Raw genomic sequence first — 123,825 nt, 5'->3', positions numbered from 1 at the left:
ATGATTTCTTAAGCCTGCTACCAATGTCTGTATTAAAGGAGCATAAAGCGTATTAGACAAATTCAAATCATTTCAGAAATCTTAATTCTCGGGGCCGGAGCAATTGCACAGACGGACCTCGCTTTCCGGCGTCCCATATGGGTCCCTTATTGTCCCCCAAACCAGGAGCGATATCTGAACGCATAGCCAGGAGTAACCCCTGAACGTCATGGGGTGTGGCCCAAAAACCAAAAAAAAAAAAAAAAAAAAAAGGAAATTAAAAAGAAATCTTAATTCTCCAAAGACACTGATAGCTCTGGAAAAAAAGTAACTCACTAGTTGTTTATTCTTTTTTTTTTTTTTTTTTTTTTTTTTTTGGTTTTTGGGCCACACCTGTGACACTCAGGGTTACTCCTGGCTATGCGCTCAGAAGTCGCTCCTGGCTTGGGGGACCATATGGGACGCCGGGGGATCGAACCGCGGTCCGTCTCCTAGGCTAGCGCAGGCAAGGCAGGCACCTTACCTCCAGCGCCACCGCCCGGCCCCGAGTTGTTTATTCTTTCTCTTGTTGGTTTTAATTATTATTGCTTAACATTTTTTACTTATTTCCTTTCCTTTCAAGCTCTAATCTCTGTGTGATTAGATACTTTTTTTCTTAGTGAACCTGCAACTTGTAAGTAAGTTGCAGACGTCATAACCTTTCATCCTAATTTTTTAAGCATGCAACGCCCTAAGAATCTATTACAGGGGTTAGAACTAAGAGCTGCTAGTAAGGCAGTACTGCTGACTGGATTTGACCCCTCGCGCCACATATGGTCTGTCCCCAGAGCTCCACAAGAAATGGTCCTTGAGTGCCACAGAAACCAAAAAGAGAAAGATTCATTGCATGGCCACAAGAATGATCCTACATTAAAGCATTAAAGGACAGATTTCTCCAGTTGGAGAAATTATACAACATTTTCCATTCTTGAGTTTGCCATTTTTTTGTTTTTGTTGTTGTCGTGATTCCTGAAACACTCTAGACTAGAGCAACTATCTAACCACTTTCTTTTTAATGACTTGATACTTTAAAGACTTTACCTAATTGTCTTATAACCTATGGAGCTGCTTTGAGAACTTGGAATAGATATAGTTACTCCTACTGTCCCCTAGTGCTTTTATTTATTGTCCTTTGCTTGTTCTTTCCTGAGTATCAGGTGAACTTAAATATATTTTTGCTCTAATAAGTTAAGGTTGACATTTAATTATAATGATTTCCTAAGCCAGTTTATTTACTTTTTTTGTTTTGGTTTGGTTTTTGGGTCACACCCGGCAGCGCTCAGGGCTTACTCCTGGCTCCATGCTCAGAAAATCGCCCCTGGCAGGCACAGGGGACCATATGGGATGCCGGGATTCAAACCACCGTCCTTCTGCTTGCAAGACAAATGCATTATCTCCACGCTATCCCTCCGGCCCCTACCAGTTTATTTACTTTTAAAAGCATAGCCAGTAGGGGCTGGAGTGGTGGCGCAAGGGGTAAAGCATTTCTCCCTTGCCCGTGCTAACCTAGGACGGACCTCGGTTCAATCCCCCTGCTCCAATATGGTCCCCCAAACCAGGAGCAATTTCTGAGCACATAGCCAGGAGTAACCCCTGAGCATCACCGGGTGTGGCCCAAGGGGGAAAAAAAACACAGCTAATAATCTTGAAATACACTGTAGAAACTAATTTACTAACAAGGAAGTTTTTTTTGATCTGTAGCCAATACAATTATCTTTTGTCACAGAAGAGTTTAAAGCTGCATACGTAGTCATTGTAAATCCTTCATTTTTCAGGTAAGAGAAATCTGGAGAAATTCAAGCCAAAGTTGGGTCACTTCTTCTCCAGAACCGAAGGGGGAGCACATGCATCAGAAAAGGTTTGAGTTTAATGACTGATAGCACACACAACCCTTTTCTCTGAAGTTCCTTCGTTTTATATTTTATTTGACTCAGAATAACAGTGTTGACGTAATAATTCCCCAGACTTAAACTAGGGATTCTAGAACTCTTGTAGATTTCAGAAACGTAACAGCTGACTGAATATTTGTCTTGTCAGTACCAAATACTTGCTATAGTATCTGGCAACCGTGATGAAATAAAATGGTTGCTAACTATTCTCCCCGTCAGATGGTTTAGCTGTGGAACTACTGCAAAGTTGAATACTGCAAGTTTACAAGGCCCTAAAGTAGCGAGTGTATTTGAAAATTGTACATTTGCAACATCCTCAGGATAGTTATTTACTATAAATATGTGTGTTGGGTTACTGATCCTACACTAATCGATATTGTACCCGACTCTCTTCGATAAAAAGAAGGGTCTGAGGAAGGCTGGGGCTTATTCTTCAGTCTTCTTCCGTTGAACCTTACTCCATCTTAGAATCAGAAAGCTTTTGTGGTTTGAATTCCTTGCTTGAGCACTGGATTTCCTGAACCCGTTCTTGTACCTTTGCACTGTCTGAATTATTTTTTGCGGATCTCTACAACTGGAACTGTTCCCCCTGACCTAATCGGACAGGAGAATGGGAGCTGCCTTTCTTGTCTGGGAGCTGGTGGGAATCACACCTTAACCAATCTTCTAGAGAAGGTGACACTTCATATGTGTATCATGATCTTGATATCAGTAGATTGTAGGAAAGAGTCTTAAGAGATTTAGGTAGACTTAAAAAGTTTACTATTAGGGGCTAGAGTGATATAGCACAGATCTAGATTAGATATCCCATGTGGCCCCCTGAGCCTTCCAGGAGTAATTTCTGGGTGCAGAGCCAGTAACTCCTGAGTGCCATTGGGTGTGGCCCAAGCCCCCAAATAAGATTTATTGATAGAGGACTGGAGCAACAGTACAGCAGATAAGACACTTCTTTTCAGGGCTGGCGAGGTGGCGCTAGAGGTAAGGTGTCTGCCTTGCCAGCGCTAGCCAAGGAAGGACCGCAGTTCGATCCCCCGGCGTCCCATATGGTCCCCCCAAGCCAGGGGCAATTTCTGAGCGCTTAGCCAGGAGTAACCCCTGAGCATCAAATGGGTGCGGCCCAAAGAAAAAAAAGAAACAAAAAAAAGATACTCTTTGTTTTGGACATGGCCAACCCAAATTCGATCCCTGACACTCCACATTGGTCCCTGAGCCTTGCCCTGAGTGATCCCTGAGTGCAGAGTCAGGAGTAAACCTTGAGCACCACTAGGAGTAGCCCATAAAAGAGATGGGGTAAAGGAAAGAAATTACTGTTACCTTTTGAATGCAGCTGTAAATCTGGAAGATTAATGTTAAAAAAAAAAATCAAATGATTCTGAAAAAGCAAAAAATGTTAACAATGGGTTTTTTTCTAAAATTTTATATGGCCTTGCAGGGGCACATCTGGTGGCACTCGGGTTACTCTTGATTCTACACTCAGAGCTCAGAAATCGCTCCTGGCAGGCTGACCCCTGAGTGTCACCAGGTGTGGCCCAAAATCAAAAGAAAGAAAGAAATTTCATGCAGATCCCTTTGAGTCGTCTTTGACTTTGTCTTTTTGTTAAAGTCTTTGTAGCAACTACCACCATTTGTCATTGAGTGGCATACAAGAAGGAGGTCAGGGTAGCGTGTTTCTAATCTGAACAGACTATTGAAAGAACTCAGACTTTCTCTTACCCCCTATTGATCAACTAATTATATGTTACCCAAAATAAGTAAATAAAAGAATGAAAGAAACATGGAGGACTAGCGCCTGGCACACGGCCACCCCAGGTTTGATCTGCAGCACCTTAAAAGTACCCCTGAGCACCGTCATATGTGATTCCTAAGTGTAGAGCTAGGTGTAACTAGAGTAGCTAGAGTAACTCCTGAGCATCATTTGGTATGCTTAATAAATAAATAAATGTCCAAGTGATAGCACAGTAGACAGGGCACTTGTCTTGCACACAACAGAGCCAGGTTCGATTCCCGGCCTGTGGTTCTCCCAGCCTGCCAGGAGTGATGTCTGAGCACAGAACCAGGAGTAACCCCTGAGTACTGCTGGGTGTGGCCCAAAAGCACAAATATAATCTAAATAAATGAAAGATACATGAGGGGCCAGAGAGATAACATGGAGGTTTGCCTTGCATGCAGGACGGTGGTTCATATCCCATCATCCCATATGGTCCCCCGAGCCTGCCAGGAGCGATTTCTGAGCGTAGAGCCAGAAGTAACCCCTGAGCACTGCCAGATGTGACCCAAAAACAAAAAAAAAGAAAAAGCAAAGAAAGACACAGGAAAATAAACCAGAGTTCAGTGTTATAATTATCAAACATGAAATCTAAGCTGTTATATGTAAGGAAAAATACCCGTTGTTTTAGGTATGACCTGTTCTAGCCTAGAACAGCCTATTGCTAAATCACATTTCTTAATGCATTTTTATTCCCTTTCTTGTGTTTCCTAGGCCACACCCCTAGTGAGTAGAGTGGAAAGGGCTATTCCCAGGAGGTGCTGGGGTGCAGGCACAAGGTGATTGCACAGGATCAAACCTGGGCCTCCCAGTTATTTGAGCCCAATACTTAAGCCCATTATTGACTTACCTCTTTTTTTTTCAAGTTCCTGGAAAATAGTGGTTCTGTTTAATACCTATATTCACAAAAGTGATTTTACCAGTTCTTTAATCTTTAGTTGTTTTTTGAGGAAAAAGCCAAAAGAACTCTAGTTCTGAACATTTGCTAACACTTGATAATGCAGTGTATCTTCTTGTTTGGTAGGGATATTAAAACTGGACAGCCTTGCATATTTGCAGGGAGGGGTCACACCCAGTAGCACTCAGGGGTCACTCTGACTCTACGCCCAGAAATTGCTCCTGACAGGCTCAGGGAACCACATGGGATGCCAGGACTCAAACCACTGTTCTTCTGCATGCAAGGCAAATGCCCTACCCCCATGCCATCTCTCCAGCCCCAGCCTTGCATTTTTTATTGAGTTTTTTTTTTTTAGATGATTGTAGTTGATGTGCAATTTTTGGTTTTTAGAGGGAGGTCCACAGCCAACAGGACTCAGGATTTACTTCTGGCTTTGTGCACAGGCTGTCAGGCTCAGGGAAACATAGGATGCTGGGAATCAAACTCAGGTCCTCTGTACAGAAGGCAAGTACCCTACTGTTGTGCTAACTCCCTGCACATTTATATGCAGTTCTTTTGTTTGGGTAGTTTTGGAGGTTTTATTTTTGGGTCCCAGCCAGTGATGTTTAGGGGTTACTGTTGGCTCCGCACTTAAGAATCACTCCGAGCTGTACACTAGGGATCATATGGCTTGTCAGATATTGAACCCAGATCAGGTGCTTACAAGACAAGTGCCTTCCCCATTGTGCTGTCTGCGGCCCCATAGGGTTTCTTTCAGAAAAGAATACAGAAATTCTTAGTGCCCTTTTCCTACTTTTTCATAATGGTAACATTTTACAAAATTACCACGATATTAAGTAAGATGAAGAACTTTTTGCTTTGTTTTGTTTTGTTTTGTTTTTTGTTTTTTGTGCCACACCCAGCGGTGCTCAGGGGTTACTCCTGGCTATCTGCTCAGAAATAGTTCCTGGCAGGCACAGGGAACCATATGGGATGCCAGGATTCGAACCAACCACCTTAGGTCCTGGAACAGCTGCTTGCAAGGCAAACACCACTGTGCTATCTCTCCAGCCCCAAAGAACATTTTTATTACAAGAATCTCACATTGCCTTATTGACAACAGTTTCTTAATTCCTACACCTCAGTCCTCCTTGACCCCTCCTTGTGAGCTCTTCCTTTTTTCTGTCATTTTTATAATTTCAGTAATGTCAAAAGAGAATCACATAAAATGGAACCTTATAGTGTTGGTTTATTTCAGTCAGCATAATTCTCTAGAGATTTCTCAATTACTCTTTGAGTCAATACTTTATTCCATTTCTTGACATGTCATACCTGAGATATGGGCGTACCGATGTAATTGATCATACACTCAGTGAAGGACGTATGGGCAGTTGACAGGTCTTCCAATCATGAATCAATTTCTATTAACATTTCTGTACAGGTTTTTGTGTGAGTCTAATTTTCCTCTCTCTGAAAAATATATAAATGCTACTGTTGGGTCAGATGTTGAATGATTTTTAAGACGGATTATGGAGGTAACAAGATATGCTGTTAATTATACTCTTTATACATTATTCCAACAACACCGAGTCACCAGAAAGCCCACTTCCCTCTTCCGGTGTCCCCAGGCCCCTTCCAACCACCTCCTCCAGTGTAAGCTCAGTCCTTTGGGGCTTTTTTTTGTTCTTGTTCTTTTGGGGCAGTGTGCTCAGAGCTTACTCATGGCTCTCTGCTCAATGATCACTTCTGGCAGTCTCAAGGGGCCATTTCTAGGGATTGAACTCAGAAATTTGGCTGCATACAAGGCAAGTGACCTTCCTGCTGTACTATTGCTCAAGCCTATGTGCTCAATTCTTTTTTTTTTTTTGTTTTTGTTTTTGTTTTTGTTTTTGGGCCACACCCGGCGGTGCTCAGGGGTTACTCCTGGCTGTCTGCTCAGAAATAGCTCCTGGCAGGCACGGGGGACCCTATGGGACACCGGGATTCGAACCAACCACCTTTGGTCCTGGATCAGCTGCTTGCAAGGCAAACGCCACTGTGCTATCTCTCTGGCCCTGTGCTCAATTCTTGAGGCAGAATCTCCCATTTTGATGACTTTAACTATTTGTTGTTCCCTATACATCCCACAGATGGGAGATATTTTTTTTAATTTATTGTGGATGTGATAACAACTATTCACATACCGAAAAATAAAGCTAAACAGAAATCCATGTGATTGAATAAGTTTATAAAAGCTTCATTTCAAAGACAATCTTTTTTCTTAAAGGTATTTAGATTTTAAAAATCATTGTATAATTTTGACCTGAAATAGCTAAGTCCTATAAATTATACAATTAGTAAGAGTGAAAAGTGAAATTTTTTATTTATTTATTTATTTATATATTTTTTGTTTTGGTTTGGTTTTTGGTTTTTTTGGGTCACACCTAGCAGCACTCAGGTCACTTCTGGCAGGCTCAGGGAACCATATGGGATGCCGGAATTTGGTTCATCCTATGTTGGCCGTGTACAAGGCAAACGCCTTACCAACGTGTTATCACTCTGGCCCAATTTTATAAAATTTAAAGGGAAAATGAATAAATCTATAAAACTGTTTATCCTTGAAATAATGGAGGTAGGAGCATTAATAGTACAGTGAATGGGGCACTTACCTAGACCTTATAGATGTTAAAAAGTCACCGGAATAGACATAGAACATCCAGTATAAATGAAACAGTGATAGGTTTGTGGAAAGTATAAAATTTGATCACAAGCTAGGAACAAACAGATCTTTCTTAATCTAACAGAGGGTAACCTTAAACTCCGTTTGTGACTTCTACTCAGGAGCAAAATGCTGAGACGTTTGTCTGGTTTCTTGGGGAGATTCCTTTAACTCTTGCAAAACTGGTTTCGAAGCTAGCAATTTCCTAAGCCTGTCCATGAAGCCCTATCTCTTTTTTGTTTGTTTGTTTTGTTTTTGGGCCACACCCGGCGGTGCTTAGGGGTTACTCCTGGCTGTCTGCTCAGAAATAGTTCCTGGCAGGCACGGGGGACCCTATGGGACACCGAGATTCGAACTAACCACCTTTGGTCCTGGACCGGCTGCTTGCAAGGCAAACACCGCTGTGCTATCTCTCCGGGCCCTATCTCTTTTTTTTTAATCTAAATGTTAATCTAGCTATGGATACAGTAGTGTGTGTGTGTGTGTGTGTGTGTGTGTGTGTGTGTGTGTGTGTGTGTGTGTGTGTGTGTGTGTGTGTGTGTTCAAACCATTGTCCATCCTCGATCAGCTGCGTGCAAGGCAAACACCCTACTTCTGTGCTATCTCTCCGGCCCTGTTTCAGTATATTTTTGATATGACTGTTCAGCCTCTTAGATCTTGATGTCTGCATTCCTCAACTCTTGGGAAAAAAATCTTATCTATGAATTCCTTAGCTAGCAAGTCTTTATCAGATTTTACTTTCCTGATTTTCAGAACTCCAGGAATTCTTCTGTGGGTCCTCTTGAACTCATCCTTCTCTGGTGTGATATCCAATTTCTTCCAGATTTTTTTTCATCTTCTGCGTCTTTCAAGAGGTTTCCTGCCTCACAACTGCTCCTTGCATGACTTTATTATCACCAGGCGGGCATATTGGTCTAGTTACCAGGACTGCCTGAGCCTCGACTGTGCTCCAATGAGAGTTTACCCCAGTGGAAGGACTTCTGGCAAGTCAGACAGACCTTCAGGCTACCGTGTGGCTTCCTCCTGGCACTTGGGGCAGTAATCCCAGTGAGGCCCAGTGACCCCCAGCCAGAAAGAAGGTTCCTTCTCTAGGGGGCATTCAGAGGAACTTCTTCTACCTCCCAACCCAGCGGTGCTTATCTGGGAGGGATGGGTGTTGCAGTGTGTTTTGTTGGCATAAAGCACCACGCAGCTTTTGTCTACACATTCCTGTTTTATAAGCTTCCCCCTTCCATTGTCTTAACTGGAAACGGCAGGCCAAGGGGTTGACTGTCCCCACATTTGGGGCATTTGTAGCTTCTTGGCATCTTCCTCTCCAGGTCTTATGGTGTGACACAGAAAGATCTCACCTTTTCTCTGGCCCTCCAGAGGGGCCCATCTGTATGTATACATTCTTCACATTTCAGGCTCTTGCTTATCTTGTATGTATTGTCCAGACCGTTAGCCGTGCATGGAGGAATATGGAAAGGCATAGTGACTCCCTCTTCCTGGATGCACAGACTAAACAAACAGCTTCACTGTGTTGTGTATATGTATTTACCTACTTCTTTTCTTTTTTCACCTGTCAGTGGGCTTGTAGTATACAGGAGATCCTACTCTGCAATTCAGGGGCTATCTGGAGTGTCGCTCAGGAGTGATAACCTGGCGATCCTCGGGGAACCCTACGTGGCATTGATTCAAACCAGGGTTGCAGCCACCACAGCCACAAGCAAGGCAAGTGCCTCATCTCTTATGCTAGCTCTCTGCACCATATTAGTAGAGTTTATGGCTGTTGTAAAACTGTATCTTGCTTTAAAAGCATGGCTGGTGTCATAATTAGCGGGTCCTTAATACAGTCCATCAGTGTTGGAGGAATCTGTAGTAATTAAAATAGTAACGGTTAAGGTCCCGGCTAATTGTGATTTCTTATTAGAAGGCAATGTTATAATTAGGTTTCACTATCTAGTTCAGAAGTGGGAAAGCTAATAGACCTAGTGTGTACTGGCTTACCTGAGACAAAGGGGGACAAAGATAGTCTATTACCGGAACTAATAGATGCAGATAATCAGCAGTAGCTAAAACACTATTAATTCCTGGTTCTCTTTTTGAGGTGGTTTGGCAACACCACCACAAAATGTGTTTGAGAGGCTGGAGCAATAATAATATAGTAGGTGGGATTTTGCTTTGCATGTGGCCAACCCAGTTTTGATCCCTGGCATCCCATGTGATTCCCCCAAATTCACCAGGAGTGATTTCTGAGTGCAGAGCCAGGAATAATTCCTGAGCACTGCCAGATTTGGCCCTCAAAACAACAAAAATGAGTTTGAGGCCAGCAATGTGGCTCCTTATCATGGTAGATGCCTGCCCCGCATGTGTAAGGTGCTAGGTTCACTGGTACCTTAAGGTTCCTTTAGTCCCTGGTTGATCCCCTGAGAATTGTCAGGAATGGTCCCCCAAAATAAGTGATTTATAAGCCTTTAAAACAAAATTGGAACAAAAAGCAATCTTTTTTTATTTCTTTGTGTTTGTTTTGAGCCTCCCCAGTCACACTGGCTGCTATTTGGAATGCTAGAGCAGTCAGTGGTCCTCAAACTACAGGCCACGTACTGTATTTGTTCCCATTTTGTTCCTATACTTCAAAATAAGATATATGCAGCGTACATAGGATAGAATTTTGTTCATAATTTTTGTTTCTACTGTAGTCCAGCCCTCCAGCGGTCTGAGGGACAGGGAACCGGCCTGCTGTTTAAAAGGTTTGAGGACCACTGCCTAGAGCCTCAGATGCAGGCAAGTCTCTCTGCTCAGCTACACCCAGGCATTCTTCATTACCTTTTTGGGTGCTTATGGACCATGTGAACCTTGGATAATCTAAAACCCAAACTGCATTGCTTGTAGCGCATAAGGAAGTCTCCATAAGGGCCGGAATGATGGTAGAGCAGGCAAGGTGCTTGCCTCGCACACGGCTGGCTGGGCTGGATTCCTGTGCCCTGGATGCTTCTCTGGTCCCCACCAGGAGTGATCCTGGGCACTGCTGGGTGTGGCCCTAAAACCAAGAGGTGGGGAAGGTGAAAAGGAAAAGTCCTAAAAAGACAAGATTATATCCTGTTGCTGAAAATTTGATGATTCTCTAACATAGAGACAATTAGACTTTGTTTTTTGGATTTGGGCCACACCCCAAACCAATGCACAGGGATTACTCCTGGCTCTGCACTCCTAGTGGTGCTCAGGAGGCAGTGGGGATTCCAGGGATTGGGATCCAACCCAGGTTGACTGGAGGCAAGGCAAGTGCCTGACTCTGACCAGACAGTCAGACATTTTAATGAATCATCGCCGCAAGGGAAATGCCAGAAGTGCTCCTGGATGTCTAGGACAGAACAAAAGAAAAGGGAAAGCTGCATCCAGGGGTGGGGCTGCTGGAATGAAATTATTATTGATTACATTTAATAATAGGGTTTTTTCGGGGCGGAGAGATAGCTCAGCGGTAGGGCATTTGCCTTGCATGCAGCCAATTCAGGAAGGACAGTGGTCCCAAATCCCCCCCCCTAAAATAATTGGGTTTTTTTATGATGGGAACATACGTGTGTTTTGCTATATAAGCCCACCTCCACAGGTGATCAGGAGCTGCTCCCTGCCCTGTGCTCCTGGTGGTTGCTGATGCTGCTTTGGGGCTGGGAGGTAGAATCAAACACAGGCCTTGGAGGTGCAGAGCATGAGCTCAGCCTGTCGAGCTTTTCCTCTGGCCAGATAATGAATGTTTTCCGTTCACTTTGAATTCCTGATTTCATTTCAGCTGCATATATGCTCCATGAAAATGTCAGGCTTTGAAAAGACACTTGAATTATTGGTGAGCTAGTGAGATTTATAGGTCCAATTTGCCCTTTTTGCTTTGACTACCAGGAAATTCACCAAGTGTATGAGTACATCATTGAGTGGCAGAGAATACACAGAAATGATGAGTCTACGTCGTCCGTGATTGGCATTCATTATTCCTTTGTTTTATGTCAGAAATGTTTAATTTCTCTTTTAAACAGTTTTATTTCACACAGATTTTTATATGGGATGTGCATTCATTTTTTTTAATTGTCAAAGAGAATAAATAATTGATAGCACATTTTTCTGGATTAAGTGAGCCTGGGATCTTCATTTAGGATATGTGAAAATCCTGTTAATTCAGAAAGCCTTTGGTGTGTTTTTGTTTGTTGGCTTGTTTGTTTTTCGGCCACACCCAGTGACACTTGGGGTTACTCCTGGCTCTGCACTCAAAAATCGCTCCTAGCTCGGGGAACTTATGGGATGCCAGCATTCATACCACCATCCTTCTATATGCAAGGCAAATGCCCTACCACTTGCACTACCGCTCCAGCCACCAGAAAGGCTTTTGAATTTGTTATTTCACTTTGTTGTGACCTCCCAAGTTGACTCACAATTGTCACGTGTTTGTAAGTCTGATGAGCCACCTTGATCATTCTTTTTGACTGAGGGGAATTGGGCCACACTCTTCAGTGCTTGGTGAGGTGAGACACTCCTCTAGCTCAGCTCGGAGCTTGCTCTTGGGTTTTATGGGGACCATGTATACAGCTGAAGTGAAAAACAACTTATCTTTATATATTTCCTACAACATCTTTTTAGAATCTTTTAGAGGACCAGAGAGAATACAGTGGACAGGACACTTGCTTTGTATATGGCCAGCCTAAGTTTTCTCTGTTACCACACATATCCCACCAAGAAAGACTATTGTAGAATTTTTTTTAATTCTATTTCTTTTTTTTGTTGTTTATTTGTTTGTTTTGGGGCTACACCCAGCAGCTCAGGGGTTACTCCTGGCTCCGCACTCAGAAATTGCTCTGGCTTGGGGGTTAGCGTGTACAAGGCAAATGCCCTACCACTTGCATCACTGTTCCAGCCCATGAATCTTTTAAAAGATTGGCAGTAACACCCAGCAGTGCCCAGGGGTCACTCCTGGCTCTGTGCTCAGAAATCACTCCTAGCAGGTAGGCGTTTGCCTTGCATGTAGAAGGATGGTGGTTCGAATCCTGGCATCCCGAGCCTGCCAGGAGCGATTTCTGAACCTAGAGTCAGAAGTCACACCCTGTGGTCACCCCTGAGCACTGTGGGGTGAGACCCCCCCCAAAAAAAAAGATTCACTGTCACTATGTACCTAAAATGTTACTATGAAAGATTTGTGAGGCCATAGAGATAGCATGGAGGTAAGGCATTTGCCTTGCATGCAGAAGGTCAGTGGTTTGAATCCCGGCATCCCATATGGTCCCCCGAGCCTGCCAGGGGCGATTTCTGAGTATAGAGCCAAGGAGTAAACCCTGAGAGCTGCTGGGTGTGACCCAAAAAAACAAAGAAAAGATTTGTGATCCACTTTGGTCAAAATAAAAATTAAAAAATTGCTCCTGGCAGGCTCGGGGAGCCATATGGGATGCCAGGATTCAAATCACCGTTTCTCTGCATGCAAGGCAAATGCCCTACCTCCATGCTATCTCTCCAGCTTCTAAAATTCTTTTTGTTTGTTTGTTTTTGGGTCACATCCTGCAGCACTCAGGTGTTACTCCTGGCTCTGTGCTCAGAAATCACTCCTGGCAGGCTCGGGGGACCATATGGGATGCTGGGATTTGAACCACCATGCATTGGCAAATCCTTACTTCCATGCTATCTCTCTGGTCCCTTCTAAAATTATTTTTTTGTTTGTTTGTTTTGTTGTTTTTTTTTTTTTTTTTTGGTTTTTGGTTCATACTCGGTGGTGCTCAGGGGTTATTCCTGGTTGTCGGCTCAGAAATAGCTCCTGGCAGGCATGGGGGACCATATGGACACCGGGATTCGAACCAACCACCTTTGGTCCCTTTGGTTTCTGGGCCATACCTATCTGTGCTCGGGGTCATTCCTGGCGGTGCTTGGGAACATGGAATGCTGGGAATAGAACCCGGGTCAACTGAATGCAAGGCAAACCCTTACCCACTGTGCTATCTCTCTGGCCCCAAATTCTGAATCTTTTATTACCAAGACTGAGGTGATAATATTAACTCTAGAATTTTTGCATTTATGTCAAAAAGTACATTGAAGTTACATTAGCAACCAGTAATTAATAACCAGAATAATGACATAAGACAACAGTTCTTGGTCTCCCAGTTCCTGGTCCTCTAGCAGTGGGACTTAAAGAAGTAACCTAGAAGCCAGAGACATAGCTCAGATAATAGGTGCTTACTATGTGCAGGAGCCCATGTTCAATCTCTGTATTGCAGTGTCCTCGAAGTACTGCTGGGTGTGACCCCTCTAATAAATAAATCAGTAAAAGTGATTTTTGCGATTTATCTGGGCACAGATAGTACAGTAGGTAGGGTGCTTGTCTCGCATGTGGTCAACCTGGGTTCAATGCCCAACACGACATGTGATCCTTTTAAGGACCATCAGGCGTGATCCTTGAGCACAGAGCCATGGAGTGAGCCCTGGGCATCACTGGGTGTGACCCAGAAAGAAATAAAATTCAAAAAAAAAGTAGAAGCAGCATTTATAAAATATAAACAATAATTTTAGATAAACTGCTTCATTTTTGTTTTATGAACTATTTTTTCTTTATTGTTGTATAAACTATTTGCTTAGCTCTTCATCTAGGTTTACAGATTGACATTCTTTTTTATTTTTAAACAGGTAACTAACATACATACCAAAAAAATATGGCTGCACAAATGCCAGAATCTGATCAGATAAAACAGGTAAGATAAAAGAAAGGAAGATAGTTGGCAAAATATTTTTTAAAATCTCTGGATACAACAATAGCCATCAATGTCCTCCCCAACATTAACTGTTTAATTTTAGAAATGGCTTATCAGGGGCCGGGCGGTGGCGCTGGAGGTAAGGTGCCTGCCTTACCTGCGCTAGCCTAGGAGACGGACCGCGGTTCGATCCCCCGGCGTCCCATATGGTCCCCCAAGCCAGGAGCGACTTCTGAGCGCATAGCCAGGAGTAACCCCTGAGCGTTACCGGGTGTGGCCCAAAAACCAAAAAAAAAAAAAAAAAAAAAAAAAAAGAAATGGCTTATCAGCTAATATGAAACATAATCATTTTTCAGATAATTTAGTAAATAATACTCAGCCAAATGACAGTTTAAAATAGCTTTGTTGGCCGGTGAGGTGGCGCTAGAGGTAAGGTATCTGCCTTGCAAGCGCTAGCCAAGAAGGACCGCGGTTCAATCCCCCAGCGTCCCATATGGTCCCCCCAAGCCAGGAGCGATTTCTGAGCGCATAGCCAGGACTAACCCCTGAGCGTCAAACGGGTGTGGCCCAAAAACCAAAAAAAAAAAAAAAAGAAATGTTACTCTTGTTGGGGCCAGCGCTAGCCAAGGAAGGACCGCGGTTCGATCCCCTGGTGTCCCATATGGTCCCTCTCAAGCCAGGGGCAATTTCTGACCACTTAACCAGGAGTAACCCCTGAGCATCAAACGGGTGTGGCCTGAAAAACCAAAAAAAAAAAAATCTTTGTTTTAAAAGTCAAATATTGGGGCCGGCGAGGTGGCGCTAGAGGTAAGGTGTCTGCCTTGCAAGCGCTAGCCAAGGAAAGGACCACGGTTCGATCCCCCGGCGTCCCATATGGTCCCCCCAAGCCAGGGGCGATTTCTGAGCACGTAGCCAGGAGTAACCACTGAGCATCTAACGGGTGTGGCCCGAAAAACCAAAAAAAATAAAAAATAAAAGTCAAATATTAATCTTCTGGTTTGTTTCTAGTTTAAGGAATTTCTTGGGACATACAATAAGCTTACAGAAACATGCTTTATGGACTGTGTTAAAGACTTCACAACAAGAGAAGTAAAACCTGAAGAGGTATGGAAAGTTCGGCCCATTAAAAGTTCTCCAAGCTTCTTTAGAACAATATGAATGGAATCCCCTAAGCATTTGACTTGTACCTTGTTATCACAGAAGCTTAAGCTATTGCTTTACGTCACTAGAGCAGTCAAGGCCCCTGGGTTTAATGGTGACTATTTTAATGTCTCTTTATAATGGACTTTTTATAGTCAAATTCAAGTTTGCTGGGTTGTTTGTAGCAAAATTTCTTAGTAATTTGGGGCCAGAGGGATGGTGGGTGGGGCACTTGCCTTACACATGGCCAACCTGGGTCCTACCTTGGTCATCCTCTATTGTCCTTGAGCACTGCCAGGAGTAATTCCCTGAGTGCAGAGCCAGGAGTAACCCCCAAAGCATCACTGGGTGTGGTATGAACAGAAAAAAATTACTAATTAGCTTTCAGAGGGATGGCCTGACAAGAAAACCCTAGCCTGGCTTTTCTGCCACTGCAGTAGGCGAACTCTTAATTCGAACCTATGAGAAGTCCTAAGTTTTAATTTCCCAAGTGACTCCTTGCGAAGGCTCAGTGTAACTTAACATGATTTCCTTAAAGCCAGAGAGGTAGTGCAGTAGGTAAGGCACTTGCTTGTGGCCAACCTGGGTTCAATCCCCCAACCACCAGCCACTAGGAATGATCCCTGAACACAGCCAAGAATAAGCTCTGAGGTCTAGCCAGTGTGTCCCTCCCCCCAACTACTTCCTTTTATAGAAGATGCTGATACATAGCAACTGCTTCAGATAGAACCATCAATCAATGAGTGCTCGTTATATGAAAAAGACTGAGATATTCCAAATAATATTATTAAAAAGTAAAAGGTGGGGGCCAGTGAGGTGGCACTAGAGGTAAGGTGTCTGCCTTGCAAGCGCTAGCCAAGGAAGGACTGCGGTTCGATCCCCCGGCATCCCATATGGTCCCCCCAAGCCAGGGACAATTTCTGAGTGTTTAGCCAGGAGTAACCCCTGAGCATCAAATGGGTGTGGCCCGAAAAGAAAAGAAAAAAAACAGAAAAAGAAATTTGCTGAAGGCAGTCTGGGGTATAGGGACTGACTTACTTCTGTATAATGTAAGTCCCTCAGGACTACAAACTGAGGCATTAAATAGATAATCTTGTAATTGAGCAAAACCTTAATGATTGAAAGTTGCTGCCTTTTGGGCAGGATAGGGTTAGGGTAGGGTGTTTGCCTTGCATACGATCAGCCCAGGTTCCAGCATTCCATATGGTCCCCTGAACCTGCCAGGATTGATTTCTGAGTGCAGAGCCAGCAGTAACCCCTGAGCGCCATCAAGTGTGGCCCCCCCCCAAAAAAAAAAAAAACTGTGGCCTTTAATATCTAACTATTAGATCTATTCAAAGAAAAGGAAAGAATCAGCTGTTCTTAAAATACATGCATTATTTTAATATTTTTATGTTGGCTCTTTATTTTTAGACCACCTGTTCAGAACATTGCTTACAGAAATATTTAAAAATGACACAACGAATATCCATGAGGTTTCAGGAATACCATATTCAGCAGAATGAAGCCTTGGCGGCCAAAGCAGGACTCCTTGGCCAACCGCGGTAGATAAGTCCCGGCTGGTGGACTTTCAGCGGGAGATTGCCAAGAGCCATCGCACTGGAAATGGGGATCCACCGACAGAATCCCCTGAAGGCGGTCGTAGCGATGGGAAACCATCTGCCAAGACTGTTTGGCACCTGGGAACCACTGGAGACACAACATTTTATCTGCCGGGAATGATCGGAAGGTCTTACTGTTCATTGGAAATAAGATGCCACATTTGTGGAGGCCTTAGCAACAAAGTCAGCAGCTTGGTCACTTGATTCAAAAAAATAAACCATTGTTTTATCGATTGTGACTGTTAATTTTAAAGCAAAATGTGTGTTCAATCATGTGTGAAATAGTAAAAACATTTTATTACTAAAAGTAAAATAAATGAAAACATTACCGAGCAGTTGTTTATTGTACTCTATAGCGTAGTATTCTGACTGGATTCTGGGTGCATTGAAATGTTTTTCAGTCAGGCTCATCCTCGTGCTCCTGTTCATTTATGTCTGCCTCAAATTGCTGGTAAATACATAAAACAGTTACTTGCCAAGCATCCCGAGCACAGTCCTTTGTCCTTGCCTCATCTGCCTTTTTGTGTCAGCCTGGCAGGACACATTGTTATCTTAACTGTTTTCATCTGTTTTCAGGATCAGCCCATCTTGGCTTGGAATGTTCAAATGAGTTGAATGTTACTGCTTTCGTGGTGTATTTTGTGTTTTCAAAATCCAACATAAATAATTCCAAGTCGAACAGTAATGTTCATTGTAATCTCAGCCACTACATATCATTGATATAATAAAAATGAGCCAAAGTTTAAGTAATATCTATGACTGAATGAAAATGAATCCTAGAATAATTCTAAACATCTGGGTAAATAAAAATAGGTTAATACCTGTTAGTGACCTATGAATTTTATTCGGCAACCATTTAAACTTAAATGAGGACACTAAGTTAAATGTATATGGGTTTTGGTTTTTTTTTTTGGTTTTGGGGTCACACCCGGCAGCGCTCAGGGGTTCCTCCTGGCTCTATGCTCAGAAATCACCCCTGGCAGGCATGGGCACCATATGGGATGCCAGAATTCAAACACCAACCTTCTGCATTCAAGGCAAATGCCTTACCTCCATGCTATCTCCGGCCCAAATGTATATGTCTAAATTAAACAAGTAATTGGTCATACTACTAGGAAGAAGAAAATAGTTCTGTATTGGCCTTGACACTATAGTCAGTAATTTTGTTTTTCAAAGTATAAAGAGAAAATATAAAATGTCTTTAACATTGAATGTATAATTATTCTTTTTTGGAGCCACACTTGGTTTTGTTTAGGGGTGACTTCCACCTTGGGGGCTCTGCACACAAAGCATTCATTTCAGCTCTTTGAGCCAGCTCCCATTCCCTAAACATACATAATTATAAACAAAATATATAGTATTTTAGCAAAAGGACCATGAAAAAATAGGCTTACTTTCATGTTATGAAAAGCAACCACAAATTCAAGACTACAATATGCTGCCTCTTCAGATGAAACACGTGAGAACAGAAGCTGGGATTTTGACAGATGAATTTACTCAAAACTTGGGGACAGTCACACATGTACTTTGCTGTTTCTATGTGATAAAGCCCAGTAGAGTTATATGCTGTTATGATTTCATAAAGACAAAAATGTGCTCACCTGACAGATAAGGGGGATTTTGTGCAACAGCATCTCAAATACCTGGGGAGGGAGCGTGTGTTGAAAGACCCTCAGAAGTTCCTGGGGCTCCTCACACACTAAAAGGGCGTTGCCAAAATGCTCCCCTCCTCTCTGATGCTCTCCTGAAAGGAATACGTTTCAAGCAAAAATGTTTAGGACCGGAGCAGTCAAAGTGGCAGAGTGTTGCCTCGCAAACAGCTGGTCTGGGTTGGATCCCTGATATCCCTATGGTTCCCAAGCTTGCCAGGGGTAACCCCAGAGCACCACTGGGTGTACCCCCCCCCCAAACAAAACCAAAAATTGTTTAGTTTGGGGCCACACTCAAAGGTGCTCAGGGCTTTCTATTGGCTCTGAGCTCGGGGATCATTGCAGACTTTGGGTACCAAATGAGATTTCAAGAATCAAACCTGGTCGGCCACATGCAAGGCAAACACCCTACCCACTGTACTTAGTTTATTTTGCTCCAGCCCCCAACAAAAATTTTTATTCTCAAAAATATACTTTCTGGGGCCAGAGTGGTGGTGCAAGTGGTAAAGGTGTCTGCCTTGCGTGCCCTAGCTTAGGATGGATAGCGGTTCGATCCCCAGCATTCCAATTGGTCCCCCAAGCCAGGAGCAATTTCTGAGTGCATAACGAGGAGTAACCTCTGAGCATCACTGGGTGTGGCCAAACATTTCCCACCCACCCCCAAAAAAAAGATTGAGCTAGTAATTTAATTCACTGTGCCCAAACTGCATAGGAAAGACCCAGAACAAGGTCCCAAGTGACATCCTGGATGGTCCTCCAAGTCTGCCAGGAGTTATACCTGAGTACAGGTGATCAGGAATAACCCCTAAGTACCACTGGGTGTGGCCCCAAACCAACAAAACACATCCACGTTTTTAAAAATGAACACTGCAAAGATACATAATTTAGATATAGAGTGGGGTAAAGTTTTCTAGTCAACTGTTTAAGTGATGAAATCCTGTAATGTTATGGCTGAAAATTTTTTAAATACTATTTTAAAACAATATTTAAAACGATGTATTAATACATATACATTATATGATGTAGCATATATAATATAGGATTTTGAAACATGTTTTAAAATACTTTCTATAAGAGTTGAATGATTTGTGTGGGTTGCGTATATGTCCAGGAGAAGAAGATAAGAGATTAATGAACTTTTCTAAACATTTTTAAATTAGTTTTAGGATGATTTTCTGTGAAGTCACTAAGAATGAAAAGTCATGAAGGGTGGAAATTAATGATAGAACTTCCACTTACTCTACCAGAATCACTTTCACTATATTGTTTTAGGCAAAGGGCCAAATTAAACCAATTTATAATTTCAAAACTAATTCTGGGTTAGTTCTCAGATGTAGTTTTCAGAACTTTTGTTGTTCGGGGCAAAACCCAGCACAACTGGCTTGTACCAGTCCCCAAAACTGGACTGATTGATGCTTGTCCTAGTCTAGGGAGGTTTTCTAAATAAATCTGGGTCCTACCTGCAAAGATTTTGAGTACGTTTGTTAGATAGCTAATATGTAATCAAGATAGGGAACCAGGAGTGATCCCTGAGCATAACCTGGATGTAACCCAAGAAGAAACAATAACAAAAAAGTCCCAAAATTGGAATGTATTAGAAGTAAAATGCAGGGGCCGGAGAGACAGCACAGCGGTAGGGCGTTTGCGCCTTGCATGCGGCCAACCCAGGACGGTTGGTGGTTCTATTCCCGGCATCCCATATGGTCCCCTGAGCCTGCCAGAGCGATTTCTGAGCACAGAGCTAGGTATATCTATTGAGCGCTGCCGGTATGACTAAAAAAATAAAAATAAAAAAGTAAAATGCAGAAGTATAGGGGCTTAAAGAGCTAGTAATTTTTGTTTGCTTGCTTTTTGTTTTTGGGCCACACCCGGCAGTGCTCAGGGGTCACTCCTGGCTCTACGCTCAGAAATCACTCCTGGCAGGCTCGGGGGACCATATGAGATGCCAGGATTTGAACCACCGTCCTTCTGCATGCAAGGCAAATGCCTTAACTCCATGCTATCTCTCTGGCCTCCAATCTTTTTAATTTTACTTAGTGATTTAGAAAGTTTCTTTTTCTCTGACAACAAATGAGGAGTCCTTTTATTTGACTTTGCTTTTCCATCTCGTCACATCCAAGACTACAACACAAACTTCAACTAGAGTGGAGCCAAAATTTGATAAAAGGAAATGATAGAGAAGTTTTGTTTTTGTTTTTGTTTTTTGTTTTTGGGCCACACCCGGCGATGCTCAGGGGTTCCTCCTGGCTGTCTGCTCAGAAATAGCTCCTGGCAGGCACTGGGGGACCCTATGGGACACCGGGATTCGAACCAACCACCTTTGGTCCTGGATCGGCTGCTTGCAAGGCAAACGCTGCTGTGCTATCTCTCCAGGCCCGATAGAGACGTTTTTATTCTTTGTTTCTGGGGCCACATCTAGTGGTGTTCAGGGGTTACTCCTGGCTCTGAGCTCAGGAATCACTCCTGGGAGAGCACGGGAGACCATATGGGTGCTGGTGCAGTGACATGCAAGGAACCTACCTGCTACTATGGCTCTGGCCCAGTTTCTCTTATTGTTTTGTTTGTTTTGGGTTGTGGGTCACATCCAGCAGTGCTCAGGGTTTACTCCTGGCTCAGGAGAACATATGAGATGCCAGAAATAGAACCCGGGTCTGTCCCAGGTCGTCTGCGTGCAAGGCAAATGCCTTACCACTGTGCTATCTCCCCGGCCCCCCAATTTCTCTTTAAACTGAAGCACTTTAGAGCTGGAGAGATAGTTAGGTGGGAAAAACCCCAAACCCTTGAGGCTGGAAAGATAGTATGGAGGTAAGGCATTTGCCTTTTATGCAGAAGGACTGTGGTTCAAATCCCGGCATCCCATAGCCCCTGAGCCTGCCAGGAGCAATTTCTGAACGCAGAGCCAGAAGTAACCCCTGAGCGCTGCTGGTGTGACCCAAAAACTAAAAAAAGAAAAAAGAAAAAAAGAAAAACCCAAAACAAAGCCAAGTGCAAAGCCAGGAGTAACCAGGTGTGGCCCAAAAACAAAACAAAGAAAAAGAGGGCCAGAGAGATAGCATGGAGGTAATGGAGATAGAGCGTTTGCCTTGCATGCAGAAGGACGGTGGTTCGAATCCTGGCATCCCATATGGTCCCTGAGCCTGCCAGCAGCAATTTCTAAATGTAGAGCCAGGAGCGCTGCCAGGTGTGACCCAAAAACCAAAAGAAAAAAGAAACTGGGGCCCGGAGAGATAGCACAGCGGCGTTTACCTTGTAAGCAGCCGATCCAGGACCAAAGGTGGTTGGTTTGAATCCCAGTGTCCCATAGGGTCCCCCGTGCCTGCCAGGAGCTATTTCTGAGCAGACAGCCAGGAGGAACCCCTGAGCACCGCCGGGTGTGGCCCAAAAACCAAAAAAAAAAAAAAAGAAAGAAAGAAAGAAAGAAAGAAAGAAAGAAAGAAAGAAAGAAAGAAAGAAAGAAAGAAAGAAAGAAAGAAAGAAAGAAAGAGAAGAAGGAAGGAAGGAAGGAAGGAAGGAAGGAAGGAAGGAAGGAAGGAAGGAAGGAAGGAAGGAAGGAAGAAAGAAAGAAAGAAAGAAAGAAAGAAAGAAAGAAAGAAAGAAAGAAAGAAAGAAAGAAAGAAAGAAAGAAAGAAAGAAAGAAAGAAAGAAAGAAAGAAAGAAAGAAAGAAAGAAAGAAAGAAAGAAAGAAAGAAAGAAAGAAAGAAAGAAAGAAAGAAAGAAAGAAAGAAAGAAAGAAAGAAAGAAAGAAAGAAAGAAAGAAAGAAAGAAAGAAAGAAAGAAAGAAACATGGGGCCGGGCGGTGGCGCTAAAGGTAAGGTGCCTGCCTTGCCTGCGCTAACCTTGGACGGACCGCGGTTCGATCCCCCGGTGTCCCATATGGTCCCCCAAGCCAGGAGCGACTTCTGAGCACATAGCCAGGAGTAACCTCTGAGCATTACTGGGTGTGGCCCAAAAACCAAAAAAAAAAAAAGAAACTGAAGCAATTTGGTTAACATGTGTAACTTATTATTTGATTAATATACCAATAAATAAATATTTCCTGAATATAAACTATCATGAATAACTATTTACAAGAGAATGTTTATACTCTTACCTCTAGATAACCAAAATTCTCCTATTTGTACCTCTTGCAGAAAAAGTTCTTTCCATTTTTCGCTATACACTGGATTCCACAACTAAGATTCAAAAATAGGTAACAATGAATAATGAATGTAAGGCATAGGGTCACAGGTCAAATCATTCTATTTAAAAACACAAATTCAGGGTAGGAGGGAAAGCTCAGTAGGCTGGAGCCATGCTTAGCATGCAGGCACAGCTGGAGCAGCCCCACAGTGCCAGGACAGGAACAACTTCTGGGTGCTACCAGAGGTTTTAAATTCTACTTAGCCATTTGGGAAATTAAATGTTTTTATTTTCCCTGACATTAAATGAGGTGTTCTTATATTTAACTTTGCTTTTCTAAGGTATTTTTTTTTTTTTTTTTGGTTTTTGGGTCACACCTGGCAGTGCTCAGGGGTTATTCCTGGCTCCAGGCTCAGAAATTGCTCCTGGCAGGCACAGGGGACCATATGGGGCGCCGGGATTCGAACCGATGACCTCCTGCATGAAAGGCAAACGCCTTACCTCCATGCTATCTCTCTGGCCCCTTAACTTTGCTTTTCTATAAAGAAAAATAAAAACAAAAAATCAAAAGCAAACCAATAAAGCACATTATTCCTTTTTAACCTACCATATCAGTATAAAAGGTCGTAACTGTGACTACATTAAACCAACCTCTTAAAATGGAGCTGTACTTTTGGCTCAGGAACACCACTAGGGATCACTGCTGAGAAGAGCCAGGAATAGGCCGTGAGCATCTCAGGATGTGCTCCCCAAGCCCAGACTAAACAACCGATTGAGTCAAGCGGTCGACCAGAAAAAGTCATATTCAGAAACAGAGAGATAGTAAAGGCTTAAGGTCTTGCATGGATTTGATCAATCTGGGGCTTGATCTCTGACACTGCATAGAGTCTTGTCTGCTCAGTGACCCCTGATCAGAGAGCTAGGTATAGATCCCTGAGCAGCCGCTGGGTGTAACCCAAGAACTAAAACAGAACACCTCGATTTGTTGAAATGGAGTGTTTAAATGGGGTTCAGATATTTGAAATAACTGTCGACTATATTTTAATCCACTTTATGAAGAAGACATAGGATGCTCCCATTGAGGCAGGAATATGACCCAAGTGGTGGGACACTTGCCACAAATCTGACAGGTTTAGCCTCTATATCAGTAGCGACAGGAGACCTTGTACATGGAACTAACTATAACAAAGTTTCATGTGATTAAAAAGTGATTGAATCTATGGTGCCGGAGATAGCATGGAGGTAATGCATTTGCCTTGCATGCAGAAGGACGGTGGTTTGAATCCAGGCATCCAATATGGTCCCCCAAGCCTGCCAGGAGCGATTTCTGAGCGTAGAGCCAGGAGGAAGCCCTGAGCGCAGCTGGGTATGATCCCCACACACAGAAAAGAAAGGAAAAAAAAATGGTCGGATCTAAATACCCAACCCAAAGTCAATGACAACAGAATCTAGAGTCTCAAACTACAACAAGCTATATACAAAGGGGACCTGTGACACTAGCAGTCCAGGAGGCTAAGGGTAGAGGCATGCCAGGAACTATGGTGGAGGGAGGTCAACACTGGTGGTGGGAAGGACCCTCATTCACTGTCACTGCGTCCCTTAAATACAACTGTGAAAGACTTAGAATTCACATTGGTCTCAATAAAAATCATTTTAAAAAGTTTCATGTGTTGTTTATTTTTTGGCAAATAAATGCTACGTTTTGCAAAACTTTCCCTCGCCTAGTGTGTTAAGGTCTCAGTGACTCCTTCCATCTGTGAGGTCACTTTGGTCTGTGGCTGCACTCCTGGACACGGGAAGTTAGCTAAGGCTGCTGTCCCCTCATTCTCAGAAGCAGGACTGGGGGCAGTTTTATTTTGTTTTTTTTTTAATTTTGGTTTTTGCGTCACACCCAGCAGCGCTCAGGGTTACTCCTGCCTCTACGCTCAGAAATTGCTCCTGGCAGGTTCAGGGGACCCTGTGGGATGCCGGGATTCGAACCACCGACCTTCTGCATGTAAGGCAAACGCCTTACCTCCATGCCATCTCTCCGGCCCCAGGACTGGGGGCAGTTTGACATAGTTGATCGTGTCCAGAAAGACACATGGTGCCTTTGCTGCAGATTGGCTTGTGAAGACGGCCACGGGCGTGGAATGGTATTGAAGCAGCCAGAGCCCTGGGAAGCCCACCACCCATCCTCTCATGGAGATCTGTGCCTTCCAGACAACCCAGCAGCACCTCATCCAGAGTCTCCCCAGATAAAGCAGAGTGGCACAGAAAGACCATCGTCACCAGGTGCTGAGCCCATTCAGTGCCCTGAGATCCAGGAACAAAACAGCATCTGTCTTCCAGCTGGAGAGAGCAGCAGCAGGCTGGCAGGGCACCATGAAGGCAGCTCTGCCCCAAAAGGCCCCTCTCCTCCCACTGTGCCAGCCTAGGCCTCTGCCCAGCGTGGGGAGGGACTTCACCCACTTGCAAACCTGTCCCAAGGCATAGAAAGAGGCTGCGTCCAAGGGAGGACCCTCCCTGGGCCTTCACTGCCCTGGCCTGCAAGAATGGCTCAATGCCTTTTGCACAGTCGGGATGAGCTCACGTCCTGCTCAGGTGACTGCCTGGAGCTGCTGGGCTCCGATTCCATTTCCAAGAAGGATGCCTTTTGGCTTCGGGGTCAGAGAACAGGGGGTGCCTGCCCTGGGCGATGGGCGGTCCAGCGGAGGGGGAGGGCTTGCCTGGCATAGGCCAGCCTGGGTTCGGCCCTGGCCCACCATCAGTAGGGGCCCCTTAGGCCCACCAGGAGTGATGCCTGAGCACTGCCAGGTGTGGCCCGAGAAGAGAAAGCAGAGTCGGGAGTGCAGGGGTGCTTGGTGCGAGGACACCCCGATGCCCTGCCCTGCCTGCGGCCCCGAGTTGGTCTGCAGTAGGCAGGCCTTTGCTTAGCGGCTGATGCCTTTGCCCAGGAGGAGCCACCGTGGCAGGCGGGCAGCAAGGCCTGCAAGGACCTGCAAACCTGCACGGCCTGGTCCCGGGCCCTGGGGCGCTGCCGGGCTCTTCTCCCTGCAAACGAAAGGTCCGGGAGGCACCGAGAGGCGGCGGCCACGTCGGCCCGGGGTCCCCCGCCCGCGCCCCACACTCACGGCCCCGGATGGGCCTGGATGGAGGACGCGCCGCTGGCCGGGCCGCCGGGCCGCCGGACGGACGAGCGTTGGGCGCGCCGCCGAGCGCAGCAAGCCCGGCCGGCCAGCAGGGGGCGCCTGCGAGGCGGCCGCGCTGTGGTCCCCAGGCCGGCGCTGGTGGTCCCAAGGCGGCAGGATGCAGGACCCGACGGGGGAGGATGCGGCGCCTCGGGCAGGAGGCAGATCCCAGGGCCGCTGGTGGTGGGAAGGGGCGCTGTTGGAAGGGCTGCTCCTTTGGGCAACGGAAACCATCATCCTGATGCTTAAATCAAGATATGATTTAAAGAAATAGAATGGAAGGGAGACCACTGGACATCTTGTAAAAGTTAAAAAGCGTCAAGTCGTCTGCATTTACATGTCATTTATGATCCCATTCTGTTTAGAATGCTATTTCTAGCACATGGAGCTTCTGATGAGTCTGCAATGACCCTCTGGGGACAAGTGTTGTGGCTCAGGGCTGAAACTGAGACCCTGAGAATCCAAATCCACAAATTGAACCTTTCGATTAGGTTTAGGCTTTATTTTATTTAAAATAAAAGCAGTAAATTTAAAAAGAAAAAACCAGGGTTGCTTTGGCACTCCACATTCAGAGCCCGTTAGCAAATGACACCCCTGAGGGTGAGCCTGGTCCCTAGGTTCCCCCCACCACTTGTGTCATACTGCTGCTGTTCTTCGCAAAGAAGGGGGGCCGTGGAGTAATATTTGGGCCACTCTGGGGACATCTCAGCATGGCCCAACGAGCATTGGAACACGACCAGCTCATATGCATGGTCTCTGCTGTCATCATAAAGGACCGAATTTGAAGAGTCTCAAACAGGGGGTTATTGTTGGAGTTTTCAGGAGCATACCTAGAAGTAACAGCTTTTCTTCAGGCTGCTTTGGACTCAAGGGGTCTCCAGGCGGGCTTGAGGCTCTCAGGAGACCCTGCTCAGGGATCTGCAGGGTCTTAGCAAGTGCTGGGAAAGCAGGAAGAGGCACATTTGAAGGAGGAATATTTTAGCCTAGGAGAAAAAGTTCATGTGCTGGGCTGAGTTCCAAGCCAAAGGCCCCCCGAGCCCAAACTCAGCCCAAGATCCTGGTCTAGATACCTTTCTATTATTTTTATTATAGCCAATGGTATACAACTCAACGGATGGTGGTTTTTCGCCCCGAATACCAGATTTTGTGTTCTAAGTCGTTCATGCGAAGGTGGAGGCTAGGTAGTGAACTATAGAACTTTTGGGGGGCCAGAAAGATAGGTAGGGCATTTGCCTTGCATGCAGCTGACCCAGGGTAGAACTGGGTTCAATTCCCGCCATCCTATATGGTTCCCTGAGCCTGCCAGGAGCGATTTCTGAGCGTGGAGTCAGGAGTGACCCCTGAGCGTCGCCTCGTGTGACCCAAAAACAGAACAAAACAAAACAAAAAAGAATTTTCTTTGTTAGAGTATTTAACTGCTCTTTGGGACCACACCCAACTGTGTTCAAAGCTTCTACTCCTGTCTCTGTGCTCAGAGATCACTCCAGCATACCCAGGGGACTGAGCTGGGACTGTGGTGTTAGGAACTGAACCCCAGTGGCTGCATGCAAGGTTCACACCTTACCTGCTGCACTAGTTATTTCTCTGGTCCCACTGTGGAATTTACCTTTAGATAAGAAAAACAACCCCTACTCTCATAAATCAGTTGGCAGACCAAGTTGCTATGCTGAGCCCTATAGATTTCTTCCTATGATGACTCGTTTTTCCAGTTGGGAACTTTGCCCATTGTCAAATCACATCATAAAACACTAACAGAAAGTGGTGGTGGTGGGGGGAGTGTCTAGGGCACACCCAGTTGTATTCACAGCTTCCCCCTTCCTGGTTCTGTGCTCAAGGATCACTCCTAATACCCTGGGACTGAAGCCAGGTCAGGTAAAGCCAAGGCAAGAACCTCACCCACTGCATTATCTGTCAGGCCCCAAAATAATATTTTTTTAAGTCTTTTCCTAATTTTTATTTTTGGTTTTGGGGCCAAACCCAGTGGTGCTCAGGGCTTACTCCTGGCTCTGCACTCAGAAATCACTCCTGGCAGGCTTGGGGGGTCATATGGGATGCTGTGTAATCGAAGCTGGTCCATCCAGGGTTGGCCACATGCGAGGCAAATGCACTACTGCTATGCTATGACTCCGGCCCCAATCTTTTCCTTTTTATTTATTTATTTATTTATTTATTTATTTATTTATTTATTTATTTTTGGTTTTTGGGTCACACCCGACAGTGCTCAGGGGTTACTCCTTGGCTTCCTGGCTCTGCGCTCAGAAATCACCACTGGCAGGCACAGGGGACCATATGGGATGCCAGGATTCGAACCACCATCCTTCTGCATGCAAGGCAAACATGTTACCTCCATGTTATCTTTCCAGCCCCCTTCCTATTTTTTCTAACAAAAGTATTCTTCTGCCTTCCCATCTGTCCATTATTCACTTCCCTGAAAGTCAGTTAATCTCTGTGGTATGCGATATGTGAAGGCCTAAGAAAATGGAGACCAGAGGCTGGAGAGATAAAAAGAAAAAAAGAAAAAGAAAATGGAGACCATCAGAAACAAAGCAAACAATGGCATGAAAGGATAGGACAATTGTTACAGTGGGATAGACTAACACATTGCTGAGATTAAAAAGGCCACCGAGGACAAAAGGACTTAAAAATGAAAATGCAAAAACTGAAAATTATTTTTTAAGATTTTTCTTCTCAACTTGGACACCACTCTTGCCAATTTGGTGCTTAGAATTCTGATAAAGCTTTAGTTTTTTTTTTTTTCCAAATTGAGATAAATTAGTTATCTCCCAAACATTACTGAATAATAATTTTCAAGTAGTTTTATGAAGGCATAATTGATACTCAGTTGTTTGCTTATATTAAAGTCGGAGATATTTGACAATATACACCTCAAAATCATGATCAAATTCCAGAGCAATCTCAACCATAGACCCCAAATAAAAAACAAGCCAAAAGCTGGGGCTGGAGAGATAGCTTGGAGGTAAGGCGTTTGCCTTTCATGCAGAAGGTCATTGGTTTGAATCCCGGCATCCCATATGGTCCCCCGAGCCTGCCAGGAGCGATTTCTGAGCGTAGAGCCAGGAGGAACCCCTGAGCACTGCCCAGTGTGACCCTAAAACCAAAAACCAAAAAAAAAAAAAAGCCATTACCCAAATCAAAATAGTACTCAAATCTCTGATTCTCAAAAATTTATTCATTTATAAGCTCTATTGCCCTTCCTTTTCATCATCCCAGAAATTAGCCATTTTCTATTAACTGGTATTTGAGTAGTTTTCAGTGGGTTTTCTTTTTTCTTTCTTTTTATTTTGGTTTTTGGGCCACACCCAGTGACACTCAGGGGTTACTCATCACTCCTGGTTTGGGGGATCATATGGGATGCAGGGGGATCGAACTGCAGTCCATCCTAGGTTAGTGCATGCAAAGCAGAGGCTCTACCACTTGTGCCACCGGACCAACCCTAATTTTCAGTTTTTGTCTTACAAAAAAAAAAAAAGATGCTAACAACATCTGTATACAACTCCTTATCTGGACACATCTTTTTTATTAAGTCAATACCCAAGTGGCTGGATCATATGGTAAAACGTATGCTTAATTTTTTTTTGTTTTGTTTTTTGTTTTTGGGTCACACCCAGCAGCGCTCAGGGGTTCCTCCTGGCTCTACGCTCAGAAATCGCTCCTGGCAGGCTCGGGTCACCATATGGGACACCGGGATTTGAACCGCTGTTCTTCTGCGCCTGAGACAAATGCTTACCGCTGTGCTCTCTCTCAGGCCCCATATGCTTAAATTTTTAAGACTCCAAAGTATTTTCTAAAATCTATTCTTGGGGTACAACAACATATGAGAGCTACAATTTTTTTTGTTTTTGTTTGTTTCTGGTTTTAGGATCACACCCGGCAGCGCTCAGGGGTTACTCCTGGCTCTACACTCAGAAATCACTCCTGGTGGGCCTGGAGAGATAGCACAGCGGTGTTTGCCTTGCAAGCAGCCGATCCAGGACCAAAGGTGGTTGGTTCGAATCCTGGTGTCCCATATGGTCCCCCGTGCCTCCCAGGAGCTATTTCTGAGCAGACAGCCAGGAGTAACCCCTGAGCAATGCCGGGATGCTGGGATTTGAACCACCGTCTTTTCTGCTTGTAAGGCAAATGCCCTACTTTCATGCTATCTCTCTGGCCCAGAGAGTTACAAGTTTTTTTTTGAGAATTACAATTTTTATCTTCAACAACACTTGATGTGCCTCACTTAATTAATTTTGGCATTCCAATTAAGAGATTCTCATTGTGGGGTCTTTTGTTTGTTTTTGCTTTTGGGCCACAACCCAGGGGTGCTAGGGTTACTCCTGGCTCTGCACTGAGAGCTCGCTCCTGGCAGGCTCAGGGCATCATATGGGATGTTGGTGATTGAATCCAGGTTGGCCACGTGCAAGACAAACACCCTACCACCTGTGTTATCACTCTGGCCCCTCACTGTGATTATGTTGCATTTGGGGGCCATGACCAGTGGCACTCAAGGGCAACTCGACTCTACACTCTTAAGTTAGTCCTGGCAGGCTCAGGGACCATACGGGTTGCCGGGGATCAAATCCAGATCAGCTGCATGCAAGGCAAACACCCTACCCACTTATCACTAGGCTGGACCCTAAGTTGCATTATCTCAATGGCTAACGCTATTGAACACGTAAAAGTATCTTAAATTGGGCTAGAACGATAGTACAGCAGGTAGAGAGAGCATGTGCCCTGCACACAGCTGATCCCTGGCCCCCATGTCGTCCCGAGTCTACCAGGAATGATCCCTGAGCGCAGAGCCATGAGTAAGCCCTGAGCACCACCAGTTTGGGCCCAAACCCCAACATTTTGCTAAATTCCCCTCTTCTTAGTTATGACGACTGGGGTCACTTATCAAACTGACTGACCGTGTGCACAGCACGGCGCTCAGCAGAGTTTGTACTGCTATTAGTTTGTTACTGGGCCTTGCATACTTTTCGCTAGAGTCACATCAGTTGTGACATCTGCATTCTGGCTGTGGTGCTCAATGCTAGTCCCTGCGGGCCTCACCCCACCTGGTCAGATATCGCACTTCCTGAGCCTGGTGTCACATATTTTTTGTTTTGTTTTGTGGCCATACCCAGTGGCACTCAGGGATTCCTCCTGGCTCTGCGCTCAGAAATTGCTCCTGGCAGACTCAAGGTACTATATGGGATGCTGGGCATTGAACCTGGGTTCGTCACGGGTCGACCGTGTGCAAGGCAAACCCTCTACCACTGTCGTATCACTCCGACCCCAAGGTGTCACATCTTTTAGTCGTAATGCTCACCGGGGCTTGTATACTCACCAGCCCTATTTGACCCTAGCCAAAAGGCAGAGAAGCGATGGGGGTTGTATACTCAACAGTGCTTGCATTTACTGGCTACGATGTGATGGAAAATCACACGCAGAACCAGGGGCGGGTCACACACAGATAGCAGTTGCCAGACACAACAGTACCGCTCATTACGAGCAAGAGAACTGGCAAGTACTATGTGAATATTTGACTCTTTATAGCATATTCATAATTACCATAAAGAAATATTTAAAACATTGGGACTCACCCAGAGACCCAGCTGATCGACGCAAGAACTCCCCCAATGCACTGCTGCTTGGCTACTGCTCACATTCTGCAGTGTCAGAGATGAACCAGGTCACCCCAGTGAGTGCTGCCAGGTGGGTGGGGAGGGTTCCTACATCCGGTAGGGCTGGGGTCTCCAGGGCTGCACCTGGCAACATTTGCATGACCTGTCACACACGCTAGGGATGGAACCCAGATCAAGGGCATGGTAGGAACTTGTCAAAACCACAGTTCTCTAGAGGCAGGAACACAGCACTGTGGAGAGGGCACTTGCCTTATACATAGGGGATGCACGTTCAATCCCCAGTATCCCGTGTGGTCTACGAGCCTGCAAGGAGTGACTTCTGAGCGGTGACCCCGCAAAAAAATCCGTCTATCCTAAGAATTAGACTCTCGAGTGAGATTGCCTAATTACAATTGGTTTATTCTTAAATTCAATGACCTGTGCAGGATAATAAATTTATTATATTTACACAAGTCTTTCTCTTCACAATAGAACTTTTCAAAATGAATTTTGCATGATGTGTAGATTAAAAATAAAGATAACATCGTAAAGTTTAACTATAAACCCCAAAATTATAAACACTAGTGCTACTATGTTTAAGTTGTAAAGTAGGCTGTTAACTAGCTAACTTATTATTATTATTATTTTGTGTGTGTGGTTTTTGGGTCACACCCGGCAGTGCTCAGGGGTTATTCCTGGCTCCAGGCTCAGAAATTTCTCCTGGGGGACCATATGGGATGCTGGGATTCCAACTGATGACCTCCTGCATGAAAGGCAAACGCCTTAACTCCATGCTATCTCTCCGGCCCCTAACTTATTATTTTTAAATGATAGTTTACTATGGCCTGTTAGTGAAAATTGCCCACAATGTCTTTTCAATGTCTGGCTTATTATTACATAATGGTTATTAATAAAAAGCAAATATTAGAAAACCAGTAGTAATTTTTCTCAATTTAAAAAACATACTTTGATCATCTTACAATCTGGTCCAGGCACTTTCTGAGATATATCTATGACTAAGGGATACTCCCGGAATTAAAGATGTCATTGTTTACTTTTGAAGACTTAGTACAGAATAGACTGGCAAGTAAAATAACATTGAAATTGTGGTCAGAGCATAAAGGAGTGCGATATTTTGGTGATGTGAAGAAGTCATCAGTAAGGGTCATAGAAAAGTAATTGGGAGGGGCAAAGAGATAGCACAGTGGGTAGGGCATTTGCCTTGCACACAACCAACCAGCAGGGTTTGATCCCCAGCATGGACCCATATGGTTCCCAGAGCCTTCCAGGAGTAATTTCTAGGGCAGAGCTAGAGGTAGACCCTGAATGCTGCCGGATGTCAAACACACATCTATGATCCCCTGAACTCTGATCCCTGTGCACAAAAGCAGAAGCTCTTAGCACTGCAGAGTATCACACACACACACACACACACACACACACACACACACACACACACACACACAAAAAAAAAACCCTAATGAGTGAAATCTTACACTTTTTGGTTTTTGGGGTTTGGGCCAGACCCGGTGGCGCTCAGGCGTACTCCTGGCTCTGCACTCAGAAATCATTCCCGGCAGGCTTGGGGGACCAAATGGGATGCCAGGAATCAGGGCCGCGTCCAAGGCAAACGCCGTCTAACTGTGCTATCACTCTGGCCCCAAACGACAACACTTTTAAAAGTGTTAGAATCGGGGGGGGGGGGGGGGCGGGCGGTGGCGCTGGAGGTAAGGTGCCTGCCTTGCCTGCACTAGCCTAGGACGGACCACGGTTCGATCCCCCGGCGTCCCATATAGTCCCCCAAGAAGCCAGGAGCAACTTCTGAGCGCATAGCCAGGAGTATCCCCTGAGCGTCACAGGGTGGGGCCCAAAAACCAAAAAAAAAAAAAAAAAAGTGTTAGAATCAGCACTAGAGGGGCCGGGCGGTGGCACTGGAGGTAAGGTACCTGCCTTGCCTGCGCTAGCCTAGGACCACGGTTCGATCCCCCGGCGTCCCATATGGTCCCCCAAGAAGCCAGGAGCAACCTCTGAGCGCATAGCCAGGAGTAACCCCTGAGCGTCACAGGGTGTGGCCCAAAAACCAAAAAAAAAAAAAAAAAAAAAAAAAAAAAAGAATCAGCACTAGAAATACTTTATTAAAAAAGACTGACTTTTTTCCCGACTGTAACTGGCACTTAGAAGAACAATCATTTAAGTGAAAACTGAAAATAAAAGAAGCCTCCATTTGAAACATGGCCATTACTATTGGTACCCTCCGATGTCCATTATTTGACATTGAAGAACTTCTGTTTCGAAAAGAAGACAGGAAAGTGAGGGTTACAAGAGTACTTTTGTGTTTTTAATTCTCTGCGAAAATGGAAGGCATCTGAGTCACAAGTTCACAATGTGGTCAAATGAAATTAAGAAACAAAGGTTCAGTCATGATCTGCCACCACTAGCGCTTCGCTCTGACTCGGCTCTTGTAATCAGATCCTGATGCACAGTCCGGAGCGTCTAGATTATTACTCTACGGCGTAGGAAACACAGAAGAGGGGCTTAAAAAACCCCCTTTTGATGTACAAACAGGAATTTAAAAACTGATTTTAGAAATTCACTTTTTTACATAATGTATATGGCAAAATTGCTTTAAATACATGATTTGGAGATTATTTACAAAATGTCTCAGTCTGTGGAACAATTCACAGACAGAGCATACAGAGCTGCTTGGCTAAGTTCTTGCATCTCAACTTCGGGAGATATAAATTTATTCGGCAGTATAGTGAACATAACAACGGGGACAACGTATCTCAAGGGCAACCAAAATTGGATCCTTCAGTTGGAAGACTAGGACTACCAAAGCTTCTAAACGAGGACACACGTTAGTGATCCAGATGGCCACTTGTTCGGTTCTATCCTGGAGGGGGGACCGAGAGAGATCCCTTCAGCATGGGCAGAGCTGCGAGATGCTGAGAGCTATTGTCATCCAAAGAGTGAATTAACCTAGAATTTTCTTTTTTTCAATTTTATTAATATTTTAAAAAATACATAAAAATACAACATCCAATGTCTGAATAAATATATTTAACAAGTTGCGAGATAATACCTTATTTTACACAAAAATTTCAGCTTTAGAAATCTTGTTAAATAACTTCATTGTTGTTATATATTTCATTTTTGTCTTTTTGTAACAAAATAAAAACTCTGAAATTACATAGAAAAAAGACAAAATATTTTTGTCAAGGGATAAGATAGTCCACTGAAAACTTATTCACAATTCCACTGTAAACATTAATAAACATTAAAATATTTGCATAATTGTGTGCTCAAAAATCCTATAAAAAGTGGAAGACTTAGTACAGCTGTAGTTTTCAGTCAACTACACTTCCTTTCACAATTCATTTTGTCCCATTTACACCTTTAAGCCTGGGCACGCCGCTGAACGTATACTTTGGCAGTTCTAAATAGCAAGTGCTTCCACGGAAATTAAAAAAAAAAATAACAATGGGGGCCGGGCGGTGGCGCTCGAGGTAAGGTGCCTGCCTTACCTGCGCTAGCCTAGGAGACGGACCGCGGTTCGATCCCCCGGCGTCCCATATGGTCCCCCAAGCCAGGAGCGACTTCTGAGCGCATAGCCAGGAGTAACCCCTGAGCGTCACCGGGTGTGGCCCAAAAACCAAAAAAAAAAAAAAAAAAAAAAAAAAATAACAAAACAAAACAACAAAAAACAAAACCCCCTACTCACCAAGTGTTTCAATACATCTTGGTGAAAGTGCAGCAGGAACTATTCAGCTGAATATTTGATGTCTGTCATGTGCACTTGCCAGCTATGATTTCTAGAATACCTGAAAGCTTTATCATACAAATATAAATTTGCTAAGTGCCCTTTTTCTATCTTCACAAAAAAGAAAAAAAGATAAAGAAGGAAAATGATGACAAATATGGCAGGGTGCCTAACCTTCAATAACGAAACAGAAAAAGAAAAGAAAAGGGAACAGATCTAATCCGGCCTAGGGAAGAATGCAGGAGCTCTGCTTAGCAAGGTCCGACCAGTCGAGTGCTTTCCTGCGGTTGTCTTTCAGGGCTGGGGGTGCAAGTCCATGGCAGCGAACTGCTGGGAGGCAAAGAACAACGTTCATCACCTGCATTCAACAGCAAGGACGTTCTGCGGAGGCGAGGATGACGAGGGGCTCATGCCCGTGTCCGAGGAGGCAGAAGACATGGAGGCGCCGGTGTGAGACACTGGAAAGAGAAACACCAGGTCGGACTGGGAAGCCGGCACACGCCGAAATCCGACCCCGAGGACATGACAAACAATCAAGATCCCCCCCAGGGAAGCCGCGTGTCTATCAATCTCTGCATGTTTCAAATGTGCATATCATTCTTTTGGTGCTGGGGAATGAATTCAGGGCCTCATTTATAAAGTAAGTTATGTGCCCTAGCACTGAATCACATTTTTTTGTTTTGTTTTGGTTTTGGTTTTTGGGCCACCCTGATGATGCTCGGGGTTACTCCTGGCTAAGCGCTCAGAAATCTCCCCTGGCTTGGGGGAAGCCAGGGGATAGAACCGTGGTCCTTCCTTGGCTAGCGCTTACAAGGCAGACACCTTACCTCTAGCACCACCTCGCCGGCCCCGAACCACATTTCTTTTAAAATTCTTTATTTATTAATTAATTGATCGGTTGTGCTCGGGGGTTACCCCTGGATCTGCACTCAGAAATCACTCCTGGTAGGCTGGGGGACCATTTAGGTGCCGGGAATCAAACTGGATCCCGCTCGGGTTGGCCACATGTAAGGCAAATGCCCTACTGCTGTGCTATCTCTCCGGCCCCTGAATCACATTTCTAATATTCATTTAAATTATTATTCCACTGTGATACATAAAGGAGTAGAAAACAAAATATTTGTAGAAATTGGAGTAGAAAACAAATATTCCTCAACTGACTGAATAGAATTTTTCTTAGTTCAGTAATGAAGAAAGAAAGGCAATATAAATGAACCCTGAAAACAATACCAGGAGTAAGGTCTCAGGGCTGACAGGTATCGCCCAAAACATATACAAAAACAGACATGGTCTTTTTCTATGGCACACTGACTTTTCCGTTTCCTTTTTTCCTATTTCTACTTTAGGTTTTGTCTTAACACAGATGCTTCTTTCAAGTATCCGTCTTCTGACTTAAGCAGTTAGAAATGGACAGTTCCTTGGGCCACATACAGTACAGAGGCCATAGTACTGGCCTGGGAAGTGGCTGATCCAGATCCTGACACCACACACAGCCCCTGAGTACAGTACAGAGTTACAAATAGCCCTTGAGCAATGAAGGGTGTGGCCTGAACCCCCCCCCTCCAAAAAGGGGACATGTCCTGAGTGATCCCCAGGCAGGCGCAAAGCCCCAGTAGACTCTGGGCATTGCTAGCTGTGGTCGCAAAACAGAGACAGGAAAAAAAGACAGACAAAAAAAAGCTAACCAGTCTCTGTGCTTGAACTTGACAGAAAGTCTAACTACAAATAAATAATTGACTGTAATTTTGCCCTTTGGCGTGGAAATCTTTAAACATTACTATTTCTACAAGATTTTTCTTGGACATTTTCTCCAGGAGAACCCTTTTCTCCTCCCAGAATGGTACAAGCTCAATTACCAGCTTTTAGGAAACCAAGACGATATAATTCTTCAGTGGGAAAAAGATGAACTCTCATGGGTTACTCCTGGCTCTGCGCTCAGAAATTGCACCTGGCTCGGGGAACCAATGGGATGCTAGGGATCAAACTCAGATTCGTCCTAGGTCAGCCGCATGCAAGGCAAACACCCTACCACTGTGCTGTTGCTCCAGCCCCTCAGAGTCATTATTTCTGCTTTAGCAAGTAATCCATACCATAGGCTACAGCTGAGACTACAAGTCCCTAGAACCTTAGGATATGTTTACCTCCTATTTTCTGCTCGAACTGGAGAGAAAGGTCATTCGAGCCAGATTTGGTTAGGACATATGAATCACATATTTCTATTCCTGAGAAATAGCTAAAAGGGTCAGGTATGTTTGTTGCTTTATTTCTATGCAAGGGGCCCAGGTTTGTTGTTCCATCACCAAGTACCACACTACACCACTACACACCTGGTGAGGCCTTTAAAGAAAAAAAAAAAAAAAAACCCAGATTTCTCCTATTTTCACCCCATCTTAAGTTTTCTGCCAAAGCAAGGTATGTTGTTGATGAGAAAGTGTACGCAAGCGCGTGTGTGTGCGTGCGTGCGTGCGTGCGTGTGTGTGTGTGTGTGTGTGTGTGTGTGTGTGTGTGTCTGTGTTTGTTTCTTTGGCCATTCAGGCCTTATGCCTGGCTCTATGCTCAGAGATGACTCCTAAAGACCGTGTGTGTGTGTGTGTGTGTGTGTGTGTGTGTCTGTGTGTGTGTGTGTGTGTGTGTGTGTATTAATTTCCTTTCTTATTTTAGTAAGGCTTACAACGGAACATATGTACACAGCATCTGTGTTTACCTAGCAACCAGCCCTACACATTCTGGGTGGGGCGAAGTTTGGGGCCAGAATGAGCAGCACTCAGTGCTTCCTCATGGCTCTGTGCTCGGGGACCATCTGTAGTACTAGGGACTAAGCCAGTACCAGGACTCAAGAGTTAGCAGAGCAGAAAGGGCACTTGCCTGGCACGTGGCTGACTGGGTTCAACCTATGGCGTTTCATATGGTCCCCCTAGCACTACCAGGAATAATTCCCGAGTGTAGAGCCAGAGATAATAAGGGCTGAGTATCACCAAGAATGGCCTTCCCTGCCCCCCCAAGGGTGACAACAACCACCATCACCAAAAACAAATAACAAACCAGGGTCCCTTTGTGCCTTGGCCTCTGTACCGTCTCTCAGACCCCAATCAACACATTCTTAGGCTTAGATGAAGACACCACTCTCCTATAGTTATTTCAGAGTCATCTCTTCTTCCATCAACCCCTCTATCTGTTCGTGTCATTTTGAAGGCCTTCATCAGTTTGTTCCACCATAAAGACTTGGTCTTGAAGGTCTGTCTCATTCATCTCTGCACTTCTACCACCTAGAAGGCCTTGCACACAGAATGCATACACAAATGTTGTAAGTTCAACTGTCTCACATAGTATATCTTAGTGTGGGACACGATATGATGATCCCTACAAATTAATCTCCTTACGGATAAGCCTCATTTAGTAAAACCCCTTCTTTCAAATAATAGCAAATAAAGTGCCCGTTAAGAGGCTTTCAGGGGCCGGGCGGTGGCGCTGGAGGTAAGGTGCCTGCCTTGCCTGCGCTAGCCTACGACGGACCGCGGTTCGATCCCCCGGCATCCCATATGGTCCCCCAAGCCAGGAGCGACTTCTGAGCACATAGCCAGGAGTAACCCCTGAGCGTCACCGGGTGTGGCCCAAAAAAAAAAAAAAAAAAAAAGAGGCTTTCAGTAAGTTATGTTTAAAAAAAAAAAAAAGACATCTTAGAGGAAATAACCTGTCTAGATAATTTCTTTTCTTTCCTTTTTTTTTTTTTTTGGGGGGGGGGTCACACCCGGCAGTGCTCAGGGGTTACTCCTGGCTCTACACTCAGAAATTGCTCCTGGCAAGCTCGGGAGACCATATGGGATGCCGGGATTCGAACCACCATCCTTCTGCATGCAAGGCAAATGCCTTGCCTCCATGCTATCTCTCTGGCCCCCTCTCTAGATAATTTCTACATTTGGTAAAACCAAACATAACCATGGTCCCTTTCAGGAAAACATTCTGAGGCCCGGAGAGATAGCACAGGCGTTTGCCTTGCAAGCAGCCGATCCAGGACCAAAGGTGGTTGGTTCGAATCCCGGTGTCCCATAGGGTCCCCCGTGCCTGCCAGGAGCTATTTCTGAGCAGACAGCCAGGAGTAACCCCTGAGCAATGCCGGGTGTGACCCAAAAACCAAAAAAAAAAAAAAAAAAAAAGAAAACATTCTGATTTGATTCAATAGCAAAGAAGAAAATATGAGATCTAAAACCGACATTTTACATGTGTCCTGTTTTAAGTCATGAAAATCCTCAATAATTTAAAATCACAGGAAAGACATCACAAGACTTACCTTCTCTATCTTTCTTTTTCAATCTTTTTCTCCTCCTGTCTATGGTTGCGACTTCGGACTTCAAAGACATGTAATACTTTCTGATTTCCTGTAGTTTTTCTTGAAGAAAAGAGATTCTTTCTGTACTATTCATATTATCTAATTCATCTGAAAGGGAAAGGAAAGGTAATTTTAAAACATTTCTGAGAAAAAAGTTCTCTCATAGTCCCAACTCGTAAATCAACAAAATATTTCACTTATTAAACCCTTTCACTTTAAACAAAGTTTTACAAAAACACATTACATTCAAATAAAATACTCTAACTTTTCAAGTTTTATATATCAAATCTATTGACATACTGTGTTCTATGCACTCAGAAATTGCTCCTGGCTTGAGGGACCATATTGGACGCAGTGAAATCGAACCCAGGTCCGTCCTAGGTTAGCTGTGTGCAAGGCAAATGCCCTACCACCACACCACCACTTATCCAAATTCTTTGCATGGGTGTTTACCTTGTTTAATGCTATTTTGTTTGAAAGTAGGCTCTATTTTGGGTGGGGACAAAAGGATCAAATTAGGATTGGGCTGTTGATTAGTTTATCGATACAGAAGAACCATGCTGGGCACTCACTGCCTGGCAGTGTCAGGCATTCATCCCGATTGTCTGCCTGTCAAGCAGACACCTTAAACACCAGGCAACATTTATTATTTGTAACTGACATTACTGAAACAGATGTTCCGGTTTTACTGATTCAAAAAGCAGTTATTTTATCTCTGGAGACCTTAACCTAGTATCTTTCAAGTTAGAATATGAAAATACGTAGGTGGTATTTATGACTAGTGATTACCGATAAGGGGATATTCATCATTCCCTTTTTGGGCGCCTTAATTTACATATCACTACATGGACATTCAACGTGTCAATAAGCTTCTTACTGAGTTGAAAGCTCCACTTGTACGTCCTTGGGGATGAGTTTGGATGCTTTTCCCTGTGTTTATCTCTTTCTCCTTCCTTCATGTGGGGAGATATTCTTGCAGGAGACCGTGCGAGCTTCTGTGGCTTAGAGACACTGAGGTGTTTCACAGGGGTGCATTTATTCGAATTGTCGAGGACAGGCAGATCTTCACTGTCACTGCTTTGCCCTAAAAGAAAAGGACAAAGTGACAAACTGTAAATGATGAAGATTTCAAGTTACTAAATATAACAGATCCAGAAACTTTTTGGTATCCCAAGTGTACAAATACACAGTTTATAACAGTAAGAAAATGGGAATACTAAGGCCGTATAGTGAAGTGTTTAAAAATTAAATACAGCAAGGTGGCGCTAGAGGTAAGGTGCCTGCCTTGCAAGCTCTAGCCAAGGAAGGATGGCGGTTCGATCCCCTGGCGTCCCATATGGTCCCCGCAAGCCAGGGGCAATTTCTGAGCGCTTAGTCAGGAGTAACCCCTGAGCATCAAACGGGTGTGGCCCCCCAAAAATATAAATAAATTAAAATTAAAATTAAATACTACTGGAGCCAGAGTGATAGCACAGCAGGTAGGGTGCTTGCCTAGCGTGCGGCTGACCCAAGATGGACGCTGGTTCAATCCCCGGCATCCCATATGGTCCCCCTAGCCAGGAGAGATTTCTGAGCGCAGAGCCAGGTTTAACCCCTGACCACCACAGGATGTGGCCCCAAAATCATAAATAAATAAATAAATAAATAAGTATATATATAAATAAATAAAATACTACTGGGGCCAAAGTGATAGCACAGCAGGTAGGGCACTTGCCTTGCATGCACCCAGGGTCACTGGGTGTGTCCCAAAACCCAAAATAAAGTAAGATAAGCACTACTGAGTAATAGAAATTGTTCAAAAAATGTAAGAGAATTCTTAACTGGGGCTGGAGAGATAGCATAGCCTTGTGTGCGGCTGATCCAGGACAGACCCCAGTTCGATTCCTGGCATCCCATATGGTCCCCAGTGCCTGCCAGGAGTAACCCCTGAGCACCACCTGGGTGTGACCCAAAAACAAAAATAAATAAATAAATAAAATCTTAACCAAAATAAATTAATAAATAAAAATCTCATATTGTGGGGCCAGAGCAGGGGCACAGTCATTAGGGCGTTTGCTCTGCACATGCTAGCCTAGGACAGACTTCGGTTCGGCATCCCATATGGTCCCCTGTGCCTGCCAGGGGCAATTTCTGAGCGCATAGTCAGGATTTACCCCTGAGCATCATCGGCATGACCCCAAAACAAAACAAACAAAAAATTCATATTGTTAAATGAAAAAGTAAAAATAAAAACCATACAGTATCTCCACACTTGGTTATAAAACAAAATCACAACTATGTAAGTGGATAAAACACTGAAGAAGCCTATTCATTTTTGTGTGTGTGTGTGTGTGTGTGTGTGGTTTTTGGGTCACACCCGGCAGTGCTCAGGGGTTATTCCTGGCTCCAGGCTCAGAAATTGCTCCTGGCAGGCACGGGGGACCATATGGGACGCCGGGATTCGAACCGATGACCTCCTGCATGAAAGGCAAACGCTTTACCCCCATGCTATCTCTCCGGCCCCTGCCTATTCATTTTTTAAGATGTATAACAAGACCTGAGCAGTTATTAACCTGCTTGCGACGTTACATCCGTTTACTATAAATTAAGGTGCTCTCAATTTTATTTTGCCTTTTTTTTACCCCAAGCCCTCCAGTCTACTCCAGTCTACTCACTCTTCCGCCAACCTTAACTTCTAACCAAAGGCAAAGTAGAAGATCATCCAGAATCTCTCAGCTCCTTCTCCCAGACAGGCCCTGCTTACACAGAGCACCCCCTTTTGGCCACCCATCACCGAAGAGACTCTGCTCAGCTAAACTCCAGAAGTAATCTACTCCAAGCTCCCGTAGACTGTCTAATCCCAAGTTATCTAAGCTCCTTTATTCTTTTCCCATTTTCTTAACATTAGTTTTTGGGTTGTTTTTGATTTCGTATCTGGGCTCCACCCAGCAGTGATCAGGGCTGACTCCCTGCTCTGTGCCCAGGAATCACTCTTGGAGGTGCTCATGGGACCAGGTGAGATGCCGAGAAGAGAACCCAGGTCAGCTAGGTGGCATGCAGTGCCCTGACCACGGTTCTGTTACTCCAGCCCCTCTTTTCCTCTTAGCAGCATACTTAAAACTTTTACCACTAACAGAGAGGAGGGAGGGAAAGAGAGACGGGCCAGAGAAAGAACTTAACAGGCCACTTGCAGAGGAGGCCCAGGTTTGATCCCTAATACTCCAACGTCCTGTGCACTGCCAGGATCAAAAGTGGAGAAGGGCACAAGAGGGGAAAATGTCCTAGTATATCTACCTAGTATATCAAACCTTCTCTTTAATTTTAATAAAAGTTTTGTTTTATTTGGGGGGAGGGTCACACCCGGCGGCGCTCAGGGGTCACTCCTGGCTCTGCGCTCAGAAATCGCTCCTGGCAGGCGTGGGGGACCCTATGGGATGCTGGGGATCGAACCCAGGTCTGTCCTGGGTCAACTGCCTGTAAGGCAAATGCCCTACCGCTCTTTGTTATTCTTGTTTCTACCTCCTAATTACGCCTCTGTGTTCTTCCTAGTGCCACAAAAACTATTCATCAAATCCAAATTCATTCAAATTCAAAGACATTTAAACTCTGACTCTCTCTCAGGAGTAAACCATTGTGATACTCAGGGTGCCAGAGATGGAACTCAAGGTCTGCCTTACACAAGCCGGCCTAGGAGCCAGAGCGATAGCACAGCAGTAGGGCGTTTGCCTTGCACATGGCCAACCCCAGACAGACTCCAGTTTGATTTCCGGCATCCCATATGGTCCCCTGAGCCCCCCAGGAGTGACTTCTGAGCACAGAGCCAGGAGTAACCCTTGAGCGCTGCAGGTGTGACCCAAAAATAAAAAACAAAACAAAACAAACAAAAAGCCAAGTGCCTTATCTATCTCCAGTCCTAAATATATTTTATTCTATGTCTAAATACATATATTATACTTTAAATGGCCCTTTCTTGAAATCTGTACCTATTGTAGATTTTTTTCCTATTAGACTTTATAAAAGTAAATTTTTGAGGCAAAAGCTGATTTTTTTCCAAAATCAATAAAATTTATTTTTACTATATTCTACATTTTACTCTTTGTTACAAAAGGCATGTTTTAATACAAATTGTTAATACCGATTTACTAATTTTATTATTTCTTTAAAATTTTAAATTACAACACCTTTTAAAAATCACTTTTTCTAGACTAGACTACACTACAATATTCCATTCAGAAACAGAAAGGTCGTCTACTTTAATATTATAGCAAAAGCTATTTTCCTTTATTTACAACCCCCAAAATGTTCCATTAATAATGGTTTAGAAAATACAATGGAAATGACATAAATTTAAAAACTAATCTTCGTTTGAGACAAATTAACAAGTACTTTGAAATTAAGAATTAATAGAAAAATGACCACTTTTAAAACATAGTAAATCAAATTTATGTGTAAGCTGACATAAATAGCAAGCAAAAAAAAAAAAAAAAAAAAAAAAAGAACCCCTGCTGGAAATGCACTAGCTTGAAGACGAACGCTACCCTAGTCAGCATGGAGAACTACCAACCTGTTCCATTCTTTTCATTTTTGGCTACAGCACTTGATCGCTTTGGGGTACGCTTTTGTTTTTTGGCCAATAATCTACTATTTCCATCACTTGGCCTTTTCTGACCTGAAATGGGGGGAAAGAGAGAACTTGAAGGAAAAAAAAAAATCAGGCATACTTATTCTCTGTATTCTGTATCAATTTCCCTATAAATACTATTTTAAGAAAAGGATTTCTTTTTTTGTTGTTGTTTTGAGGTCATACGTGGCAATGCTCGGGAGACCATCTGGGATGGTGGGGATCAAACACGGATTGGTCACATGGAAGGCAAGCGCCCTCCTTTCTGTACTATCTTTCTGGCCCTGTAAGTCCTTTTTGATAGAGGTCATCGTGAGAGCTATTCAGGGCATGGAATGCAGTACAAGGCAGTGACAGGGATCAATCTCAGGTTTGCCCATGCGAGGCGAATGTTCTTTCACCCGAGCCACATTCCCAGATCCATCTCTCTGTGTGAAGAGGAACGAGGTGAAGGAACGGAAAGAAGGAAAAGTACTTCACAAATCCACTGTGGTTGGGGCTGGAGTGATAATAGCACAGCAGTAGAGCCTTTGCCTTGTATGCAGCTGACCCAGAGCAGACCCTGTTCAATCCCTGGCATCCTTTAGGGTCGCCCGAGCCTACCAGGAGCGATTTCCGAGCACAGAGCCAGGAGTAAACCCCAGGGAGCAGGAGCCATAGCACAGCAGTAAGGTGTTTGCCTTGCACGTGGCCAACACAGGACGGACGGACCCTAGTTCAAATCCCAGCATCCCATAGGGTCTCCCAAGCCTGCCAGGAGCAACTTCTGAGCAGAGAGCCAGGAGTAATTCCTGAGCGCCACAGGTGTCATGACCCCCTCAAGGAAAAAAAAATAAAACAAAAACAAAAACAGGAGTAAACCCTGAGTGCTGCCAGATGTGGCTCAACACCCCCCCACCACCACCAATCAGCAGTTGTTAAAATACTTGCTAAGTTCTGTCTGAATCCAAAGCCCCTTCTGTCTGGAGTCCTTACCTTTCCCTCTGCTCTCTGTCTCTGGGACCAGGATGTCACAGGAGCCCAGGGCGATGCTGGCCTCGAAGCCACTGGCCGGCTCCTGGACGCAAAGGCCCTCCTGCGACTCCTCGGCCACGCTGTCCACCTCGATGGTGACGTCGCTCTCGCTCCTGACGCTGCGGGACTCATCCTGGCTGAGGGCCGGGGGCGAGGCTGCCGAGAAGCTGGGCAGCGCGACAGGAGGGAGGGCCGGCGGGGCCGAGGCGGCGGGCGAGGGGGACCCCAAGCTCTCCACGACCACGTCCTCCACAGCGGCTTTGTCCTTCTCGTCCAGATCGTCCAAGTCGACCTCGTGGCACACCAGGGTCTCAGGCCCAATCAACGGCATGGCATCCTCCTCCTCCTTCAGCGGGACAGCGACCACTTCTTCCGCCGGACTGTCCGGCTTGTCCCCGCTCAGCTCCTGGGCGCCTGGGCTTGACTCGGCCACCAGGGATGGCATGCCTTCATTCTCTGGCTCAAAGGGAGGCTCCGACTTTAAGGTTTTCGGGCCCTCGGATGCAGCAGCATCACCAGTCCTTTCCTGAGGCCCGCTGCCTACCACTTCCATCCCGTTTTCCATCCTGATCTTCTTCTCCGGGGACGACTGCCCCAGGATTTTCCGCTTCAACTTTTTCTCTCTGGAGCTCTGGTCCATTTCATCTTCAGGTGCAGGAGGCAAGTGTCTGCTCTCCAGGGAAGCGCATTCAAGGCTCGGAACTTCTCCGTGAGAGTCGCTTCCTTCTTCATCCTGACTAAACGACGAGATCTTTATCATTTCCAGCGGAAGATCTTTTGTCTTGCTTCTTCTTCCCTTTCCCTTTGGGGATTTCTCTAGATCTTTCTTAACTTCTTCTACATGTTCCATTTTATTTCCCAGAAATTGTACGATCTGCTCATTCTCTCTAACTTCTAATTTCAGAGGTTCTAAAGGCTGCGTGTGAGTCCTATCGTTATCTTTTAACATATGTGTGGTTATCTTTGGATTTTCTTCATCTAGCTTTTCATCGTTTAAGTTTTCATTTTTTTCTATTTCTTCTTTAAGCTCAGGAGAAAGTTCTTCATTCAACAAACTCTTTTCTAAAAGGTCTTCTGTTTCACTATCAGATGAACAAGAGTCTGCAAAAAGAAATATCACAAATGTTTCTATCTTTAAATATTTAAGTTAAAATTACATCAAAATTGAGGCCGGGGAGATAGCATAGAGGTAGAGTGTCTGCCTTGCATGGGAAAGGACAGTGGTTTGAATCCTGGCATCCCATATGGTCCCCCGAGCCTGCCAGGAGAAAACCCTGAGCGCTGCCAGGTGTGACCCAAAAAAAAAAACAAAAACAAAAACAAAAAAAAAACAATTACATCAAAATTAAAATCAGTTAAAAAGGTGACACTATAATAAAATTCTACCACGATAAACAAAAATTTTAATCATGCAACCCCGTAAACTGGATAGGTAATTTCATATTAAACTAAATTACTAAAATGTTTTAGTCAATAATTTAGTACATATAATAATATGTACTATAAAATAAAGTACATAGAAAACACTCTTTTGTAGAGGGTATTTTTCTTTTTTTTTTTTTTGGTTTTTGGGCCACACCCGTTTGACGCTCAGGGGTTACTCCTGGCTATGTGCTCAGAAATCGCCCCTGGCTTGGGGGGGACCATATGGGACGCCGGGGGATCGAACCGCGGTCCTTCCTTGGCTAGCGCTTGCAAGGCAGACACCTTACCTCCAGCGCCACCTACCCGGCCCCTGTAGAGGGTATTTTTCAATTAAAAAGGCATCATATCTAAATTAGAGGCTCTTAGTAAAAGCAACAGCCTAGTACTGAGATAAAGTTTGGGGTATTAACTGATCTCAAGACTAATGGGTGCAATTTAGTAATGTGATAGTTATCTTGTGACCTTAAAAAACATGACATTCTGGGGCTGGGTAGGTGGCGCTGGAGGTAAGGTGTCTGCCTTGCAAGCGCTAGCCAAGGAAGGACCGCGGTTCAATCCCCCGGCATCCCATATGGTCCCCCCAAGCCAGGGGTGATTTCTGAGCACATAGCCAGGAGTAACCCCTGAGCGTCAAACGGGTGTGGCCCAAAAACCAAAAAAAAAAAAACAAAAAAAACAAAAAAAACAAAAACCATGACATTCTAATTAAAAGCATTTTGAAACAAAGCATTTACACAATAAGCAGTATGAATTCTCGCACTTTAAATATTTTTTGATTAATAGATCCGCCCCCCCTGAAAACCTCCTCCCCTCAACACCTTCAACTAAGTGAACACATCAGCTGTGGATCCTGATCTCTGCTGCAGGCTACGGACTGGTGGCTCCCAACGAAGAGACAGTTAAATCATAGTTGGATTTTCGTTTTTTTTTTGTTTTTGAATCACACCTGGCGATGTTCAGGGGTTACTCCTGGCTATGCGCTTAGAAATCCCTCCTGGCTCGGGGGATCATGTGGGATCCTGGGAATCAAAACAGGTTCGTCCTGGGTAGGCTACATGCAAGGCAAATGCCCTACTGTTGCGGCACCACTCCAGCGCCCTGAAATCATAATATTTAAGTCAGAGAATTTTTTTAAATAACAAGCCAGGATTCAATGATTTTATATATGAACTGCAAAATTTACAAATCATATGATATCCATACTTTGAAGTTCAAGAAAGCAATTTTAAAATGGGGTTCTCATTTGGGAAGGAGGTCTGAGGTTTTGGCCACTCTAGTGGTGCTCTGGTGTAATCCCCTCTCCCCAGCAGTTATCAAGAGACCATGTGCTGACAGGAACCAAACCCAATACTCTAAATGCAAGGACATGCATAACTTTGAGTCAATTTACTGGCTCTTTAAAAAATTTTTTTTTTTTTTTAGTTTTTGGGCCACACCCAGTGGCACTCAGGGGTCACTCCTGGGCATGCTCTCAAAAATTGCCCCTGGCTTGAGGGACCATATGGGATGCCTGGGGATCAAACCATAGTCCGTCCGTCCTAGGTTAGTGCCTGTAAAGCAATGCCTACCACCTGCGCTACCGCTCCGGCCTTAAAAAAATTTTTTTAAATAAAAATGTATAGTTTTGGGGGTGGAGAGATAGCATTGAGGTAAGGCATTTTGCAGAAAGACAGTGGTTCGAATCCTGGCATTCCATATGGTTCCCCGAGCCTGCCAGGAACGATTTCTGAGCGTAGAGCCAGGAGGAACCCCTGAGTGCTACCGGGTGTGACCCAAAAGCCAAAAAAAAAAAAAAAAGAGTATATAGTTTTATTATAGATATAGAATTTTAGAATTCATATGTTCTTATAGAGCCAGGAGCGAGTCCCGAGAACATTGATGTGGCCCCCAAATGCCATACAACAATAAATCACTTTATGTGGTGACTAAATAAAATGATTATGCGTAGTTGTAGAGGCTGTAAACTGCACAAGGCACGTCACCTCAGAGTGCATCTTTCACTGCCTCGATTTCTTCCATTTGTGTCCAGGAGTATGTACACCTTCCTCCCAGCAGATGGCAGAAAGGAGGAAGGAGGCCATATCAGTTTGCAGCTCAAGGACCAGTTTACAGCAAGTCTATGTTTCAGAATAGAATTTTTTTTTTTTTAATTTTAGGTCACACCCAGGCATGCTCAGGACTTACACCTAGTTCTGGACTCGGGGATCACTCTTGCAAGATTTTTGGGGATCATTTATAGTGCCAATATAGCTGCATGCAGAGCAAGCGACTCACTCACTGTACTATGCCTCAGGCCAAGATATACATTTGTTTTGTTTCTTTGGCCCCACCTGGTGGTGCCCAGGACTTATCCTGGCGGCTTGGGAACATATGCGGTGTCAAGGATCAAACTTGAGTGAGCCACATGCAGGGCAAATGCCCTACCTTAGCTTGTACTATTGCACTGGCCCCAGAAACGAGATTCCTAAAATATCATTAAATACTTTGGTCTTTCTTGATTTGGGGAGAAGGTCTGGGGTGACTCCTGGACCCAGCAGTGTGGGCTTACTAGTTCACTGCTCAGGCCCAGGGTGCACAGCTGATGGTGTTGAGGGCCTGAGGGTGAACTCAGTGATGGGAGGGAGGACATGGGGCATGCAGTCCTGAGGATAGATACCGGAGAGCCAATACAGGGGCCCAAGCATCGTCCCTCCTAAAATGACAGAGCTGAATATTTTCTAGGAGGCTCTGCGGTTTAAACCAGATCCCAAGTCTAGACAAGTCTCCCACAAAACTTATGATTTACATGACTGGTTTTCTAAAGCAAAGAGCCACAAGAGGGAGTACCTTCCATCCCGTTCGACAGAGGCGAGCTGTAGGGCACATTGCTGCAGGGGCTGCCGGTGCTGGATTTCCCTTCACTGTTTGGAGTTTTGGGCAAGCCGAACGGCAAGTTTGAAGAAAGGGTGGACTTCAACGGAGGTCGCCCCCGCTTTGACTTCTGCTTCTCCTCATCCCTCTTTTCGTCCTTTTCACTGTCGTCTTTATTCTGGAGCAACAACGAAATATATCAGGAGAGACAGTACCAAATGGGAAGGATGGACATTTTTGTTTGCTTTTGGTTTTTGGGTCACATCCAGCAGCGCTCAGGAGTTACTCCTGTCTCTATACTCAGAAATCACTCCTGGCAGGCTCAGGGGACCACATGGAATGCTGGGATTCGAACCACCGTCCTTCTGCATGCAAGGCAAATGCCTTACTTCCAATGCTATCTCTCTAGCCCCAGGATGGACATTTTTTAACTTCTCTAGAGAAAATGGAATGACATTGAGACTAAAGGCATCTTCAAGGAGGAAACTGCACTCTCCAAACAAGTGAAAGCAGAGATTACAGATGGGAATATATTAAGCTGAGAAGCTTCTGCACCTCGAAGGAAATAGTGCCCAGGATACAAGAGCCACCCACTGATTGGGAGAAACTATTCACCCAATACCCATCAGATATGGGGCTAATATCCAAAATATACAGGGCACTGACAGAACTCTACAAGAAAAAAACGTCTAATCCCATCTAAGAGAAACTGGAACCCTAAAAAGTTGGTCAATTCCTCTTATGCGCTTGCTTACTCTACACTAAAAGCAATCTTCCAACCTCTGTGTCCTTACTGTGTGATGGTCTCTAATCTTTAACACTACGATTATATTGTGATGTCCAAGTCAAGGAATTATAAAGCTACACAATCACTGAGCATTTCCCATTTTTTCTTTACTAATGTTCGAAGAAAGAGTCGAAGAGACAAAAAAATACACAAATCACGGCAAAAGACTGAAACTATGGGTTGGAGCAAATAGTATGGCTGGTTGGGTGCTTGCCTCACATGCAGCTGACCCAGATTCAATCCCCAGCATCCTGGATACATGGTCCCTGAGCACTGAGAGAAAGAGTTCCTGAGTGCAGAGCCAGGAGTAGCCCTTGAGCAATGCCAGCTGTGGCCACCAAACCAAAACCAAACCGAAACCAACAATAACGAAGGCTGAAAACAGGCTGTGGATTAGGGCATAACAACTTGTTTCAAAATGCAGTATTTGTACCAGGGACATGGATTGTGTGGCCAAACGTATGTCTAGTACATGTAAAGCCCCACATATAACCCCTGACACTATGTTGTCTCCAACCACTGCCAGAGGTGGCCCTTATTTAAAAAAATAAAAAGAACTTGATATTAGTTTCAGAATCTAGAAAATTTCAGAGATGGCTGGAGATCGTATAACAGGTAGATGCTTGTCTTGCATGTATGTGGCCTCTCAGAGTTCAATCCCTGGGACCCCTAAGATGATCCCATGAGCATGCTAGGAGTGACCTCTGAGCACAGAGCCAGGACTAAGCCCTGAGGATTGGTAGGTAGGGCCCCAAACCAAAACAACAACAACAACAACAATAATAATAAACCAAATTTCTGAGCTCAGGGGTAGTTCAATGAAGCTCCGGATACTTCAGTCGCTAGCACTGTACCACCTGCATGATCTCCGAGGCACACGGAAGATGCGAATCTTTTGCACACTCAACAATCATATGAATACACAGCTAAAAAAAGCCCGAGTTCCTAGCAAACACAACTAAGAATATGCAAACTACACAAATATACAACCTATGCCAAGTACAAAAACTGAATGTGCAAGCCCCTAGAGCCCCACAATCAAGTGTTTGAGCCCTAACAACACTGCAACCAAAAGTGTACATGATCACCACAACTAAGATGTAAAGTATTGGAAAGCATCCCAACCCCAAAACGTTTCAGCTCTGCAACTAAGTATTTGACTCCCCATCATCACAAGGCAAAGGAAGAAAGACAGTGGGAAGTAGGGAGAGAAGAGATCAACTTTATGAAGAAATCTGTGTACTCACTTTAGCTTTTTTCTTCTGCTTTTTCTTTGGTCCACCTTTGTCCAAAGGCCAAATTATCCTGTCAGCCTTCACCCATTCATCATATCTTAAAATAAAAAATAGGCAACAATTTCATAAGGATACTGTAATTGAAATGCAATAACACAACAACAACAGTGAGACACAAGTAGACTAGTTCTAGCATTGGCAGGATTATCAAGACCACAAAGCACACACAAAGGCAAGTGCTCTACTGATGAGCCATGCCTGCGATTCCCCAGCTCTTGAAATGGGATGATCTTATGGTCAACACGCTGACAGAGGAAACACTACAGGATTTAAGGGACTTTACTGAAAGAATCTAATTTTGCACTGGGATACTTCCTAGCGACTAAATAGTACAGGGAACTCAGGTTTGGAAATGCTAATTTGTAACACCATCAATTTCAGTATTTTATGAGACCCTTTTCAATACTCTTCACAATTTCCTTTTTGTAGTTTTGGGGTTTTGTTTGTTTGTTTGTTTGTTTGTTTGAGGGGAACAGGCCGCACCCAGAGGCACTCAGGGGTTATTTCTGCACTCAGAAATCACTCATGGCAGGCTCAAGGGACATATGGGATGCTTGGGATTGAACCTGAGCCAGCAACGTGAAAGGCAAGTGCCCTAACTGCTGTGCTATCATTCTAGCATCTAGTATTTCTTTTTGTTGTTGTTATTGTTGCTTTTAGGCCATAATTGGCAATACGAAGAAATTACTCTAGGTTCTGCACTCAAGAATTACTCCTGGCAGTGCTCAAGGATGCCAGGGAAAGAATCCAGGTTGGCTGAGTTCAAGGCAATGCCTAAATGCTCTACCATTGCTCTGGCCCTGCCTCTAGTATTTCTAAACTGCCCCCACCAAACTCTACGTACATGAAGTTTGGATTTCAGTGTTGGGCCACTCCCATGTCAATACAAAGAGGGTGGGGGAGGATACTTGGTCACAGCAGTGCTCAGAGATGACTTGAGATCTGGGATCTCAGTCTTGAGACTGAGATCTCTGGGATCAAACTTCATCTCTCCCACGCAAAGCATGCACACTGGCGCTCTGCACAAGCTTCTTAATCCCAGCCCTGAGATTCGTTAGGGACTCTTCATTTCTTCTGAGTCGATTCTGTTCAGCTCAAGTTGAAAACCCCATATTTCCTTTATAACTTTTGTTTTTACTTTATGGCTATCCTTGACAGTGCTCAGTGCTTATTTCTAGCTCTACCTTCAGAGATCACACCTGGTGGTGCTCAGGGGACTGGACGAGGAGCTGGGATCAAACCCAGGTCAGTGACCTGAAAGGCAAGCATCCTATCCAATGTACTAACACTCTGGCTCTCCTCTTGACATATTACAAAATACTGACATCACTCTTTAATCTCAATATAGTCTAGTCTAAAATATCCACCTGATGCAAATTTAGTTAGACCTTCTAGAACAAAAAATCCCAACATTATCAAAATATAAGGGTATTTCATAGAATACAATCAAAACAGGGGCCGGGTAGGTGGCGCTGGAGGTAAGGTGTCTGCCTTGCAAGCGCTAGCCAAGGAAGGACCGCGGTTCGATCCCCCGGCGTCCCATATGGTCCCCCCCAAGCCAGGGGCGATTTCTGAGCACATAGCCAGGAGTAACCCCTGAGCGTCAAACGGGTGTGGCCCAAAAACCAAAAAAAAAAAAAAAAAAAAAAAAAAAAAGAATACAATCAAAACAAAAACTTGAGAGCAGAGCGATAGCACAAACGTAAGGTATTGCATGCAGCCGACCTGGACAGGGTTCAATCCCACGCAATCCCATAGGGTCCCCCAAGCCTGCCAGGAGTGATTTCTGAGCACAGAGCCAGGAGTAACCCCTGAGCACCGAAAAGCATGCCCCCCTCCCCAAATAGGTATTTTATAGAATTTAATTAAAACAAAAAATTGAAATTTTAAGCAAAAGTAAAAAAAACCTTATAATAAGAAGTCCTTGCTTTGAATAATACCAAGTTACTGGAAGCCTACCCAACTATGGAACCTAGTTGTTACCCTGGGCCCATGCAAAGGGTCACAGACCCAATATCCAGTTTTGGTTGCTATGGCATTAGTTTCAAAACTCTCATCCTGGGGGGCTAGAGAGAACACAACAAGTAAGGCACTTGCCTTGCATGCGGGTGACCTGGGTTCAGTCACATATGGTCCCCAACCCCCTCCAGGAGTGACCCCTACTACAGAGAACAATTGGGTATCACCCAGAAACAAGGAAACCCTCCTCCTGGACTAACCCAAGATCTAAAACTTTCAAAGTAGAACTAGCTATGATAGGATGATTTTTCAAATGAGTAGATAATGTTAATTTAGATATCAGTGAGGAACACTGAACATGCAGAGAATCCTAAAGATAAGAAAATGCCCCAGCTCTCATGTAACCAACAGTCCTGCGTGAATGATAGACACACTGGGTCCTGGAGGCCGAGAATCTCAGCCAAATCCCAAATTCCTAGAAGACATGAGATAGCCGAGAAGCAGAAACAAGTCTGGTATACTCTGTTTAGGTCACACGGGGTTAGTCATCAATCTATGTCAACAGCTATTTCCCGCATTAATAATGCCAGCCAAGGACAGTCCTAGTACTTCTGAACTAGAGACTAGGTATTTCTTCATAGTTACACATAAAATCGTATTTTAGAAAACCAACTAGATAGTCTAAGAATCTAGTGGCTCTATCTCAACAAGTAGACTCCAGATTTATACTCGCTTTTAGGAATATAAGAGACAGTGAAAAACTGTGAGCCATGTAACGACAAAACTAGGCAGCTAGTTTGGAAGAATGTAAGAGTATAAAAAAACTGCTTAGAGGGCCCAGAGAGATAGCACAGCAGTGTTTGCCTTGCAAGCAGCCGATCCAGGACCTAAGGTGGTTGGTTCGAATCCCGGTGTCCCAGAGGGTCCCCCATGCCTGCCAGGAGCTATTTCTGAGCAGACAGCCAGGAGTAACCCCTGAGCAATGCCGGGTGTGGCCCAAAACCCCTCCCCCCCCCAAAAAAAAACCTGCTTAGAACAGAATACAAAGTCTCCTGAGAAGGATCTTTAGGATAACAAAGGAAGGTAACACTATGAGGGTGTTCTGGAAAACCAAACAATGCACAAATGTTATGAGTGCTGGTTATCCCTTTCCTAAATAAAGAGGATGGCCAGAGATAACATGGCTTTAAGGAACTTAGCTTTGTGCAGTCTATCCCAATTTGACCCCAGTCTAAACATATAATCCCCCCAGGCACCAAGTGACTTGTGAGCACTGGACCGTGTGCCATTACATTAAAAAAAAAAAAAATAAAAGCTGGGCAGGAGAGATAGCACAGCAGAAGGGCATTTGCCTTGTATGCAGCAGACTCAGGACGAATGGTAGTTTGAATCATGGCACCCCATATGGTCTGCCGTGCCTGCCAGGAGCGACTTCTGAGCGCAGAGCCAAGAGTAACCCCTGTGCACCGCCGGGTGTAGCCCAAAAAAGAAAAAAAGAAAAAAAAAAGCTGGGGAGTAGTGAGCTGAAGAGAATATGAAGAAAAGGGGCTTCAATGAGCTGCAATTACAAAGAATATGACTCAAAAAGTAAAAAATAGTTATTCCCCTCTGAATTTATTGAACTCATACATAACAAAAGATAAATTTTATATATATATATATATATTTTTTTTTTTTTTTTTTTGGTTTTTGGGCCACACCCGGTGACGCTCAGGGGTTACTCCTGGCTATGCGCTCAGAAGTCGCTCCTGGCTTGGGGGACCATATGGGACGCCGGGGGATCGAACCGCGGTCCGTCTCCTAGGCTAGCGCAGGTAAGGCAGGCACCTTACCTCGAGCGCCACCGCCCGGCCCCCAAATTTTATATTTTTTACAGACTAAAGAGTTGTGACTGGATTGCCACCAAACACCTTTTAAGCAGCTGCTGCCCTGACCCAGGGCTGTGGGTTTGGGGGCCAACCCCACCCAGAAGTGTCAGCAGAAGCCAAGTGATCAGAGGTGAGCTGGCAGTGCTCACAAAGGGTGGAGGACAGATTCAGTGAGGGGAAGATGAAACTCATAACAGCTCCATTCATCAGAAAAAAGAACCTTAAAGCAAATGATTGGACAATGGAAAAATGACTGGAAGAATGTGAACAGATGAAAATAGAAGTCTTTGATGAAGTCAACAGGAATAACATAAGAATAATTGGAGTCCCAGAGATCCAGGAGGAGATCTCCAGGAATAATCAACAGTCAAAGACATCATTGCAGAGAAACTCCCAGAGCTAAAGACTGCATGCAACCAAATCCTGAATGCCCAGAGTACCAACTAAGAGAGACCCGAAGAAAAGCACCCCAAGTCACATTCTAGTCACAATGTTAAATACCACACATAGGGATAGAATACTGAAAGGAGCAAAATCAAAAGGGAAATTACAAAGGAGCATCCTTAATATTTACAGCAGAACTGTTACAAGAAACCCTCAAGGCTAAAGAGTTGTGACACATACAAGGGACGGTTTGGGTAAAGAAATCTTAGGCTGTATGTTATTCATTAAACCTATACTTATTTAAAAGATGTGAGGAAAGAAACCTCTCACTCAAGAAAATAAGATCAGAGCAATGACACAGCAGGTAAGGCACCTGCACATGGCCCACCCAGGTTCGATCCATTACACCACATATGTTTCCGTGAGGTTACCCAGAGTGATCTCAGTGGACTCTAAGTGAAGAGCCAGGAGTAAGCCCTGAGCACAGCAAGGTGTGGCCCAAAACACAAAAACAAAGGAAAAGAAAGAAAGAAAATGTTAATGTTTATTCAATACTTACTGAATGCCTGGCCTTGTTTACTACTCTGCATGCAATACAGATATTACCACTATTTCTCACATGACTATAAAGTACATTCTTTGCTTTTTCTCATTTAGAGATGATAGAATTAAGTTTAAAAGTGTTCATCTCTTGGGGCTGGAGAGATAGCATGGAGGTAAGGCGTTTGCCTTTCATGCAAGAGGTCATCGGTTCGAATCCCAGCGTCCCATATGGTCCCCCGTGCCTGCCAGGAGCAATTTCTGAGCATGGAGCCAGGAGTAACCCCTGAGCACTGCCGGGTGTGACCCAAAAACCACAAAAAAAAAAAAAAAAAAAAAAAAAGTGTTCATCTAGTATGCAGAAAAATTGTTAGATGATTTTGGGTTTTGAGCCACACTCGATGATGCTCAGAGTTTACTCATGGCTCTCTGCACTCAGGCATCACTCTAGTGGGGTTCGGGGAACCATCTTGGGTCCCAGGGATCTAACTGAAGACAGTTGTATACAAGACTATCCAGGCACCATATCTGTTCCCCTAAGCACTGCCAAGAATGAGACCCGAGGGCAGAAGATCAAATGTAGGTTCTTTCGAACATACTTTATTTCTTTTTCTTGGTTTTCAGAATATACCCGGCAGCACTCAGGGATTCCTCCTGACACTGTACTAAGAACTTACTCCTGGCAGGCTGAGGGGACCATATGGGATGCTGCAGATCGAACCTATGTCAGCTGCATGCAAGGCAAGCGACCTATCGGCTCTGCCCCGCCAACATACATTTCAAATTAATTAACTGACTTAGAATGAAGACACTGTTTGATAAGACTTTATTTTTCTTAAGTGTAATAAGCAAAAAAAAGTTCATTTGTTCTACTGAAAATTGCTCATCCATTTTCTACAGAATCCTAAACTACTGCTGTTCCCAAAGGTGCTATATTCTAGTTGCCCACATCCTCTGTTCTCCTTCACTGAAAATAAATAAACCCAACTTGTATGACTACAGGTCTGATTCTGGTGACTTCTGGCCGAGTGCACTGACCAGCGCTAGCAAGATGTAAATCAGAAAAAAAAAAAAAAAAAAAAAAAAAAAGATGTAAATCAGTAAAACACAGCTAGTAGAAATGCCGGAGAATTACAAAGGTGCTTTGTACGTGCACATACCTTAACAAGATTGATCTCTTCTGCATTTCTGTACGAAATGCCAACAGGAAGGAAAGACAGCCTTTACGTACCTGACATTCCACCCGTAGTAATGGACTAAGTACAAAACTTCGCCATCATCGATCTCAGTGCTTTTAATACTGGCTTCGTAGATTTTCTGGGTCTTTCCTCTTCCGTACTTGACTTTCACTTTGGTTCCTGTTAAGCAAGGCTCTGAGTCCTCCTCATCTTCCTCCCCTTCAGAGTCACATTTGCTTTCAGTTTCTTCCCTGCAGCAAATTAAAACATTGATAATGCTGACAACTCAACGAAGGAAAAAGAACATATGCTAGAGAATCCAATATGTAGAATGGCTATTAAGTAGTAATTGAATAGCATGTCAGTGGAAGAGGAGAAGAAGGAGGAGAAGGAGAAGATCTTGATGGACTAATTTTACGAAAGCATTTATTTTGAAAAGGCGCACTGTACCAAAAACAAATCTCAAGGGCCAGCTAGTAACTGCAGGCAGTAATACCGAGTCACTCTGGATTAAAAACTATGCTCTCAAAAGGTCTTTTAGACTTCATGGTAGAGTGCTGATTTCTATGTGAAATGGTATATTCTGTTAATGTGCAAGTAATTACCCTAAAGGTAGCTGACTGCTATTTTTTGCTGAATTTAGAGTGACTCGTAGAGACTAGTTTATTGGAGGGCAAAATAATAAAAGGGGGCTATAACTCTATTAGTCATTTTATTTAAACATATTTAAAATGTTATTGTTTCCCTACTCTAATAAAACAACAAAACACAGTATCATCAATGTGTGTTACACTGTTTTCTACTTTATAGTCATTTCTTCATTTTGAAGGTAAAGTATAAGGCTCACACGGGGAAATCTGATGTAAGGTTACTTGAAACATTCTTATTTTTAATATGTTCTATTAGTCCTGCCTGGATTTAGATAAGAGTTGCCTCAGAATCATTCCAGGGACTGGAGAGGTAGTACGGCAGGTAGGACTTGCCTTGTATGCAGGCAACCTGGGTTCAAGCCCCTGTGCCCACATGGAAAAAGGCCTCGGCAGAAAACAAGGATCACGCCCCGAGGACCATTAAGTACGGACCAAAAAGCAAACAAGCAAAAATCCATTTCAACATCACAAGGAGTTCAGAATCTTAAGAGGTACTGAGCTCGGAGCTTTATAATAAACACAGGTGGGACATAGTGGGAACATATTCTCTCTAAGAACACCTTCCAATTATAGCTTGAGAAGGTCATTTTAAAACACTCTAAAGAAAAATTTAAAAGAAATATATTTATTTCTATATAAATAAGCCTCCTATTTCCCTAACACCTGCTACAGAAAGAATTCAGGCTGTTTACAGTTTTTGCTTAATAAAGGGAATACTTTCTATTCTTTATATTCAACTCTATGGAGTTTTCTCTAAAATATATGTTCCACTGCTGAACAATTTTAAAGGCTTTTAAAACCACATTAAATGGGCATTGTGTGGCTTTTCCCCCCACTCTTTTGCTTTTGTTGTTTTTTTTTTTTTAAATCCTCAGGGCCAAACCTGGTGTTCTTCAGGAACTACTCCCAGTGTGATGCTTTGGGTCACTCCTACTGATTCTCAGGGGATCATACAGTATCAGGGACCGAGCCTGGGGTTCCCACATACAAAACGTGCTCCAGGGCCCGGAGAGATAGCACAGTGGCGTTTGCCTTGCAAGCAGCCGATCCAGGACCAAAGGTGGTTGGTTCGAATCCCGGTGTCCCATAGGGACCCCCGTGCCTGCCAGGAGCTATTTCTGAGCACCGCCGGGTGTGGCCCCCAAAAAAAACACAAAAAAAACAAAACGTGCTCCAGCCCTCTGTGCCATCATCAGTATAAACTTTTTACGTATTACATCTATATTGCGATGCTTATTTTTAACAAAGTTTCAAATTAAACTTTAATTAAGCTTTTACTTAAGTTTCTCAACTTTGCTTTATTGTTCAAAGATTTACTGTACTTCATCATTAAGTATATACTTTCATTATTTTGTACAAATATTCTACTCACATTGTACTCAAATCCAATTATTTTTCCCACTTTTCTTTTTTTTTTTTTTTTTTTTTTTTTTTTTTTTTTTTTGTTTTTGGGCCACACCCGGTAACGCTCAGGGGTTACTCCTGGCTATGCGCTCAGAAGTCGCTCCTGGCTTGGGGGACCATATGGGACGCCGGGGGATCGAACCGCGGTCCGTCTCCTAGGCTAGCGCAGGTAAGGCAGGCACCTTACCTCCAGCGCCACCGCCCGGCCCCTTTTCCCACTTTTCTTATAGCTACTCATGACACTAGTTTTCTTATTAAGTAATCTATATGAAATTATACGTCATGTTCTTCTATTTGTATGTCAGTTACTCTCTCACTCATTTCTACTTTTCCAAATATTTCCTTCATGATGAATTTTCAGATGGCTGTGGTCAACAGTTAGATGCTCTAGGCTAGTTTTGTTTAGCAACTAAAACTTCTGGAAAAATCATTATCTTGTCAGAGAATTAGCTATGAGGGGAACTTTAAGTCTGCAATGCTACTGTTGCTACATTAAAATTTATTTTTAGTAGTATGCAAACATTAACAAATAAATCCATCTGACAACACAGAAATGGACAACCAGACACCGTCAGGTTACTATGATTTAGCTGATCTGGCTACTCTTTGGTTATTATTTAAGTCCATCCAGTCCACACGTGGGTAACTCACGAGGAACGATATACAGTTCACATTCACCAGCAAACGGAATGGATTATTAAAAAGCCAAAACTTAACGTGTGATGTGGAGCGAGAATCTACTTTCCGTACGAGAATCGGGGGTGCATGCCACTTATTCTAATGCCACGACTGGAAAAAGAAAAACGTCTTAGCTGAAGTAGCACAAACATCTGCTAGTACTGTGCACCCGTGTGCTTGTTAGCTTTCCCACATTGTACCTTTTTTAAAATGGAATTTTTGGTGCCGCTGCTTCCTCTTGTCCACTTCCTCCATTTTTCTCCAGCTCCCTTCCCTGCTGCCAAGTGCAGGACCTTGCTTTGGACTGGGAGGCGCAGCCTTCTGTGAGGCCACTGTTTAGGGCACAAGCGCTATTAAAATGGGGCGACCAGCATTTTCTCCGATTCCGAAAGGCGACACACATCGTCTCCACGATGTGTCTCCCCTTCCCGACACAAGAAGAACGGGAGCCCCCAGAGCAAACGCTCCCTCAAGCCTGGTGGCCTCAGCAGAAACAGGTGCTTCCTGAGACATAGACAAGACAATGTACCTCTCGTGGCTCTTCTCCTCGTCGGCCTCGGAGTCCTTGTCGGAGTCCTCTTGCTTTCTGATCTTCTTCTCCTTCGGCTTGCTCTTCCTCCCCAGGAGCAGTTCGTTCTCTTTTTGCTCCCCGGTTTCGTAGTCATCGTCGAGATCCTTATTTTCTGAATCGGTATCTTTTAGCCTATCTTCCGTTTTCTCCTCGTCAGTTTCTTTTTTAATAGAATTTGCATCTCGAACAATTCTCCTTCGACCCTAGTAGAGGCAACAAGAGCTTTAGAAATAGCTGTCAGGGCTGCTTGTGCTGGCCCAGGACGGCTGCAGTTCAATCCCCGGCGTCCCATAAGGTCCCCCAAGCCAAGAGCGATTTCTGAGCGCAGAGCCTGGAGTAACCCTTGCACATCACCGGGTGTGGCTCAAAAAAACAAAAAACAAACAAACAAAAAATAGCTGTCAGAGGACAGAGAGATAGTGATAGTAGGCAAGGTGTTTATCTTACAGCCAGCCAACCCAGGCTCAAGCCCAGGACCACAGTTTTTTCAGCCCTGATCCTGTCAACTGTAAATTGCCCCCAAAAATAAATTAAGAAAATAAAATAGCTATCAATAAATAACTTTCACTGCAACAAAAGGGAGGGGGAATAGGAAAACAGAACTCTTAACTTTCACAGCGAAATGAATCTCTGTGGCTAGATATAGGAAATAGGAACCTGACATCCCCTATCGATTTCCATGGAATTTTGCTTTAAAATAATTTAAATAGGGGGCCAGAGATTTAGCACAGTGGTATGGGGTTAGCCTTGAATGCAGCTGACCTAGGAAGGATGGACGGTGATTCAATGTCCAACATCCCATATGGTCCCTCATGCCTGCCAGCAGTGATTTCTAAGCACAGAGCCAGAAGTATCCCTGAGCCGACAGGTGTGACCCCAAAACCAAAAATAAATAAATAAATAAATAACGTATTTTCCAGCGTATAAGATGACTTTTGAAACAAAAAAAAGTCAACCGAAAATTGGGGTCGTCTGATCTCCGAGTATATTCCGAAAAATGTTTCAATATGCCGCTAAACGAAAATTGTCTGAATATTGTCAAAAACGAACTTTCCAACTCGATCCTGCACCAATCACTGCAAGGCTGCTCAGACCCTCCGCCTCTCTGACTCAGCCAATCCAAGCAGCTTTTGATGCATGCAAATTAGACAATGTTCTGGAACCGAATCTACACTGTCAAAAGCTGCTCAGATGGGCTAGAGTCAGAGAGGAAGTCTATGACAGTAGAACCTCTGAACCTTTGCTTGTTGTGATTGGCTCACTGTGGTACATACAGTTGCAGCACAGGAACGTTCTGTCTGATACAGGGAATATAGGCCTAAACCTATGGTTTAACTGCAAAATTAGGGGATCGTCTTATACGCCGGCAAATACGGTAATAGAGAAGCCATGTAAATGACTTATGTCTGCCAATACTGCGCTCTCTAACAACATACCTCAGTAAAGCTTTTTTAACTACATTATCAAAATCAGTACACCTTGACTATAAACTTTTCAAAATAATCCTATCAATAATTCAAACTATTAGCAAGAATTATAATAAACTAACCCCCAAATTAGACATATTAAAGCTCTAGACTCACTGATTCTAATAAGATAAAACATTTTCATTGTATATTTGTGTAAGTACCCTTTAAAAGTTCTGAATTGCATCAATGCCCAGAAAGTGAACTAAGAGGCCAGAGCTGAGAGCACAGCTAGTTTATGCAGCCAAAACGAATTTGACCCCCAGAACCCCATGAGTACCTTGAGCCCACCAGGAGTGATCCCTGAGTGTAGACCAGGAGGAAGTCCTAAACATTGCCTGGCGCTGCCACAAAACAAAAAAGTGAACTGACTTCTTTGAATATCCTAAGAAGTCTTTGTAGCAGACTTAGCTTCTTTTAACCCTTGTGCCTTTTTTGGGGGGTAGGGGAGAGTATTTGAGGTCAAACCTTTCCTCAGGGGTCAATTCCTGGTGTTACTTGAGGTTCCATGTAGGGTACGAGGAAATCAAAACTGGGTTGAGGAAACACAGGCAAAGAAAAACACCTTCAATCCTGATCTTTTTCTCCAGCCCTCTATCAGCTTTTATCCAGCCTCTTGTTGCATCTTCATCTGGCCAGGAAACTAAAGGACCATTTCATTATTTCCTAATCTCATTCAAGTCAACTTCTACATAGGCAGAACCCTAAATTTGAAATCCTTTGTTTTTTGGTTGGTTTTTTTTTTTTTTTTTTTTTTGGTTTTGGGTCACACCCAGCAACGCTCAGGGGTTGCTCCTGGCTCTATGCTCAGAAATCAACCCTGGCAGGCTCGGGGGACCATATGGGATGCCTTCTGCATGCAAGGCAAACATCTATCTCTGTGCTATCTTTCTGGCCCTGGTTAGTTTTTTTTAAAAAGAGCCAACAGGGGCCAAAGAGATAGCATGGAGATAAGGCGTTTGCCTTTCATGCAGGAGGTCATCCCGGAGTCCCATATGGTCCCCCATGCCTGCCAGGAGCAATTTCTGAGCCTGGAGCCAGGAATAACCCCTAAGCACTGCTGGGTGTGACCCAAAAACCACACACACACAAAAAAAGCCAACAATTATGAAAAACACTGTGATTTATTATCTCAATATAATAAGTGTTTGTTTCTCTACTTCCTGACTAAGCTATTTAAATGTCAAAGTCAGGAATGATCCCTGAAGTACCTGGCAAACCTATGGCAAGCATGCCATTGGTGGCATGCGAAGGCCTTGCAGCTGGCACGCGGAAAGGGGTCCACAATGAAGATACGAGGCGGCGCGGCAGGAGGCGAGTGTGCCAGTGTCTGCTTTGCAGCGCACCTGGCAACAGGGCCGGACTGGCCATTGTGCGGCAGTTTGGGCAGTCGAGTTCAAAAAGGTTAGCCATCACTGGGTTAGACCCAGGAGTGAGCCCTAAACATCTCTGGGTGAGGCCAAAAACAAACTCAAAAATAATAATAAAAGAAACTATCAAAATGTCTATCCTTTTGCTGTGGGTACAAAAATAAAATTTTTTGAAATATGGCCCAAAATACTTTTACAATAGTAAAATATTGAACAAAAACTTTTGAGGTAAATTAGCAGTGAGTGTGCCCATACTAGGAAGTATTCAACATACATTTTGCAGAAGACAAAATAGGTCTTATGAAGTCACATGAAAATACATCCATGACACACACACTGGGAGATATTAGATATAGTTTGGTCTTTTGGGCCACACCCAGCTGAGGGATCGCTCCTGGAAGTACTCAGGAATTCGTATGGGGTGCTGCTTACAAATCTGAATCAGCCATATACAACAGGGCAGGTTCGGTTTTTTGTTTTTGTTTTTTTGTTTTTGTTTTTTTTTTTGGTTTTTGGGCCATACCCGGCAGTGCTCAGGGGTTACTCCTGGCTGTCTGCTCAGAAATAGCTCCTGGCAGGCACGGGGGACCATATGGGACACCGGGATTCGAACCAACCACCTTTGGTCCTGGATCGGCTGCTTGCAAGGCAAATGCCGCTGTGCTATCTCTCCGGGCCCAAGGTTCGGTTTTAAAAGAAAATTCTGACACAAGATCAATGTTAAACACATATGCTCAGTGTAATATGCCAGTCACAAAAGGACAAATATTGCACAATCCACTTAAATTATATAGCTAGAATAGTCAAATTCATTATGACAAAAGTAGAATAGTGTTACCAGAGATGGGGAGAGAAAGTAATGAGTAGTTCTGGTTTTGCAAGATATAAAACATTTCTTTTTAATTTTTTTTTGTTTTGTTTTGATTTTGGGTCACACCTGGTGGCGCTCAGGGGTTACTCCTGGATCTGTGCTCAGAAGTCACTCCAGGTAAGCTTGGGGGATCATATGGGATGCCGGGAATTGAACCACGGTCTTTCCTCGGTCGGCTGCATGCAAGACAAATGCCCTACCATGCCCTATTGCTGTGCTATGATTCCATCCCAGTTACAAATTTTTTTTTTTTGTTTTTTGGGCCACACCCGTTTGACGCTCAGGGGTTACTCTCCTGGCTATGCGCTCAGAAGTCGCTCCTGGCTTGGGGGACCATATGGGACACCGGGGGATCGAACCGCGGTCCGTCCTAGGCTAGCGCTGGCAAGGCAGACACCTTACCTTTAGCGCCACCGCCCGGCCCCCCAGTTACAAATTTTTTTTTTTTTTTTTTGGTTTTTGGGCCACACCCGGTAACGCTCAAGGGTTACTCCTGGCTATGCGCTCAGAAGTTGCTCCTGGCTTGGGGGACCATATGGGACACCGGGGGATCGAACCGCGGTCCATCCAAGGCTGGCGCAGGCAAGGCAGGCGCACCTTACCTTTAGCGCCACCGCCCGGCCCCAGTTACAAATTTTTTTAGGAACAACATTTAAAGGAATTTTGACTGCTAAAGTTGTGGTAGACTACAATTTTTGACCAGCAAAGGCACAGTGAGGTGAAAGTTTAGCAAAAAAACTTGAAGGAAATTAAAATTTGCCAAGACCCAGACACGAACAGTTTAAAACCATGAACAACAAACAGCGGGATTTGGAAGGAGGATCAAATCTATAATCTATAATTTAGTTCTAGTTTTCTAAAAGTTATGCTTAGCTACCCAGCATAACAAAACGTCAGAAATTTGGGGGGTATAAAGATAGCTCAGTGGGTTAGGGTACAAGCTTTGCATGCAGAAATCCCAAGTTTGATCCCTAGAACAGCATAAGGTCCACTATGCACCACCATGAGCAACCCTTGATGGCCAAGCCAGGAGAAGCCCTGACAGCAGAAAGATGTAGGTCAACCAACCCTACAAAGAACATACTCGTTTTTTGGTTTTGTTTTGTTTTGTTTTTTTGGATTTTGGGTCAGGGGAGGGTCGCATGCAAGGCAAATCATACCCGGCAGGGCTCAGGGGTAATGTTACTCCTGGCTCTGCACTCAGAAATCACTGGCAGGCTCGGGGGACCATATGGGATGCCAAAATTCAAACCACTGTCCTTCTGCATGCAAGGCAAGCACCCTACCTCCATGCTATCTTTCCACCCCAACAAGAAAAAGACAAAGCGACAGCCCAACAGTTGATGCGGCTTTAATCCCTGAGCACTGCTGAGTGTGGCCCCAAAACAAAACAAAACAAAAATTTAAATCCTTAAAAATATAGATAAAAAAACTATTAAGAATTACCTTTGGAGATTTTAATTCTATTTCTTCTCTCTCACTTTCACTGTTTGAATCAACGTTTTCCTCAGGTTCACACTTCACTTCTACTAAAGGCATTTCTTGATCCACTTTTACCGCCTCTTCCATTGGTTCTTCTAAATCTCTTATTTCCTCTTTTACTTTTGGTTCATGGTGATGAATGGTTCTGAACTGAATATTTGCAGAACGGCAGTACTCCTCGAAACCATAGAGATACCTACACAAATAACATTTCATTCTAAAATCTTAATTTTTGCATTTAAATTTAAATTTAAATAATAAAGACAAAAGTTTACCGGAAAAGCACAAGAAAGGTGAAAGAGCAGGCAGACTCATACTGGAACAATGGCCTACAAACACTTTTTCAATGCTACTAAATGTTGGTGTTTTAAGCAAAATTATAGCTTTCCTGAAAATTCTAAACTCATAATAACTGAACATACTTATTATTTTCTGGTGATAAGACTGACCTTATAAGTTGTACTATCTCTCCGGGCCCTATAAGTTGTATCTTATAAGAACCACAGAGATCAATAATATGCCTCATTATTTCAAACTACACTTCTTTGCCAGCACTCTTGGTTTTGAAAAGAAAATCAAGATGTGAAAAATAGATTAAGACACTTGGGGCCGGTGAGGTGGTGCTAGAGGTAAGGTGTCTGCCTTGCAAGTGCTAGCCAAGGAAGGACCGCGGTTCGATCCCCCTGTGTCCCATATGGTCCCCCCCAAGCCAGGGGCAATTTCTGAGCTCTTAGCCAGGAGTAACCCCTGAGCATCAAATGGGTGTGGCCCCTCCCAAAAAAAGAAAAAAAGGGCCCGGAGAGATAGCACAGTGGCTTTGCCTTGCAAGCAGCTGATCCAGGACCCAAGGTGGTTGGTTCGAATCCCCATGTCCCATAGGGTCCCCCGTGCCTGCCAGGAGCTATTTCTGAGCAGACAGCCAGGAGTAACCCCTGAGCACCACCGGGTGTGACCCAAAAACTAAAAAAAAAAAAAAAGAAAGAAAAAAAAAAAACTTGATACACTAAGACCAAAAAAACAAAACCCTCTGTAATAAGTCACAGGTATTTAATTATGTAAATCTTTGTGTATCCTTTCTCCTTTTTTTTTTTTTTTTTTTTGCCACACCCGGCAGTGCTCAGGGGTCACTCCTGGCTCTCTGCTCAGAAATAGCTCCTGGCAGGCATGGGGGACCATATGGGACACTGGGATTCGAACCAACCACCTTTGGTCCTGGATCGGCTGCTTGCAAGGCAAATGCCGCTGTGCTATCTCTCCAGGCCCCATATCCTTTCTCCTTAACTAATATATTGTTAAAAATTAAATAATGGGGCCGGAGAGATAGCATGGAGGTAGGGCGTTTGCCTTTCATGCAGAAGAGGGTGGGTTCGAATTCCCGGCATCCCATATGATCCCCAGTGCCTGCTAGGGGTGATTTCTGAGCATACAGCCAGGAGTAATCCCTGAGTGCTGCTAGGTATGAGCCAAAAAACAAAAAAATTAAATAAAAATAAAAAATAAATTAAATAATGGAATGGATCACAGAGATAGCTCAGCATTGGAGCACATGCTTTGCATGTAGGAACCCCAAGTCAGATCCAGCACTGCATACCCCATCCCCCAAAGTTTAAATAATCTAAACTCAAAGGGGCCTGTGACACTGGCAGGCCAGGGGGCAAAGGGTGGTGCTATAGGATGCCTCTGGGGCCATGGGTGGAGGGAGGTTGACACTGGTGGTGGGAAGGGCCCTGACTCACTGTATATCTGAAATTCAACTATGAAGGACTCTATATATCACAATGGTTTCAATTTAAAAAAATTATTTTTTCATGTTGCTTAAAAAGAATGTTGCTAGGTGTGGTCGGGGTGGGGTGGGGTGTAGGAAAAGTCATTAAATGAAAAATATTCTCTGTATGTACTCTTCGACAAATGAACTATACCACTTACTTTCTATATGCAGTTTTTACATTGTAGGAAGCAGCCGAGTTCAAAATAGGAATGCCGAGGTCCATATAAATTTGCTTCCATATAGCGCCACTATCAATCTGGAAAAATTAAGTTTTTATTTGTCAATAGTGCAAAGGGAAACAATTATTACACTAATATGTTCATAAAAATGTGGTATCACCTAAAATGCATACCATAATACAACACTAGATGACATTTCAAGTTTCATTCCACCAATACTTACATTGTCACATCCACCTTGATGATAAACCAGTCGAAAGAGTTTGAAAAGATTGAGATCTTTGTAGCCTAGAACTGGTGGTTTGTTGATTGGAGTACCTTGAACATAGCAGAGGGTAGAAATAAAATGTTATTCAAATAAAAAATAGTGAACTGAAAACAAAAAACTTTCAAGTTCAAAAACTTCATTACGAGTCACATAGACAAAGAACCTTAAATTACACAAGATCCGATCAAAGAAACAGTACAGGAGGTAAAGCAATTGCCTGGCATCACATGGTTCCCAGCATCACAGAAGAGCCTCTTACATCTTCTAAACACCTCAAAATTTATTTAAGACCACACTGAATATTAACTACATTAATTAATTAATAATTAATAATTATTATTAAATAATGGAATGGATCACAGAGATAGCTCAGCATTGGAGCACATGCATTGCATGTAGGAACCCCAAGTCAGATCCAGTAAATCTTTAGATTTACCTCCATACTAGTAAAATCATCTGTAAAATTAAATTAAATTTAAGAACTACAAATTAAACAGTATGTAATATTACTGGTTTCGAAACATAAGAACAAACATCAGAAAGGACTATGACTCCATTTTTGCTGCTTTAACAAAACATTACACCTGTTAGCAGGAATCTGAAGCTCATTTTTGAAAGCCAGAAAGTCTCGAAACATTTATCTGAAGATTTTTCTAAACTAACACACTGTCAAAAAATAGGATGATTTGGAGAGATAGCATGGAGGTAAGATGTTTGCCTTTCATGCAGAAGGTCATCAGTTCGAATCCCGGCATCCCATATGGTCCCCTGTGCCTGCCAGGAGCAATTTCTGAGCATGGAGCCAGGAGTAACCCCTGAGCACCGCCGAGTGTGACCCAAAAAACCACAAAAAAAAAAAAAAAAAAAAAAAAAAAAAGGATGATTTATAAATGTTCTATGTTCTGTCTCCATGAGAAATCCCGTTTGTATATATTTTACCAAGAAAGTAGTGGAGGGCCTGGAGAGATAGCACAGCTGCGTTTGCCTTGCAAGCAGCCGATCCAGGACCAAAGGTGGTTGGTTCGAATCCCGGTGTCCCATATGGTCCCCCGTGCCTGCCAGGAGCTATTTCTGAGCAGACAGCCAGGAGTAACCCCTGAGCACTGCCGGGTGTGGCCCAAAAACCAAAAAAAAAAAAAAAAAAAAAAAGAAAGTAGTGGGCTGAAGCAATAGGACCCTGGGTAAGGCATTTGCTTCCATGTGGTTGAGCTGGGTTCAAATCCCAGCACTCCATATGGTGTCTGGAGCACTGCCAAGAGTGACCAGAGCCGGGAATAATCCCTGAGCTATGTCAAGTGTGGCCCCAAAGCCAAGAAAAAAGAGATATCAGGCCTGAAGGGAGTACAGTAGGGAGGGTGCTTGCCTTGCACAAGGGTGAACTGAGTTTAACCCATTACCCCTATGTTCTCCCAAACCAACTAAGAGTGATCCCTAAATATAAAGCCAGAAGTCCCTGAACACTACTTGGCCCACAAAACTGCAGGAAATCACACTTCCTGTTTTAACACCCAGAGCACACACCCTGTCCTCCCTAATCTCTATACCCTGTCTTTCCTAAGCACAAAAGTCCACACCCTATTTTTTTTTCTAATTCCCTCATTCACATCCTACCCAATTGACTGGCACAGAGTCCACACTCTACTGACTCTAATATAAATATTCCTTTCCCAAATAAAATAAACTCAGTTACTCTCCCCAAGTGGATGGTGGATGCTCTTTTGTGAGTGCTCTACTCTTCCAGGATCTGACCTCACCAGTGACTCCTACATCTTGCATTCTGACCTGACTGATGTCATGCACACACAACACACCCCAAACACCCCCCCCCCCCCCGCAAAAAAAGAGAGAGAACAATGTTTCCAAACTGTTTTCTGACCATGGCCTCCTCCCAACTTTGTTTCCTCCTGCTGGGCCCTGGTCCTAGTCTGGCACCCTAGTCTCATGCTCCCATTTGTGGGGTTTTCACCTGTATCACCCTTGGAATCTTGAGGCACTGGAGGCCATTTGACTCCAGTAGAAAAAAAAATAACTTACGAGAATGGGGCGGGGAGGGGATGAGGAAAAATATTTACTTACCAATCAAAAAAATTAAATGAGGAAATTGCATTGAATCCAACTTCTCATATACTACTGACAGATTATGACAAATGTAAAATGTTTTACTGGGGCCAGAAGGACAGAAGAACAGGTAGAGCATTTGCCTTGCAGGTGGCAGACCAGAGTTCAATGCTGGCATCCCATTCAGTTCCCTGAGCACCACCCTAGCACCACCCAAGTTTCTGAGTCCAGAGTCAGGATTACGCCCAGAGCATCATCAGGTGTGGTCCCAAACCAGAAACTTCTAATGAAGTATGGATGATTTAAATATATTGTTTTAATATATATAGTCTAACTATTCTGTTTAACTTGTTGAGGCCCAAATCAGACTAATTTACTTGTCACAAATAGTAGCATTAGTAATCTATGGGTATGAGTATTAACATAAAAATATTTCCCTTTTTGAAAAACAATATGGATATTCCTCAAAAAGTTGGAAATTGAGCTCTCATATGATCCAGCAATACCATTCTTAGGGATATACTCTAGGAACAAAAAGACACGCTATAAAAATGCCCTCTGCATACCTATATTCATCGCAGCGCTATTTATAATAGCCAGACACTGCAAACAACCAGGTACCCAATAAGAAATAAATGGCTAAAGAAACTGTGGTACATCTATACAATGGAATACAATGCAGCTATCAGGAAAAATAAAGTCATGAAATTTGTCTATACATGGAGACTATTACGCTGAATGAAATGAGCCAGAGGGAGAGGGATAGACACAGAATAGTCTCACTCATCTGCGGGATATAAGAAAAATAAGACAGCATGGCAATAACATCCAGCAAAGATAGAGAGCAGCGGCTCATGATGTGAAACTTGCCACAGAGTGTTGAGTGTGATTAGAGCACTAACCGCAATGACACCTATCATGACAATGAAAGTGAGGGAGAGGTAGAATGCCTGTCTAAGAGACAGGGTGGGGTGAGGGAAGGAAGTGGGGAACACTAGTAGCAGGAAGGTCGCCCTGGGGAAGGGGAAGGGTGGTGTACATTCTATAATTGAAACCCAAGTATGAACAATTTTGTAGCCACGGTGTTTAAAAAAAGAAATTTAAAAAAGAAAAAGAAGGGGCTGGAGAGATAGCATGGAGGTAAGGTGTTTGCCTTTCATGCAGAAGGTCATCAGTTCGAATCCCAGCATCCCATATGGTCCCCCGTGCCTGCCAGGAGCAATTTCTGAGCGTGGAGCCAGGAATAACCCGAGCACTGCCGGGTGTGACCCAAAAAACACAAAAAAAAGGAAAAGAAAAGAAAAAGAAAAAAAAGATTTCCCTTTTTATTTCAAACACATACCTTTTGCTTTCTTAGTAGAGGGAGACTATATTTAATAAAACCAAAACTGGGGCCGGGCGGTGGCGCTGGAGGTAAGGTGCCTACCTTGCCTGCACTAGCCTAGGACGGACCGCGGTTCGATCCCCCGGCGTCCCATATGGTCCCCCAAGCCAGGAGCGACTTCTGAGCGCATAGCCAGGAGTAACCCCTGAGCGTCACTGGGTGGGGCCCAAAAAACAAAAACAAAAAAAAAAAAAAATAAATAAAACCAAAACTATTTCCTCTTATGTATCTATTCAAAATAGATAATAGTAGCTTAATTTTTCTAAATAATTATCAGGTGCAATTGATTCTCTAATGGTTTGCTTGAAATTCAGATCCACACATGTCATTACAACAAATTTACAACACAAATAACGCACACAACTAGAAAGTAAAACTGTAAAAGGAACAGCTGCTTTGAAATAAGGAGCGTGAAGATACCTCTGTCTTCCATAAACTTGTAAAGCTGTTGGAGGAAGTTGTCCCTCTCTTCAGGATCAAGTTCTTCCTCAGGCTGTGAAGGCAGAATAGAAACACAAGTGCATCAAGGCTGGAATGAAACAGATGCTTTTTCTTCAAGGAAGAGGAGGAAATCGGTCCTCGCTTACCACATATCACAATAATTAAATTTTCCTATATGGGAAAATCATAGAGAGCAGCATCTTCAGAGAGTAACAGAAAAACCTCACTGAGAAAACCACCTGCATGATGATGATGGTTTTTCCCCTTCGAGGTAAGTGTCCAAAATTTGTGTGTATGTGTGTGTGTGTGTGCACGTGTGTGTGATAGCAGCTTGTGAAACTCAAGAGCCTCAGCCACACATGTGAGGCATGTGCTTCATCACTGAGTCATATCCAGGTGAATTATGAGTTTTAATAAAATACTTCCTTTTCTGTTAAGGCACTTGCCTTGAATACGACCATCCCTAGTCCAATCCCTGAGCATGCCAGAATGAACCCTACAGAGCCAGGAGAAGTCCTTGATCACTGCTAGGTATTTTATTATGGTTTTCCATAACCCAAAATAATGATCTTCATTTCATAGACAATTATAAATTAGTACTTGGAAAAAATATTTCATTGTCATTCTATGGAGAAACACTGATAGATCCGTTTCTTCCGTATGAATCACTCTAATTTATTTTATCTTATTTTGTTTTTTGGGCCACACCCAGCTGCACTCAAGGGTTAGTCTTGGCTCTACACTTAAAGGTCATTCCTGGCAGTGCTATTCCAGGAGCACCATATGAAATGCCGGGGATCAGGGATCAAACACAGGTGGGCCACATGCAAAGCAAACACCCTACCTGCTGTGTTACCACTCCAGCCCAAGATTTTGAGCTTTTGAAGCAAAGCAACTGTAAGACTAGTGTTCATAATTGATAGGACAATAGGAACTTTAACACTATACATTCTTAAAGTATTTTAATCTCTAATAATATATGCAGGATTAATAAAATTGTATTAACTAAAATATATAAAAGCATGGGGCAATCAAGGTAAAAGGAGTTATGATCTTTCATTATTTTTTGGAACATTCACTGAAAATTATTTATAACATGACTTTTAGTTTTATCAAATATAAAGGACTATTCAAAGTTCAAGCAAGCCTCAAAATTTAGCAATCTGTAGAGTTAATAATTACTACAGAAGTCATTAAGTATTCAAATAAAGAGATGACAGTTTTTAAGGGGTCACTGGTGACAAGAAATGTGCACTGGTGAAGGGTGTTGTACATTGTGCGACTGAAACTCCATCACGAACAATTTTGTAACTGTAGAAAAACTGTGCTATGAACAACCATATAAACCACAGTGTTTAAATAAACTGATTTTTTCCCCTTTATTTTTGATTTTGGGCCACACCTGGTGACATTCGGGTTACGCCTGGTTCTACACTCAGAAATTACTCCTGGCAGGCTCAGGGACCATATGGTATGTTGGAGTTTGAACCTGTGACCTATGTCAGCTGTGTGCAAGGCAAACACCCTACCCACTATGCTAGTCCTTCAGCCCATAAGTAAACTAATTTTTTAAAATATTAGTAGTTTAAGTGCATTTGATTTAAAAGTCAGCGTATATCCAAGAATGCTATTTGAGAGCCATCAAAGAGGCAGATTTGATGTCTCATGGGGGAGAGTGGGAAGTGGAAAGCTGTGAAATATCTGGCTTGGGGAGAACTGGTAAACAGCGGTTGTGTACAAATGAATCAGGAGCATCCAGAAAAAAATGGGCTTGGAAGAAAAGAAGGACAGTCTTTTTTTTCTGGTTTTGGTTTTTGATTCGGGAGCCATACCTGGTGGTGCTCAGAAATTACTCCTGGATCTGCACTGAAGAATCACTCCGAGCAGGCTCAGGGGACCTATGGGTTGGCCAGTACAAGGCCAATGCCCTACCTGCTGTGCTATGGCTCCAGACCCAAGAACAGTCTTGTAGAAACCGAGCCTGAGGATTTACTGGCCATTTATATAGGTCTCAGGGTAAGCGCTACCTTTGATGCACATATATATCTGGAGTGAGGACATCAGTTAGTTAGGAAGAAAACCAGAAGTAAGCATAATATAAAGATTTTATTTCGGGGCCGGTGAGGTGGCGCTAGAGGTAAGGTGTCTGCCTTTTGCAAGCGCTAGCCAAGGAAGGACCGAGGTTCGATCCCCCGGCATCCCATATGGTACCCCCCCCACCAAGCCAGGGGCGATTTCTGAGCGCTTAGCCAGGAGTAACCCCTGAGCATCAAATGGGTGTGGCCCAAAAAAAAATTTTATTTCACATTTGTTGGAAGACTGGGGGGCTACACCCGGAAGTGGTCAGCCTTCTCCTGGTAGGGCCCAGGGACCACGGGCTGCTGGCGATCAATTCCGAGTCAGCCACGGGTAAGGCTGTACTGGTTCACCAGTTCCCTGTCACATGGGTTTTACAAGGCAGGCACATCCAGGGCACTGAGTGTTATCAAGTAGTCTAATGAGATTAAGACAGATTTACCAGGAAAGTGTTTGAAGGTCACTGGTGACCTTACAGAAGTTGTTTTAGCTGTGATAAAAGCACAGAACACACTGTGTGAATTAGGTGTGAAGAGGAAGCGGCTGGAGTGACAGGATCCGGCTCAATCCCGAGCATCCCAGATGGCGCCCAAATGACGGCACAGCAGTAAGGCACCTGCCTCGCACGTGGCCGAGTCGGGACCCACCAGGGTTCAATTCCCTCATCCCATATGGTCCCCTGAGCCTGCCAGGCGCCATTTCCGAGCGCAGAGTCAGGAGGAGCCCTTGAGTATGACCAAACAAAGAAGAAAGAATGCTCCCTGAGTGCAGGAGTTAAGACCTGACCAGTGCAGAGTAGTCCCCCCACCTCCCACCCCCCAAAAAGAGTAAATAGGGAGTCAGCACACAGAATAATGCTTATGACTCAAGGCAGTCTGGCATTAAGTTTGAAGAAAGAGGGAAGTATCTAGGAGAGCTGTCAGAAGGCTGATGAAGGGGTCTGGACAGATTGGGAGAAATACCAGTATATTTTTAAAAGCCAATTAAAAGGAATCACAGAATTCACAGTCTATGAAATTGTGCCTGGGGATCGAACCCAGGTCAGCCACATGCAAGGCAAGAGCCCTAACCCTAATTGGTCTTTGGAGATCCCTAAGAAATGCCTTTGCCACTGATATACAAAATGCAGAGAAATAAAACTGACGTTAGTATAAGGTATTTGTTTATCTATCTCCATGAATATAAAACTCAAGCACACAATGACTACTATCACAGGACTAGAACTAACCTTAAGTACTAAATACTACAGTGATCCCAGAAAAGCAGTAGAAATGGGTGTCAGTACTTCTAAACTCTAAAAGCTATAAGCTGGACAAATTCCCATCTATTTATTTCATTTTTAGAGAATTCTCCTATACGCTAAGGGCTTTGGAAAATATAATTTCCAATGTCAGACTCAAATCTTCCCATCGAGTAACAATATAAAAGGTATTGTGTATAGTCTTATTCTGCAATGCAAATGATTAGAAACTGAGAATAATATTAAGGGAAAAAGGTCCTCCTTCATGGTAAAGTCATGACATTCCTAATCTCTTGATTATGGCTATGATCAAAGAATCGAGGACAGAGACAATGTCCACTGCCCACTAACACTACATAATTATTTACCACTTGTATGATTCCACTACATACAATCTGCCGGCCATAGTACGAACACCAACGACAGGCTAAAAGTACTATCATTGTGCTTTATATAATGTCATAAAGGAAGAACAGATCATCATGAAAGACACAACACCATTATCACAACTTGAGAATCTTACCAAGAGCATTACAGAGCAGCAGTTTAGCCTTACCTACCTATGCAGTCAGGCCTAGAATGACTAGCCAGGAAGGCCCTGGGTTATCAGATTCCATTCATTTCGACCACATCAAATTGTTTCCCTTCTTATATACAAATAAGGTATTTTTCAGCTTCTGAACCAAGTACCATTTTTAAAATAACTATTCCAGACAAATTGGAATGATTCAGCAAGTAAATCTTAAATCCAAGAGCCAGAAATGCAGCAGACTTTTTTCTAGGCTACCAAAATCTCACTCAAAATATTTACCTGTATAGCTAGAGAAAAAGTGGTTGTCATTTCTAGCAAGAAATTCCATGAAGTATATGCTATGGAATTGATCATTTGAAAAAAATTATGATTATTATATATTACGAGCTATTATTTTATAATTCTGCTCTTATTTTCAAGACATGGAAAGCATACTGACTCATTTAAATGCCCATAATTTAAGTAATACATCTTAAGAAAATACCATCCAAAGGTTCTCACCTTTAGAAATATTTTTACTTATTACTTGCTAACAATAGATAACATAGCTTGCCTCTGCTGCTCACCCTTCTACTAATAATGCATTCTCAGATCTTGAATAAAACATTATGATTTTTATAAATCAACAGCTGTAATACAACCACTGCTTATTATTCTCTGTTTTATAGTCATCTCCTCCAATCTAACCAAAAAGCTCTTTTACCCTCTTTGTTTAATATTTCAGAGTTTTTCCTAGGGGGTGGGGAATAGGGCAAATGCATCCTTAACAGGGACATCAATTAAAAGTATTAACAACATTAAGACATCTTTATTCAATGTTTGGCAATATAAAGCCCTAAATAATTGAACAGAAAAAAAAAATAGCAAAACTAGACTGTCATAGTTCACACCCTGAAAATGTGGCCTATTTATCCTGAGAACATATAATGTCTAAATAACGACACCCAAAGACAGAAGCCACGTTTTATATTTGTCTTGCATCTGGCCAAAATGTCTCAAAGTCATTTTCATTTCAAAGCCCATTTTCCATTTAAGAAAAATAGCCTTCATCCTCTGATATTCTAAAAATAGACTCATACAGTCTCTTCTAAAAGAACCAATTACTAATGCCTGGTATCGACTGCTTCAATACCAGCCACAGCACCAGTCCCTACGATTCTCCTTTCACCTGAATCCTGGCAATCAAAATGGTAACTCAGAGACCAGAAGGAAGACTCTTACCTAGATGCTGCATTTTCTTCCCAACACAAAATGGTTCGACTCCCCCTTCCACTGAACCAGTCCCGTGTCTGAGCATTTTTCAGCCTACTTGCAGATATTGGCTCCCCCTCTCAGTGCATAGCATCCGCAGGGCTCTACAGCACTACTTACATTCTCCTCCACATAAAAATCAGACATTACATGAAAGGAAGAGAAAGACAGCCCATTTCAAAGCATCTGGCAGACCTCCACTGGCAGCCGGCCAAGCCTCTGCTGAACCTTCCAGTCTTTGGAGCATGCTCACTTCCCACCAACACCATGTTACCATGGCAACTCCATAGGCAGCCTGCAAGTCTGAACCGCCATTCTGATTTCAGAGTGCAGAGAATCAAATACTGCAGGGGAAGTCACAGGAGAGAAACACTGCACGCCCCTCGCTGCATACTCATGTTTATTTTCAGGAATCATATTTGTGCTTGTGAAACAGAAACAGGCATCCCACATTTTCCAAGCAAATGTTTCTTCATGCACAACTAGGTCTTCTTTTTTAGTAAATTCACTCTCTTTGTCTTGCTACTAAGACCTTTTACCTCTACCTCAAACAACCAAAAAGATGTTCAACAATTTATTCTTTTTCACAAAGCACTGAAGTGACAGCAATATTCACGTAAGCAATTACATTGTGCTCCATGGATGAGTTCCTATACTTATAATCAAGGCAGTAATATTACAAAGAAAATGATTTGTACCATTTATCAAACTAAAATGAAATAGTTAAGATCTGGACAGAATTTTTTTTTTAATCCAAATATTGTGCAAGGTCCGAAAGAGGTGAGGTTTTGAAGTTAAGACAGACCAACAGATCTGGATTCAGACATCCATTCTCACCATATTAGAGTTCAGGAAAAATGCCTAGTCTTTCTGAATTTCACTTTTCTCAACTTTAAAGTCAAGACTGTACCTTTGGTAGCAATTTAAATTTATCATTGACAACATATAATTATATACACAAATGTTACATTTTGCTCTTCCACCAAAAGACACTAAAAGAACCCAAGTTTTCTTCCACTTGTTGATTATCTGATCTGAAAAGTACTTTCTTGTAATCTTTTTAAAAAAAGAAAAGAGAAGAAAAAAACATGGGCCATTAAGAGATAGCACGAAGGTAAGGCATTTGCCTTGCATGCAGGAGGATGGTGGTTCGAATCCTGGCATCCCATATGGTCCGCTGAGCCTGCCAGGAGCGATTTCTGAGCGTAGAGCCAGGAGTAAACCCTGAGCACTGCCTGGTGTGACCCAAAAACCAAAAAAAAAAAAAAAAAAAAAAAAAAAAACCAAAAAAAAAAAAAAAAAAAACCAACACAAAAACAAAAAGAACAAGTGATCTTTGTGTAACCCCTTACTGCTTAAAAATCAATTTTGCTTTATAGCCACTAACCTTGAAAGTAAGAAAATTTATTATCTCCCAAATCAAGTTGTGACAGAAACAGGGGATGGAGTATCAATACATGACTCACATGAGTCAACATGGATTCCAATACTGGCATCCCTTATTCCTGAGCCCACCAGAAGTAATTTTTATTCAGAGTCAGGATTTACCTGAACACTGCCAGGAATGGCTCCTGGCAAAACAAAACAAAAGATAAAAACAAAAGATATTCTAATTCAGTAGTACATTTTACTTGCAACTATTTTTATATGTTATCAACATAAAAGTACACATACCATCACCTCTTCTTCCTTTTTGGCCTCTTTTTCCTTCACTTCTTCTTTTTCCCGTGCTGGACTCTCTTCATCATCACTACTGGATGACTCAAGGATTTCACTTAGATCTGTTTTCCAATTATCAGGAACAACTCGACTTCGTATGAAGATGCTTGCTTTCTGCAGCCCTGTAAGGAAAAAGTATATTCGGGGGTTATCATGGTATTGGTTCACAAAATGGCCTAACATTCAGCATTAGAAGACCTGGATTCAGAACCAACTGCCAACTTCTGTTATGATGCAGTAAAATTGTAATCTATCTTATCATTTAATTAATTATTACTGCTCATTATTTGTCCAGGAAATAGAAATATTAAGGGTAGGGGGCCAGAGTGATAAATATCAAGCGTATAACATGTAAAGTTAAACTTGCTAAAAATTTCAAATATTGTACTAGGCAAAAAAAATAAAAAAGACAACAAGTAAGATGTAAAAATGAAACACGAGTGATAGATAATACAAAGGAGGGCAACAAACAAAACACACACACACACACACACACACACACACACACACACACACACACACAAACTTAGTCCTATACTAAGTAACTCTCTGGTTGGCCGCTTCTTTATCTTCTGCTTTTCCATAAACCCATTTTCCAACTCCGAAGGAAAAAAAGGAAGTATGAACTATACAGTGATAAGCGTTGCCAGAGAACATTAGTCTTGCTTTTTAGGTACCATTTTGCAATTCAGAGCAACGTCATGAAATAATGAATTGATTCTTCTTTGATGATTTTACCTGGCTTCGCAGAGATTTCAGAGTCAGAGAGACTGAGAACGTCAACTTCCTTGATGTCTTTTCTTGCTATTGAATAACTGTAAAGAAGGGGAAGGAAACCGATACAACATAAAATTTATCATTTGAATTGCCCGTTAAGACACAAAGAAAGTGTTTTGAAATGATCCACTATACTGATCCTTAAGAAAGGACAAAGGCAGCAGACACCACGACCTTCATGCTAGTCACTCACATATCCAAAGACTATTACAGACAGCTTCAGATTAGTCAAGTTCAGCGCATGTGACGCTCCCACAGACTGAGGTCGTTTATATCGGCAATGTTTTCCTTATAAAGAGAAAACTGTATTTTGAATGTTTCATTTGTCAAATGTACTAGAAGGTAACGTTAAAATATTTTTATCAGGGGATGGAGCGATACCACAGCAGGTAGGACGTTTGTGTTGGTTGAACGCAGCCAACTCAAGTTCAAACCCCGACACCCCGTAGGGTCCCCCGAACCTGCCAGGAGTAATTTCTGGGTGCAGAGCCAGGAGTAACCCTGGGCACCACTGGGTGTGGCCAAATAACTAAAAAATAAATTAACATTATAAAATGTGATAGGCATTACTTTTCCTAGTTATACCTACTCACATATTTTACTTTTCTGCACACTGAGGTTGAGACATGCACTTGTATGTGAGAGGTACATAGAAATTAAACTTTTATCAATAACACTTATCAGTAAATTACGGCGCCACATCTCAAACCTAGGCGGTGATATTTTAATTTTACACCATTTTCTTTTCAATCTTCAGTTAGGTCCTGTTCTTTATGACACTTTTAAGAACAGATACAGGCACACAGTGTTCCACTCTATACCCAGCACCCACTGTTAGCAATTAGCCGCCCCCCCCCCCCCCCCCCATTTCTCAAGATTGCCTGCCAGGGGCCAAGAGACAGCAGGTGAGTAGGGTGCTTTCCTTTCCTTGCAGCAGCTGACCCAGTTTGAATCGTATATCTCAAGCACTGCCAGGAGTGATTTCTGACTGCAGAGTCAGGAGGACCCCTAGGAATAGCCAGATGTAGTCCCCAAATCAAAAAAGAAAAGATCACTTTCCAGCCTGCCACCCTGCTCTACTTTTTTTTTTTTGAAACAAAAGTTGACTTCAAGGAAAATTTTGATCTTTGAATTTCAATTTGAAAAAGCCAAAATAATTTACTAAGGTCAAACAAACTACACTTAAAAGTAAATTTCATAGCTCATGATATAAAAAATGTACAATACGGGGCCTGGAGCAATAGCACAGTGGTAGGGCATTTGCCTTGCATGCAGTTGATCTGGGATGGACCTGGATTCGATTCCCTGCATCCCATCAGTCCCCCAAGCCTGCCAGGAGTGACTTTTTTTTTTTTTTTTGGTTTTTGGGCCACACCCGGTAACGCTCAGGGGTTACTCCTGGCTATGTGCTCAGAAGTTGCTCCTGGCTTGGGGGACCATATGGGACACGGGGGATCGAACCGCGGTCCGTCCAAGGCTAGCGCAGGCAAGGCAGGCACCTTACCTTCAGCGCCACCGCCCAGCCCAGGAGTGACTTTTGAGTGCAGAGCCCAAAGTAATCCCTGAGTGCTTCTGGGTGTGGCCCAAAAACCAAAATAGAAGAGAGAGGGGAAAAAAAATATCTTTATATATATATATATAAAATGCGGAACTTTGGGCCAGGGATCTGGCTCAATGGTAGAGCAACTATAAGCTAGAATCTGGGCAAATACAGGAAGAAAAGACCTTTTATAGTTAAGAATAAATAAATAAGGGCCCGGAGAGATAGCACAGCGGCGTTTGCCTTGCAAGCAGCCGATCAGGACCAAAGGTGGTTGGTTCGAATCCCGATGTCCCATAGGGTCCTCCGTGCCTGCCAGGAGCTATTTCTGAGCAGACAGCCAGGAGTGACCCCTGAGCACCGCCGGGTGTGGCCCAAAAACCAAATATATATATATATATTTATTATATATATAAAAAAAGAAGAGTGGGCCCTGGGCCCGGAGAGATAGCACAGCGGCGTTTGCCTTGCAAGCAGCCGATCCAGGACCAAAGGTGGTTGGTTCAAATCCCGGTATCCCATATGGTCCCCCGGTGCCTGCCAGGAGCTATTCCTGAGCAGACAGCCAGGAGTAACCCCTGAGCACTGCCGGGTGTGGCCCAAAAACCAGAAGAAAAAAAAAAAAAAAGAATAAATAAATAAAAACCATGCTTCATTAAACTTTTAAAGATATTCTCACAAAGTATCCAGATTTTATATGTTTATAATGACCTGTATTACAAGAAACTTAAAACATGCAGGTAACAACTTCTCAATTCATAAAATTATTAGCTTTTTCAAAATAGGGTTGGAGAGGAAGGAGTGCTATCACTGTGATTTCAAGTTATTTTCACCCCATGAACACTACATGATTCATTACTCACAATTTAGAATCAATAAATGATCGGACTAAACACTGGTCTTTTTTCACTGTGACATCATCATTACAGCTGGGAGATATTACCTAAAATATAAAAGAAAAGATTTACTCCTATTTCCTTACTTAAGTAATGTATTTATTAAAAGAACAATTCTCAATCCCCTAATTTTTCAACTAGATCATGCAAGAGATTTTTTGTCAATAGGTTCCATTATTAGCAAATTTGTGAAGCGTTCCATATTTAAAATAAAATAAATCACTTCTCTATATTTATTTAGTATATTGGTTTTTTCAGATAAATAATTTTTCCAGGCATTAGACTATGAAACAAGCGAGATATAAATCATACTGTGAGCAATATTGTAAGTTATTAGACCTTTTATGCTAAATATTTATCATTTATTGTTCAAAAAATAAAATGATGATGAAAATTTGGTATATATCAACCTTTTAAAATGTATGATTGAGGGGGCCGGAGAGATAGCACAGAAGTAGGGTGTTTGCCTTGCATGCGACCGACTCAGGATCCCCGGCATCCCACATGGTCCTCTGAGCCTGCCAGGGCCGATTTCTGAGAGCAGAGACAGGAATAACCTGTGAGCGTCACCAGATGTGGCCCCAAAACAAAAAAACAAAAAAACAAAAAAAAAAAGAAGAAGAAGAAATTTCTAATAAAATGTGTTTTATCATGAAGAAAATAAAAGGTTCCCTGAGCACCAAGCCAGGAGCGGCTTTCCCAGCAAAGCTGGTTGATGCTTCTCTCCCCTCAAAAAGTATGTGAACCATGATTTATTGAAACTTGGCTATTTGTATGAAATAAAGACAAAATTTGTTTTTGTTTTGGGGTCACACCCAGTGGTGTTCAGGGGTTACTCCTGGCTCTGCACTCAGAAATCACTTCTGGCAGGCACAGGGGGCTACAAGGGAATGCTGGGATTAGAACCATCATCCGTTCTGGGTCGGGCTGTGTGCAAGGCAAATTCCCTGCTGCTGTGCTATCTCTCTCGACTTAAAGACAAGTTTAAGTCATCTTCCTTTACTAGGGAAATGTACAATTTCTAGTAATTTCAGCAAAGCAGAAAAATTTTTACTTAATAAATAACCAAACGCTTTAAATTTGGGGGATTCAGCTGTATATAGTACAATGGATAGGGTATTTGCCTTGTACATGGCAGACCCAGGTTCGATCCCAGGCAACTCCTGTGGTCCCCCAACCCGAGAACAGGGCCAGGAGTAAACCCTGAGCAACACTGGGTATGGTGTCAAAAAAACCATACATACGAAGAATAACAGTCCTTTATAATTTTTGAAAGTAACAGATGTGTTAATAAACAACAAACCTATTATTCTTTATAGAACTAAATATTTTTGTGGGATTGACACCAGTCTGCGAATCAGTGAATGAAAAAGGTACTCTATAGTCCAAGGTCCCTCCCAGGTGATCACTGACTTAGACGTAGGAGGCCTGACAACTGGGTGGCAGGCTTGGTTCAGGGCCAGTGGTACTGGCAACCACGAGGGAAGGACAGCCCAGTCATACTCAGAAGCCACCAGGGCTATCTGTGACACCCAACGGTCCTGGGGGTGGAGCCTTTGCAGTGCCAGGGATCAAGTTTACTGACTCTACTTCTTTAACTGTCTATTTTTTTCAAGCAGGGACACCCCTTGCTAGGGGCGTCTGGGACCACTCTCCAAGGAGCTGGAAGCCACCAAGAGCTCGAATGGGAGAATCACAAGTGGCCTAAGAAAACAGAATTCAGGGTCTTGCCCTTGCCAAGTGAGTGCTGCCACTGGGGCTAGGAGCTGTCTCCCAGGCCCCAGTTTAAAATTCTTGGTTAATATATTAGTTGTCTTAATAACAAATGGAATACTTTTTTTTTAATTAGTGCTGGTAACTATTGGATTAATACTGATGTGTGTCTGTCCTCAAAGAGGTAGCAGTATAATAGAGGCGTGAACACAAACACACAAACACACACACACACACACACACACACACACACACACACACACACACACACACACAACAGGAAACAATGTATGGAAATGCTATAGCCATAAAATGCAAAAAACACCAAGGACTGGCCTGCTGGTGCCTCTTCAAGACACAATTATTACTCAGCACCTCTATGGAAAGGGACTTTAAATGAATAAACAGAAAATGCCCCTCAAGTGCAACCAAGGCTACTCCTGGCCTCGTGGATGTTCTAGCACGCACAGGGTCAGTGACTGGCCACTTGGGAAACAGGGACTGAACCACACACTTGGACAAAAGCTGGAATCTTAGTATGCATAGCCCAAGGCTTAGTTCCCTCGGTTCACCTCTGAACTATTCTGAAGGCCTCCAAACTGATTCCTGCCAGGCCCAGTCCGTCCCAGCCACCAATTCAACACAGCACTGTCGTTAACACTAGTAACGCACAACTCGACTAACTCTCCTGCAAAATTCTGTCCAAACCTTAAAATGGACTTTTTGCTTTGCAGTGGGTGGGGGAGGTAGGGAACAAAAAGGTGTTGGTCCACACTTGGCAGAGCTCAAGGAACGAATCAGATGAGTGGCAAAGAAAGATCATAATGACCTCACGTCCATTATCTCTTTGGTCCAAGATGAACCTTTTCTTTCTTTTTTCCTTTCTGGGCCATGCCCAGTGGTACTGGTTTATTCCTGGGTATCAAACCTGGCTCAGCTAAAACACCCTACCGCAGGCACTCCCGCTCTGGTCTAAACTCTCAGATGAAATTGTAAAGCCTCATTTGCCCCTAATCCAAATGGTCTTCCCGTTCTTATTTCCTGACTCTTCTATGGAAGTCTAATGCAGCCAAAATAATACCAAAATCAAACAGTTCCAGAAACAACCGCTTCACTTACATGCTTTTAATTATCTCATTCTATTTTCTAATAAAGTTCTTTTTTTTTTTTTTGGTTTTTGGATCACACCTGGCACCACTCAGGGGTTACTCCTGGCTCTACGCTCAGAAGTCGCTCCTGGCAGGCTTGGGGGACCATATGGGATTCTGGGATTCGAACCACTGTCCTTCTGCATGCAAGGCAAACACCCTGCTCCATGCTATCTCACCAGCCCCTAAAGTTCCATACTAACACTGTTTAATAAGTTTGCATTATTTAAGGCTTAGTTCAAAAGCATTTGTGTTATGAAGGTTTTCTGGGTTATCTCCAAATAAATGGACTCTCTCAGGGTAAGAAATCATAATTTTAAACACGCATAATTTTTTACTACATTATGTATTACTTAGATTATTCTCTGCAATAAATTATAAAATCATCAAATTAAGATAGATATCTTCTTATTCAATTGACAGTGTCAGGTGGCAAATGATAAATCTGTGAATAAAGGAATCTGTTAAAAGTAAATTTCTTAGCCAATTAGGCCCTAAATATTGTGAATTCAAAACCACTTACTTGTCTACCTGTAACTACCTATAGCTGAAAGATTCAAACAATTATCCAGGGGCCCAGAAGATATCCCATAGGGCTACGTGCATGTTTTGCTTTAGGGAAGACACAGCCAGACCTCTGGGACTGCAAGGTCACCCACTCAACCACTGGGAATGAACCCCCAGAGCAACTTCCTCAGAGTGACCCCATGCAATGTGACCAAAAAAACAGACAAACAACAATCTCAATTAGAAAAAGAACAATTAGGGGCTGGAACCCTGCATGTGGTCAACCGGATTCCATATGGTCCCTCGAGCCTGCCAAGAGTAATTTCTGAGTGCAGTCAGCAGTAACCCTTGACTGTGGCCTAGTGAGGCCCCCCAAAACAAAAACAAAACAAAACAAAACAAAAAGAACAATTGGCGGGGGGCAGAGAGATAGCACAGTGGTAGGGCATTTGCCTTGCAAGTGGCCAACCCAGGACTGACCCCAGTTGGTTGGATTCCTGGCATCCCAGATGGTCCCCAAGCCTGCCAGGATTGATTTCTGAGCACAGAGCCAGTAGGAACCCCTGAGGACTGCTAGATGTGACCAAAAAAAACACAAAAAAAAAAAAAAAAAACACAAAAATAACAATTAGGGGTTAAAGTGATAATGCAGCAGTCAATCCAGGTGTGATCCTTGGCATTGGCATCCCATTTGGCCTACAAGCACTGCCAGGAGCGAGTCCTAAGTGCAGAGCTAGCATCGGGTAGAAACCCCAGAGCATAATCAGGAGTGGCTCAAAAGAAAAAAGATAAAAAATTATCAGACTTTTACTAAGTAAATCTATTCTCTCGAAATTCGCTTGCACAAGAAACTTAAAAGTACAGCCTTAGTTCTTGTAGATTTTGTAATATATACTTTGGGGCATTGCTTTGTGACAAAACTACTATTTTGTGGGGAGATACCTAGCTCAAAGAACTGGAACGCATGCAGTGGTCCTCAAACTACGGCCCATGGATCACATATCATATTTATTCCCATTTTGTTTCTTCACTTCAAAATAAGATATATGCAGTGTGCATAGAAATTTGTTCATAGTTTTTGTTTTTACTATAGCCCGGCCCTCCAACGGTCTAGGGACAGTGAACTGGCCCCCTGTTTAAAAGTTTGAGGACCACTGCTTTAGAGGGAGGCCAGGCTTCAAACCCACTACTTCCTGGTCTCCTGAGTCACACCAAGAGTGCCCCTTGAGCAACATGATGCATGGTAAAAAATTTTTAATTTGCTATTAGAGACAGAAGAGGCACCAAAATGCAGAGGAGAAATGTCACACTTCTGGCAGAGTGGTACGGAAAGTGGTACGAAAAGGGTTTAGCATGTTCAAGGCCCCAAGTGCACGTCCTCCCTCCCAAGCAAGTCACCTGTCAGTTCCTTTTCAACTCTGCTATGTGGGGCTCGTGTTTAAAAAAAAAAGACAAAGAGTGGTTGGGGAAGACTGCAGAAAAGGTGGGAGGACCTGACCTATCTTTAGAGATACTCAGAAAAGGAGAAGGGAAAGATAAGGATTTACCAAAGATCTTCTGATAAAAGCCTTTTGCTCACCTTTTTTCGTTCCATCCCTAGGCACACAAAAATCACCCTTTTCCTACCTAAGCCCCCTGCCATTTCCAAAGTCTAAGTATATGGTTCCTTTGTGAGGACTCCCTATCTCATTTCGATGGTGTCTAGACCCAAACTGGTTTTTTGATGTTAGGGTCTTTGTTGTTTTGTTGAGTTTGTTGTTTTCTTGTTTTGGGAGCTACACCCAGGAATACTCAAGGGCGACTCCTGGCAGTGCTCGGGGACATCGTGTGAGATACCAAAAGTTGATCCTGGATGAGCTATTCAAGGCAAGCACCTTCCCTGCTGTATCATGTCTCCATTTCCAGTATAACAAAAGGCTTTTAGTAACACGTAGTATCTATTTGCAACTCTGCAGAGAGGTAGAGTCAGCTTCTGAGGGCAATGTGGAACAGTCTCTTCTTTCTCAGAAACTCAGAACGAAGGTGATTCGCTCGAAGTCCTCAATAAACACCCACTGATTTGGGCTTTTGTGTTGCTTCGCCCGAGCACTGTCACCTGCACCTCCCTCTCGAGATGCAGACTTTTGTGCTTTCAAACCTTCATCCTTGTGTGCCGTGGCTCTCTTTGCCTCTGGAAAAGCCGGAGCTCTCTCACTATTCTCGCTTTCCTAGCCTCTCCCTTCCACTTCCTTGGGACTTCCAAATAAAATGTTTTTACTTCAAAAAAATAAGGGCTTGCAGGGGGCAAGTACCTCATGTAGGAAGCAGTTAAAAATATAAATACAGGGGCCCGGAGAGATAGCACAGCGGCATTTGCCTTGCAAGCAGCCTATCCAGGACCAAAGGTGGTTGGTTCGAATCCCGGTGTCCCATAGGGTCCCCCGTGCCTGCCAGGAGCTATTTCTGAGCAGACAGCCAGGAGAAACCCCTGAGCACCGCCGGGTGTGGCCCAAAAACCAAAAAAAAAAGTGGTAAAAATATAAATACAGGAGAGAGAGAGAGCGCAAGAGGTAAGGCTCTTGCCAGGCATGCTGCCGCAACAGGAGCGATCCTGGCTGGGATACACGGCAGTCACCACATACGGTCAGTTGAGCACTGCCAGGGGACACCCCTGAGTGCAGGGCCAGCAGAGGCCCTAAGCACGGTCAGGCACAGTTCAATACCGCTTCTCCCCATTTCCCCCACCGATAAAAAAACCTGAATGAACAAAAGGCTTTACAATGAAAATGGGAAGTGAAAAGCTAATCATGGCCTCAAATACCCACCGAAGAATGCCAAATTGATCCCTGAGATCGTTCAGAAGTGTTTATTTCTATTTAGGAGAATGGGATCATTGTAATTACATCAATATTAACAGTACTTTCATTGTTACTTCTAGAAAATCAGTATGAATCTAGTAAAAAAAATAAAAAAGTCAGGAATCAAGGAAGTTACTATAGGTCAGGGATAAAACGGGTCTGAGGAAAGAGACCCATTTGGATACATTTGCTTGTTTGTTGACACACAGGAGTTACTACTGGCTATGCACTCAGAAATCGCCCCTGGCTTGGGGGGAGGGGGCATTGGGAACAAGGGAGTTCAAACTGCAGTCCATCCTAGGCTGCTAGCAAGGGCAAGGGAGACGCCTTACCTCTAGCGCCACCTCTCTGGTCCCTTTAATTTAGTTTGTTTCTTTTTCTCTTTCTGGGTTTTGTGCCACACACAGTGATGCTCAGAGGTTACTCCTGGCTCAGCGCACAGGCCACCATAGGGGATGCCGAGGAATCAATCAGGTCAGCCGGGCCCAAGGCAAATTTGTCCTATGTGCTGTACTACCTCTCCAGCCTCATGGGATTCATTTTGACGAAAAACAGATTCTCAAAATCGATCAGCTAATAAAGAACTAAATGGCGGGAGCAACAGGAAAGCTGCTAGGACATTTGCCTTGACACAACTAACCTGGGTTCAATCCTTAGCACCTCTTCTGCACGCTTGGGCCTGCAAGGGCCGAACTCAGTACAGAGCCAGGAGTAAGTCATAATAAGCACTGCCAGGTGTAGCAAAAAAAAAGAAAAGAAGCCAGAATATTATTTTTTACAAATTAAAAAAATTGAGTTCAAAACGAAACTAACAAAGGCAAGGTAGTGCAACGGGCAGGGTGCTGGCCTTGCACACAGCCAGCACAGGTTCAATCCCCAAGACCCCGGATATAAGGTACTCGGAGGCTCAGTGACTGATTTCTGAGCTCAGGGCCTAGAAAAGGCCTGGAGCAAAGAAGGGTTGGAACAAAACCAAAAACGTTCTGAACCAAGAGAGAAATGAGGGCCGGGTAGGTGGCGCTGGAGGTAAGGTGTTTGCCTTGCAAGCGCTAGCCAAGGAAGGACCGCGGTTCGATCCCCCGGCGTCCCATATGGTCCCCCCAAGCCAGGGGCGATTTCTGAGTGCATAGCCAGGAGTAACCCCTGAGCGTCAAACGGGTGTGGCCCAAAAACCAAAAAAAAAAAAAAAAAGAGAGAAATGAAGTATGTGAGCCCTGAGTAGGATTCAATACTGCAATGCAGTAAAAATAAAAATCGGTGTGACAGTTGCATAATGCACTTTTAAAACACTTTAGAAAAGAACTATGTTAAGGGTCAGCGACAGGACAGGGGATTAAGGCCCCTGTCCTGCAAGTAGCTTACCGTGGTTCAGTCCCCAGAAGCAAAACTAATCCTCACAGCACGCCAGGAATCACTTCTTTTTTTTTTTTTTTGGATTTTGGGCCACACCCGGTGACACTCAGGGGTTACTCCTGGCTATGCGCTCAGAAGTCGCTCCTGGCTTGGGGGGCCATATGGGACGCCGGGGGATTGAACCGAGGTCTGTCCAAGGCTAGCGCAGGCAAGGAGGCAATGCAGGCACCTTACCTCGAGCACCACCGCCTGGCCCCCAGGAATCACTTCTAAGCAAAGAATCTGAAATACTGGACATAGCTGCCCCCTCAAAAAAAAAAAATCTGTTACATAAATAATTTGTTTTGTTTTTTGTTTGTTTGTTTTTGGGCCACACCCGGCATTGCTCAGGGGTAACTCCTGGCTATCTGCTCAGAAATAGCTCCTGGCAGGCACGGGGGACCATATGGGACACCGAGATTCGAACCAACCACCTTAGGTCCTAGATCAGCTGCTTGCAAGGCAAACGCCGCTGTGCTATCTCTCCGGGCCCTATATAAATATCTTAAATGGCCAATTAACTCTGCAAAGACCCCTTACTCACCAAAGCAGGAAACCATTCGGTCTTCTCAGATACAGACAACACACTGACAACTTTTCCTAGTAACTCGTCATTGAGGCGTTTCTTATCTTCATCTTCTTCTTCACTGCTTTCTTCGTCCTTGTCATCTTCAGTACTGAAAGTTAAATTAACTTTGTCATGATCGTAACATCATTGATACTGATGAAGTAGTTTGCGCATTTCACGTGCACAGTTTCAGGTCGAGGAAAGCCAGAGCAGCATCTTCATTCTTACTGGAATCCAATACTTCCCTAGCTAACTTCTGAGTTCCATCATAGATCAAGAGGGACTCAGACACTCGAGCTCTCGTGCCAGCCACTGGCTGGGACATACAAATCGTATCATGTCACTGTCAAGTATATACTATTCTCAATAAATTTTTTTTGAGAAAACTGCCCACCTATTTACCATATAATAAAACTCTAATTTCATGACAGGTAATGAAAAGATCTCATTGAAATACCATGAGAGGAGTGGTAGCACAGCAGTAGGGCATTCGCCTTGCATCTGACCAGGGATAAACCCAGGTTCAATCCCTGGCGTCCCATATGGTCCCCCCAGCCTTCCAAGAGCGATTTCTGAGTGCAGAGTCAGAGTAATCCCTGAGTACCTCTGGGTGTAGCCCAAAAACACAAAACCAACAAAAACAAAACCATGAGAAGATCTGGGATGTAACTCAAGGAGCAGAGTACATGTCTTACATGTCCCAGACTCTGGTTTTAATTGCCAATTAATATTAATTGTCAATGGATGAACAAAAACACACCCTGAATAGTGGCTGCCACCTGATAGAAGAAACCCAATAAATCTGAGGGTTTGTTGAAATAACCTCTGTGGAAAACAGAGCCATTAGTCAAGCCCATAGTGAGGAAACCTCCATTTCAAATGTCAGTCTCAGGGGTGGAGCAATAGTTAGCAGGCTCTGCTTGCCTTGCACATGGTTGGCCAGGTTCGATCCTGGGCACCCGAGCCCATCAGCAGTGACCCAGAGAGAGCGTGCAGGAGTAGGCCCTGAGCACTGCCAAGGTGTGGCCCCAAAATAAACAAACAAAAAAAAAAAAAAAGAAAGAAAAGTCAACCTTTATAATAAAAAACTAAAGAAAGAATTGCCTCAGTTTAAGAAAAATAAATTTACAAAATGCAGTGTTTAATCTTGAATGTAATCTTGAATGCAATGGAAAATTTTAATATTAAATTTTCCAATCATACTTTAGTTACAGAACAGAATGACCTTATCTGAAGTGAAGCACTGAGTTTAATTTTCGGGGTTTATTTTGGTTTGTTTTCTTTTTTTTAAATCACACCTAGCTGTATTCAGGGCTTACTCTTGGTTCTTTGTTCAGGGAACACACCTGGAAAGACTTAGGGGCTTAAACCGAATACGGGGTCGGGGCTAGATACATGAAATGTATGTGCCTCACTCACTGTGATATCTCCCCAGCCCAGAGAAATAAAAGAAATAAAGAAATTAAAAAGCCACGATACTATTTAGAATTAAAATGTCATGACACTTGAACTTCCTTTAAAGTGATTTCATTTAAATCTTTGCTAATTATTTTTAACGAAGCATAAAAAGGAGAGGGGAACCCAATGTGGAACCCGATGTACCAAAATATGTTAACAACTTGTCCTAAGTGTCAAGTATATGGGAGCAAATTTTATTTATTTATTTATTTATTTATTTATTTATTTATTTATTTATTTATTTATTCTTTTGCGCTCAGAAATTGCTCCAACAGTCTTGGGGGACCAAAGAACCCAGGTCGGTCCCAGGTCGCCTGCGTGTAAGGCAAACACCCTACCCACTGTGCTATCGCTCCCGCCCCATCTTTTTATAATTTCTAAAACTAAGGTTCAGAACCGAGTCAGGGAAACTGTGGAGCACCAATGTCAATGCTCCGCATTTGGAAGGCCCGAGTTTGATTCCAGCACTGCGTGGCCAGACTCCTCTCCCTCTCACCAACTCACGGGTGCTCCTAAGCAGCACCTAGTAAGGCCCAAAACGAAAACAAAGAAAAAAAATACACATCCACACTTAAAATAGGAAAACATCACCAAGAAATTTGGCAGAGTAACAACATGAAAACAGGCCCTTTCAAAAAAATAGTGGCAGGGCCAGATAGAGAGCATGGAAGTAAGGTGACTGCCTTGCATGCAGAAGGACTGTGCTTCAAATCCCAGCATCCCACATGGTCCCCCGAACCTGCTAGGAGTGACCCGAATGCTGCCAGGTGTGACCCAAAAAACAAAAACAAACCAAAAATATATATAGTTGCAGAGCCAAAGCAACAGCTAAGCCGGCAGGTGTTTGCCTTGGACACGACTGAGCCAGGTTCAGTTCCCGGCACCCCACGGGGTCCCCTGAGCTTGCCGTGAGTCACCTGTGAGCACAGACCAGCCAGGAATAAGCCTGAGCACTGCTAGGTGTGGCCAAACTGTTTCAAGCCCCCTTCAAGACAAGGGGCTGTGAAGATTAGCTCCATGCACAATCTCTAGCATATGGATGAGAGCTGTTACAAATTTAACCATCATAGAAAAATCTTTTTTTGTTTGTTTAATTTTGGTTTTGGTTTTTGGGCCACTCCTGGTGATGCTCTGGGTTACTCCTGGTCTGAGCTCAGGGGTCCTTCCTGGCAGTGCTGGGGGGACCACGTGGGATACTAGGAATTGAGCCAGGATTGGCTGTGTGTGAGGCAAATGACTTAACCGCTGTGCTATTATTCCGGCCCTGAAAAATAATTTTCTATTGTTATAATAACTCTTAACGTCACCATATATGAAAAAACTCACATAGGAAGCGAAGACCTCCTTCCTCTGTTTGTCTTCTTGGCGATGACGGGAGTTCCAAAATGCTCTGGATTTGTCAATGGAAGCTGGTCCAGGGTCTGGTTCAAAAAGAGAAGATCAAGTCGTACTTGCCTCCAGATAAATGTCTGCGGCCCGACTCACAAGGCTAAGCTGTGTCGCCTTACCTCGCTCTCGGCAAAGTGTCTCTCTCCCTTTAAGCAAAGTGAGGTGCGTCTCAGAGTTCTCTCGTCGCCATCGTCAAACACTACAACAAGTGAAAGATACCCCAAAGTGAAGGCATGAAAACTAGGAATTTAGTTGCTCAGAAGGATCTAGTGATAGACACCTGAAGTCACAGTGAAATTATGAAGGTGTTCAGAACTGGGTTTAAGGCGCACAATGTTTTGATACCAATCCCTTCACCAGTATGGGACTTACTAAAATGAACCATTATTCTTTGTTTTGTTTCTGTTTTCCGTTTCTTGGGCCACACCTAGTGATGCTCAGTGGTTACTCCTGGCTCTGCACTCAGAAATCGCTCCTGGCTTGGGGGATCATATGGGATGCCAGGGAATCGAACCACGGTCCGTCCTAAGTGAGCACGCGTAAGGCAAGCACCCTACCACTTGCGCCACCGCTCTGGCCCCGCAATTTTTGAGTGCATAGCCAAGAGTAGCCCTAAGCACTTCTGGGTGGTGCCCCCCACCAAGATCTACGTGAGGATCAGGATCAATAAAAAGAAATTGAGGGGCTTTTAGGGCCAGAGCAATAGCAAAGCAATCAGGGAAATTTACCTTGCATGTGGCCCACCCCATTTCAAACTGAGGCGGATATCCCATATGGTCTCTGAGGCTGCCAGGAGCAATTTCTGAGCGCAGAGCCAGCAGTCAGCACTGAGAGTCACCAGGTGTGGCTCAGAAACCAAAAAAACAGAAAGAAATTGAGGGGTTTTGGGACCACACCTGGTGGTCCTGGCTCTGCACCCAGGAATTCTTAGCACACTTGGGGTGCTAGGGATCAAAACTGGGCCAGCAGCATGCAAGTTAAGTGCTCTACCTGCTGCGCTCTCTCTCTGGCCCTCAGGAATCAAGTATGTGACAATGTAGTTAAACAGGATCAAGCAGAGGTGTCAGCGAAGGACATCAGTAATTCTGATTTTGGATAAAATTACTTTTACATGATAGTTAAAAATTAAAAATATCGGGGCCAGAGAGATAGCATGGAGGTAAGGCGTTTGCCTTTCATGCAGAAGGTCATCACTTCGAATCCCAGCATCCCATATGGTTCCCGTGCCTGCCAGGAGCAATTTCTGAGCCTGGAGCCAGGAGTAACCCCTGAGCACTGTCAGGTGTGACCCAAAAACCACACACACACACACACAAAAAAATAATAAAATAAATTAAAAATATCTTCACCTCCTAAGCAAAATGAATACTTGTTACTCATAAAAATCATCTATGATAGCTACAGAGTGTCCCTCAGTAGCTAAAATAAAAAACTCGGCAAATCTGGGCATTTAAGACACCAATATCCAAATGTATGACATTAACTGAATAGCACCAGAACGTTACATTTTATAGAAGATCATTTAAACAATGAATGTGGGCAGACCACTTGACCAATGACTTAGAGCAGAGGTTCCCCCACTTATTTGGCCTATTACCCTCTTTTTCAGAAAAAACAATCCCTCTTCAACCCCCGAAATTCATGAAGTCAACAAACAGAAAAGGCTCCCCATTGCACGCCAGGCACTGGCACCCTTGGGGAAACACTGGGCAAGGTGCTGGCACTTTGCTCGAGGAGCAACAGCTAGGGCTGTTCACCAGAGCCTTTCCTCCCACTCCAGCACTGTGGGCTGGTTTTCTCCAATAAATAAGGTAACAAGGTAGGTTAAAATGTACATAGGAATTAATGAATTTCTTTGTGGCTACTCTCTTTGTTCCTTAATGGTTTCCTAGTCGTTAGACTGAACTAGCAGGGTCTGAGATACTTTTGTGATCGGTTTTAGTTATAAAAACAACGTAAAAACTAAGTAAGAGGTTGAACTCAACGGTAAAGTGCATCTTCACATTTACAAGGTCCCAGGTTTAATTCCACGCTCCTTAAAGAAGAGTCAAGTTACAGCCTTCTCCATATGGGCTGGAGCAGTCACAGTACTATAGTACTAAGCAGCAGGAATGCTGCTTCCCTTGCTTGCTGCCAACCTGGGTACAATCAACCCCCCAGCCTCAGAGCTGTTCCTTTGGTTGTCTTATTGCTGGTTTTTGCCAGCTACAAGGAGAATTTCGAATGAAGAATTCCACTCCTGGGCTGGAGCTGCACTGGATATGGCCCCCTCCATCCACCCAACCACCACCAGGAGTGACCCCTGAGCATCACCAGAAATAGCACCAAAGCCAAACAAACAAACAAAATTCTTTCTAACTCCAATTCTGAAGAAATTCTGATGAACTGAGAGAAGTCCCGCAGGGGACTGGAGAACTAGTACAGCAGGTCACACATTTGCCTTGCTTGCAGCTGACTGGGTTTAATTCCCAGCATCCCACAGGGTCCCCCAGTACCACCACAAGGAATTCCCTAGGGCAGAGACAAGAGTGACCCATAGCTGTGGAGGGTGTGGCTCAAACACAAAAACAAAAAACAAAAATAATCGCCAAATGAACAAGCTGTGCTATAAACCCCCATTTGCGAGAGGAAGAGGATGTCCTCCCAAGGCAAAATAAAATAATAATAAGTTAAATTACCCGTTAGCTGGAGTCATTTATTGTTCAACAGGAGAGAGCAATGTGTTATTAGATTTGAACTGAGCTATTCGAGGTTAACTATCTCTTTCCAAATAGTCGGTGCTATTTTACCTGGAACACATAAGCAGTTACAGTCGCTGAATCATTAAACTTTTATTACTGATGTTTACAAGAGTAAATGTGAATTTTAGGACCGGAGAGACAGTCCAGTAGGTAAAGACCTGGGCTTGATCCACAGCATCCTCTATGGTCTCTTGAACGCTGCTAAGAGTAATTCCCTAGTGAAAACTCAGGGATAAAGCTCTGAGCACTGCTGGCCAAAAACGAAGACGAGCACCTAAAATTTGGTAGGTGACTCTTTCATTTCACAAATGCGACAAGTGTACGTACTTGGAATTTTACTCCTGGAAAGTCAGTTTCTTCAAGTGTGTTCTGTTTTTCTAAGTGAACTACATTAAATCTATTTCAATGTGCTTATAAAAAAAATCAATTCCGGGGTTGACACTACAAGAGCTACGTAATTGGAGAAATTTGAAGGTCCCCGAATCCTCATTTTTTTCACACAAACATCTAGGGATTCCCACACACACAAATGCTTGATACATGAATTATATGCAATTAAGACTCTAGCTCTGTTGAGGACAATTATGATTTTTTTTCTGTAATTACTTATCTTAGAAAAATCACCACAGAGGATGCACAGCAGCAAAGGACTAGATTTTAGCAATGTGAAAATGCCATTTATGTCAAGGACAGTGATTACTGTTCTAAATTGAAAGACTATTCTGAGGTACGGGAAGCCTGGATGTGATAACCTGGAAAGCACCATTTCTGCAAAAGCACAGACATTATGCAGAAAACTTTAAAAGTAAAGTGAATGTAATGTTGATATCAAAAGCCAACTAGATGCAACTTTAGGATTTAAAATATGTATTATTTAATATCCTCTCATTCTGTACATATCAACTCTTATAATTTTTGCCAACTGATTGCTTAAAGCAGCAGAATTGGGTACTGGAGAGATAACCCAGTGGGTAAGGTACTTGCCTGATCTGCAGCCAACCCAGGATTGATCCCCATACCACATGCTGACTCGCCCAGGAGTGATTCCTGAGCAGAGGTAGCAGCAAATACTTAGCACAGCTGGTGTGGCCCCAAAACAAATAATAAAAAAGAACAACCCAAAGTTGTATTTAACCTGTCAGATTTAACGTTAAACTTAGTTCTTAAATATCTAACAACTGGCAAAAGCCACCACTCAGCTTCCTAAAAAAGAAGAGTTCTGAATATGAGCACCACTTTGGATCCAGACACCAACTTCCAGAGGAGCTCCAAGTAAAATAAAAGATGTTAAGGGACAAAAGTATTTACCTGCAGCAAAAGCTTAATATCAATGTAAAATCTGGAACTTAAGAGTAAGTCGTCTTCACAACTTTGAGCATCAACTGCACATACATGACTTTTACCCCAAGCATTCAAAGTAAACAAATCTAAAGAGACATTTCTTTCCCTTCTACAAGAAAGCCACAAATGCTGCGATGACCTGGCTAATCACCAAGCAGTGACAGAAGTCCCGCATCCAACAAGGACCGGATAAAATCCAGCGAACTGTGCAGCTTAAAAGCCTGTCCAGAGGGGGCCTCCTTGCTCTTGGAGACCGCCTTCTCCCCGGACAACTGGGTCCCTTTTGATGCCCCTGTTCCCTTGTTTGCCTCCTCTTTCCACTCCCGTGCTCTCTTTCAAACAAGTACTTCTCTACCCTGATATTCTTCTAAATACATGTCAATAGGGCCCGGAGAGATAGCACAGCGGTGTTTGTCTTGCAAGCAGCCGATCCAGGACTAAAGGTGGTTGGTTCGAATCCCGGTGTCCCATAGGGTCCCCCGTGCCTGCCAGGAGCTATTTCTGAGCAGACAGCCAGGAGTAACCCCTGAGCACCGCCAGGTGTGGCCAAAAACAAAAACAAAAAAATAACACATGTCAATAAAAACCATCATGCTTCAAAAAAAAATTAATTATTTTTTGTACATACACAGAAAACTTGGAAACATCCATCAGTGCAATTGTCTCAACAATGTTTAAGAACTGCTTTTCCGTCTCTAGTTTACATGTGTTGTTGACACTTACTGCTCCACACTAGTGTAACATTTTTAAATCTAACTACAAAGTTATTCAGGAGATGTTTGTTTGCTTGTTTGCTTTTGGGCCACATCCTGTGATGCTCAGTAGCCATTTCTGGCAATGCTTGGGGGACCTTATGAGGTGCTTGGGAGCAAATTGCAGTCAGCTGAGTTCAAGACAAGGCCTCTAAGATGCACTTTCACCCAGGCCCATGGAGGGGATAGTAAGAATGCATAAAGAATATTAAGAATTCATATTAGTAATATAGTGTCTTTCCTGAAAATCATTACTAGGAGAGCCCTAACTTTCAAAAATTGTACTAAACTAGTTTACTAACTATGCTCACCTAGGCTTGAACCAATTCTGCCACAATGTTGTTAGTTTGGAATCCTGTGGTAACACCATATAAGATATCATTCTTTTTTGTTTGTTTGATTTTGGGTCACACCTGGCAGCACACTCAGGGGTTACTCCTGGATCTACACTCGCTCCTGGCAGGCTCTGGGAACCACAGGGGATGCCGAAATTCGAACCACTGTCCTTCTGCATGCAAGGCAAACACCCTACCTCCATGCTCTCTCTCTAGCCCTGAGATATTATTCTTTTTTAAAGATTTTGTTTTTGTTTTTGGGCCACACCTGGTGACACTCAGGGGTTACTCCTGGCTCTGGGCTCAGAAATTGCTCCTGGCTTGGAGGACCATATGGGACGCCAGAGGATCGAACCACCCTCTAGTTGCGCTATCTCTCCTGCCCACATGTTATTCTTATGAAATATAAATAGCAATGCAATGAAAGATTAGAGCTCTGTGATCTTTCGAGATCTTGCCATTGAACCCTCATAGGCCTCTTGCTGACTTTCCTAATGGAAGACTATAAACATTCACTTGCTTGAAGAGAAGCATGAAGGTAACTCTTGAAAGACATATGTCTTGGACTAAACAGCCCCACTCTCATCACTTTTTTACTATCAAAATTTAAGCAAACATGACTGGGGAAATGGCTTGGTAGTGGCAGGCTTCCCACACGAGACTGGATTTATTTTAATCATATTAAATAAACTGACAGAAAAGGAAATGTGGTAGTTGGGGAGATAATATAAAGTGGGTTGGTCCTACATGCCTGCCCAGGTCCCAAGTCACTCAGGTATGGTCCTCAGAGACCCCTAAGCCCTGGTGATTCCTGGCACAAGGAACAAGCAGTAACATCTCTTTTACTTTCTTCTTTTATTGGCTTTTTGACCACGCCCAGCAACTTCCAGGGGTTCAGGAGTTATTGCTGGGGTGCAAAGAGACCATATGTGGTGCTGGTGATTTCTTTTTAAAAATTGTTTCTACTGGAGCTGGAGAGAGAGCACAGCAGAGGGTATTTGCCTTGCACACAGCAGATCCATGAAGATGGTGGTTCGAATCCCAGCATCCCATATGGTCCCCTGAGCCTGCCAGGAGCAATTTCTGAGCTCAGAGCCGCGAGTAACCTCTGAGTGTTGCCGGGTGTGATCCAAAAACCAAAAAAAAAAAAAAAAAAAAAAATTGTCTTACTTTTTAGCCACACCCAGAAACGCTCAAGAATTCCTGGCTCTGCACTCAGGAATTACTCCTGGCAGTGGTTGGGGGACCAGATGGGATGCCGGGGATCAAACTCAGGACAGCTTTGCTCAAGGTGAAAAGTTCTGCCCACTGCAGTGCTCCAGATGAGTGCTAATAATGTGAATCGAGGCTGCAGCTAACACAGCCACAAACAGGCAAGCCGAGCGCTTTGCCTCCTGGACTACCCCACCATCGTGTATCGCATCATTTAACCACTTGACCCAGCTGGCCAAGAGTCTCAGGGAGTGCCCTGGAGCCCTGAACACTGCTTGGGCCTCCCAACACAAAAGAGCATTATTTTTCTGCTAATACAATGACCGAGTATGCCTACACACCAGAGGCTAACACACAGCCCCCAAATCCGATCCGCTGTATTAATTCACGTGACTTACCCACAGTATACCAGCTGGCATCTGTCAACTTGCTGATGACGGCTTCCTGAAAAGACCCGTCTGATGTCCTTGTTTCCACAACAGCTCCAACCTAAAATTTAAAATTGGGATTTCATTACCTAATTTAAACGGGCCAAATCAGCCCCAGCAATGAGACAGCCTGAGGAAGAACACTTAAAATTCGACACCATGTTGGTTTCTATCCGTATCGTTTATGGTGCTCAAATATATGTCATGCAATCTGAACCCCCAAATGACTTCGTAGAAGAATTTAGGACCAGAGAGCATCCCGCGGGTCTTGCAGTCAGCTTGTTCAGTTCAGTCTCTGGCTCTGCAACAGGGTCCCGACTGTCCCAGGAACGATCCCTGGAGCACACAGCCAGGAGTAGACCCTAGCAGAGACAGAAGATGCGGCCAAAAACGGGGGAAAAAAGGACAATGGCGTACCACCCCCATTTAATACAATGAAGATTATGAATTAGAAAGAAAAAATAACTGATAAAGAGTCCAAGCTTTCTGTCTGTTCCTTAGTTTGGGGAGGGGTACAGCCCACAGTGTTCAGGGTTTACGCCTGGCTCTGCATTCAGCACTCACTCATGGTGGGGCTCAGGGAACCATGCGAGGTGCCAGGGATCAGACGCAGGTTGGCTGGCGGTGTGCAAGTGTGATCCAACCTGCCGTAGTACCACTCCAATCCCAAGGGTCCAGTCTTCCAAGTCTTACTTTCAGAGAGGTTTTGTTTTTTAAACTATATCAAAATGGCTTCAATTATGAAATAGTTGAGCAAAATTAGCTTCCATTTTCTTTTATAGAAAACCTGAATGAAAGAAGACTTTTAGATAAGATTTCAACTGGAAAGTGGTAGTGTGGAACAGGTAGAGCGAACATCTACATCGTCCGGGCCTTTGTATATTAGATATTAACCAAAGAGGTAGTAAGCTGACATAACAAAAGATTCATTACAGAAACGAACATAAACAAAAGGAAAGTATAACAGATTATTCATGAAACTGAATAATGAACTCAACATGGTTTACTTGGTAAATGAGAACAACAGAAGATCAAACTTAAGAGAACTCTTCTATAACTTATCAGGCTATCACCATCTCTGGAAATAATGATTAAAAAAGTGAGGTACTGGGGCCGGCGTGGTGGCGCTAGAGGTAAGGTGTCTGCCTTGCCAGCGCTAGTCTAGGACGGACCACGGTTCGATCCCCGGGCGTCCCATAGGGTCCCCCCAAATCAGGAGCGATTTCTGAGCGCAGAGCCAGGAGTAACCCCTGAGCATCAAACGGGTGTGGCGCAAAAAACCAAAAAAAAAAGTGAGGTACTCAAAAAATTTAAATGATACAGCATATATAATGAATTCAGCAACATGCTTAAGTTAGGAATATCATTACTCATGCTATCTGCAATTTTATATTGTTTATATGTGTTAATATATATTAATATTGATTAATATTCTTATACCATTTTAATTATTCTATTATTTAATTTTAAGGATATTAATTTACTATTTAATTATACTAATTACTAATACTAATCGTCCTTTTATACTGTAAGTTATAAAGCATACATACTCTCAAGGGACCCTTTATTTGGTCATCTTGCACCAACTGTGTAGTATTATCGTGTTTCAGGAGTACCTAAAAAATAATTTTGTACATTGATTATATTACTTTAACACAACACACATATGCTAACATTGAAACAATAATGCCAATGCTTGCTTAAAGCTGTATTATAACGTATAACATATTGTCTTTTATTTGTTTATCCTCTCATTAACACTATACTCCCTGGGCCGGAGCGATAGCACAGTGGGTAGGGCGTTTGCCTTGCACGTGGCTGACCCGGAATTGACCCAGGTTCAATTCCTGGCATCCCACATGGTCTCCTGAGGCTGCTAGGATTTCTGAGTGTAGAGCCAGGAGTAATCCCTGAGCGCTGCCAGGTGTGGCCTCCAAAAAATAAGGGGGTGTGTGTGGCGGAGATAGCACAGCGGTGTTTGCCTTGCAAGCAGCCGACCCAGGACCTAAGGTGGCTGGTTTGAATCCCGGTGTCCCATATGGTCCCCCGTGCTTGCCAGGAGCTTTTTCTGAGCAGATAGCCAGGAGTAACCCCTGAGCACCACTGGGTGTGGCCCCTCCAAAAAAACCAACAACAACAACAACAACAACAAAACAATAACATTGCACTCCTTGAGGACGAGGTTCCTCCATAATCACTTATTCCCTGCAGATCACAAGAATGCAGAGTCCAAGCACTTCAAACATACTTGCTTCGTTAACTATAGAAACTTTATCATCTGTAATAACTATAAAAGCTTATGTCTGTCTTCATCGCAATTTATCAAGTCATATACAGTTCTGTCACCAAAAGTTTAAATAAAGAATTCAACCTGGGCCGAAGTAACAGTACAGCGTTGTTTGTGGGTGTCTGCCTTGCACACTGCTGACCTGGGTTCGAACGATGGTCCCGAGCCTGCCAGGATTGACCTCTCAGTGCAGACCCAGATGTAAACCCTGAGTGCCACCAGGTCTGTGGCCCCAAAACAAAGCAAAACAAAACATCCAATTTTAATGTCTGTATGCAAGGTGTATGCAGGTCAGAGGAGACAGGATTAAGCCAGAGAGCGTCTGCCTAGGCATGTGCAACACTTGAGTTCGACCCACAGCACAGCGGGGTGCAGGTCTGGGGCCCCCTGATTACTGAACTGGGACAAGATTCTGGGAGTGGCCCCTGTGAAAAACTAAAACCAGAACTCTCTGATCCTTTATAATATTAATCATGATCTATAGTTTAGTTACTAGCAAGTGATCCTCCCACACGTACAGGGTAACTATCCAAATGAAGCAAGTAACCGAATAAGGACATTTAAATTCTCAGAAAAAGGAATATCTAAATTCTAAATAAGGTATGTACGATTTAAACCTCCTAAACAATCAGTATATCTTAAATTAAATAAATACGCAGATAATCACCACGCTAACAAAATTCTTAAATTCTCAAACAATTCCAAGTATTTCGTAGTCAAATCCAATGCAGCTTCCATGACTTAAAAAAAAAAAAAAAGCCCTATGAAACCAATGTCAAATGAGATCCTGACAACAGTATCAACTGAAAACCAAATAGAAAAAAAGCAGCTTTCAGATCAGACAGAAGTTGAAATCAAAGTTTTGTAACAAGGACACCCAAGTCCACTGACCACACAAATCACACCCGGATGTGATTTCACGGTTCTCAGACTTCAAGGTGCGTCAGTGACACTTTGTGACCCTTCACACAATCCTGAGAACCACCACTACCACTACGGCAGCTTTCTGAATCAGCACTTGAAGACTGGGGCCTGAGAATCTGCGTTACAAACAAGGTCCAGGTAAGGCTGGTGTTTGGGCGTTCAACGGTCTAGTTCTTGGATTTTCCTGACCTTCTTTCACAGTGTCCCCTCTGTATCCATCCCTACTCTAGATGTTGGGAAACAAGTCAGTGAGACACTTACTTCCTCATTTCCTGGTGCTTAATTCAATTCTTCTAGAAAAAGATCTGATATGAGGCTGACTAGAAAGAAAACTGCCAAGCTGCAGGTACAAGATAATCCAATAAAAACAACACGTAGAGAGAACCTGAAATCTATTACGCCACATCAGGTCTCTTTGTCGTAGTGATGTTCAACAGAACTTTCATAAGTTTTACCATGCTGTTCTAGAATCATAAGATGTTCATAGTAAGCACGAACCGCTTTTGTCACTTAGGTAACTCTGATTATTTGTTAATTTTATACAGAAAATTAACTAGAAAGAAACAAAACATTAACAGAGATTTTTGAGAGATAGGCTAGGTGCCATGAGTGCATTTTCTATTTTCTCTGTTTCCAAAATGGTACAGAAATAATGTGTCCATTTTCTTCTGCCATAGAAGCATCTTTACAATCAGACTCAATTCATTTTTGATATTGCCTCAGAACGTGATCCCTACCGTGGCTCTCCCTCGACTGCTTGTTAGTCTAAGATGCTCCCATAACCAAGAAAGACGAGGATGGAAGGAAGGAAGAGCACAGAGCGCAGTATTTCCAAAAGGCATTTTGAAATCATTGATCCGTTTTGAGTCATTTCTCCAAAATAATAATTTTCTCTGATAATAATTGCGCTGAGGAGGGCAATGCCAGAGACCCGAATGCAGCGTCTTAGACATGCATCTATGTGCTCCACCATTAAGGAAAAATCCTCCGTCCTGTTTACCAACTTTTATATTTTTAGTATAGCTTAATGTAGGACGGACCTTTGCCTAGTAACGAGTCAAAACAATCATCAACCAGTGAAAGGGCGACTTCAATGCCACCCTCTCCAATATCTTTCAACGCAGAGTTAAAAAAGTTAGTACGCCGGTGTCGGAAAGCAATCCAAAAGCAGTTACCTTTACTTTCACCAGCCTTTTCACAGTCTTGATTTTCGCCTCACAGAAGGCCCCCCGGTACTTGGCACTGACGTCGGTTCCCACTGTCAGGTAGGCAGGCTCATCCGCCGCCTGATGAAAGGGAACAAAATGCGAGATGTCATTGCTAAGTCTCCTCACTCCGATCTTGTCCCACTGCATGTTTCTGTACTTAGAACCATAAAAAACATAAAGTACTCGGGTTATTTGCAGGTTAAAGTCAGAACTTTAAAAATATGTGGAAAAGGGGCTGGAGCTATAGTACAGCTCTGACAGGACATTTTCCTGGCACGCGGCTGACCTGGTTCCATCCCTAGAATCCCATTTGGCCCCCAGAGCCTGCCAGGAATGATCCCTGAGTGCAGCAGAGGCCAGAGTCAGGCCTGAGCACCGCCGGGTGTGACCCAAAAGCAAACCCACAAAAATACCCCTAGAGCAAGTAATTTATCTTCTATGGAGTTGGTTATAATCCTGTATTTTTATACTAATATACTGACCATATGAAACCTTTTAAGCGAGACTCAAAATATACACAAGGACATATACTTGTTCTACATGAAATGTGTCAACAGGCCTGCATTCTAAAGAAATAAAAAGTCAGGGGGAAAGTATTAATTATCTTACATTGAAGGCATGTGTTTTAAATGTGTTAAACCTGTTAAATGCTCCTTAGCAGCTTAATAAAACGAACGTCTTGTTTTGGATCGGGGGTCAATTACGGAGTTAAGCACACCATTCCTTCTGGTGAAGGGAGTGCTAGAGAAGTCACTGATGGAAGCTCCATTCTGAAGGCTTCCGTCTGGACTCAGCCGTCACACGCGGAGACACGAAGTGACTGAAAGCTGCCTCTTGTTTACCAAGCTTGGCAAAAGAATCGAACCATCCTCTGGCTCTTCTCCAGGTAATGACCACGATCAGAATCAGAAGGGGAGTGAAGGAGGGGAGACGCTGCCCTCGAATCTCGACAGAAAGAGGAGGATTGGTCTCTCTCTGTGTTATTTTGACCCAAACTTTCCCAATGTGAGGCGGCCTCACGGGACGAACTCAGCATTATTTCTAATCGCAGAGAGAGAGGGCCCTTCGGAGGTGCGCTTTCACTTCCCGATCGTTTTCCTCGAGTGACCTTAGCGATGCCTTCCCCTCTACTGAGACAAGGAGGCCGGGTTTGGAAAGTTTGGGGAAATCCTCTGCTAAGGAGCTTAAGGCTTTGCAAAAGAGAAAGGCCCGAGCTGGTGGCTACGGGGAGGAGCGCGGTGGGACCCGGTCTGTGGCACGAGCCGGACGCGGGGTGCGAGCCCGAACGCCTCCCACAGCCCCGAGGGCTGCGGCCAAGGTCAGGGTGTGGACGCGGCGTCCCAGGCGGGCCGGGCGGCCGGGGCTGCAGCCGTTCCCACAGGTCGGAAGGGGGCTGAAACAGTTTCCATTCGGAGTCACTGTGACCATTCACGTTGTGAAACGTGTGTCAGAGTCGCTGTCAAGGCAGGGCTGACGTCCTCCCAGCGCCCCTCGCTCGGCAACAAAATATCTCGGCGCGGCCTCCGGAAACCTTGTAGCCTTGCAGCGCCCTCACTTTGCCCTGCAGCAAGAAGGGGCGCCTCCTTCCTACCGTGGACAGTTAAGGTTGCCTTGCAGGGGTCCTCCAACTTTTTCAACAGGGGGCCAGCTCCCTGTCCCTCAGACCATCGGAGGGTCTGACTCTAGTAAACAACAAAACTTGGGAACGAATTCTTACGCACACGGCACGGATCTTATTTTGCAGTGAAGAAACAAAACAGATGCAGATGCAATATGTGGCCCGCGGGCCATCGTTTGAGGACCTCTGCAAGATCCAAATAAAAGCTCGCGCGGGCCCTGGGGAAGGAAAAGCAAAGCGAAGCCCGGCGGAACGGCACCCCAACCAAGCCCCAAGAGCAGCGGGACAAAAGCTGCAACTTGTGCTTAGCCGGCTGCCGCCAGGAAGTGCTCGGAAGCCCGGGCCGGACAACAATGGGGAGCAGAGAGGCAGCGGCAGAGGGAGACGAAGAGGGAGAGGGAGAAGGAGAGGGAGCTCGGCGCCCCAGGAAGGCGGCTCGGCTCGAGGGCGCAGAGACGGAGACGCGGAGACCGCGCGCGTCAGCCTCCCCGCTCAACGCGCGGCCTCCTTTTCGGGCGCGGGAAGGGGCCGGAGCTCCCAGAGAATGACACTCCGCGGCGGCGGCAGGGCAGCGTCCCGGCACGGCTCGAGGCCGCCCCCTGCCCCGGGCCCAGAGCGAGCGCGCGATCGGCTCGCGTACCCACCTTCATCTTCGCGGGCGATCTGCGGGGCTCCAGCTCCGGCTCCGGCTCCGGCTCCTCCGCCTCCGCCTCGCCTTCGCCTTGGCCGCCGGGACGCTGCGACGGCGCCGGACCCACAGGGAGACACGAGGGGACAAGACGACGGTCAGCCGGGCCGGCAAGTCAACAAGCGCGGCGCGGCGGCGAGCCAGGGCGTCCGGCCGGGGGGCGCGGGGGAGCCGGTGGGCGGCAGCGCCCGATCGCAGCGGCCGGGACTCCGCCGAGGCCGGGAAGGCCGCCCCGCCGCGCCCCGCTCCCGTCCCGCTCCCGCGCCCGTCCGGCTCTCCACGGCGCGCCCGGGGGCCCAGCGCACAGCCCGGCGCCGCTTCCTGGCGTCTCCGCGGGCTCCCCGGCTCCGCCCTCCGCACCCCGCCCCGGCCCGCGCCCCGCCTCCGCCCGCCCGGTCGAGCCAGGCCGCCGGGCACCACCGGGCAGCGCCCCCCCGGCTCGGCACGGTCGGGGCGCCATTGCGGTCCGCTGCCCGCCCGAGCCGAGGGCGCCGGGGCTCGCGATCGGGGTCGGGCCGGGCCGGGCGGGGGAGCGGGGCGCGGGCGCGGAGAGGGGCGGAGGCGGAGGGCCGGGACGGAGGCCGGGCCCAACTTTCTTCCCGGCCCTCTGCCCGGGGACCCCGCCACTCGCGCCCCCCGCGCGCCCCGCCCGCGGCCCCGCTCCTCCGCCCGCAACTCGCCCGGCCGCGGCCCCCGGCCCCCCGCGGCCCAGCCCGGCGCGCACTTTCGGGGCGATCGCGCCCGGCACCCCGGAGGCGGCGGCGCCCCTCGATCCCGCCCGCCCGATCGCGCCCCGCGGCCCGAGAGCGCGCCGCGCTGTCAAAGCCCCGGGAGCGCTCGCCCCGCCTCCCGCGCCCCGCCGCCCCGCCGCAGCCCCGCAAGACCCCGCCGCGCCGCCCCGCCAGCCCGGGGTCCCCCCGGCCCCGCCGCGCTCGCCCCCCACTCACCCGCTGCCCTGCCTGCCACCAGCCCCCGAATAACAAGCTGTTGAGCAGCCTCGCTTCCCCGCGCACGCCCATTGGCCGCCCGTGACGCCCGACGCCTTCCGATTGGCCGGCCGCGCCGCGCCGCCCTCATTGGCCCGCGGCTCCCGAAAACTCCTCCCATTGGCTCGGCGGCGCGGCGGGCCGGAACCAACGCCCACTTCTCCTCGGCCTGACTCCGGAGCGCTTCCGCGAGTGGCGGGGGCCGGCGCGTCCCGAGCGCCGATTGGCGCAGCGGACTTCCGATCGGACGCCGATTGGCGGGCGGCGGGGGTCAGGAAGAGCGAACCCGGGGCGCCGATTGGCGGAGCCTGGGAAGTCGGGCCCCGCCCACCCCCGCCCATTCCCTCCCCGGAGCGCGGCCGGGAAGCGCGAGGGGCGGGGCCTGGTGCGTCCAAGGCGCCTGCGCGAAGCGCGGCGCCTCGGCGCCATTTTGTCCGCGAGCGGCGGCCGGAGCGCTCGGGCGCGTTCGAGGCTCTGCCCGCCGCGGGGCGGCTCGGGCGCGGCGCCCGGCGGCTGCTGCTTCGCGGACGGCGCCCCGGGGTCGGCGACGGGGCGAAGGAGATGTCGGAGGTGAGTCGGGAGCCGCGCCGGGCTGAGTGGCGGACCGGCCGGGGGGAATGGCGCAGCTGCGGCGCCACCGGAAGCGGAAGTGGCGCGCGGCCCGTCCGGTTCTTCTTCCGGCTGTCCGACCGTCCGATCGTCCCGCCGTCCCAGGTTCCGGCCTTCCGACGTTCCGCCCGCCTCGCCTTCCTCCGGCTCCCGCCCAGAGACGCTGCTCGGATCCTCTAGGCCAGGCCTTCCCCGAGGCACTGTGGCGGCCTCGTCGTCGTCCGCAGCCCTAGGAGCAACTTTTCTTATTTATTTCAAGGAGATTCAGCAGCCAAAGCCATGGCAAGTCAATTTCGTTTCCATAAGATGACATTTCATCTTTTTATTTTTGACTCGATTGGCGGCTTGGTTGGTTTTTGGGCCACACCCAGCAAAGCGCCCAGAGCTTGCTGTTGGCTCTGCACTCAAAAATCGCACCCTGGCAGGCTCAGCAGACCCTATGGGATGCCCCTTATGCCATGGGATTCGAACCACCAGCCTTCTGCGTGCAAAGCAAACGCCCTGCCTCCGTGCTAGCTCTTTGGCCCCTGATTTCTTTACTTTTGACTTGATTTATTCATTGGTTCCTTGATTGATTGGTTTCTGGGCCACACCCAGCAACAATCAGGGGCTACTCCTGGCTCTGCACTCAGAAATCGCCCCCTGGCAGGCGTGGGGGGCCTGATGGGATGGCAGGAATCGAACTGGGTCCCTCCCAGGTTGGCCACATGCAAGGCAAACAGTGCCTTACCGCTGTGTTCTCTCTTCAGGCCCCCTAAAAGGATATTTCTTTCTATCTTCTAAATGTCACTTCTGTGTAGCAAAAGTGTCCTTGCTACCCTTTGACTCAATTTGATTAATTCCCTAGAAGGAGGACATCTGCACAGACATCAAAATTATTCACAGCAGTCTTTTCTTGAATTGAACCTATCATGGAGGTAAAATGTCAGGTGTTTTTTTTTTTTTTCTTTTTTTTTTTTTTTTCCTGTTGAGTGCGCGAGTCTCACTGAATCTGGAGAAATGCCTAGAATGAATGGCCTACCTTTCATCTTACACCGAGCCCAACTGCTTCATGGAATATGGACTTTGGGATTTAGACAGTATAAATGAGTTTAGTCTTTAATTTTGGCCAGTTCTGCTGAAGACAACATTTCAGAGAAGTCATTGAAACTACTACTGAGGTGAGTTTCCATAATGCTCAGAACTCTTTAGACATTTGAAACAAGTCTCCTTACGCAGGGTCCGAGGACTCTGTCCTCTCATTTTCATTCAAGGAGGCACCCACTGCCCTCTCTGCACTGAACTGGAGAATGACTCAGTTTCAGAAATGTGCCTCATTGGAAAGTTCCTTATGGACCAACCAGCACTGAGGACTGTATTGTAAGAGAACCAGGATGGAGAATGGATAAAAGAATGGTAGTTCTAAGATTACTTGATTGCTCAAGAAGCAAGATTCATTGAAATGAGTATAACTAGTCAGCTTCCTGATAGACTATTTTAGAATTAAATTTTGAAATAAGGACGTCCTTGTGCATTTATTTACTGCTTGTGTGGTTCCCATTTCTAGATTATTTTGTTCTGTTTTTTTTTTTGTGTGTGTGTGTGTGTGTGTGGTTTGGGGGCACACCTGACCATTCTCAGGCCTTACTCTGCACACAGGAATCACTGGTAGGAGTGCTCTGGACGACCAGATGGGATGGTAGACGTGGTCTCTGGGCCGACAACGTGCAAGGCAGGCACCCCTACCTGTACTCTCTTCCACCCCATTTCTGGATTCTTAATGATAGTAATGAAGTTTTTTTTTCTTTCCATTACAAACTTTGACCTATAAAAAAAAACGATATTGCCCATAAGAAGTTAAAGCAGCTTTTTCTCAAAGGAAATGATCAAACAATATAATATTGTTGAACTTCTCTGGAAGTTACCTTCCACTTCCAACCACCAGCTTTAAACTGTTAATACCTGATCCAAATATCAGCAGTCATCTGAAAATTACTAAAAAACAAATAATGATAATAATCTTCCTGTATTGGACTCCTTTAGGAGACCCTGCCCATAATCTAGGGCCTTTACCTTAAATCAAGTCTCTTCTGAATAAAAATTTATTTTTGATCTCTTTCCTCCACCAAAATGCATTGTGGTTTTATACTGTTCATAGGAGTAATTTGTTTTTACTGGCTTTTACAAATAAAAATTCTAGTTCATGTATCGCCCCTTCTGTTTCTTTGTCTGAAAGATTGGTGACCTGGGAAATACTTTGTTTCATGAAGCATTTTTTATAACTGCAGTGTCTGTCCTAGAGGACAATGCTACTTAAACTAAGTCAAACAATGAGTCGTAATTTACTTTAAAGCAAATTTTAATTCTTTTCTCTAATAATATGTCAGTGAATATCATTGTGCATGTTTCATGAATAATTTTGCCTATGAACAGGTATTAATCTATCTTTCACATCCCTAGTAATTTCTTTTTTCTTTTTTTATTTGTTTTTGGGCCACACCTGACTCTGCACTCAGGAATCATTCCTTGCCGACAGGGACCACGAGTAATGCTGGGGATTGAAACCACATAGACTGCATCCATGGCAGCACCTTAACTGCTCTACTGTCGCTCAAAAGCCCTCTAATGATCTCTTCACCCATAAAATAGAAACTTTTAGCTCTTGCTCCAGTTTATCTGTTATTCCCACACACACATGCGTACACACAATCCGATCCTCTGAAATTCTGGTTTTTGTTTCATGTTTAGATTTTCTCTCTTGGGTAGAATTACTTAGCTATGATGTAGGGCAGTTTTAGAGCACCGTGCTTTGTATGTCTGAAAGGCCCTGGGTTTAATCCCCAGCACCACAGTGTTTAGACATGCATATAATAAAAATAATTTGAGGGATTATTTTGCCTTCTTTTTTTTAATTAGTACTCTAGAATAGTTAAGAATTTGTTTGAAATATTTTGCTGCACAGAAGTGACATTTAGAGGATATTGAGAAATATTACTTTATGGGTCCGGAGAGATAGCACAGCAGTAGGGTGTGTTTACCTTGCATATGGACAACATGGGAGGGACCTGGCTTGATTCCCGGCATCCCATATGGAACCTCTGAGCACCGCTGGATATGACCTAAAAACCAAAAAATGTTTATTATTTTATGGTTGAGATTAATTTAATTTCATTACTTTGTGTTTCTAAAAGTAGCCTTAAAGCTTTTGCCACCCCTCTGTGCTTTCTCTTGAAGCGTTTCTCCTCTCACCTCTTCCCTTGCCGCTTCTCTCATTACACTACACGTGACCGAGTTCTCAACTCTGGCCCAGAGAACTCCAGCTGCGATGCCTTTCACTGTTCATTTCTGACAAATGATAGGTGCTCTGCACATATTCCATATGAATTTATATCCATGCTTGTACATAAATTGTACGAATTGTATGTGAAATAAATTCATTTTCTGTAACAGTAATTCCAAGAATTCATATTTTACATAATCTGTCTGAACCGTTGTGTTTTTTAATGGGTCTTAACATTTGCTTTAATACAGAATCGATTTTAATTGCTAATACAGTGTAGATTTAGAAAATCCACTCAGTGGTGGTGCTAGAGGTAAGGTGCCTGCCTTGCCTGCGCTAGCCTTGGACGGGCGGTTCGATCCCCGGCTTCCCATATGGTCCCCCAAGCCAGGAGGGACTTCTGAACGCATAGCCAGGAGTAACCCCTGAGCGTCACCGGGTGTGGCCCAAAAAAACAAAACAAACAAAAAAAAAATCCACTCAAAAAAAAAAAAGAAGAAGAAGAAGAAAAGAAAAGGGATCGGGGTGGTGGCACAAGAGGTAGGACATTTGCCTTGCACGTGGCCGGCCCAGGACGGACCTCGGTTTGATCCCTCGGTGTCTCATTTGTTCCCCCGAGCCTGCCAGGAGCAATTTCTTAGCACAGAGCCAGGAGTAACCCCTGCGTGTCACCCTCTGGCCCAAAAAGCAAAAAGGCAAAAAAAAAAGAAAATCCACTCAAGGCTTTTTCAGTTTCTCAGGGATTTTTTTTTCCTTAACATATTTTACAGATGTCTAACTAGTTACTAGACTGTTGGGTGTATATGAAAAAATGAGTTACGATGAGTTTTTGTTATAATCCACGTCGATGACATATAATTCCCTACAAAAAACTTCAAAAAACTTTGGGGGCTTTTGGGGCACCAGGCAGTACTTCTAACGCAAGGCAAACACCATCTCTGCTGTGCTGTTGCCCCAGCCCCAAGAAGTTTCAAAAACTTTAATATTGTTTCTGTGGGAAAAAAATAATGGGCACGCTAAAAATGTTCAGGGGCTGCTTCTAGTTGTGTCCTTGGATCACTCCTAAGCGGTGTTCCGGGGACCAGGACGTGCAGGGGTGGAACCAGGTCACCAGTGTTAGTCCAGGCACATCAACCCCAATAGCTTCCTTCCCGTTCTGGAAGAAATATGTGAAAGAATATTTTGTTTCATCGGGTGCAAGTGGGGCTGCATAGTTAACTTCCTATTGTGTTTTAGGCAAGTCACCAAATTATAATGTTTGTTTGTTTGTTTGTTTTTGGATCACACCCAGCAGCGCTCAGGGGTTCCTCCTGGCTCTATGCTCAGAAATCGCTCCTGGCAGGCTCCGGGGACCCTGTGGGATGCCGGGATTCGAAGCACTGTCCTTCTGCATGCAAGGCAAATGCCTTACCGCTGCGTTATCTCTCCAGCCCCAAATTATAATACTCGTAAGGATTTGCTTATCAATCAAGTGGTTACCATTTTTTTATTTTTATCACAATACTATGAGCATTTTTAAAAAGAAATTTAATTCCATGATAAAATACCTCATCTATCGAGATTTTTATCATTCAAGTGTTTCGAGGCGCTTTTGTTGTAAGGAAATTATATTTGAAACTATTCAGAACGTTTGGTCTATAATATACCCCCAAACTAAAAGCAGTCTTTGTCTTCCAGTATAATAAGCCTTTGTGGACAAAAGGTGAAGCAGGGTGCTCCAGTTTTTAAGGACTTCGCTATGCAATCCACTGAAAATTCTGATTTTGGTAAGGAATTTTATGTATTTCTTTAGTAGCCAAGGTTGATTATTTTATATGTATAAAATATATACCATACATATTTTTATATATATATTCATAAAATCTTTAAATGGTAGAATCTGTTTTACTTGACTTACTCTTGCAAGTTGTTTTCATGCTAAGAAATATGACCAGCCGGCGAGGTGGCGCTAGAGGTAGGTAAGGTGTCTGCCTTGCAAGCGCTAGCCAAGAAAAGATCGCAACCGCAGTTCGATCCCCTGGCGTCCCATATGGTCCCCCAAGCCAGGGGCGATTTCTGAGCGCTTAGCCAGGAGTAACCCCTGAGCATCAAATGGGTGTGGCCCGATAAACCAAAAAAAAAAAAGTATGACAGATTGCCATAGTCTGCGAAGTTGCTTTCCGAAGAGGGTTTCATTAGCTTTTCTTTGGAACGTTAGATCATTTATTTGTGACCGAAGCAACCTTTGCAATCCGTGGTCGTTTGCCCTATCGGATGTCACTGTTGATTTTATAGCCACGTGAAGTCACAGGTTTCATATTTCTTTCATACATAATTCAATCTAGTGATAGCGAGTCTTGAGATTTGGGGGTTCAAGGTGATCTAGTTACCCAGTGGCATTCCGGCTAATGTTAATCTAAGTTCAAAGGAATCAGAATCTAGATTGTTTCACTGTCCTTGAAAGGGAGGCTATCAGGCAGGGGAATGTAGCTCCCTCGTAGAGCACTTGCCTGGCATGTCTGAGGTTCTGGGTTTTTTTTTCATTTTTAAGTAAAAAAGGTTTCCTTTGGAGATATTGAAGAAGAGGAAACAGGGTAAGGAAGTGAGAGTGATACGCACAAAGGAGAGCGAGCACAGGCTTCTCCAAAGGCAGAGAGAGCCCCAGTGCCTGTCCTAGTGTGATGAAAGTATGAAAAGTACATATCTCAACAGGGGAGATGGAGACCGTGTGTGTGTCTGTAAGCATGTGTACATGGGGCCACAACACACGTGTGCCTGAGGTTCTGGTTTAATCCCTTGCATTACAAAACAAGTTTTAAAAAAGGAAAATGGGGCCGGAGAGATAGCATGGAGGTAGGGTTTTTGCCTTGCATGCAGAAGGACGGTGGTTCGAGTCCCAGTATCCCATATGGCCCCCTGAGCCTGCCAGAAGCCGATTTCTGAGTATAGAGCCAGGAGGAACCTCTGAGCGCTGCTGGTGTGACCCAAAAATAAAAAAATAAAAAAGTTAAACAATCTGAATACGCAGAGGTTTCATTTAGTGATTTCTAAAAGTTCCATTAATGTAACTTTTTGAAGATTTAAATTATGGTTCATAAGGATTGTCAAAGCCCAGTACAGTGTTCACAGATATTATTATTATTATTATTATTAATTTTTTGGGGGGGGTCATACCCGGTAGCGCTCAGGGGTTCCTCCTGGCTCTACGCTCAGAAATCACTCCTGGACCATATGGGATGCTGGGATTTGAACCACCATCCTTCTGCATACCAGGCAAAACGCCCTACCTCCATGCTATCTCTCCGGCCCCAACAGATAATTTTTTAAAAACCTATTTTGATGATGTAGAAGAGAAAGAAATGTAGCCATCATTGAAGACTCTTCAAGGATAGTGAGATATATGATGTGTAAAATTAGAAGAAAGGAAGACGTTCTGATTGGTTGGAAGCTTGAGCAAGAACGCAGTTATATAAAGAAAGCTATGTTTGGGACAGTGAATAACCAGTTCGGAGAAGGCTAACGAAAGATTACATTAGGAAAAGTGAGTGGGACCAGCGTGTCGACAGTTCAGTTCTGGGATCAGCTCAGCGTCAGAATGACCTGGGATGGTTTTGGTTAGGGAATTTCTAAAGGGCTGGGGTGTAAGAAGAAAATGAAGATTGGCTTCTTTTTTTTGTTGTTTTGTTTTGTTTTGTGTTGGGGCTACACCCAGCAGTGGTCAGTAGTTAGTCCTGCTGGCTCTGTGCTCAGACATCCTCCTGGCAAGCTCTGAGGCTCGGTGGACCATATGGGATGCGGGGGACTGACCCTGGATCCAACCCGGGGTAGCCTCCTGCAAGGTAAACGCCCTACTCGCTGTGCTATCTATCACTCTGGCCCCTGGCTTCCTTTTTTTGTTTTCAGATTTTACAAATCGCTATGAAACTTATGGCTATAGCCCAGCTTAGAGCACTTGCCTCAGTTAAGGCCTGGGATTCAGTTCCTAACAACAACAAAAAAATCAAATATTTTAAATTTTCCTTCTTCCTTCCTTGTCTGTGTATATACATTTTTTCCTTTAGGTGTAGTTTTTTGTTTCTTTAACATTGTAAAAACGTGATCGACTACAAGGGCACTCTTTTTTGGTTGGTTTTGTTTGATTTGGCCACACCCAATGATGCTCTAAGAATTATTCCTAGCTCTGTATTCAGAAGTGATCGCCATGGGACTTTATGTAGTAGTGCCTGAGGTCTTGTACTCTCTCCAGTACCAGTCTTCATAATTTTAATTATGAAATGATTCCATCAAACTTTTTATTTTCATGTTCCTATTGACAGTGTAAGTTGTATATAGTTCTTTGATTTTGTAAAATAGAGAAGCATGTATAAAGTCTGGGGTTTTTTCCCCTCTTTGGTCTAGCCTTTTAAGATCGATTTAAAAGGCTCTGGTAGACCAGGGATGTGGCTCAGTGGTAAAGTGCTTGCCTAGCGGTCATAAAACCTGGATTATATCCCAGGCACCATTAAAAAGGCCATTGTATGAACATTTTTATGACTTGAAACCCTGCCACGTTGTCTTCCACGAGTGTTAGGATTTTACATCGTCACCCTGCCTGTGAGTTAGCTACCAGCTTCGGGTAGGTATGGTCATTTTTTCACTGAGTTAGTGTAAGATGGGTCACACTCTGTTTTCTCTCTTTGTACCTTTTTTATGAGCTAGTGAGCGGAAACATTCTAGATTTTACATACTGGTTCTTACAGGCGCGCTGTCTTATGTATTAGTCATAGAATGTCCAGTAGTAATTTGCAGGGGTTTTTTTCCTTGTAGTCTTCTATTTTAATATGTTTTCTTTTTTAATGGAAGATGTCTTGTTTTGTTTTTGTTTTGCCACACCAAGCATCTCAAGGCTCACTCCTGGCTCTGGGTTTGGGATTACTCCTGGCAGGCTCATGCTGGCGGGGATTAAATTTAGGTCACCGACTTAGAGGGCTGTTTTCTCCCCAGCCCGTGGAGGCTTTTTGAGGAGAGGGAGGTGGGCGAAATGAAACACAGGTTAGAGAGGGGGGCCTATTACTAAGGTACTGTTGTAGAGCTGTCACTGACGCTGCAAACTAGAGTAGAAGCTGGAAAGAGGAAGAAAAGTAGGTACAGTGGAAGCAAAAGATGGTAAAGCTTACATTATATGACCTCTTAATTGGTTATAAAGGTGAAGAATCTAAATTTTTAAAGAGTGGAGAATGCATGCAGCTGTTGAAACAACTGGTAAGGAAGAAGAGATCCATTTTAAAGATTTACTTAAGAGCCTGAGGGTCAAGGAGGTAACTCAGATGGTAGAAAGTATCTCTTACCTGTTCATGCGCATGTTGGATCCCTCACGTTGCCAGTCCTTTCCCCCCATTCCCTGGCATTGCTGGGTGCGTGCAGTTCCAGAGGCCCGGGGCACTGCACACATGCCAGGCTCCTAACCACGGGTCTTACTCAGCATGGCAGGGAGTGCGTGGCTTCAGGCCGCCTCACCCCCACTCGAAGCTCTGCAGGAGTGGCCTCCATAAAAACAATGAGCCCTGCAGCTGACCTGGGGTGCTCAGTTTTTCTGCTTTATGTGATCTTCGCTTTACCCTCTCATACTTCCTCAGTCCAACTACTTTACTTCAAAACAATGAAATATATATATAGAGAGAGAGAGAGAGAGAAAGAGAGAGAAAGAAAGAAAGGAGGGAGGGAGGGAGGGAGGGAGGGAGGGAGGGAGGGAGGGAGGGAGGGAGGGAGGGAGTGAGTGTAAACGAACAGAGGCTAGAGCCCTTGCCTTGCATAGCAACATGGCTTCAGTCTCCCAACACCCCGTGTGGTTTCCTGAGCAGTGCCGACTGACTGGCCCAGAATCAAAATAGAGAGGGGGAGAGGAGGACCACACATACCTGCGCACTAGAGCAGGTTTGTAGACCTGTATATTTGTGCAACACAATGTTTGGCTGAGGTGTTATAAGTATCTGAAATCTAAAGCTGTTAATTGTGTTTTCTTTAGGAACTTTTGATTCCAGGTAAAAATGTAAAATCTAGGGGGGCTGAGCTTTAGTACAGCAAGTAAGTCTTTTGCTTTGCACCTGGCTAACCTGGGTTGGATCCCTGGCATCCCATATCTCCCAAGCCTGCCAGGAGTAATTTTTGAGTGCAGAACTGGGAGTAGCCCATGTCATTGGGTGTAGCCCAAAACCAAACCAAAACAAACAAACAAAAAACAGGGTCATATTGGGGCTAAGACTCTTGTCTTGTGTGCAGCTGACCCTGGTTTGATCAGTAGCAGTGACCCTCTAGTATCAGCCCTTGAGGCTCTAACCCAAAAAACTAAGTGTGCAATCTGTAGAAATGCCTGTGTCACAAAATGTATTTTGTGGAAGATAAGCGTGGAACCAAAACATGGAATTTTGAACACTCCTCAAGGTCAGAGAGAGACAGCACAGCAATGAAGGCACTTGCCTAGCTTTCAACTCTGACCTCAACTCTATGGCCCATACGGCCCCAATACTACGAGGTTAACCCCCCAAATAAAAAGGAAGTTGTTTAACCTCCCATTATCTTTCCAACACCCTCCCCCTCACCCCCTTCCTAGTGCAAAGCATATTTCTTTGGGCGAGAGAATCCTGTGCCTTGTTTATGCCAGTTCAGTCCCTGGCACCATGTGGTCCTGGTCCCCAGTGCCACCAGGCCTGAGCATCACCACATCATTGCATGTTTGCCTTTTTTTTTTTTTTTTTTTTTTGGCTTTTGGGCCACGCCTGGCAGCTCTCTGGGGTCTGCGCTCAGAAATCGCTCCTGGCAGGCTCGGGGGACCGTATGGGATGCCAGGAATTGAATCCGACTCAGCTGCGTGCTAGGCAAAAGCCAGCCCTATGTGCTGTGCTCTCGCTCCAGCTCCATGATTTGCCTTTTCTTACTCAGGGCTTCCCTTGTGGTGCTCTGGGATCCCACAGACAGACAAACCAACAGTGGCATTGCTGCTGGTGCTTAGCAGGTGGGATGCGGGGCAGTGGCTACAGGACCACAGCTGGCCTTGCTTCTGGGGTGGGGGGAAGGAGAATGCTTTGGTGGGAAAGATGAATCCTATGCTCCACCCCTTGTCATGATTGCTGTTGCCCATGCTTTGATTTCCTGGTGTTTCTAGAAAGCCTAATATTTAGGAGGATATGAAATTACAGCTAATTTGTAGCTACAGGATTTGATCTTTTTTGTGGTGCCAGGGGTCAGATCCGTGGCCCCTGCTGTAGCAACTTGTGCTTTACCTCTGAGCCACACCCCTAGGCTTAGCCCATTGTCTTTCTCTGGGTGGAAAGAGATAGGCCTCCTCATCCTGTCAACTTTGAGTCACAGAGTTTTAGGAAGGTTGTTTGTCCTTGCTTTGTTTTGTTGCAGCTGTTTCCTTCATGTTTGGGCCTTGAACCACACCCAGCAGTGCTTGGGGCTTTTTCTGTCTGTTCCTGGCAGTGCTGGGGACCAGGTTGGCCACCTGCAAAGTACTGCCTAGCTTCACTACTAGCACCTTTCCCCAGGTTCTGTATTTTTCTTTATGCTTTCTATCTTCTTGTGTGTTGTTCTGTTGCCATATGTTCAGGGGGTAATTTTTAATAAGGTTGGCATGATGGTCACCTCTACTATGATGAGAAATCCATCTATATAAATTTCATCTATTTGTTCTACATTTCCACATATCATTTTGACTTTTTTTTTTTTAATGTTCTTTACTGAGTAAGGCAGGGAATTAAACTTTTCCCCTTGCATAGGTTTAGAAATTTAAAACAGCCAGGAGCCGGAGAGATAACACAGAGGTAGAGCTTTTGTCTTGCATGTGGCCGACCCAGGACAGATTCCTGGCATCCCATATGGTCCCTAGAGCCTGCCAAGAACAGTTTTTATTTTTTGGACCACACACAGCAGCACTTGGGTTACTCCTGACTGGCTCGGGGGACCATCGGGGATGCCAGGAATCGAACCGTGGCCACATGCAAGGTAAACGCCTTACCACTGTGCTATTGGTCTGGACTCCCCAGGAGAAGGGATTTCTGAGCTCAGAGCCAGGAGTAATCCCTGAGCACCACCTGTGTGGCCCAAAAACCCAAAAAATCAAAACAAAGAACAGACTAGGCACTCGGTTTAGGGATGAAAGGTTATGTAGCAAAATAAAGGGCATCTATTTTATGTGCAGACATTCCACCCCCTTTTTGCAGTGCCACGGATCAAGCCGAGAGCCTCACGTAGCAGGTGCTGTACCACTGAGCTAATTTCTGATCCTAAAAGGTCACATTTAAAGGCCAGACGGGCTGTACAGCAGACAGCGTTCTTGGTTTGCTTGAGGCTGACCCAGTTTGATCCCTGCCGCCTCATCTGGTTCCCTGGCACCCAACAGAGCCGGGGGTTGAACCCAGTTGGGATGCTGCAAGTCATGTGCTGTAGCAGCTGTCCTCTGTCCAGCCCCGTCTTTTTTCTCCTGTTTCTTTTTCTTTTTTTTTTCTTTTCTTTAAATAGCTAACTAACCACCAGGGGGATCTTACCTTTAACCATAACTGAGTTTTCATAGACTTGTAGGTTCTCAAATTTTCCTTATGACTATTGGTGCAAATTTGTGAGAAGTTTGACCAGGACTCGTCTATCTGCTTCCAGTGACAGAATAACATAATTGACCCCTTGAGTTATTCAACTCATGTCAATCATTCTACAAGGATTTTTTTTTTCTTACATTGACATAATTTCTCAAGTCATGAAGGTAGGGGAAAGTAGGATAGTCGGAGACTAAGAACTGAGAGAGGGATTTTTGTTTAGAACACTTAATGTGATTATTTTTGTGTTTTGAGGGCATACTTGGCGGTACTTGGGTTACTCCTGCCTCTGCTCAGAAATCGTGCCTGCCAGGCTCGGGGGGACCATCTGGGATGTCGGGAATTGAACCAGAGTGGGTCCGGGATTGGCCGCGTTCAAGGCAAATGCCCTACTGCAGTGCCCTTAATTTGATTTTTGATAACTAATTCTAATAAGGTCTCAGCCTCTAGGTTTAGAAGGCATGGAGAAAGATTAAAATAGCAGGGTAGAATAGATATTCAGAACTTATATGTTGATCATGTACTTGTGGCTCAGAAATTGTTTTTACAGTAGTTCAATGGAATGTTGGATTCAAGATACAATCCTGGTAAACATTTGAAAATCAGAACAGTTGCACTTGCCAACTCCAGCCAGATGTGTGGGAGTCGCAGACGTCACAAGCGTTTCATGGATAAGCCCTAAATACCCTCTCCCCAAAAAAGGAAAGTCAGAATGCTCTGTGTACTAGTCCTAAGTCTGTTTTTATTGTGATCTGTGAGCTCTTGCCCTGAGTAGTGTTTGCCTTGACAGCATCCGATTGCGGGTCTGGTAGGGGATTCACAGCTCTTCACATCCATGACTCCCAGCCAAGCAGTTTTCGAGATACCATGTCCTAAGCTTGGGGCTGGAGCCGTAGCACTTTTCACAACGCCAGCTGAGTTCAGTTCTTGGCAACCCAGAGGGTCCCCTGAGCATTGCCAGTGGGTGACCCCAGCCCCCACCCCAGTGTTCCTACTGCTCTTGAATTCCTGTATCCAGAATAGGAAGTGAGGTTTAATAGTGCTCAAGGATCAGAAGTAGGAGTTCTCGGCCTGATCAGTGAGCACTGAGAAGTCCCTGCTGTTCTGGGAGCTTCGTTTCCTCCTTCCCGTCACACCCCACCTGACTCTCAGCACCTTAGCGAGGGATTGAGCTGACCTTCGCACTTGCAGCCGAGTGCTTCGCAAACACGAGGCTCCATCTCTGCTCCCTACTTCAGGCTGTGCGAAAGACAGAGGGTCAGATGCCAACAGAAGGTGCTTGGGGTCCTTCCCACGTCGCTATTATTGAACATTTGTTCTCATTGGCTGGTTAAACATACTTGAAATACCAAACAGGATCGTTCATTAACTTTATTAGAGTGGTTTCTGTTATGTTTGTTTTTTTCTCTGGCATCTTTTTAAAAAAAAAATTATTCCTTGATACTCAAAATTGCTCTTATAACTTACTTTGGGTCACAGTCTGATTTTATGGGAGCAGGGGTCGAGGCATAGACTAGATAATGCTTTTATATTTGTTGGCATATTTAACCTTTATTCTGAGCCATTTATTTGATATACAGCTGTGCTCTGTAAAGTTGATAAATTTTTCTTTCTTTTTTTTTTTAATAAACTTCGTTTCCATTTTGGGGTCAGCACTCAGGAGTAAAATGCCCTATACTCCACCCCCAGCAGACTTTTTTTTTTCTTTTTTGGTTTTTGGGTCACACCCAGCAGCACTCGGGTTACTCCTGGCTCTACGCTGAGAAATCGCTCCTGGCACGCTCGGGGGATCATATGGGACGCTTGGGATTCAAACCACTGTTGGTCCTGGATCCGCTGGCTTGCAAGGCAAACGCCCTACCGCTATGCTATCTGGCCCTACCCTAACAAACTTTCTAATTGAATCACTTGAAATATTTCTTACCAAACTGTCATAGGGCATGTTCCATTTCTTTTAAGTAATTTAAATTTTTGGCAAAACAGAATTCTTTTCGTTTTCATTTTTGTATTTTTTAGGTCATTATATGCATTCCGTTTGCCTTGCCGCATAGCCATAGTTTGATCTCCCCACATGCCGCAGTCAAGTCCCCTTGAGACCACGAGTAAGCAGGTATGCTAGGTGTGGCCCCGAAACAATTAGAAAGACAGCTTGGGGCACTTATGACGATATGTAATATAAAGAGAGGCGTCTTCGTTCCTGCTTTGAGTCGTCTGTGTGTCACGTTATACTTCATTAAGGTCTAAATTGCACGTAGAACCTTGATCAACAGTATAAGCTTGTGCTGTTTTGCGCTCAGATGTGAAGTTCTGCATTTTATTACACAATCACGAAGAGTTTGTCTGTTACCAGTAAATACTGAAGCCACAAAACGGCACCCAGAACTTCCTGTTTTGTCAGATTTCCTTTTAGGGAAAGAATGGGCTGAGAGTAGATAAGCCTGGGCTTCTGGTGGAAAAGAGTGGACCCAGAAAAAAAAAACACCTGTCATCAGAAATTAGCATATGACTTGGCAGACACCTGGCTTGCCTTTAGGCCTTTCATGTCGAACCAGGTATAGTTTGTGAATGAATCATCTTTTCCTTTGAGAAGTCATCTCCGGGGTGGTGTTCAGGGCCTCTTTCTGGCTGGCTGATCCGGGATCGCTCCTGACTAGGCTTCAGGAACAGTGGATGGTTCCAGGCAGCAAATCCAGGACTACGTGCAAGACTCTGCCATGGACACTTCTTGTAAACTGTGATTCATTATTTTTCCCTATAGCTGTTCTTTTCCCTTCATCGAGTATTTTTAGAAAGTAGGAACTGGAGAGATAGCATGGAGGTCAGGCATTTGCCTTGAATGCAAAAGGTCGGTGTGTCAAATCCAAGTATCCCATATGGTCCCCCAAGCCTGTCAGGAGCGATTTCTGAGTATGTAGAGCCAGGAGGAACCCGAACGCTGCCGAGTGTGACCCAAAAACCAACCCCCCCCCCAAAAAAAATAAAACAAAGTTGCTGAAGAGCTAGTATAGCAGGAAGAGTGCTTGCACATGCCCTGCCTAGTGCCAGCACTGGATCAATCCCCAGCACCACTTATGGCCCCACCAAGCACCTCCAAGAATGATGCAAGTCCTAAGAGCAGAGCCTGGGAAACTCCCAGTACCGGCAGGTGTGGCCCCAAAACTACGAAGTTTAAAAAAACGTTGGGGCCAGAGAGATAACGCGTTTGCCTTGCATGCAGAAGAACAGTGGTTTGAATCCCGGCATCCCACATCGTCCTCCAAGCCTGCCAGGAGTGATTTGAGCATAGACCCTGGAGGAACCTCTGAGCCCTGCTGGGTGTGACCCAAAAACCAAAAAAAAAATTTTTTTTTGCTGAAATCAGGGACAAAGCCCAAATTATGTTTGTGCTCACTTTGTGTTTAAGTTTCTGAATTGGTGGTATTAAGTACTGTTTGAATACTTTTCGTATACTTTTCGTTTTCTTTTTCTATTCTATTGATTTCTTAAGTATTTTTAATCCTATTCTGTTCCATTAATTTTTTAAGCCGAAACAACTTATGTTACTGTCTTTTTTACATTGCTTGGCAGACAGGAACCTGCACGTCTGAGGACCTGTGAACCACCAGTAGCTTTTGACCATTCCAGTTCCTTCTCGCAAAATTTAGAACTAGCTTGATGTGCCTGCACATACACATGACTTTTCTATTTGATTGTAATCACATTACTATGTTGAAATTTATATACCAGTATAGGAAGAATTGATGTTTCTTTTTTTTTTTTTTGGTTTTTCGGCCACACCCGTTTGATGCTCAGGGGTTACTCCTGGCTAAGCGCTCAGAAATTGCCCCTGGCTTGGAGGGGGACGATATGGGATGCCGGGGGATCGAACCATGGTCCTTCCTTGGCTAGTGTTTACAAGGCAGACACCTTACCTCTAGCGCCACCTCACCAGTCCCTATAGTTTCATTTTTTAACCTGATTTTTTCCAGCATGATTTAAAGTGCTGCAGAACATCATACTTTGTATTAGAGGGGCCCTGGACTTAACTCCAGCCCTGCGTGG

The 123,825-nt window shown here is 44.3% G+C and overlaps 3 protein-coding genes across 4 annotated transcripts; 1 reads left to right on the top strand and 2 right to left on the bottom strand.

Annotated features, from left to right (window-relative positions):
- The first annotated feature begins 13,792 nt into the window (after nucleotides 1–13,792).
- TIMM9 (translocase of inner mitochondrial membrane 9) lies at nucleotides 13,793–17,018 on the top strand. Its single transcript, XM_049770526.1, has 3 exons — nucleotides 13,793–13,945; nucleotides 14,954–15,049; nucleotides 16,499–17,018. Exons 1-3 carry the CDS (start codon nucleotides 13,907–13,909, stop codon nucleotides 16,631–16,633), a joined length of 270 nt encoding a protein of 89 aa, XP_049626483.1. The 5' UTR covers nucleotides 13,793–13,906; the 3' UTR covers nucleotides 16,634–17,018.
- A 1,153-nt stretch (nucleotides 17,019–18,171) lies between these two features.
- TOMM20L (translocase of outer mitochondrial membrane 20 like) lies at nucleotides 18,172–25,071 on the bottom strand. Its single transcript, XM_049770245.1, has 3 exons — nucleotides 25,027–25,071; nucleotides 22,426–22,507; nucleotides 18,172–18,430 (listed from the first exon to the last, which is right to left on the bottom strand). The coding sequence occupies exons 1-3, from the start codon at nucleotides 25,069–25,071 to the stop codon at nucleotides 18,264–18,266; spliced, it is 294 nt and encodes a 97-aa protein (XP_049626202.1). The 3' UTR covers nucleotides 18,172–18,263.
- A 10,102-nt stretch (nucleotides 25,072–35,173) lies between these two features.
- Nucleotides 35,174–106,394, bottom strand: ARID4A (AT-rich interaction domain 4A). 2 transcript variants are annotated; one of them, XM_049770319.1, is made up of 23 exons: nucleotides 106,338–106,394; nucleotides 104,043–104,153; nucleotides 101,207–101,272; nucleotides 99,627–99,717; nucleotides 92,967–93,046; nucleotides 92,785–92,879; nucleotides 89,977–90,109; nucleotides 81,803–81,882; nucleotides 79,361–79,437; nucleotides 78,578–78,744; nucleotides 71,784–71,856; nucleotides 67,877–67,971; nucleotides 67,633–67,730; nucleotides 65,671–65,902; nucleotides 60,476–60,720; nucleotides 57,268–57,465; nucleotides 51,238–51,322; nucleotides 49,180–49,381; nucleotides 44,890–46,029; nucleotides 43,858–43,962; nucleotides 40,192–40,398; nucleotides 39,276–39,422; nucleotides 35,174–35,445 (listed from the first exon to the last, which is right to left on the bottom strand). In XM_049770319.1, exons 1-23 carry the CDS (start codon nucleotides 106,341–106,343, stop codon nucleotides 35,342–35,344), a joined length of 3,837 nt encoding a protein of 1,278 aa, XP_049626276.1. In that variant the 5' UTR covers nucleotides 106,344–106,394; the 3' UTR covers nucleotides 35,174–35,341. The 2 variants fall into 2 exon arrangements, with proteins under 2 accessions (XP_049626276.1, XP_049626277.1); XM_049770320.1 differs by lacking the exon at nucleotides 43,858–43,962.
- Between the last annotated feature and the right edge of the window lie 17,431 nt (nucleotides 106,395–123,825).

The sequence above is a fragment of the Suncus etruscus genome, chromosome 3 (genome assembly GCF_024139225.1).
Source record: "Suncus etruscus isolate mSunEtr1 chromosome 3, mSunEtr1.pri.cur, whole genome shotgun sequence".
Taxonomy (NCBI): domain Eukaryota; kingdom Metazoa; phylum Chordata; class Mammalia; order Eulipotyphla; family Soricidae; genus Suncus; species Suncus etruscus.
This window is presented reverse-complemented; position numbering and strand designations above follow the sequence as displayed.

What these genes read in the sequence shown, in the direction of transcription:
- TIMM9 (XM_049770526.1), top strand. Translation starts at nt 13,907, where the DNA reads ATGGCTGCACAAATGCCAGAATCTGATCAGATAAAACAG. An exon ending in AATCTGATCAGATAAAACAG is followed by an intron (nt 13,946 to 14,953) that starts GTAAGATAAAAG and finishes GTTTGTTTCTAG; the next exon opens with TTTAAGGAATTTCTTGGGAC. An exon ending in GAGAAGTAAAACCTGAAGAG is followed by an intron (nt 15,050 to 16,498) that starts GTATGGAAAGTT and finishes CTTTATTTTTAG; the next exon opens with ACCACCTGTTCAGAACATTG.
- TOMM20L (XM_049770245.1), bottom strand. Translation starts at nt 25,071, where the DNA reads ATGGAATCGGAGCCCAGCAGCTCCAGGCAGTCACCTGAGCAGGAC. An exon ending in GGCAGTCACCTGAGCAGGAC is followed by an intron (nt 22,508 to 25,026) that starts GTGAGCTCATCC and finishes TTTGAATCTTAG; the next exon opens with TTGTGGAATCCAGTGTATAG. An exon ending in AGAATTTTGGTTATCTAGAG is followed by an intron (nt 18,431 to 22,425) that starts GTAAGAGTATAA and finishes TATTCCTTTCAG; the next exon opens with GAGAGCATCAGAGAGGAGGG.
- ARID4A (XM_049770319.1), bottom strand. An exon ending in GTAAAAACTGCATATAGAAA is followed by an intron (nt 65,903 to 67,632) that starts GTAAGTGGTATA and finishes TTATTTGTGTAG; the next exon opens with GTATCTCTATGGTTTCGAGG. An exon ending in AGCAGAAGAAAAAAGCTAAA is followed by an intron (nt 49,382 to 51,237) that starts GTGAGTACACAG and finishes TTGTTGCTCCAG; the next exon opens with AATAAAGACGACAGTGAAAA.